At 32.1% G+C, this 144,179-nt stretch overlaps 4 protein-coding genes and 1 long non-coding RNA gene across 5 annotated transcripts in view; 1 reads left to right on the forward strand and 4 right to left on the reverse strand.

The window, feature by feature from the left end:
• The window catches only part of LOC143079246 (sodium/hydrogen exchanger 8-like), an 84,614-nt gene extending 72,368 nt beyond the window's left edge, over window positions 1-12,246 (forward strand). The window contains exons 10-16 of the mRNA XM_076254482.1: window positions 350-466; window positions 2,012-2,097; window positions 3,015-3,126; window positions 4,951-5,102; window positions 10,211-10,288; window positions 10,935-11,078; window positions 11,964-12,246. Coding sequence (XP_076110597.1) covers window positions 350-466; window positions 2,012-2,097; window positions 3,015-3,126; window positions 4,951-5,102; window positions 10,211-10,288; window positions 10,935-11,078; window positions 11,964-12,119 — 845 coding nt within the window. The 3' untranslated portion in view covers window positions 12,120-12,246. The remainder of the gene's footprint in view (window positions 1-349; window positions 467-2,011; window positions 2,098-3,014; window positions 3,127-4,950; window positions 5,103-10,210; window positions 10,289-10,934; window positions 11,079-11,963) is intronic.
• A 14,139-nt stretch (window positions 12,247-26,385) lies between these two features.
• On the reverse strand, window positions 26,386-38,326 carry LOC143079236 (endonuclease/exonuclease/phosphatase family domain-containing protein 1-like). Its single transcript, XM_076254473.1, has 8 exons — window positions 37,734-38,326; window positions 36,073-36,124; window positions 35,167-35,274; window positions 34,524-34,652; window positions 32,920-33,055; window positions 28,237-28,290; window positions 27,518-27,658; window positions 26,386-26,868 (listed from the first exon to the last, which is right to left on the reverse strand). Exons 1-8 carry the CDS (start codon window positions 38,084-38,086, stop codon window positions 26,690-26,692), a joined length of 1,152 nt encoding a protein of 383 aa, XP_076110588.1. The 5' UTR covers window positions 38,087-38,326; the 3' UTR covers window positions 26,386-26,689.
• A 13,347-nt stretch (window positions 38,327-51,673) lies between these two features.
• Window positions 51,674-59,976, reverse strand: LOC143078549 (endonuclease/exonuclease/phosphatase family domain-containing protein 1-like). The gene is made up of 8 exons (XM_076253409.1): window positions 59,732-59,976; window positions 59,326-59,377; window positions 58,536-58,643; window positions 57,968-58,096; window positions 55,634-55,769; window positions 55,202-55,252; window positions 53,852-53,992; window positions 51,674-51,996 (listed from the first exon to the last, which is right to left on the reverse strand). The coding sequence occupies exons 1-8, from the start codon at window positions 59,974-59,976 to the stop codon at window positions 51,821-51,823; spliced, it is 1,038 nt and encodes a 345-aa protein (XP_076109524.1). The 3' UTR covers window positions 51,674-51,820.
• A 20,077-nt stretch (window positions 59,977-80,053) lies between these two features.
• Window positions 80,054-100,871, reverse strand: LOC143078055 (uncharacterized). Its single transcript, XM_076253053.1, has 8 exons — window positions 100,788-100,871; window positions 98,903-99,023; window positions 95,956-96,152; window positions 92,353-92,427; window positions 87,730-87,837; window positions 86,567-86,761; window positions 84,205-84,288; window positions 80,054-80,395 (listed from the first exon to the last, which is right to left on the reverse strand). Exons 1-8 carry the CDS (start codon window positions 100,860-100,862, stop codon window positions 80,069-80,071), a joined length of 1,182 nt encoding a protein of 393 aa, XP_076109168.1. The 5' UTR covers window positions 100,863-100,871; the 3' UTR covers window positions 80,054-80,068.
• A 22,840-nt stretch (window positions 100,872-123,711) lies between these two features.
• Window positions 123,712-144,179, reverse strand: part of LOC143078056 (uncharacterized) — a 21,289-nt gene continuing 821 nt past the window's right edge. Inside the window, exons 2-8 of the long non-coding RNA XR_012979025.1 lie at window positions 144,152-144,179; window positions 140,572-140,768; window positions 139,512-139,586; window positions 138,701-138,808; window positions 137,125-137,319; window positions 124,677-124,760; window positions 123,712-123,948 (exon numbers count right to left, since the gene is read on the reverse strand). The exon at window positions 144,152-144,179 is cut by the window's right edge and continues 93 nt beyond it. This is a non-coding gene — a long non-coding RNA (uncharacterized LOC143078056). The remainder of the gene's footprint in view (window positions 123,949-124,676; window positions 124,761-137,124; window positions 137,320-138,700; window positions 138,809-139,511; window positions 139,587-140,571; window positions 140,769-144,151) is intronic.

The raw sequence follows: 144,179 nt of genomic DNA on the forward strand, positions 1-144,179 counted from the left end.
GAAATAATTAAAAAAGAGTTTTATGTTCCTTTTTACATGTTATACTTGTAGTATAAGAATTCAATTAAGAGTTTTCTCATAATCAAAGTTTGGATATAGTATTTAGGATCTTAGGAAAAATGTAATTTTAGAACAGCTATGCAAGATCACTGAAAATAGCTTAGAGATTTAAAGATGTATATAGGAAGAATGTATTTTTCACTGAAAATGATTACGTTTATTAATGTTCCTTAACAAATTGATACATATATATTTCCAGAAATAGAGTTCTTTTGCATATTTTAATTTTCAGCCTTTATTGACACTCTTTTAACCTTCTCCCTTGAAATTCCTATTCTATTACTTACAGGAATCATGGCCATTTTATTTTGTGGTATTGTGATGTCTCATTATACTCATTCAAACCTATCACCAGTCACACAGATCACTACACAGATGACATTTAGAACTATATCATTTATAGCAGGTAAGTGTACAATACACATAGACAGACTTACATACACAATCATGATATTGTAGAAATCAATACACGCGGGAACTCTATAAACTGTCGTTTAAAGGCGCACCACCATTGTTAAAATATTTTCCGTCACTGTGAAATGATCCCCACCATTGTTAAATTATCTTCCTTCATCATGCATTGCTATTATCTTAATTACAGTTTTCATGTCTTAGTTTGCAATCAAAAAGACACATCCGGATTTTCCATTTACACTCAGAAATAATTACATTAGATGTATGTTTTATAATTATAATACATTATTCTGATTGGCTGCATTGCAATCTCGCGTTATATCTTAAGCAACTTCATTACACAATAAAATTTGTCATTCATGATGACACAAGGTCCCACAATAAGGTACACAGGTAAATTAAATAAAAACTTGATAAAAATTGTGTTTTCATGTTCCTAGCTAAAAAATGTAATTATAAGTATTTAATGCTTCTTTTTGTAACTTCATAGGGTTGTAAAAGCGTTGACCGTGCACACATTTTTAGAACGAAGCGCTTCCGCACTTCATACAAAACGTACTTTGGTCAACGCTTTTACACCCCAATGAAGTTACAAAAAGAAGCATTCAATTCTTAATTGAAAGATGAATGTTGAATAGTATATTACTATGAAATTTGTTGTCTAATGTCATTAAAGTCTTTTAAGTTGTAAACATTTGACCTCCAAATCTATCTTCAGCGTTTTACAAAAAGGGTACAAACTTGTTGTAGAATGTAGTTGATGCTCCAAATCGTCAATGCATGTACATGACTTCTGAATTATGTCATTGAAAAAAACATTCTCATCGAATTTTAAGCCCAATACTATTATCAAAATAGCAGGAAAATGACATAGGAACCCTAAGAATAGCTTGTTGTCATTCTTGACTAAGGGGAGCAATACATGCTTGGCATTTGAATTGTTACAAATGACCTCAAACAAATCCCTTCACACATACAATATACAAACTTCTTGATCCAATGTTAAACTAGGCCCCATTGGATGAGTAGTTTGAGTAGTAAAACTACTGTATCACTAGCCTGTTAACTCTGAGGTTGTGAGATTGAATCCCACACATGGCAGGTGTGCTCATCTCAACCTTGATTAACTAGGATTGTCAGTTTTCTTAGCAAAGATCTGTGGTTCTTTCCTGGCACTCCTGCTTCTCCACCAATAAAAACTGACTGCCAATGAGATAGCAGAATAGTGCTGAAAATGGTGTTTAACACCAATCAATAAAAATTTAATCTATAACCTTTAAAAATGAATTAATAAATTTGATTGTATTTAGCATTATTTATCATGTTCAAAAGTAATAAGGAAAGAAAGAATCACATAATATGAACATGAGGTCAAATTAGTTATATACTATATCATATATCAATTGGGAAAAGAAATTTTTGACAGTCTAAGGTATGTTTTAAAAAAATATTTGCAAGTGATTTTGGATTGTTTTCACATATGAAATAACCTGTCTTTATTAACCCTATTTAACTAAAAAACTGTTTTTTATCTCAGAAACCTGTGTATTTGCCTATCTTGGATTAGCCATATTTAGTTTTAATGGTTTAATAGTCAAGCCAGCTCTAGTCATATGGGGTATTGTAAGTAGAATTAATATTAATGAAAGGTGATTTCAGATGTACATTGATTAGACAGCAACCCAGCAATAAGAAACATAAAAAACATGTTCATGTTCATATATGAGAATGATTGATTTTGGAGGAACATTCAAATACAAATTCTAATGCAACAACGTTTGTAACTTTTATTTTGATTGGATAACGTCACTTTCTTGCATGACATAAATTAACAATATAAGCGCAGCGCAGACGGCATATGACAGATTTTAAATACATGTTTTAACGTTGTTTTCTGTCAGTTTCATTAGAATGGAGATAACAATATTGTATTTTAAGCTCCGACGGCATCAATTTAGGATTTGATGGTTGCAAATACCCATTTACTGTCTCAGCTAACGCATCACTAGTAAGCTTAATTTGCGACCATCAAATCCCCAATTGATGCCGTCTTAGCTTAAAATACAATACAGTTATCTCCTAAATAAAAGAAAATTTTTGGTCTGTTTTGAAGGGTTCTGATGTCAACTCAATCCTTTTTAAAACAATATGTACACAGTATATACGTAACAGACTTTCATATAGATTTTTTCTACCCAGAAATAAGTTCACAAATGTATTGATATTCATCTGCATAAGAAGATTTCTATCAGAAGCAGTTTTTACATATGTTCATATATAACTAATGCTTATTGTATGCTGCAACATAAGGCTTGGAAAATCAATTTAACTTTCCAGGTTTTTCATGTCTTGTTCAATGATTCTTTGCCATTTGATTGACAGTGTTTTGATGTCTGTTGAAATGAAATGTATTCCTCAAATTTGATTGATTATCAAGAAGATTTCATGATCTCTCAATCACTAAGACTAAATAAATGTGTATTTGATATTAAAGGTTTTTCAACTTTGAAAATGAAATATTTAATATTTTGTCTTTTTAGGCACTTGTATTGATAGGAAGAGCTTTCAACATATTTCCATTAACATTTCTAGCTAATTTCTTCAGAGAACATAAGATTACTCGTAAAAATCAATTTATAATGTGGTTTAGTGGTAAGTTCATCAAGATTAGACATGTTAGATGTCATGTATTTGTATCTTCAGTGCACAGGTATATATTTATGGCTTTAATATAGTTTTTCTGTGGAAAGTTACCAATCCCCTTCTTAAACTTTTGGACATTTTTAAGTACCATATTATTTTTAGTAAGAGATTATTGTCCTGAATATACGACATTGGACATTAGTCCAACAATAAGAAGACATTGATTGAGATTGAAATTTAGAAAAACAACCTTCAAAACTTAGTTTCTAACAAATTTCCAGTTTTGAGCTTATAATTTATTTATTACATGCATCATTTAACTTTTATATGATGTTTTGTTTGCCCAAGCCCTAGGTGACAGTGACATATGGGTCATTTTCAAAAAATGTCGAATTTTGAAATTGAAAAATTTATTAAAAGTTACTAATTCAAACAACCCTCTACATAAGCAAATCAAAAATTTAACGACGTTTTTGTCTATAATTGTCTATCCTGTTACTGTAACCATAGCAACCATAGTAACAGGATAGACATAACAGGATAGACAAATTTCTTCGTTTTTGATTGCTGTTGTGAAATAACTACTCCCTTTGGTGAAGTGATTATGGTTTTCTATTGTGAATTTGGTTTCCAACACGTTATTGCACTTTTTACAACCATACTGTTATTGTAATTAATCAAAATGGTTGGTAACAGCATAGACATGAAAAAAAGTATGCTCTATTTTTTTCACTAAATGTCTTGAAATTTCTTTTCTCTACACTGTCGTTCAAGTAACGAGGCATTTTAAATGTAAAAATTACTTTGCATTTTTGAAATCAACACTGACTGATTCAATATTCATTTGGATAATAATTTAAAGACTGATTTAAGTAGCGGTAACAGGATAGACACGAACCTCCTGTACGCTGATTGAATTTAGTTTGTAGATAATCTGTTACATACAATGATAAAGAAGCTACGATTTTTCGTTAGAATTATAATTAACGTTCTTAAAAAGTCCCTTTTGCAGATATCAAGGCGATCAGAAAATTGGAAAAAAATCATTTGAAATGTGTTTTTCTGACAATGTACGCACACAAATACCCCCAAAATCGGACTTAAATGCAGTTTAATCTTATCAAAATAGATGTAAGGTGTGTATATTTTTAATGTTATGAATCACAAATCCGACAAGCTTTCATTTAAACCATTACAACTGAAATTTCCATTAGAAATAAAAATTTTAGCATGGGTGTACTGAAAATTCGACATTTTTTGAAAATGACCCATTTAGTTTTACTTGTGTTCATCATTCTGTCCTTGTTATTTCTGTATGGTAAAGCTCTTTATAATATTTATATTGCAAACATTTTATCAGCCTATCAGTTTTTTTTTCATTTGTCCATCTTTCTAGTCATCCTTTTGTTCCACAAACATTTGTCCCTTAGGACCTATACAGAAAGTCTTCATATTTGATCAGTAGCTAAACAGTGATGAAATGTAACATGAGTGCACTTTTCTGATCTGTCAGACAGCTACTTCCTGTTTTCCTATACATTGAAATGTACCTGTGTGTATGCCTTACCATACAATGTGTGCATTCATGTTGTTGAATCCTTCTTGCAACTTTTGAACTGCTACAAATGACCAGAGAGATAAGATTTATAAAACAAAAAATTCCACTCAATCAAATTTACAAATAAACAAGTCTAGATGATAGCAATAAACGTAAAAATTAATATGAAAATGGCATATTTTTACAAGATGAATGTTTTAGGCCCTTGATAGCAAAATGAAATATATGATTTTAATATTATTTAATTGATTTGATATGAACTTCTTTTTTTCCAGGTTTACGAGGTGCTGTTGCATTTGCCTTATGTTTACATTTAGAATTCTCTAAGGAAGATAAAGAGAAAAGATATATTTTAGTGACAACCACTTTAATCATTGTTTTATTTACCACTATGTTTCTTGGTGGAGCTACAATGCCTTTAATGAAGGTAAGTTGTTATCTTACTATTATAGTAAGGGGCCTCAGTGGCCAAGTGGTCTATGTAGGTCTACTAATATAATGTTATCACTAGCCAGTCAACACTGAGGTGGTGAATTCTAATGCCGACTTGGGGTGCCCTCAACTACTAATGTTATCACTAGCCAGTCAACACTGAGGTGGTGAATTCTAACGCCGACTTGGGGTGCCCTCAACTACTAATGTTATCACTAGCCAGTCAACACTGAGGTGGTGAATTCTAACCCTGACTGGGGGTGCCCTCAACTACTAATGTTATCACTAGCCAGTCAACACTGAGGTGGTGAATTCTAATGCCGACTTGGGGTGCCCTCAACTACTAATGTTATCACTAGCCAGTCAACACTGAGGTGGTGAATTCTAACCCTGACTGGGGGTGCCCTCAACTACTAATGTTATCACTAGCCAGTCAACACTGAGGTGGTGAATTCTAATGCCGACTTGGGGTGCCCTCAACTACTAATGTTATCACTAGCCAGTCAACACTGAGGTGGTGAATTCTAACCCTGACTGGGGGTGCCCTCAACTACTAATGTTATCACTAGCCAGTCAACACTGAGGTGGTGAATTCTAATGCCGACTTGGGGTGCCCTCAACTACTAATGTTATCACTAGCCAGTCAACACTGAGGTGGTGAATTCTAACCCTGACTGGGGGTGCCCTCAACTACTAATGTTATCACTAGCCAGTCAACACTGAGGTGGTGAATTCTAATGCCGACTTGGGGTGCCCTCAACTACTAATGTTATCACTAGCCAGTCAACACTGAGGTGGTGAATTCTAACCCTGACTGGGGGTGCCCTCAACTACTAATGTTATCACTAGTCAGTCAACACTGAGGTGGTGAATTCTAACGCCGACTTGGGGTGCCCTCAAGTACTAATGTTATCACTAGCCAGTCAACACTGAGGTGGTGAATTCTAACGCTGACTTGGGGTGCCCTCAACTACTAATGTTATCACTAGCCAGTCAACACTGAGGTGGTGAATTCTAATGCCAACTTGGGGTGCCCTCAACTACTAATGTTATCACTAGCCAGTCAACACTGAGGTGGTGAATTCTAATGCCGACTTGGGGTGCCCTCAACTACTAATGTTATCACTAGCCAGTCAACACTGAGGTGGTGAATTCTAATGCCGACTTGGGGTGCCCTCAACTACTAATGTTATCACTAGCCAGTCAACACTGAGGTGGTGAATTCTAACCCTGACTGGGGGGTGCCCTCAACTACTAATGTTATCACTAGCCAGTCAACACTGAGGTGGTGAATTCTAATGCTGACTTGGGGTGCCCTCAACTACTAATGTTATCACTAGCCAGTCACGACTGAGGTGGTGAATTCTAACCCTGACTGGGGGTGCCCTCAACTACTAATGTTATCACTAGCCAGTCAACACTGAGGTGGTGAATTCTAATGCCGACTTGGGGTGCCCTCAACTACTAATGTTATCACTAGCCAGTCAACACTGAGGTGGTGAATTCTAACCCTGACTGGGGGTGCCCTCAACTACTAATGTTATCACTAGTCAGTCAACACTGAGGTGGTGAATTCTAACGCCGACTTGGGGTGCCCTCAACTACTAATGTTATCACTAGCCAGTCAACACTGAGGTGGTGAATTCTAATGCCGACTTGGGGTGCCCTCAACTACTAATGTTATCACTAGCCAGTCAACACTGAGGTGGTGAATTCTAACCCTGACTGGGGGTGCCCTCAACTACTAATGTTATCACTAGCCAGTCAACACTGAGGTGGTGAATTCTAACGCCGACTTGGGGTGCCCTCAACTACTAATGTTATCACTAGCCAGTCAACACTGAGGTGGTGAATTCTAACGCCGACTTGGGGTGCCCTCAACTACTAATGTTATCACTAGCCAGTCAACACTGAGGTGGTGAATTCTAACCCTGACTGGGGGTGCCCTCAACTACTAATGTTATCACTAGCCAGTCAACACTGAGGTGGTGAATTCTAACGCCGACTTGGGGTGCCCTCAACTACTAATGTTATCACTAGCCAGTCAACACTGAAGTGGTGAATTCTAACCCTGACTGGGGGTGCCCTCAACTACTAATGTTATCACTAGCCAGTCAACACTGAGGTGGTGAATTCTAACCCTGACTTGGGGTGCCCTCAACTACTAATGTTATCACTAGCCAGTCAACACTGAGGTGGTGAATTCTAACGCCGACTTGGGGTGCCCTCAGCTACTAATGTTATCACTAGCCAGTCAACACTGAGGTGGTGAATTCTAACCCTGACTGGGGGTGCCCTCAACTACTAATGTTATCACTTGCCAGTCAACACTGAGGTGGTGAATTCTAATGCCGACTTGGGGTGCCCTCAACTACTAATGTTATCACCAGCCAGTCAACACTGAGGTGGTGAATTTTAATGCCGACTTGGGGTGCCCTCAACTACTAATGTTATCACTAGCCAGTCAACACTGAGGTGGTGAATTCTAACGCCGACTTGGGGTGCCCTCAACTACTAATGTTATCACTAGCCAGTCAACACTGAGGTGGTGAATTCTAACCCTGACTGGGGGTGCCCTCAACTACTAATGTTATCACTAGCCAGTCAACACTGAGGTGGTGAATTCTAACCCTGACTGGGGGTTCCCTCAACTACTAATGTTATCACTAGCCAGTCAACACTGAGGTGGTGAATTCTAATGCGGACTTGGGGTGCCCTCAACTACTAATGTTATCACTAGCCAGTCAACACTGAGGTGGTGAATTCTAACCCTGACTGGGGGTGCCCTCAACTACTAATGTTATCACTAGCCAGTCAACACTGAGGTGGTGAATTCTAACGCGGACTTGGGGTGCCCTCAACTACTAATGTTATCACTAGCCAGTCAACACTGAGGTGGTGAATTCTAACGCGGACTTGGGGTGCCCTCAACTACTAATGTTATCACTAGCCAGTCAACACTGAGGTGGTGAATTCTAACGCCGACTTGGGGTGCCCTCAACTACTAATGTTATCACTAGCCAGTCAACACTGAGGTGGTGAATTCTAACGCCGACTTGGGGTGCCCTCAACTACTAATGTTATCACTAGCCAGTCAACACTGAGGTGGTGAATTCTAACGCGGACTTGGGGTGCCCTCAACCACTATTGTTATCACTAGCCAGTCAACACTGAAGTGGTGAATTCTAACCCTGACTGGGGGTGCCCTCAACTACTAATGTAATCACTAGCCAGTCAACACCAAGTGGTGAATTCTAACCCCCACTGGGAGTGCCCTCAACTACTAATGTTATCACTAGCCAGTCAACACTGAGGTGGTGAATTCTAACGCCGACTTGGGGTGCCCTCAACTACTAATGTTATCACTAGCCAGTCAACACTGAAGTGGTGAATTCTAATGGTTACCCTGACTGGGGTGCCCTCAACTACTAATGTAATCACTAGTCAGTCAACACTGAGGTGATGAATTCTAACGCCGACTTGGGGTGCCCTCAACTACTAATGTTATCACTAGCCAGTCACGACTGAGGTGGTGAATTCTAATGGTTACCCTGACTGGGGTGCCCTCAACTACTAATGTAATCACTAGTCAGTCAACACTGAGGTGGTGAATTCTAACGCCGACTTGGGGTGCCCTCAACTACTAATGTTATCACTAGCCAGTCAACACTGAGGTGGTGAATTCTAACCCTGACTTGGGGTGCCCTCAACTACTAATGTTATCACTAGTCAGTCAACACTGAGGTGGTGAATTGTAACCCCCACTGGGGGTGCCCTCAACTACTAATGTTATCACTAGCCAGTCAACACTGAGGTGGTGAATTCTAACCCTGACTGGGGGTGCCCTCAACTACTAATGTTATCACTAGCCAGTCAACACTGAGGTGGTGAATTCTAACGCCGACTTGGGGTGCCCTCAACTACTAATGTTATCACTAGCCAGTCAACACTGAGGTGGTGAATTCTAATGCCGACTGGGGGTGCCCTCAACTACAATCTAATGTAATCACTAGCCAGTCAACACTGAGGTGGTGAATTCTAACCCTGACTGGGGGTGATCTCAACTACAATCTTGATTTACAAGGATTGCCAGTTGACTGATCGAAGGTCAGTGGTTTTCTCTGGCTTCCTCCATCAATAAAACTGGCTGCCACAAAATAGCTTAAGGGCATACGATACAGTTACAGGGGAGGTAATGACGCTAACGTAAAATGTTATTTTTGCGACGTCAAACTATGACATATCAGGAAAAGATGTATTTTTCGACTATTTTTTATCATTCAAACTGATTTATTTTGAAAACGAGTGCATGGACCCCTATTTTTTAAAACGACATTTTGTTTCATTTTGTAGGGAGATTATGTGGACCAAATTTTATAAAACTGTAAATAGAGGAATTTTTTTAATTTTGATAAATATACAGCAAAAAAATACGATTTTTTCTTAATTCATGACCATTTGATAAATATGAGTTATTTCTGAATAAAAAATGCATAATTTTTTAGGATACTTATAAAAAACAAAAATTACAAATTATCTAACAAAAAACAATTTGTGTTTATCTTTTAAAACAAAAAAGTTATGGTTTTCTTTCGAAAGGGAAAATACGGCCACAAATCCGAATTTTGAGCAAATATACAAAATTTCAACCTCATTTAACTCAAAAAGTAGCACTTGAAGGTATATTTTTTAATACATATTTGATTTAAGCAGGCAAAAACTAGCCTATATATGGAAATTTTCATCAAACTGTAAATACAGGATCAAAACTGTATCGTATGCCCTTAAAAGTATGCTTAAACACCAAAAATCAATCAATCAATACTTATTCTGGTAAAAAAAGATAAAAGAAAATTAATAGGCTATAAGACTGAGACCAAAATATTTTGAAACATTGAAAAAGTAACCATGTTTTGAAGAAATTTATTGCCTCTTGCTAAAACTTAGGAAATTAACCATATGTTTTGTAGTGGTGTTCAGTTTATTTAGAATTGTACATTGTGTAATAATGTGTCTATTTATCATTTCAGAAAAATGTATATTAAGATCAATAATCCCAATACAAAAGATGATAATGAAATTTCATTAATTTTTATTTCCTAGCTTTTAGATGCGACAGCAAAAACAAAAAAAAAGAAGAAATCTGGAAAAGAAGTTTCTCTCAGCAAAACTAAAGAAATGGTAAGGATATCAAAATATTTACAATATTATGAATATGCTAAGTTATTTTGTGAAAGTTTAATATTTCTTTGTTTTTTTAATTTACAACATTTTGTAATGACACTAATACATAGAATAATAATGTGAATACGTCATGCAGGAAATGTTTTGTTCAGATCTTTTTTCTCTCACACATTTGTTTCACCTGTTTCAAACTTTATTCATTTAAATTGTTCAAAAATGTGTTTCATTTTGTTACACTCCTTCAAAACAAAATTGTTTTACATAGTTACCTGTATGTATTTTCATGTGATATTAATATAAAACAAATTGATATGACTGCCAAATAGACAATCTCCACCAGTGACCAAATGATGTATCAGGTAGCAATTATAGGTCACAGAACAACCTTCAATTATAATGAGAAAAACCCAAACAGCATATCAAGCAATAAAAGGTCCACATATGACAAATGTAAAACAATTCAAACCAAAAAATTAGCAGCCTGATTTATGTTTAAAAAAATAATGAAAAAACAAAAACAAATATGATATACAGCAACAAACTGCAACCACTGAATTGAAGTCGTCTCCATTGGGACAAGTAGGCATATATCTACAAAATTTGGTGGGGTTTTACCATGTTGATAATTTATAATATTTGACAGGGAGAAACAGTAGATACGGACCATTTATCAGAGTTAACTGAGGAGGAGTATGAAATCCATTATCTAAAACCAAACCAGAAAGGCTTTCTAAAGTTTGATGCTAAATATCTTGTGCCATTCTTTACAAGGAGATTTACTAAACAGGTTTGTGCACACAAATTTTTTAATGTTATTCAAGCATCGTAATTCCCATTAGATAATGTCATAAAATGCATACCTCCTTTAAGTCAGACCCGTAAAGTGATTAATTTTACAATGTTCATAGTAATAAAGTTACAATTTGAATAGTCTAAAATGTTAAAAAAATATCTTTAGACTTAAATGGTCAAAAGAATGGATAAAATTTTGAATGGTTAAAACAGCTTTACTGTATAGAATTTTCCAGATCATTTTTTTTGTTATCGCTCAAAAACACTTCATTGTTCCACGAATTACCCTCAAGGTAATGGGGTTTACATAAGGAAATGTATTTGGATTTTGTATTATTTTCCTTCCAAAATAGAGGGCATTTTGTTTTCTGGTCTGCCTGTCCATCTAACATTGGATTAAAATTTAAGAGCTAGAGGTGTTATATATATTTTTTTAATTTTAAGTACTTTTCTTGTTTTATTTAATTCATTCATTAAAATGTAGAAATGAATGCCTCCGGGTGCGGGAATTTCTCGCTACATTGAAGACCTGTTGGTGACCTTCTGCTGTTTTTTTCTATGGTCGGGTTGTTGTCTCTTTGGCACATTCCCCATTTCCATTCTCAATTTTATAGTAATTGCAGATTATTTACACCATTTAAAGAATATTGAAAAAGTAATAAGTGTGTTCCAAAGAGATTTTATAAAACTATTATACAGAATGAAGACATAGAAAAGTTGACATACATTTCAACATGGTTATGGATATTGCAGAGAATTTACAGTATTATCCAAAGGGATTGCCCTGTGTTAATTAAAAGCATTATGTGGAATGAAATTTAGAAAACTTGACAAAAAGTTATATTTTATCATGTTTATGATCCTTTTTCTTTTGTTACAGGAAGTAAGAGAAGGACAAACACAGATGAACTATTTGACAAATCAGTGGTTTAAAGATGTGAAGAAAGTAGCTCCTACAATGTCTGACTCCGAATCTGAAGATGAAGTGGAGACTAGCCTAATTGATAATGAAGTGACAAATATTGATCATCAGTAAATTGCTCAAATGAAACTTGTATTTGTTGAACAAATATTTTGTTCAAGTATTGTAGTATTTATCATGTTTATTGTATTTATTGTATTTTCATGAAAAATATTTATGTTCATCATTGAAGAAGTTGCCACTCATTTATTTTAAATTAGTATAGTTTTGAGATACTGTAGTTTTCTGTAGTTTATTTATAGATTCATTTTGTATAAAAGTTTTGAGGATTTAAATTTGAAGACCATTGAATTTATCGTTTATAATTGGTTGTGAACAGAATTTTTTTTATGCCTTTAAATTTTAGAAAGTAATTGTAAAATCAAAATAGTATGACGGGTAGTTACTCTTTAGTATATTTGATATTGAAAGTCCATATTAGATACTCCCGGTTCTAAGATATTGCCTCTTCAGATAAAAAAAATCTCCTGATGGTCTGAACTTATTGATGTTAAAAAATAAATTCAAAACCTCATTTGGATATTCTGAAGTTTAGCTGAGGGCTATTATTTAAAAATAAGTTATCTAAGAACAAGAGAACTTCACATGGTAACACGAGCCTAAAGAATTTCAATGATCCCAGTTGCCCAGAATGGCGGGATATCCAATTGTGTGATGGGATATTAGGGGGATAGGAGGTGGTATCATCTAAAATTCTTGGGAAAAGATAAGGTTTAATCCTGAATCGCCTAAAAATAAAGCTTTCTTTGCAATAACAAAATGACAAAACAACCTTTTTGTCTAGCCTTGACAGAGTCAAAAAGCGAGACATAGGTATGCTGTTTCCGGCGTCGGCGGCAATGGCGCCGTCAACAATGTATTAGTTTGTGATTAGGTCTAGTTTATGGTGAACCACAAGTGGTAGGTCAATCATATTTGGTATGCAGTTGTATAAGCATTGGCACATCTCATTTCCATGGAGATTATTTGGCCCTGCCCCCTCAGTCATGGTCTATTGACTTTGAAACTTTTGCTAAGTTATCATGTATTAGTTTGTGATTAGGTCAGTTCAAGGGGAACCACAAGTGGTAGGTCAATGATATTTGGTATGCAGTTGTATAAGCATTTGCATATCTCATTTCCATGGAGAATATTTGGCCTTGCTCCCTCAGTCATGGTCTATCGACTTTGAAACTTATCTTAGTTTACATGTATTAGTTTGTGATTAGATCAATTTAAGACGAATTGCTGATGTTAAGTCAATGATATTTGTTATGCAAATTTATTGGCATTTGCAAGTATCGATTCCATGTAGATTTTAAAGCCCCACCCCCTCTTCATGGTTCATTGACTTTGAAACTTTTACATAGTTTACAAGTTAATGTTTGTGTTTAGGTTTGGGAACGACTTATAATAAGTCAATGGTATTTGGTATGCAGTTGTATTAGCATTGGCACATCTCATTTACATGGAGATTGTTTAGCCATGTAACTCAGTCATGGTTCATTGACTTTGAATATTTGCATAACTTGTGTAAGATGTTAAAGTATTGCTATTTTGATTTCAACATTTGCATAATCAAAATTACAAAAAGGCAAGACATATCTCTGTGATAACAGTTTATTTTTAAATACCAACTAGTTACAAGAAATTTTAGATCCATGCCTTAATGTGCCTTTAAAAGGGGAATTGAATATAACAAACAGAAGTTCTACATGCTATTGTTTGTATGGATATGAATACAGCATGCACATTTACATGATATTAGTGTATGTTGATATATGTTCTATAGTATAATTACTATTTATATGTGTTTTTATACGACCGCAAAAATTTTAATTTTTTAGTCGTATATTGCTATCACGTTAGCGTCGTCGTTGTCCTGCGTCGTCTTGCGTCGTCGTCGTCTGAATACTTTAAGTTTTCGCACTCTAACTTTAGTAAAAGTGAATAGAAATCTATGAAATTTTAACACAAGGTTTATAACCATAAAAGGAAGGTTGGGATTGATTTTGGGAGTTTTGGTCCCAAAATTTTAGGAATTAAGGGCCAAAAAGGGCCCAAATAAGCATTTTCTTGGTTTTTGCACTATAACTTTAGTTTAAGTAAATAGAAATCTATGAAATTTTGACACAAGGTTTATGACCACAAAAGGAAGGTTGGGATTGATTTTGGGAGTTTTGGTTCCAACAGTTTAGGAATTAGGAGCCAAAAAAGGGCCCAAATAAGCATTATTCTTGGTTTTCGCACAATAACTTTAGTATAAGTAAATAGAAATCAATGAAATTTAAACACAAGGTTTATGACCACAAAAGGAAGGTTGGGATTGATTTTGGGAGGTGAGGTCTGAACCGTTTAGGAATTAGGGGCCAAAAAGGGGCCCAAGTAAGCATTATTCTTGGTTTTCGCACCATAACTTTAGTATAAGTAAATAGAAATCTTTGAAATTTAAACACAAGGTTTATTACCATAAAAGGAACGTTGGGTTTGATTTTGGGAGTTTTGGTCCCAACAGTTTAGGAATAAGGGGCCCAAAGGGTCCAAAATTGAACTTTGTTTGATTTCATCAAAAATTGAATAATTGGGGTTCTTTGATATGCCGGACCTAACTGTGTATGTAGATTCTTAATTTTTGGTCCCGTTTTCCAATTGGTCTACATTAAGGTCCAAAGGGTCCAAAATTAAACTTAGTTTGATTTTAACAAAAATTGAATCCTTGGGGTTCTTTGATATGCTGAATCTAAAAATGTACTTAGATTTTTGATTATTGGCCCAGTTTTCAAGTTGGTCCAAATCGGGGTCCAAAATTAAACTTTGTTTGATTTCATCAAAAATTGAATAATTGGGGTTCTTTGATATGCCAAATCTAACTGTGTATGTAGATTCTTAATTTTTAGTCCCGTTTTCAAATTGGTCTACATTAAATACCAAAGGGTCCAAAATTAAACTAAGTTTGATTTTAACAAAAATTGAAGTCTTTGGCTTTTTTGATATGCTGAATTTAATCATGTACTTAGATTTTTGATTATGGGCCCAGTTTTCAAGTTGGTTCAAATCAGGATCCAAAATTATTATATTAAGTATTGTGCAATAGCAAGAAATTTTCAATTGCACAGTATTCAGCAATAGCAAGAAATCTTCAATTGCACAGTATTGTGCAATAGCAAGAAATTTTCAATTGCACAGTATTGTGCAATAGCAAGAAATCTTCAATTGCACAGCATTGTGCAATAGCAAATATTTTCAATTGCATAGTATTGCACAATAGCAAGAAATATCTAATTGCACAATATTGTGCAATAGCAAGAAATTTTCAATTGATTGGAGTTATCTTTCTTTGTCCAGAATAGTAGTTGAATCAACTTAAATCATTGTTTTATGCAATATACAATGTATATTCACTTTTACTACCAACTGATAAATAAAAACAATCTTTACCATTCAGTGATAACAAGCACTTTTTGTTACATTTTAATAATTTATGATGTATTTAAATGAGTAGTTATTGTTGCAAACTCCATTAGAAATTTGAATTGAGATCAGTTTTGAAAAAAGGGAAAGGGGGATGTGAAAAAAAAATGGTGGGGGGGGGGGGTTAAATTTTTCTCATTTCAGATTTCATAAATAAAAAGAAAATTTCTTCAAACATTTTTTTGAGAGGATTAATATTCAACAGCATAGTGATTGCTCAAAGGCAAAAAAATTATTTCAAGTTCATTAGACCACATTCATTCTGTGTCCAAAACCTATGCTGTGTTAACTATTTAATCACAATCCAAATTTAGAGCTGAATCCAGCTTGAATGTTGTGTCCATACTTGCCCCAACCTTTCAGGGTTCAACCTCTGTGGTCGTATAAAGCTGTGCCCTGCGGAGCATCTGGTTGTTAATGTATTTATTGAAGGTTTGTGATATATACTCCTATGTCCATGACACAAACTATTGTTTATTGATTATCCAAATCCATGCTTTAATTTATTAATATTATTATTACTTTTTATTGTTATGATGTTTTTGATGTTACAGATTTGAACATTGTGTCAAAAAGAACTGTAGATCCATAAAACTTGTTATGAACTTTATCTTGGCTAATTTGAGAGAGTTTTTACTAAAAAGAACTCTCAAAATCAACAACTATGTTTTTAGCTAAAAACATTTAAAAAAAGACCACCATGTGTTGCAAGACAATGCTTTTTTAGCTCACCTGGCCCAAAGGGCCAAGTGAGCTTTTCTCATCACTTGGCGTCCGGCGTCCGGCGTCCATCACTTTGCTTCTGTCGTCGTCCGTCGTCGTTAACTTTTACAAAAATCTTCTCCTCTGAAACTACTGGGTCAAATTTTACCACACTTGGCCACAATCATCATTGTGGTATCTAGTTTAAAAAATGTGTCCGGTCACCCGGCCAACCAACCAAGATGGCCGCCATGGCTAAAAATAGAACATAGGGGTAAAATGCAGTTTTTGGCTTATAACTCAAAAACCAAAGCATCTAGAGCAAATCTGACATTGGGTAAAATTGTTTATCAGGTCAAGATCTATCTGCCCTGAAATTTTCAGATGAATCGGACAACCTGTTATTGGGTTGCTGCCCCTGAATTGGTAATTTTAAAGAAATTTTGCTGTTTTTGGTTATTATCTTGAATATTATTATAGCTAGAGATAAACTGTAAACAGCAATAATGTTCAACAAAGTAAGATTTACAAATAAGTCAACTTGACCGAAATGGTCAGTTGACCCCTTTAGGAGTAATTGTCCTTTATATATTTTTAACCATTTTTCGTAAATCTTAGTAATCTTTTACAAAAATCTTCTCCTCTGAAACTACTGGTCCAAATTAATCGAAACTTTGCCACAATCATCTTTGGGGTATCTTGTTTAAAAAATGTGTCCAGTGACTCGTCCAACAAACCAAGATGGCCGCCATGGCTAAAAATAGAACATGACGTGAGGTAAAATTGTTTATCAGGTCAAGATCTATCTGCCCTGAAATTTTCAAATGAATCGGACAACCTGTTGTTAGGTTGCTGCCCCTGAATTGGTAATTTTAAGGAAATTTTGCTGTTTTCTGTTATTATCTTGAATATTATTTTAGATAGAGATAAACTGTAAACAGCAATAATGTACAGCAAAATAAGACCTAAAAATAAGTCAACATGACTAAAATGGTCAATTGACCCCCTAAGGAGTTATTGTCCTTTATAGTAAATTTTTAACAATTTTCATAAAATTTGTAAATTTTTACTAACATTTTTTACTGAAACTACTGGGCCAAGTTCATTATAGATAGAGATAATTGTAAGCAGCAAGAATGTTCAGTAAAGTAAGATGTACAAACACATCATCATCACCAAAACACAATTTTGTCATGAATCCATTTTCTTCCTTTGTTTAATATTCACATAGACCAAGGTGAGCGACACCTAGTTTTAATATTTAATTTTTAGATTTTTTCACACACACAAATAGTTTAGTTTAATTTTATTGAAGTAAAAAGACTCAAAAACCATCAGAAGAATTACAAATTTCACATACAAATATGATGTGAAGGGCATAGCAGATGATTTATTAAATGAATTGTTTTTAAAACACCAATTTTTTGCACTTTCTTTTTAAACCAAAATATGAATAAAAATTGGTTCAACCCCATTGCATATTTTATTTGGTAACACATGCGTTTTCTCATTCTCAATATCTCCCTCTTTATAGAAGAAAAGGTATCAATAAACTTCCTTGTGAAATTAGTATTCTAGTGTTTATCATCTATAATATCTAGTCATAATACTTTCTTACATATCTCAATTTTTTCTTGTGTTTGCATGTAAAGTTGATCCATAGGTATAATTTAGAAATTCTATTGTACAATTATATGTTATTGTTATTGTATCAGTTTGTGTGTAAATTTTATTCTACCATTTTGTGTGTTAAATATATTGCATACCTTCCATCTGTCACTATTTGCGGGGGATTTCCCTCATGGAGACTCCCAAATGGAAATTTTAAAAGAGCAAATTGGTCCCCAATTTTAAACAAAACAATTGATTTTACAGTAGCTATAGGCTTGTAAAAGTATGAAGAAGCCAAAAAACAACATTAAAATATATTTGAAGGCCCCTTGAAGGTTTTGTAGAACAATAATAGCCAATGTGAATGTAAAACCCCCATGGGCATTTTGAAAAGTTGGCAGGTATGTTATTGTGTTTTGGGACCATTTCATGTTTGTGATTGCAGCTTTATATTTGTAGTTACATACATGTACCAAACAATATTGATGCATTTATTAATACTATACTTAATTTTTGTAAATTAAAAGTAATTTTTGAAGCGTTATACCTTAATCCTCTCACCAGTGATATTTTTACTGAGATTTTTTAACTTTAAGAAACATGATTTTATTAGAAAAAGGCCATTTTTGAAGAAGATATTTAAAATTTCAAAGATGTTATGCTGTATTTCAAATATATTGCATGATGACTTCTTTATGATTGGTTTATGAAGTTGAAAATTATTTATTTAAAGAATTTAAAATTTACACTTTGTATTAATCTGCTATATGATTTATCACTTCTTTTGAAAAATTAATAGCCTGTTCATGCTTTGTTTCATTTAAAATTTTTCGATTGAGATATATCTTCATCTATCAATTGCAATTTTCATTTTGAATACACACTGGTAAATAAATTCATAATTATTATTATTTCTTAAAGACTTTTAAAAGCTTTTTAACATTTCTGCTCACTCCTTACATTCACCCGTGTGAGAAATAAGCAAGATTACTTTTCCACTAAAATTATGGGTTTTATTCGATAAACAATTTCATACAAAAAAAGTGTATCCTTCATATCGTTCTCTTTTTTAAGTGAATTGTATATCTAGATTCAAAGTGCTTATGCCGCGTAAAGCAACCAACAATCAATCAATCTAGATTCAAAATAGTGAATTAAGGAATATCTTGTTATTTTCAATGTTAGTATCTTGAATAAATCTCAAATGAACTATTAAGTGTACAATGCTTCTTTCTCTGTTGGTTTTTCTGTGAAGTTAGGGAATTTTTAAACTGATGAGTTTTTTGAAGATCTGTATTGATTTATAAAGTAAATTCACATGTAAAATTGAATGCAAGTGTTAATGTTTAAAAGACTATTTATTGATGTATAAGTCTTTGTTATTTATTTATTATTTTTCATATTGTGTGTGTGTTGATTTTGTGTTACCATGTTATCAGAATATGAAGAAAAATAGTCTTTGTTTCTTAATGATTCTTGGGCATTATAAAGTGGGTAGGTGGGTATAATGGTTTGCCTCATTCTGTATACTGATTTTCTTTGATTTAGTGGCTATAGATGAATGTCAAATTTACATTTTCAACATAATATAAATTTTCCAATTGGTTGCATATAGAATTTGTTCATACCTTAAAATCAAGTATATTAAAGAATACATTTTTTTTCCAATCAATGAAAATAAGTACCCTCAAAAATATTTCAGTCTACATTATCATAAAATTTAAATAACAGATTATTAGTACTTCTATAAGCAAAACATCTTGTTTAGTTATGTATGAATTGATAGTATTTAAGGGACAGATTAATTTTCTTAGATTTAAGCTTTTAGCCTAAATAAATTGGCATAATTTCCCATTTACAGTATATGAATTGGCACACAATTAATGCTTGTTAACGGGCTAGTTTCAGCTTGAAAATTTGTAAATAGAGTTGATTTCAACTGCTGCAAAGTTTTATAGAGTGCTAAAAGAGTATTTGCTTTAAAAATCTAGTTTTATGTTTTAAACAACTTATTTCAGTTGTGTAAAAGCTGTTTTTTAAAGCTGACACTAGTTTTTAGCTCACCTGGTCCGATGTCCATCGTCGTATGTCGTCGTCCGTTGTCGTTAACTTTTACAAAAATCTTCTCCTCTGAAACTGCTGGGCCAAATTAAACCTCACTTGGCAACAATCATCATTGCGGAATCTAGTTAAAAAAATGTGTCCGGTGACCCGGCCAACCAACCAAGATGGCCGCCATGGCTAAAATAGAACATAGGGGTAAAATGTAGATTTTGGCTTATATCTCTGAAACCAAAACATTTAGAGCAAATCTGACATGGGGTTAAACTTTTAATCAGGTCAAGATCTATCTGCCCTGACATTTTCAGATGGATCAGAGAACCTGTTTTTGGGTTGCTGCCCCTAAATTGGTAACTTTAGGGAAATTTTGCTGTTTTTGGTTATTATCTTGAATATTATTATAGATAGAGATAAACTGTAAACAGCAATAATGTTCAGCAAAGTTAGATCTACAAATAAGTCAGATGACCAAAATGGACAGTTGACCCCTTAAGGAGTAATTGCCCTTTATAGTCAATTTTTAACAATTTTTGGTAAATTTTTGTTATCTTTTACAAAAATCTGCTCCTCTGAAACTACTAGGACAAATTAAACCAAACTTGTCCAAAATCATCATTCATCATTAGGGTATCTAGTTTAAAAAATATGTCCAAAGTGGTCAATTGACCTCTTAAGGAGTTATTGCCCTTTATTGTAAATTTTTAACAATTTTCATAAATTTGGTAAATTTTTGTGAATTTTTACAAAAGATTTTCCACTGTCACTTCTAGGCCTAGTTCATTATAGGTAGAGATAATTGTAAGCAGTAACACCAAAACACAATTTTGTCATGAATTCTTCTGTGTCCTTTGCTTAATATGTACACAGACCAAGGTGAGCGACACAGGCTCTTTCAAGCCTCTAGTTTATTCATCCAACAAAATACTTCATTATAATAAAATCAAAATTAATTGTCTCTTTATTTTTTTCCAATGGAAATTCGAGGCAAATATATATTTCATACTTTTGTTTCAGTAAAGCTGTGTATTGTATCAATATTGTACGAAAGTAATGCAAAATATGTAATATCTTTGAATAAAACTATTTTACACAGAATTTTATTCATATTGATTATTTCAGAGTTTGCCATGTTTTACGCCTCAGGGAATATTATGTTTAACATTGTACATTAACATCACCTCGAAGACTAATCAGTCTAATGAGACCACTCTTCATTAATATAGATCTATACCTTATCTATATTTGGCAATCTGTGCTTTTTGAACTTTTGACATCATACAACAATCACTTTTCCAGTGGGGCATTATATATTTTTATACGACCGCAAAAATTTTAATTTTTTGGTCGTATATTGCTATCACGTTGGCGTCGTCGTCGTTGTCCGAATACTTTTAGTTTTCGCACTCTAACTTTAGTAAAAGTGAATAGAAATCAATGAAATTTTAACACAATGTTTATGACCACAAAAGGAAGGTTGGGATTGATTTTGGGAATTTTGGTCCCAACATTTTAGGAATAAGGGGCCAAAAAGGACCCAAATAAGCATTTTCTTGGTTTTCGCACTATAACTTTAGTTTAAGTGAATAGAAATCTATGAAATTTTGACACAAGGTTTATGACCACAAAAGGAAGGTTGGGATTGATTTTGGGAGTTTTGGTTCCAACAGTTTAGGAATTAAGGGCCAAAAAAGGGCCCAAATAAGCATTATTCTTGGTTTTCGCACAATAACTTTAGTATAAGTAAATAGAAATCAATGAAATTTTAACACAAGGTTTATGACCACAAAAGGAAGGTTGGGATTGATTTTTGGAGTTGAGGTCACAACAGTTTATGAATTAAGGGCCAAAAAGGGGCCCAAATAAGCATTATTTTTGGTTTTTGCACCATAACTTTAGTATAAGTAAATAGAAATCTATGAAATTTAAACACAAGGTTTATGACCATAAAAGGAAGGTTGGGTTTGATTTTGGGAGTTTTGGTCATAACAGTTTAGGAATAAGGGGCCCAAAGGGTCCAAAATTGAACTTTGTGTGATTTCATCAAAAATTGAATAATTGGGGTTCTTTGATATGCCGAATCTAACTTTGTATGTAGATTCTGAATTTTTGGTCCCGTTTTCAAATTGGTCTACATTAAGGTCCAAAGGGTCCAAAATTAAACTTAGTTTGATTTTAACAAAAATTGAATCCTTGGGGTTCTTTGATATGCTGAATTTAAAAATGTACTTAGATTTTTAATTATTGGTCTAGTTTTCAAGTTGGTCCAAATGGGGGTCCAAAATTAAACTTTGTTTGATTTCATCAAAAATTGAATAAATGGGTTCTTTGATATGCCAAATCTAACTGTGTATGTATATTCTTAATTTTTGGTCCAGTTTTCAAATTGGTCTACATTAAGGTCCAAAGGGTCCAAAATTAAACGAAGTTTGATTTTAACAAAAATTAAATTCTTTGGCTTATTTGATATGCTTTATCTAAATATGTACTTTGAGTTTTGATTATGGGCCCAGTTTTCAAGTTGGTCCAAATCAGGATTCCATATCAAGTATTGTGCAATAGCAAGAAATTTTCAATTGCACAGTATTGCACAATAGCAAGAAATATCTAATTGCACAATATTGTGCAATAGCAATTAATTTTCAATTGGAGTTATCTTTCTTTGTATAGAATAGTAGTTGATAATATATGTTGGAAATTTGCCAGACATGACTATGATGTCATTTTCTATTTTTATTTGCCAATAACTTTATGTAAATAACTTCATTGGAAATTTGCCAATATAAAATGTTGCTGATGAAGCTTTTTTTCCTTATCTTATCTAAAATGTTTTTAGATAATGTATGTTGGACATTTGCCAGACATGACTATGATGTCATTTTCTATTTTTATTTGCCAATAACTTTATGTAAATAACTTCATTGGAAATTTGCCAATATAAAATGTTGCTGATGAAGTTTTTTTTATTGTTTTATACAATAAACAATGTATATTCACTTTTACTACCAACCAATCTTTACCATTCAGTGATAACAAGCACTTTATTTTACATTTTAATATTTTATGATGTATTTAAAAGAGTAGTTATTGTTGCAAACTCCATTAGAAATTGGAATTGATATCAGTTTTGGAAAAAGGGAAACGGGGATGTGAAAAAAAGGGGGGGGGGTTTAAATTTTTCTCATTTCAGATTTCATAAATAAAAAGAAAATTTCTTCAAACATTTTTTTGAGAGGATTAATATTCAACAGCATAGTGAATTGCTCAAAGGCAAAAAAAAAAACTTTTAAGTTCATTAGACCACATTCATTCTGTGTCAGAAACCTATGCTGTGTCAACTATTTAATTTTAGATTTAAAAAATTTGAAGAAGAAATCTTTAATTGATTTGTAAAATCTTGACATTTGTTTTGTGTAAAAAAAAAACCATGTAATGTCAAAAATTTGATCACAATCCAAATTCAGAGCTGTATCACGCTTGAATGTTTTGTCCATACTTGCCCCAACTGTTCAGGGTTCGACCTCTGCAGTCGTATAAAGCTGCGCCCTGCGGAGCACCTGGTCTATTATGACGGCAATATTTTATGGGAACCTTTGTGATGTCCAATAATGGTGAACAAAGAGCAAATAGGTGTATAGTGGATGGTTACTTTTTTCAATTATGTGCAAATCAGATAACCAAGAAGGAAGCACTGAGAAGTATAACAGCAATTTTTCATTGTCCCAGAAGTTATCTTCAGGATTCTTCAAGCATGTGGGAGGAGGGCTTATTGATTTCCATTTCATCCAATATCTAAGTTTTCATACAGATAATGCCTCATGAATTACATATAAAATCTAATAAGTTTTCATACAGATAATGCCTCATGAATTACATATAAAATCTAATAAGTTTTCATACAGATAATGCCTCATGAATTGCATATAAAATGTATGAGTATGTAAACAAATGAAGAGATTTTTGTAATAGTGAATGCTTCTTGTTGTTTTTTCCACGAGTAGGTGTAGATTCCTTACCAAATTGTGTCAAATTATAACGTTGAAGTTTTTTTTGTAGAATAATTACTTGCATGTAGTTCTTATAAATTGCCTAAAATGTATTTGAAATTATGCAGTTTGCCTTAATATTCTTCCAGTAAAGCTATTTATTTTACCAATTTTAACATGCATATATAGTGTAATAATGTAACTCCTTCTTATTTGTTATATTTACAAGAAATCTACCCGGAAATATGTGTTTAATTATAGCCAATTGTGTAAAGATATAAAAATCATTGAAAATACACCTATGTCGTGTAATTGCAGAAATTCCGAATACACCTATGGCCCCATTTCCCATGTCATAACAGGAGATCTTAACATCGTTCGCGACCGAGAGTTAAAATCATTCCTTAGTAAAGGACCTAAATATCGTCCCCCGTCAAGCCATTGTTCCACTAATAAATTGTCTGTTTTACTTACTAGTACACTTGGTACAATAAAAACCTGATAATAAATTGTTCAAATTAAGCCTTTGAAAATAGTGGTAATTACTTTTGGAGTGTCAAAAACTCGTTGGAAGTACTTGATAAATTGCATGCATATATTGGTGATTTTGAATCTGTTCAAAGTGTTGATTTTTCTACCCTTTATACCATTTTGCCTCATATTCTTATTAAGAAAAAATTCACATCCCTTATTAACTTGGCATTTAAAAAGTCAGAATGCGAGTATGTATGTTCAAACTCTTTTAGGTCATTTTTTAGTAGCAATAAACAAAAGAACTATGTCAATTGGACATGCTTTGATACTATATATATGCGCTTGAATTTTTACTTAATAACATTTTTGTTCGCTTTGGAGATTCTGTATATCGTCAAGTTATTAGAATTCCAATGGGGACTAACTGTGCACCACTTATTGCAGACCTGTTTTTGTATTGTTATGAGTTACAATTTATGACTAAAAATAACAAAGACCCATCGAAACAACATTTGATACAAAAATTTAACAATACTTTTAGATATTTGGATGATATATTGGCTCTCAATAATGACGACTTCAGTATGTATACTAAAGAAATTTATCCTGTTGAACTTACTTTAAATAAAGCTAATACTAACAATGACCACTGCCCTTTCCTCGATCTTGATATCTATATCATTAACGGGAAGCTTAATACAAAAATTTATGATAAAAGAGATGATTTTTCATTTTCTATCGTTAATTGTCCATTTTTAGATGGTGACGTACCCTTGTCACCATCTTATGGTGTTTATATATCTCAACTTGTACGATTCGCTCGTGTATGTAACAACGCATTAGATTTTAGCGAGAGAAATTTATGTATTACTGAAAAATTATTACACCAGGGTTTTCGATATCACAAACTGGTCAAAACATTTACTAAATTTTATCACCGGTATAAGGAAATAGTTCGTAAATATAACTCAACATGCAGACATCTTATACGTTCAGGTATTTCACATCCAATCTTTTATGGTAATATTCTTTACAAAGCACAAATATGTCAGTATTCACCTCAAAAGCTTACAAAACCTTTAAACAGACTTATTAAGAAGGGATATAGTTACGATATTGTTGTCATGTCATTAAAGAATGCATATTTTGGCTTTAATATTGATTCACTTATAGGGTCTTTGCATCGGAACTAAACACATTTATTTAAAAAAAAAAACAGTTATTGGCATGACACGGGTTATGTTCTTCTCATAAATTTTATGGTAGTATGATACTAAACCCCTAACGGGAGGGAATGTGCCTGATATTCATATGATGAAGACATAATCTTTCAATCAGTTTAACTGAGGTCTGGAGCTGGCATTTCAGTTAACTGCTAGTAGTCTGTTGTTATTTATGTATTATTGTCATTTTATTTATTTTCTTTTGTTACATCTTTTGACATCGGACTCGGACTTCTCTTGAACTGAATTTTAATGTGCGTATTGTTATGCGTTTCCTTTTCTCCATTGACTAGAGGTATAGGGAGAGCGTTGAGATCTCATAAACATGTTAAACCCCGCCGCAATTTTGCGCCTGTCCCAAGTCAGGAGCCTCTGGCCTTTGTTAGTCTTGTATGAATTTTAATTTTAGTTTCTTGTGTATAATTCGGAGTGTAGTATGACGTCCATTATCACTGTACTAGTATACATATTTTTACGGGCCAGCTGAAGGACACCTACGGGTGCGGGAATTTTCGCTACATTGAAGACCCATTGGTGGCCTTCGGCTGTTGTCTGCTCTATGGTCGGGTTGTTGTCGCTTTGACACATTCCCCATTTCCTTTCTCAATTTTATTATAATATATATGAAAATATTTGGTATGAGTTGTCCTAGCTTAAATGCACCAGCAATTCATTTGTACCAATCCAAAATAAATTATGAACACTATTCCGCAATATAATTTTACACAGATTACGAACACATACAGGAAATGCATGTGAACTGAAGAAGAAACTAAACAAGTAGTATGGCAAACACAAAGTCTTTAGAGTTTTATTGATTTGCTTTTTATTTGTTTTCCATTGTAATTTTTCAGTTTGAAGTAATGATTTATCAATTACACAAATTATGATAATACAATTAGTTTCTAAAACATAACATCTATATATTTAATTCAACAATTCTTCCAAAATAGCTTACTTTTACGTCTTGTTGATGCTAACATGCACTTTTCGAAAGATAAACGCATCACTAGTCATTACAGGGAATATTTTGTGAATACGATGACTCAAGCAGAAAGTGTGTGAACAATTTCTGTAGAAAGCAATTATCCTCAACGTTTGACAATTGATTCACATCGTTTTATAAACCAGTAAGAGTAAAGCTTGTGTCTGGAATAATTCTCAGATCTGCTGAGTCATAGTCTTTCCCTGTGTATAGCTCTGTCCAAACTGGACAGTGGTCACTGACAACACCTCCCCAGGACCATCCTTTAGGTATTAATGGACTTGTCAGATTTTCTCTTATAACACCTGAATTACCTTGAAACAGAAATACAAATTAATTTCACAAATGATAATGATAATAATGTTAATCTGTTCATGAACAAGTTTTACTGTGCATATATATTTACTGGGATTATTATACTTAGTATAATATTCCCAGATATTTAATAGACCATGTACATTTTGAATATTTGTTAATTTCTACTGAAAATAAAATAGGAATTCTACTGACAACCATCAGTTCTGTTCATATATTTCGATAATAAACCAGTCAAGTTAATTCGATAAGAAGAGCTTTTGTTTTTTAAAGCATTTACTTTTAATGTCATCGTGTATGTTCATTTTGTTTATCGTCAAAATAAAGTGCACACGTTTTTCGTTCTACAGTTCTTTCACGATCGTGTATAAGTATGTATAACAGTGTTTGCTTGACTTTACTATTGAAAATGAAGCTAATCTGAGTAAGCATTCCTAAATAAATGCAGTATTTAATTGGCATATTAATTGTTAACACTTTTGCACAGAAATTTTGAGCCGCGAAAGGTTACGTAAATTTACGAACGCAGTGATAACATGATGGTTATATTTATTGTATCAATTATCGGTTTTGCTAAACGTCAGATAAATTTTCTTGCTATAATATTCACAGTTTGAAATATTACAGACAATTGAAAGTATTTCATACCTGAAAATGCATTATGTGTTCTGCTACTTATCCATATATGATCATAAATCTTGCTACCTTCAGGGTTGCTATTGCTTACGTTCGTAAAAACACCAATTGGAACACAATTACTATATCCTTTCTCTCTCATAATATCAAAATCTGCCAAAAACATAAGGATTCTTAATTAGGTCAGATTGTTTCCAACTGGATTAAATCATTAATTTTAGTTGTTCATGCGTTGACGAAGATATAAAGTCATTTTTCATTACATTTTTTCTATAGTTGAAAGCACACATTTATGCAGACACTTCATACTATTGTAAACTTTTAGTCAATGATTCAGTCCAGACCAATGAGCCATTTTAATGCTTTACTCAGGTTGTTTTGATTAACGGAGTAAAGATAAGGGAATCGTTGTAACATCCAAGAAAGTTATACGTATCTGACGCAAGCATCAACATAATTAGCTATTTGATAGCATTATACATTCATTTATATGCTAACGAGTCTTTTTACTTCTACTTTCATTTGAAATTTCATCAAGAATAATGGGCATTATTCACAAGCCTTGATATCTGTATTGGTCAAATCACGGAGTTTGGTAAGTTAATTTCTAGAGTTTTACCTAAAGAATTTGGTAACATAACCAGACCTTTTGAAATAGCTCTTATAAAATTGAAATATTATATGATTTTACTTGAAAAACATGTGTATTGCTTATTCTGTTATCATACTACCTTCTTCTTTTGGATCTAAATTGAAGTCTCCTAATATAATTATGTCTTCTTCTCCTAAAATTATATTAAATTACTGTTGCATGAAGGCTAATGGGATTAACATTGCTTAACATAATAATACTTGAGAAAATGGTTTTAGAAGGTCGGAAATGATCTTTGAAGGTAAAAAAATGGTGTTAACTAAACAGTAAAAAGTTATCAAAGGTACCAGGATTATAATTTAGTACGCCAGACGCGCGTTTCGTCTACATAAGACAGTAAATTACAGATATGTAAAAACACGTTTTGGTCCATTTTCTATTTTCTACATAAGAATATGCCTGTACCAAGCCAGGAATATGACAGTTGTTATCCATTTGTTTGCTGTGTTTGGGTTTTTGATTTCGCCAATTTATTAGGGACTTTCCTTTTTGAATTTTCCATTGAGTACAGTATTTTTGTGACTTTACTTTTTAACCATACAATATAAAATAGCTGAAAAGAAGATAAATGCATACGAATCTGTCTTATCGTATGATAGGCTGATTATACGGTGGGTATGGTTGTCCTGCGAGAGAACGTTCTGTGCTGGTGATTCGGTCCTGACGGGTGCTGGTGATCGATGAAAAAATGTAAACAAAGACGAAAATGAAGATTTTTGACGTTTTCACTCATAAAAAATGGAAGAAAACAGTTGAGATTTTTCAATTTTGTTTCTTATGGGTTCATATGTAAACCATTTAAAAGTTGACCCTCTAAACTGTTTGAGTAAGCGTAACACAAAAATGCTCATTTTCAGAAAATCTAGAACTAAAAAAATAAAACAAAAATACTCATAGAGTCCGCTTTCTATACCGCAATCCACACGACAAAACTATTTTGTGAAAAAACATTGCAATTTATTAAAATTTAGCATTTTCTCAATTTATTCATGTCCTGATACTGTGCTGGTGGGTCCTGTCATTGTGCTGGTGGGTCCCGATACGGTGCTGGTGATTTTGGATAAGAAGTTGGTCATATTTGAAACAAATGTTACAAAATCAATAAAATTGGGCAGATAATTGTGTCAATAGGATCTATGACTCCTATTTTAGCTCTTGTGCATCCATTTGGCTGTTTAATATGTGTTTTCAAATGATCGTAACTTGTATTACATAATTACATAAAAGGGCAACATCTTTCGTCCAATATCAGATAACAATATATAGTATCTAAAATAAGAATAGTTTTATTAATATATTAAATGCCCCTTACATTGATGCTTCAACAATGATCAAAGCCCATGCCGCATAGACATGTTTGTTAGCGCTCCGCATACCCCTCCCCACTTCCACCCAACCAATCCTCCTCATTTCCTCCTTCATTGTTACAGTGGTGTACCAGCACAACAATTTATCACATAAAATAATAACACAAAGACACACATTATTGAACAACGAATGCTCGCAGGTACTGAAAGCTAGTAGTTCAAAGGGTCTGCATTTTCAACTAATAGATAAACCATGTTCTCATATACAAAAATCCCAATCGTGTCGATTAAAAAAGTCTCAAAACTTAAGTTCACATTTTAATGTTTGATATTAAGCAGAACTTTAAAAGTGTGCAGTGAATCTTGTGCTCACAACAGTTATTGTCATAATTATGTTTGCATAAGACTTAAGAAGGTACCAAGAAATATTTTATAGTTCAATTTAATGATCATGAATGGAAGAAAATGGTACGGAAGTTTACATAGGACAAAAAGAAATTGATAGTACTTTTTGGCGAAAGAATTAAACGCTTCTTTGCATTATATAGTACAGCTCTTCTATAAAAGCATGCAAAAAAAAACTTTGATTGACTTGCTTGCTATGTTTGCTTGGAAGTTTTCAAACAATAGGTAGGCGGAGTTTCAATACATACTGTGATTTGATTGGACAAATACAAACTGACAGGAATTGAAGTTAATGTGTATTGTACAAACAAATTCTAGTATATAGTAAACAGACTACTTACCTGTTGTTTACAAACATCCAAACAATCATAGCAAGCAATTTGATCAATGGTTTGCTTTGCATATATTTATAGAAGAGCTGTAAATTCTAAAAAAAAATTCTTGTTGTCGTAGATGGTTAAATCCTCAACAAAATCTCAATAACTTTGTTGGAACGAATAAAGGTTTTAAATTAAATTTCCGTGGACTTTTTAGCTTCCACCCTGACGAGGCATGTTAGCTGTTCGTATGCTGTTGCACCTGACGCACGGAAACTTTCACATTTCCATCTTCTTTTCTGAAATATTTTACCCAGCTCATACTTGACAGGATTGTTATCCTAGTAAAAGGTGTATCCAATGGATTGAACACAAGTTAAAAATTCCACAATACTATATGATTCATTTTATGTGTCAATTTGTTCGAAAAAAAGTCAAAAAGAAGAAAGTTTTTTTAATGTCATGATTATCTGTCGCTTTCTAGATCTATGCTTAGCATTTATTTCAGATGACATGGACTCCTCACCCTGGTGACCCTGCTGCCTTTCATAACTTTATCCGTATACAAATATTAATAGATAAACAAAAGGCTGCAACTTGTATTTTTGTATTTAAAATGATTCGTTGTAACGAGAATATTTGTGGTGAAAGGAAACTGTGATGGTCAAAATCTTAAATTGCTTATAAATGTTGCTGGACCCAGTTTCGTTATCTGATCTGAATTTTCTGAAATGTGCGAGGTAGATAGACATTGGCCTTTTGATTTGTTTTACTCGGTAAGTTTTGCCCTAATTGCTTGAACTTTTGCAATATTAAAGCCGATTTCAATGAGTGTGTAGACAAAGGGAATATCTTTGGTTATCTTGCTCGCTGAACAGAAAAGTCATTGTTAGGTTATGTAAACTACTCTACTTTAAAAGTAGACTAGTCCGACAAATGACATATCTTTCTGTCTGTAGGACCAGGCTACTTCGAAAGGAGGGTAGTATACCTTACCTAACAATGACTTCACGGATTAGCTAACAAGCAAGCTAACCAAAGATATTACCTTTGCCTACATACTCAATGGAATCGGCTGTAACTAAAAACTCGAATACATTTTAACAGACAGTGGTCATGTTTGTTGATGAATATTGTTTTTCCTAGATTCACTCTTGAAAAATCATTTGATAACATTTGGTCAAGTAATTTCAGAAAAGATCTTTTTGTAATTGCGGACGCCAAGACAATACATGAACCTCACACGACCCCTCGACACAGGTGAGCTTATATATGATCTTATAGCGATTCGGGTTGATAACCAGTTGAAATTAAGCCAGTTTTGTGTGTGTGTAGATTTGTATTGTTTTAAACTGTTATGACCTTTTAAAGTTAAATGTAGGTGTTTAATCTAAGAATTTCTTTTTTAAACTTATATACTTGTTTTATACTCAATTGGTAGTATGAAGCTACGAAATATTTTAATTTTTGAAATTGACATATTCTAGTCTGCCCTTTCATAAAATAGTGATTTTTTTTTAGTGTTCTATCGAACTTTCGAAAAAAAAACCTGATAACCGTTCAGACAAAAAAATTATGTTGAAAATTTTTACAGATACAGCAAGTGAGTCTTAATAGCTATAAGATACATTTTTCATTTAAAATACAACTTTTAAATCTTACGGGAAACTATTCCAACCTTAAAACTTTCACTGTAACCTCGCTCTAACTTATCCCCATCCCCCCGCCTAAAAAAAAACACCTAACAAACAAACCCGCAATACTATTGTCATTCTTATAGTCATCACTAAATTGTTCACAAACAAATGTGTTTTTAGCTGCTAAAGACATATGATTTAAACGCTCAGAAAGTCCTTTGTTCTATATTTTGGCTCTCCATTTTTATGCAAAACCTTTTACATTTTTATTTTATGGGTTATTGTTGAAGGTCGTACCGTACACACATACTTCCTTTGGTTTCTTATGGAAATTTGTCCATTGACAACAAACATACCACATCATCTATTTTATATAAGTATTGTATAAATTACAACGTATTTTGGTGATCTTGCAAAATGATCGTAATCCCGAAAATCGTAAACATATTTTCTTATCTTAAAAGGGGGCAAGAAGGGTTCCATTATCAGGCCAATAAATAAGATTACAGTTTAAAAATTAAAAAAAAAAAAAAAAAAATAGGGGTATTTTTACTCTCATAATAACAGTTAACAGATTCACAACAATGTCAATTTCAAGAAAGCAGACAACATTTAATTAGTCAATAACAGTACAGCATCAATGATCTTGAATATATGCCACTTTTAACTAAAATATAAAGGCACAGAACCAGGACATAGGAGCACAGAACCAGGACCGTTTTTCTTATCACCAGCACAGCGTCAGGACAATTCCGTTTAACGAACTTGCACGACTTTTGCAATATAATATTGTTGTAATATACTTTGCATGGTACTTATGACGCATCAGAGAAAAATTAAGCAACAAAACAGTCGTTTTATTGCCGTTCTGATACAATGTAAACAAACCCACCAGCACAGAATCAGGACCCACCAGCACCTGACAGGACCAAATCACCAGCACAGAACGTTCTCTCGCAGGACAACCATACCCACCGTATTCCATGATTGAAGCTTTATCAAATAAAACATACGTTATTAAATTAACATTTACCGGGAATTTTATGACCGATTTTTTTAACTGGTTTACTGCATTGGTACTAACGTATTTAATTACCTGGGTATTGTTGTTCTATGGCATCTATTACTTCAGGTACTTTATCTATCTCCTTCTGAAGCCTTTCTAAGTCTTCATTATCTAAACCAGTAGCTTTTAGATGTACACTCCCAATTATACAATCAAATTTCTTAATCTGCAAAACGTGTATTATATGTATTTTCATCAGATGTTTATTAATAGTTATCAAAGGTACCAGGATTTTATTTAGTACGCCAGACGCGCGTTTCGTCTACATAAGACTCATCAGTGACGCTCAGATCAAAATATAATATTCAGACTTTTGATAACTAACTTTACGATAAAAAAAGATGATTTAAGCATCCCAATTGTAAACGTTCCATTTCTATGCAGCAACATTATGACAGCGCCTACATATAGGACACATTTATTCGAGTTAATACGATATTATAGAGCTTGCATTTCCGATCATGATTTCCTTGACAGTCGGCTGCTACTTGCAAATATCTATAAGACTATGGATTTCAAGTGTTGATTTTGTAATCATCTCTTTCAACTTTACCCGAACCCCATCACGAGTTTGATGACTGTTATGGAATACATGAATCTGTTTCACAGATTACGACTTGTATTGTTCCAAATACCGTGCTTTTTGCACTCGAATGTAAGGATACTGAATTATATATACTTATCACCATATATACACAAGTAACACAACTGGTGCCACAATTGGAACAGGTTTTTATTTCTCTTCTGGAGATCGAATTTGACATCATCCCCTGGTTTTTTTTTATGAGGTTAATGTTGATCAGTGACAGTCTAGAGTTACCTATATGTTTTTCTTTGTTCAGATTTCGTTCGACTTATGTGTTTAAACAATACGACGGTATATTCCACCTCTCATTTACTTCTACAAAATATGTTTATACAAGCAAATATGAATGCATGTGAAGTTGCGTTATGTTCCTGCACTAAATCAGGACCTGATGTTGTTTGTTGTAAAATAGTTTTTGTGTGTATCTCTTACTTCTTGGAGAAATAGGTGGTTCATGCGGTTTGTTGCATACTTACATTTACATATCATGCATATGATGAAGACATAATATTTCAATCAGTTAAATTGAGGTCTGGAGTTGGCATGACAGTAACTGCTAGTAGTCCTTTATTAATTTATGTGTCATTTTCATTTTGATTAGTTTCTTTTGTATCATATTCTGACATTGGACTGAGTTTGACTGTACGTTATACTGTGTGCTTGTTTTTTCAATATTGACTAGCGGTATAAGGGGAGGGTTGATATATCACAAAGATTGTTCATTAACACCGCCGCATTTTTGCATCTGTCCCAAGTCAGGAGCCTCTGGCCGTTGTTAATCTTGTATGAATTTTAGTTTTAGTTCATTTATAGGCTTTGAAGTTTAGTATGGCTTCCATTGTCACTGAACTAGTACACCTTTTTGTTTAGGTAAAAAAAGGTCTTTGGGTGAAGGATTTTCTCGCTGTATTGAAGACCCATTAGTGGCCTTCTGTTGTTTGTTGCTCTTTGATCGGGTTGTTGTCATATTTATCGAAGTGAAGGAAGTTGATTAATGTATTAAGTATTTGTTATTGATGTTATTAAAGTTTTAGTAGATTAGACTTACCTTAAAAGTTCCTATAAATGGTGACCTAGTAAATGGTTTTGGTGATGTTTTTGGTTTTTCCAGCAATGCTGAATGATTTAATGTTATACCCCTGGCTGTGTCGTATAAATAGCCGTTGTATTCCATACTCTATAACAATAAGAAAATTATAACATATAAACATTGACCTATAATGGTTTACTTTTTTAAAATTGTTATTTGGATGGAGAGTTGTCTCATTGGCAATCACACCACATCTTCCTATATCTAAAACCTAAAAAAGAACCAGCAAAACTTTTTTTTTCAATTTAATATTATTCAATTTATGCTTATCATATTTTGAGGACCTTGTCTGAGGAAGATGGGATTGTGTATTCATTAATGTCTTTCATTTTATTGTTTCCTGTACCAAAGCGTTAGCGTAACGTCCGAGATACCAGCATCAGCGGTACTGACTAATTCATATTAATTCTAATCCAAGAGGTACCTAATTTTGTTAAATAATCTAGCTGTACTCTTTGTGTTGCATACCTTTTTGAAGATCTTAAAAAATAAATTCAAATCTTAGAATTGCAGAAAGCTTTTAAATCACTGTTTTGTAAATATGAATGAAAAATGGAACAATTGTTATTGCTATTTCTACAGAAAAAAAGAGGTGACATACTCGGTACATCCTCCCAGTAGCATCTGATACGACATACTGCCACTCGCGACGATGTCCTGGCCAATCCTTTGTACAGGACAAGGATGGGTTATTCAGTTCTTCACAAATCTACAATCCAAAACATAAAATTTTCATTTTTAAAATGGTACAAATAATTGCTTATCATTTCAACTCTAGTGGTTTCTTATTTCTATACTGTTTTAATTATATTCTGAAAAAGTCGTTATAAAATATATACTTTTAGGAAAACATTTCGTTGTCACAATACTTTTTGTCGTACCCTTTTTCCTGAATGTGACCTTCCGAATTAGACCTATTACCGGGTTATTAATAACATGAGAAACACGACGAGTGCCACATGTGGAGTAGGATCTGCCTACCCTACCGGACCCTTTCAGATCACCCCAGTTTTTTGGTAGGGTACGTGTTGCTCAGTCTTTGGTTTTCTATGTTGTGTTTTATGCACTGTTGTTTGTCCATTGGTCTTTTCCTATTTTTAGTCATAGCGTTGTCTGTTTATTTCAGATTTTTTTTTAAAACGCACATTTAATAATAACTATTCATTTAAGTAAAGCTAGTAAAGCCCGCATTTCTTAACTGACTTCTTATGTGCTTTGATAAGAACAACAAATACGGATAGTTTGAAATGAAATGGTTTTTTTTTTTTTTTAACAAATACCGCTTTTTGCAGAGAAAACATTATATACATCATACATCATGAGTATAGAACGTTCCCCGAGATACATACCATTTCTAAACAGCAATGAAATAAGGGAAAGTTGAATAAGCCTTGTGATTTCCAATTCGAAAACAAAATCTTGAAAATAAAAGAAACAACGAAACAACTACATTGTTCAGACAAAAAAGATATCAAACATTAACAATGTACATTTTAATGGTAAATACCTTTTCCAGGGCCTTTATATCAGCAAGCTCTTGAAATGCAATTAAACTAAATCTGAAATGTAACGGTAGATATAGTTATCAAAGGTACCAGGATTATAATTTATATATATTATAAATTATATATATCATCCTTTTTATTCTTATTATATTTTCTCGGCCACTCTCCTCAGGGTTTCTTTTAAAAGGAACTGCTTTCTTCAGTTTGTTACATATAAACCTGGGGAATGAGTACATGCATTGTTTCTGGTAAAATTGTTTTAGCTTTAGCAATATTTTTGTCACAAAAATGCTTGAACCTTTTAATTGTCGTAGTTACATATGTGTATCTTTATGGTGAAATATTGTTAACTACACTTTTACGTTTGTCGATCCTGAAACATATTTTCGCAGAATATTGTTAGTTACATAGTGTGCTATTGACCTAATACGGTATTTATGGGGTCAGTAAATTCCATATGGGGTGAGAGCGAAGCTCGAATTCCCATATGGAATTTACTGACCACATATATACCGTATTTCGTCACTAGCACACTATGTAACGAATTTATCTTACCGACTATCTTAATTAACGTGTGAAATTTAGACTAGTGACCTATCAAAATGAGCAAGTCTTTAATACTGTTTGAATTAAGAAACTACTTTCATTATTCCTACAAAAACAGATGCCAACAATAACAACTTGTTAGGTTTAAATGTGTTTTATTAATTTATTTCAATCTTAATCATCAGTTTCTTCGTCTATTGAAACCTTAAGGAATTTTTTCTCAGTGCCGTTTTGTTTTTATAAAGGGACGTAACACCACTACTAACCGTGTATGAAATAAGCCCCGCCTCCCTACTAACCTAATATGAAATATACACGGTCTCCAGGCGGACGCTTTTAACCAATCACATTCCTAGAAATGTACAGGAGGTTAGATAAATACTATTATACATTTGTACAATATAAAGTTTGGTGATTTAGTAGTTCGCATATACTAGAACTCGATTGAAGTTAATACAAAGAGCAACAAATTTCATAGATAGTTTAACTTATTTCCGAATAACGATAAAACATGATTCATGTCACTTTATTACTGAACATACAATGTACATTTTTATATTACATTTTTTTTAATTAAGACAAATTTCACTGTTAAGTATTCCTATGCCAGCTTTGTTGTGAAAGAAAAGTAAAATAACAAAAATACTGAATTCTGTGGAAAATTCAAAACGGAAAGTCCCTACTTGTGAGAGTGTTCCTGCTCACTTATAAGCTACACACTAAGCACTCTCAGCAATGTTGTTTTTAATTCTCTGCTAGCTATATATACCGTATTCTAAGTTTCTTTTATCTTTAGATATCAGGCACTATAGTAAAGGATAGTTCACATAATCGGTGTCCTGTGTTTTGAGGACTGTTGTTCCCCATTTCTTTCATTCGATTTTGTTTATTTCATTCTAATTTGCATCTCATTAAAATCGGTACTATTTGAATGAATATTAGTACCCCCTTCGGATCTATCAAGGGCGTCTTAATTGTACGTCAAAGTATGGTTTTTCCTTCTTCGATTTATTGTTTATTTTTTAATCTTTCCCCTCTTTAATTTTTCGACGCACATCAATGTGTACCTTCAGCTACATGTCAACTATTGAATTTATTTTTTTTTCACGAAACTCACCCATTTTCTAGAATTGTCATACACACAACTTCTTTAACTCCTGGATTATCAGCCTTTTCTTCATCGAATCTTTCTACATTCCAACTAGCTATTCGTACTACACCTTTTCGTCCATGTCTAAACTTGAATGGCGTCACTTTTGGCCTAGAAGATGATTTAATTATGCTAATAATTGGTTCTAATAACTTTAATATATTTTCCGTGGATTCAGACACGTGGCTTTCTGTACATGCAGTCTCTGCAAACTCGTAAGGTAAAGGTGCATGCGTGTTCCTATTCTCGCTTGTAATAGTCCTTTCTACATGTTCATAATCTTTATTTTCTGAAGAAAGACAGCTATTTAGTATCCCCATTGTTAACAGTATGAATGAGGTAAACTAATAGATATATTTACAAAATAAAATCACTCCCAAGTTAAGTATGTTGAACAAGTATTAAATCCACTGGTAATCAATAAATCCTCATTGCATCTACCACTGTTAACATCTTGTATTATGATCAATGTACGAAGAAAGAAATGTGCGTAAAATTGAATTATAAATAGTATGCCTTCCTGTCCGGGTTCATCAAAGGAAATCATTAACTTTAAAGATCACATAACTATTACATTTTATGAGGTAGATCGACCCAAGGTATCAGAGTGGAACATTTAAATATTTAAATTACAATTATTACGCGTTTGGTGGTTTCACTCTGTTGTACAAAAAAAAAAACGACCAAGTAAAAACGTTTTTACATAAATTATTGTAAACTTTGATTAAATATGTTTTTATATTTGTGTAGGCTTTTTTTTGTCGTTTTCGAGCAATTTCATCTGTTAAAAGATGGCGCCTAAAAAAAATACAGATCGGTTCAATATTTCCAAAAAAAATTTGTGTGGTTATTTATATCAACAAGGTGCACCAATGTACCAAATATGAACTCATTTGGCCAAAGTGGCATTCGGACGGTTTTGCATGGTTTTCTAGCAGATTGGCTCTTAAGTAATGGAAAAGATATTTGTTGAAGTACATCACTGATTACCTCTCTTATTATTTACTGTAATAAATTCTCCATGAATTATCTATTAAATGTGATATTTCTCTACAAATAAAGGTATCAACTTCTACAACAAAGTTTACTTAAAACCATTTGTCTTTTTTACGTATACTGATATAACCGCTTAACTATATATAATACCCGTAGTACTACTTTTACTAATTTTACAACTAAAAACTGAAGAATGTTTACATTCATTCGGTGATACCACCGATGGTGTACATTTTAAAAGGAGATAATGACTCGCACAGTAGTCAGTATGAGAATTTTTGATGACATGACATATTATTGATTTGTTAATTTTTCTTTATTGTACTATTGGCGGAGTATAAATTGTTACCAAATATGATGCATACCGTATAGCATGGTAGGATGAACTATTTCGATTCTAATAGGAAAATTGAAATATTCAAAACATTAAGGGTTATTTTTTTACTCCCAGGCATATATTGCTTCACCTTTTTTGTCACCTTGTTTTTTTATTTTTTTTATTTTAATGCTTTCATCTTCTACTTTGATTGACCTTTATATTTTTTATATTCAAGTGACACTAACGAGTCTTATGTAGACAACCGCTAACCTGGCTTGTCAATTTATATAAGCCCGGTATCGTTGGTGTATGTTTTGTTTCCTTTCTTTGTATTTCTTTATGAGTAACTCTTGATGAATATTTACAAAGAGCATTTCATCTAGATGCGCGTTTCGTCTACAAAAGAATCATCAGTGACACTCGAATAAAAAAACTAAAAAGGCCAAATAAAGAACTAAGTTGACGAGCATAGAGGACCAACAAATTCTAAAAGATTTGAAAAAAAAACCCACCTAAGATAATCTTTTTCCTGAGGTGGTTCTAAATAAAAACTCATCATAGAAACCAAGATTTAGATTTTGTATTTGCGCCAGACACGCGTTTCGTCTACAAAAGAAATTATCCATATATTTATCTGCATTGGAGGCGAAATTATATTTTTTGATAATGTACTGTAATCATATATACCATAAATGAAATTCATACTTAAAACTATGTTCAAGGGTTTCTTGGCGGTCTTCTAATGAAATATATTTTAAGCTCTATGTATTGCTCCCGTTGCTTTTGCATTTTACTTTAAAGAACGATGTAAATTGAACAGATATTATCTAAACTGCACTGTCTTTCAGTATCTATTGCAATAAATTTCTTTTCGTTATAAGGCTTAACGAATACCGTTATGCGTAGTAATTTGCACGGGTGGATTCACCCGTGCATATCTTAGCGGGAATTAAATCATTCGACGGTTTGCATTCAATCAGTCTACACGTTTATTTCAATTGCTGTTAAGGTCTGTTTGACTTTTCTCCTGAATGTTCATCTTCAAGAGTCATCATAGGTGTGAAGTTGAGAATCCCACAAGCAACTCTACAGCTGATGCTTTCTCATTGTTTTCCAAAGGACATTGGTCGTCTAACTGTTCAGAAAAAGCCAACAAGTCTAATAACATCAGCAGTTCCAAATGAGGTATTATCTTTGATTGACTTTAATTTATGTTTAGACACATATGAGTATGAGAATGAGATAATACAAGTTTAAAATGTAAAAGGTCTATTATACAATAGCTTACAAATTTGGGAAGAAAACTTTTATTGGCCGATTTAAATAAAAATAGTTTTACCTATACTTGAATCTGGCTATTTTTTGAAAATTACCGATGCACCTACTTCTGTATTTTTGAATAACCATACATCTGCTTTTGAACATAAAGATTTTGTTAAACATGCAATTGCAGATTTGGTTTGCACGGGAGTAAGCACTCCCCCTTTTGTTGTTAATCATTTATCGGTGTAGGTCAACTCGATTGGCAAGGAATGGTTGATTGTTGACCTGAGACACGTACATCAATACGAAATGATATTTAAATTTAAATACGAGGTTGTAAAAGAGGCCAAAATGTATGCAGCAAATAAACATTTTGCATTTAAGTTTGATTTAAGACATCATCGGGATACTATCATATAGATATGCATGTTGAATCACAAAAGTTTCTTGAGTTTTGATAGAAAAGTGACACTTAAGTTAAATATAACACATCAGTTTTATCTTTTGTGCTGAGCTCAGCTTCCAATTTTTTCACTAAAATGTTATGCCCTCTAGTAAAATGTTGGCATAGTAAAAGATGCAAAATAATTGTTTATCTAGATTATGGACTTGGATTTGAACATACTGAAAAATTATGTTTAAAAGTGTCAAAAGAAGTATTGTCTGATTTATTGTCAGCTGGGTTTTTGCCAAATTAAGGAAAAAGTGTGTAGAAGTCATACAAACGTTAAGACTGGCTTGGTTTGTATGGGATTTACATAGGGGTACTTTAAGTTTACCCGAACAGAAAATGTTTGAATATTTTGATTTGATTTTTTTTTTTTTGCTTTAGCACTTATAAATCCTTGTAATACGACTGCAAGGAAAGTTGCAGCGGATATTGGTAAAATAATTGCATTATCACCGCATTAGGTAATACACGTAGAATTATCACAAGACACTTACATCACTTGGTAAACGAACGATCCCCTTGTGACTCTAGAGTTAATTTAGATACTTTGTCTATTAAAGAGTTAGATTTTTTTTATCCTTTAACAAAAGGTATATCATTTTTATAATTGATGCATTCACGTTTGACTGGTCAAACGATAATAATTGGCTCTTTTCACATGTATCTTTAATAACTTACACTGTAAAATATATTCAATTATGTAAAACTAACGGTACATTGGTTGTCCCTAACTTGAAATCAGCAGTTTTCTGGCCGATCTTCTGAAAATGCGGTTTACAACGAATACAGGTTTATTTCAAATGTGCTTGTATTGAAACTTGATGCTAAAATGAATATATGAATTTGAGTAAAAGATTCTGTATGCGGACCTTGTCGCTTTTTGTTTTTTGATATTGTATGTAGATTGTACAGTGTACATGTGTTTAATATACGGACCTGGCCGCTTGTATCACGGACCTGGCCGTGATTTTCTGTCCTTGAAGGATAGGATATTGCATATCTTTCCATGTCTTGTATTGAAACTTGATGCTATAATGAATGAATGAATTTGAGTAAAAATTTCTTTATGCGGACCTTGCCGCTTTTTGTTTTCTGATATTGTATGTAGATTGTTCAGTGTACATGTGTTTAATATGCGGACCTGGCCGCTTTTATCACGGACCTGGCCTTGATTTTCTATCCTTGAAGGATATGATATTGCATATCTTTCCATGCCTTGTATTGAAACTTGATGCTAAAATGAATGAATGAATTTTGAATAAAAAATTCTTTATGCGGACCTTGCCGCTTTTTGTTTTTTGATATTGTAACTGTAGATTGTACAATATACATGTGTTTAATATACGGACCTGATCGCTTGTATCACGGACCTGGACGTGATTTTCTGTCCTTGAAGGATAGGATATTGCATATCTTTCCATGTCTTGTATTGAAACTTGATGCTAAAATGAATGAATGAATTTTAAATAAAAATCTTTATGCGGACCTTGCCGCTTTTTTTTTTGATATTGTAACTGTAGATTGTACAGTATACATGTGTTTAATATGCGGACCTGGCCTCTTGTATCATGGATCTGGCCTTTGTTTTCTGTCTTTCAACGATAGGATATTGCATACCTTTCCATGTCTTTTGTAGATCTCTGTTAGTAAGGAATGGAAAGATATCTACAAACTCTTGCGCAAACTTTGGTTACTTAATACAGTTTTTGCAGTTATGGACGTAGCTAAACAGAGTAATTCATATTCCACAAACAAGATATACGATTCATATTTTGATAAATTCAATATTTGGTGCAGGAAGTACAATTTTAAGATTTTAACAGTGAATATATCTACGGTTTCCTTGTATCTCACAGAATTAATACAGTCAGCTTGTTCAGTGTCCATACACAATTCTAACTTTTACGCAATTAAGTGGTATCGCGAACTGTTTTTATATCCAAACCGTGGTTGCACTTCACTGTCAAACATTGTCTTCGAAAGAGAAAAAGAATTTTGGCCACAGCGGATATGATTGTTTAAACTAGTTAACCTGTATCATGATATTTCCCACCTGTCCAAAAGAGGGACGAAAGATACCAAAGGGACAGTCAAACTCATAAATCTAAAACAAACTGACAACGCCATGGATAAAAATGAAAAAGACAAACAAACAACAGCACACACGACACAACATAGAAAACTAAAGAATAAACAACACGAACCCCACCAAAAAACTAGGGGTGATCTCAGGTGCTCCGGAAGGGTAAGCAGATCCTGCTCCACATGCGGCACCCGTCGTGTTGCTTATGTGATAACAAATCCGGTAAATAGTCTAATTCGGTAGGTCACATTCAGGAAATGGAAGGGGATTGTAGTTACGACGTAAGGAACATATCCGATATCATTTGTGATACGGTTATTCCATAACGGTCAACCAACTCGTGATGGCGTCCGTAAAATTTACGAAGGGATGATTTTAACTTCACCATTTGGAACTCTTGGTTTAATAGCTTCCTTGTGAGCAGCAACCCTCTATCAAGAAAATCATGATAGGAAATGCAAGCACGGGAATATCGTATCAATTGGGAGATATATACCCCGTATGCAGGTGCTGCTGGAATGTTGCTACTTAGAAATGGAAAGTTCACAATTGGAAAGCTGAAATCATCTCTTTTGTCGTAAAGTTTTGTTTTCAACCGACTGTACGTCACTTTGTATGTGGTAATTGGCTTATGCTTGATTTTTTTTTACAAAGAACTCTCGCTTATAAGAATGAGTGATATAAGTTTTCATAAAACATGCACGTTGAAATTATAGACAAATTTATAGACAAGGTAGTATAGTTATGATAGCAAGTACGGATATACCGACTTATCCTGTTAATTTTTTAAAACGTTATTGTGACTTAGCAAGTCTTAAGATTGATTCTTCGGAGTACTGTTTTGTTCTTTGCAGTCCAAAAAAGATACCTTAGTATTGAGTAATATAAATAAGCCTTTATTTTATACTAGAGCCAGAGAAGCTTTCAGCGCAATAGGGTTAGACTAATAAAAATTTGGTTTGCATAGTCTACGAAACGGAGGCGCTACTTAATCCGCAAACACCGGTGTTTCAGATACGATTTTCAAAGTTCATTATATACAGTCTTTCGTCTTTTGTCTCGACTGGATGCTGCAAACCTACATCCCATAGTATATTTGTGTTTTGTGTTATTAAGCCTTGTATAGAAAAGAAATGCTTTATGTTCGGTTGAACCCGTGAAAAATAACAGAAATATTTTTTTTTCGTTATAAGGCTTAACGAATACCGTTATGCGTAGTAATTTGCACGGGTGGATTCACCCGTGCATATCTTAGCGGGAATTAAATCATTCGACGGTTTGCATTCAATCAGTCTACACGTTTATTTCAATTGCTGTTAAGGTCTGTTTGACTTTTATTTTTGTTTTTGTTTAAAAAACAATTTTTGTTCTATAGGTACTGTCTTTCACACGTATAAAATTTTTCTTATAGAATTGTTCAATTCAATAGATGTACATGTATACTGTCCAAAGTTACAGTATCCATTCATTTACATGTAGTTGTGAATTGTTTCTAATTTTTGTAATTATATTTTGTAGATTGTTCAGGCTGTTGATCATACTTCTAAGGAAGAGAATGTGATAAGGACTGTTTTTTGCGTAACACCTGCCATTCTAGTTTTTTGTTCACATGTTGTTATTATGTTCCGAATGTATTATTAAAAGACTGGATGCTGCAAACCTACATCCCATAGTATATTTGTGTTTTGTGTTATTAAGCCTTGTATAGAAAAGAAATGCTTTATGTTCGGTTGAACCCGTGAAAAAGAACATAAGTATACTAAATAAAATTGAGAAGGGTAATCCCTCCGAATAAGTTTTTTAAAGGTTTGATTAATTTTTGAGGTGAATGACGAAATTTTTGTGCTTTGTATAAAATATTGCCATAAAAGATTGAATGTGAAATACCTAAACATTTAAGATGTCTTCATGTTGATTTATATTTACGAATGATTTCCTTGTACTGATGATTAAAGTTAATTGAATGTTTTAACTAGTTTGTTATATTGAAAACCCTGGTGAGATATTTTTTCAGTTAAACCGAGATTTTTTTCGTTAAAATAAAAAAAAACGTTGTGACATAAACGAGCTGTTCAAACAAGTTGAGGTCTATAAACACCAGTTGATGTTGATGTCAAAGAAAGTCTATGACAAATGTGTTTAGAGTAAGGACCTGTTGCGACGAAGACTTGTGGAAGCTCTGAGGAATGATAAAATAAAAAAAAAAATGTTCTTATCAATTCCTCTATTCATTTTTATTTTCTGTACAAATGTATTGATGATGATAATACAATAATTGAAGCCTCTTTTTTTGGGGTCTATACGAGGATATGTCGACCGTAAAGAAGTTTATCGACTAAGGAGAAAGATATACTTCATCAAATTGATACACCCTCATATATATTCCCTATAAAAGGCTACAATTGTTATATTATAATGGTCAATACGACATGAAAAGAAAACACTACAAAATATACATGTATCCACTTTAAAAATAAAACATTGAACTTTTTCTTTCCTACAAATGTTGATGTAGCTGTAAACAACTTAAATAAATCCATATATTTAAATAATATACATTCATTACCAAGTTATAACTTTTTGGCACAAGTTAACAATGATTTCGTGGAGTTGTTTGTCATTTAGCTTTTTCCTGTACATGTTCTAATATACATATACAACCTTTTGTATATGAACATATTCTATTTTTTATGCATATATTTAATTTTTTAACACATTTTTATATATATATATATTTTGTTGTTATAAACAAATATCATTATTAAACACTTTGTATTGTTATGCACATATATCTTATTTTCTGTGATTTTTGAAACGTTTGACACTCCATAAGCTTATACTAAAAATAAAATGGAATAGATTGTGTACTATTTATGCTTAAGAAAAAACCAGTTTCCTTGTTAGATGATTAAATAACAAATTAAGCGAGGAAACATATATTTTTTTTAAGCCGGAAGGTATCGCAATTTTAATTAAAATTTGCACATCTACAATTTCGTCGAAAAGAATGACGTTCAAGCGGGGAATGGAATGAAGAATACCTTGCTCACTCAATCCGGGAAATATAAGAAAATGTATAATATTACAGTTTCTGAATTGAAGGGAATGATATAAAAACAAATATTTGAGCACTCCCGGTCAATGTCGTTCTTTGCACCTGTCGAAATGTTTAAGTTTTGTTGGTTTATATTTTTCGTATGAAAGGGTCGTCATATAAGATATTTTCTATACCGATGTAAGCTGCATTTGAATTGACAACGAGGATCTATGTTTTTCTTGAAAATATATTTTGACTTTTTGACTTTATATTTTTTATGAACATTTTTTTCTTCTTTTATAAACAATTAATTATTTTTATGAACATATATTTTTTTTTATATATTGCAACGTTGACACGCCATAATCCTTAACGAAAAAAAAATGAATGAATGGTGTACATTTTATGTTATAAACCGTATTTCCTTATTAGATGTTTTGAATAACTATTTAATTAAGGACACATTTTTTTTAATTTTCAAGCCGGAAGGTATCGTTCCTTGAAAATAATGACATTTAATGTAAAAAGCGTGGAATGGTATGGAGTGTTTTTGGTTCATTACATCAGAGGAAAATATATAAAATAATGGATAACATTACAGTTTCTCAATGGAATGACATGATAACAAAAACTCTTATACCAAACATTGTTATACTTTCGATCTACATTGTACTTGGAACATGCGGAAATGTTTTAGTTTTGCTAGTCTATTCTTTTCAAATGAAAGAACCATCAGATGAAAGATATTTCATACCGATTTTAGCTGCTTATGACCTGCTAGCAACGATATACTGCGGCGTTTACATGATTATTCAATGTCTTAACCAAGTTACATTTACACACAATATTTTGTGTAAAACGACACAGTTCTTTGTCGGACTAACAACATTTGTTCCAGTTCTATTATTAGTTACAATTGCAGTACAGAGATATCTGAAAGTGTGTTTGCCCCTGAAACGAGAATTAACCCTTCATGTTAAGAGAGCTGCGTTGATATTAATAATAGTTATGTCATCGTTAGTTGCATTGCCGATACCGTTTGTTTACGGTTCTGTTCAATTTCATAGCCTCACTACTGGGATTAAGGGAACACGTTGTGGCAAATTAAAAGAAGGACACCAATTAGAAAGAGCTGTATATGCCATTGTTTTAGGTATTCTTGCTGTTGCAACAGTAACAACACTTATTGTATTATACTTATTAATTGGAAGTACAGTCTTTCGTCAATTAAAGAGGAACAAATGTAAAAGTAGTAGAGTAGAATTCAGAAATTCGATGTCAAAAACTGATGAAGGTGGCGCATCGACAACCGGAAGAAGTTGTGATGATCAGAATGATATCACTGCCGATCTAGATACTAAACTGCCAAGTTCAAGTAAAGAACAGCGGTTGGAAAACAATCCCCAAACGACTCTATCGCAACTTGTTGGATCCAAAAAGAGACAAAAAGATAATCGTCGAATAACTCACAAATTGTCGATTATGTTTTTTGTTATAACTTTGGTTTTTATATTTAGTTTTTTGCCGATAGTGATGTTGCTTCTGGTTGAAGGTTTAAACAAAGATTTTTGGGAGAAAATGTCAAACACAGAAAGACCTTCATTCATGTTTTTATATCATATGTTTATTATTAATAATATCGTGAATCCTTTTATATACGCTTTCATGGATATCAAGTTCCGTGAAGAAGCGACAGTTTTCTTAAATCGTGTTTTTCAATGCAAATTTTAATGGTAGATAATAAACAACGCAAAATTAAAGTATGCGCAATATAATGTACACACATAATTACAAAGCATGACATAACTATAGTATAATCACCAAATTAATTTGTTTACCGGAGTTTGTTCTTGTATATGTAGGGGAAAACGAGGCTCGGTATTTGTATTTCAAGTGTTTCGGTAATTAGAAAATGATAATGGTAAAGTGCACATAATATGCAGGGGGAAAGGGCATGATGCATTTGTGCATTCAAAAGATTATCAGGAGTAAGCGATTAACTTTTAACTTTGAAATATTCAAATCTGAAATATTGGAGTGAACTTTAAGTTTTTTATGAAGTGTTTTGTGGATTTGTTCGTCTTTTCGTTGTTTTTCGTTTTTTGTCCTTGTCGGTTTTTCATCAACTTGAGTGTTTTCTTCTGTAATGTTTTTAATACTATGAATAGACCCGATAAAGTAAATTTGATGATTTATTTAACTCTGGTTTTATCGTTTTTTACAGACATTTTGGGAGTCCAACAAACAATTATTTTCTTCATAAATTCACTCATCAGAAGACATAAAGCACAAATTACATTTTGCTTGTTGGTACATCACTAAGCATTTACTCAATTTCCTCTAAGATTTTATTTACGAATGAGACGTAAGTACCGTTGATTATAAAAATGCAGCAAAATATCCCAACCTGTACAGTTTGAAAGTACTCGGGAACAAATAATATCAACACTACGGTGCAAATGTCATCAAGCCATCAAGGCTGATCAGCTAATCAATCCGCAGCCCAACATTCCACACGTTTTTTGGTCATATATGAAAAGCGCGATGTATGAAAAAAAGAGACAACCGTCAGTCTTTTTCAATTCAAAACTTGTTTTCTTTTTTAACTATATACAAACTAAGAGAAAAAAATTGAGGAATAGCATTAACTCCTAACGAGGAAGACTGGGTGGGTAGAAGGGATAAGCCTCTCTAGTTAAAACTGAACTACATTCAAAAGAACTGATTAAGTTAAAAACATTTAGATGTAGTAAAATAAGTTTATCTCAACTATTGTAAGGTTTAATATTATGCTTATAGAGCTTTTGCTTGAATTGTCCTGCTTTATATTTTGAAAATCTTATTTCTTTTGTATTTTTAAGCTTTTATTAAAATCTTGCTATTTTCATTTATTATCTTCATTTTCCTTATCCAACAAAATACTTCATTATGTATATATTGTCTCTATTTTTTCCTGTAGAAATTTGGGGCAAATATATTTCATACTTTTGTTTCAGTAAAGCTGTGTATTGTACCAATATTGTATGAAAGTAATGCAAAATATGTGAATAAAACTATTTTACACAGAATTTCATTCATATTGATTATTCAAGATTTTTTTCATGTTTTACATCTTATGGGTAACATGTTTGTGATCGTACATTAACATCATCTTAAAGACCACTCAGTCCAATGAGACCGTACTTTATCGGTATAGCGTATGGTTATTTTATATTTTTTTCATTTTTGTGCAAATTAGACAATCAAGAAGGTAGAAAGGAGAAGTAGATATAGTGAACTTGTATTGTCTTTGAAGGTATTTTTAAGAAATCTTAAAGCATAAAAAATCTAAGATATTATTCTTTTCAAACAAAAAATGCTTCAAGAAAAAACGTGCAAACTGGGTGTCATTGAAAACTTTAATGCAAGTTTTTCTTTAAAGAGAAGATGGCAAGCCTCTAGGTGAGAAGTTTCCATCCAAACTTGGTCAAATCATAACTTTGAAATTGTTCTTTTCTGATGCTTGACCAACAATGTGGCATTTTAGTGTAAGAACAAAAGTTGGTGTGTATGGAGACCAAAATAAGTTTCTTCGGTTAGAGTGACATGTCTTCCTGCAGCCTGTAGTGTTTCCTTGAGAGCTAATATTTAAAACATATTTTCAGTCTGTGTTATATCTGTGTCTATTCAACACTGTAATGAGATCATTGAATATTGTTTTTATTGGTATAAATATTGATTTTGTTATCAGTAAATTAAAAGCTAACTAAATATTACTAGTATGTTATATACATATACATATTCATGGATCTACAATCTGTCGATACCTGTAACTTGGCATTGCACCAGGTCATGTTTTTCTCTGGCTGTTTATGACGTCTTTACACTAAATCCATTGGATGTTGGATGTGTACGGATTGATTGTTTAGTCTTAGATGCATGATTTTTTATTAGTTGTTAGTGGCTTTGAACTAGCTGTCAGATAACTGCGAGTACTCTCAGATCTGTTCATTACGTCTTTTTGTGTCGGGATGTATAAGTACCCGGCCACGTCTACTTGTATTTTTGTCCATCTGATAAGTTAAGCCTTTTTCAATTGATTTTTATACTTCGTTCTTATGTTGTACTGTTATACCACTGTCCCAGGTTAGGGGGGGGGGGGTTGGGATCCCGCTAACATGTTTAACCCCGCCACATTATTTATGTATGTGCCTGTCCCAAGTCAGGAGCCTGTCATTCAGTGGTTGTCGTTTGTTTATGTGTTACATTTTTGTTTTTCGTTCATTTTTTTACATAAATAAGGCCGTTAGTTTTTTCGTTTGAATTGTTTTACATTGTCTTATCGGGGCCTATTATAGCTGACTATGCGGTATGGGCTTTGCTCATTGTTGAAGGCCGTACGGTGACCTATAGTTTTTAATGTCTGTGTCATTTTGGTCTTTTGTGGATAGTTGTCTCATTGGCAATCATACCACATCTTCTTTTTTTTTATAGTTTAGTACATAGCAACGTATATTGATATCTTATTATCATGTAAGTATGTGAAAGGAATATTTGCTACAGGATATAAAGTTGCCAACACTCAATTAATACAGTGACTAGTTAATCCATATGCCCATTCTTTTAATGCAATTTCAAGTTTTTGAAAGTAGTAATTTAAAGTGTAAAATGTACGTGAAAAGCGGCACAAAAATGCATTTTCAAAATTTTGTAAAAAAGTATATGTGTTATTGCTGCCAACATTTCCATGTTAATTATATGAAAATATCGAGAGGGTCACTGGATTCGTTTTCAATTAGTCCCAATATTTAGCATGAGAATTGGATCAAAAACAAAAATGTGCTATTATATATTATTCACTCACATTTAAATGATTTTTAAGGCAAAAAACGAATCCGGTAACACAATTATATTGCATTTCGTTTAAATAGATATGGTTACGGCAATAAAATATAATTTGTAATTTAAAAAATCTGTAGATAAACTTGGCTATTCGCAATTTAAAGTGCCGGTATTAATCTAGGTTCTATAGATTTGTAGACCTATTTCACAAATTTTTAATCAAATACATTTGACAATATATTAAATGCTACATATATATAATCTTTTCAACATTCCGAAATATCGCCTAATTACTTATATATATATGTAGTACCTATAATTTGCCTTAAATGTTATTTGAAATGATGCAGTCTGTCTGTATTTCTTCCAGTGAAACTATTTATTTTGCCAGTTTTACATGCAAATATTGCGTAAAATGTACAATATATTTGACAATAATCTATAACTTGGACGTTTGGAACGTTGTATATTTCCTTGTTTACTGGTTATTGTTAGCTTATTTGACACAAGAAAATCATGTTAACTATTGCACTTTATTTACCAACATGCGTTAAGAGAACACTGTGCAAAATGTTGTAAAATTTGGCATGAATTGTCCTGGCTTTAATGCATCAGCAATTCATTTGTACCAATTCAAAATAAATGATAAAAACTATCCCATAACGTAAATTTATACACATCACAAGCACATACAAGAAATGAATGTGAGCTGAAGATTTAACAAAATAATTAGTGTGGAAATACATAGTATTTAGAGTTTTATTGTTTTACTTTTTAATCGTTTTCCATTGTAATTTTCCGTTTAAAGTAACGATTTATCAATTACATAAATCGTAATTATATAATTAGTTTCTAAAACCTAACATCTATATATTTTATTCACTAATTCTTCTAAAAAAGTTTACATTTACGTCTTAATGATACTAATATAATATGCACCTTTCGACAAATATATGTATGATGAGTCACTGCAGGGGTTATTTTAATATATGATAACTTATAGCAGATAGTGTGTTAACGATTTCTGTAGAAAGCTATTATCATCAACGTTTGATGTGATTTGAAATTTGTTCCACAACGTTTATCAACCAGTTAGGGTAAAACTTGTATCCGGAATAATTCTCAGATCTGCCGAGTCATAGTCTTTCCCTATGTATAGCTCTGTCCAAACTAGACAGTGGTCACTGACAACAACTCCCCACGACCATCCGTTAGGTATCAATGGACTTGTCAGATTTTCTCTTATAACACCTGAATTACCTTGAAAATAGAAAATGCACATTTTAGATATTGATACTTTCTACTAAAGCTAAAATTGTGAACCTATTGACACCCATCAGTTTTGTTTTATATCTTTCGATTATAAACCAGACAAGCTAAGTTTTGCACGAGAGAAGAAGCGCTTTAGTTTTAAAGAAGAAAGAACGATAATTTTTAAAACATATACTTCCCATAATAAAATGAATTTATGAATAGTTGATCTCAGCTGTATTTGATCCTCAATGTTCTTTCTCAAATGTTTTTTTTTTTCGGCCTTTTCACTTTTTGGTTCGAGTGTCACTAATGAGTTTTTTTTTGTGAAGCATACAAAATTATAATCCTGGTATCTTTGATGATTGTTTTTTTGTATAAAACCAGTGACGAAACATTTACCACTAGACGAATGATATAACTTAAAGAATACACAAATTTTTAGCATTGGTATGGAACAGGTTATAGAAATTCAACTCATGCACTTTTTATTTAAGTCTAAAAGTAACAAAAGCTACGCGACACGATATTTTGTGACATCTTTTGTACTTATTATGCTGAAGATCATTTTCCACCAGTTCATAAGAAAAATATACATGTCCAGTGAGTTTGTTTTAATTATTTGTAGGTTTTCTAAACCTTGTGTAGTTGTGTTTTAACTCGCGTCTAAGGCACTTTTTATGACAAAATAAAAAGAGATATGTATTACATCCCTTTGTATAAGAGGTGCACAAGCATTATTTCAATGTTTGACTATTTTAGTCAAATGTACATAAAATTGTACATCGATGTTTTGTCATTTGTACTTGAATTTAACCTCAGTTTTGTGCTTATATATTTAGGTAAGCTACAAGGAAGGAGAACAAGATAACGCGCGTCACATTTCTTCGACTACCATGTAACTATAAACCTTTATTTGACCTTTTAACGCGCGTCTGGCGTACACAGCCTGGTATCTTCGATGAGTCTTTTTACATAAGTACTGCGTTAGTAAGTTAAGGCGAGAGACTTTGGTGAAATATGTGCATCAATGTCAGTGTCAATGATACGACGCATGTATAGTGGACCATTGACTGCATAATTTATTAGATAAACTAGAGTTTACCCTTGCTTGATATTTATGATTTTGTGATATGTCTTGGAAGATTATTGTGTACACTACTGATTGATTTTTTGTTATCTTATCATTTTTCAACTTTTTTATTAACATTTTCATAATGAGTTTGTTAAATAAAGGCAACAGTAGTATACCGCTGTTCAAAACTCTTAAATCCATGGACAAAAAATTCGGGGTAACAAACTTAAACCGAGGGAAACGCATTAAATATAAGAGGAGAACAACGACATAACGCTAAAATGTAACACACACAGAAACGGACCGAGCATCAGACAAAATCCGAGAATAACAAATATAACATGAAAACCAAATACATGAATTTGGGATAGACAAGTTCCGTGACACGTCTTATCGCAATGTGAATTTACACTCAAAAGTAAGAGAAAACAAACGACGCAACGTTAAAATGTAACACACACACACACACACAGAAACGAAATATAATATAACAATGGTCATATTCCTGACTTGGTATATGTCATTTTTAAAGGAAAAAATGGTGGGTTAAACCTGGTTTTGTGGCATGCCAAACCTCGCACCTCTATGGCGTGTAATACTAAAAAATACATTGTTCCTCTTGGTTAATCATTGACGTATACGGTTGTGTTTTGCTTCCCTTAAAACCTGAAGATAACACGATGGTTATAGTTGTTGTCTCATTTATCAGTTTCAATATGTCAGATAATTTTCATGCTTGAATATTTTAACGAGTGTCAAATATTGCTGACAGATAAAATTATTCCATACCTGAAAATGCCTTATTTGTTCTGCTACTTATCCATATATGATCATAAATCTGGCTACCTTCAGAGTTGCTATTGCTGATGTTAGTAAACTCGCCAACTGGAACACAGTTACTATATCCTTTCTCTCTCATAATATCAAAGTCTAATAGAAAATAAAGTAATTTTTAATAAGGTCAGATTGTTTACAACTGGATATAATCATTAATATCAGTTGCTCATGCTTTGACTAAGATATGAAGCTATTGTTTTAATTTCTATTTTATATATTTGAAAACAAACAATTAGGTAGACAGATATGTCACTGCATTTCATTCTATGGTAAACCATTATTCAATGATATAGTATAGACCGATGAGCCATTCTAATTATTTACTTATATAAATGTGGAACCAAGAATAAATTCCCCATTTCTGTGACAGTTTAAATGTGGTCTCCTTTTTTTTGCAATCTAGAACTGTTAAATGGTAATTTTGTATCGTCCATTTCATCTCCTGAATACAGCCTTAATAAGCTGCAGGGGTGTAAACACTTATACTTTAAATTATTATAAACAAGGTTCAACAGTGGTCTACCGATGTTAAAACTCATTAATTGTTTTGATTTACCAGAGAAGACACAAGGATAATCTGGGGGATCGCAATAACTCCAAACACATTAAGACCTGGTGCATACATCGACAGAGAGAGCTATTTGATAGCATTGTCCATTCATTTGTCTACTAAAAAGTAAAATCACAAAAATACTGAACTCCGAGTAATATTCATTAAGGAAAGTCCCTAATCAAATGGCAAAATCAAAAGCTCACACACATCAAACGAGTCATATTCTTTGGTACAGGCATTTTATCATGTAGAAAATGGTGGATTGAACCTTGTTTTAAAGCTAGCTTAACCTCTCACTTATATGACAGTCGCATCAAATTCCATTATAATGACAACGATGCGTGAACAAAACAAACAGACACTGTAGGTAACAATGTCAAAAATAGGGACACCGCAGTCAATATTGTATTATCATCTTAATCACTATAAAAACAAACAAATGTTACTAAGAAGCACAAAAAGACATACATCAAATTAAATATCCTCATTTTGTTTTCTTATTATACGATGTTCTTTATCTAATACTAATTCTTCTTTCTACCTTTAGTTTTATTTGAAATTTTATCAAGAACTATAAGTATAATTCACAGGCATTGCTATCAGTATTGGTCATATTACGGAGCGTTTTTCAGGTTAATGTCTCGAGTTTTACCTCATGAAATGGGTTTCATCATCAGCTCTTATAAAATTTTAATATAATATAATTTAACTTGAATAAACTGTGTACTGCTTATACGCTTTTATCATACCTTCCATTTTTGGGTCTAAATTGAAATCTAACATAATGATATCCTCCTCTCCTGAAATAATATTAAAATAACATATAATTAAATTATTGTTGCATAAACGCTTTTGGGAGCATTGCTTTGAATTATTTCACACTGAAAAGTAAATGACGGATATGTAAAAACGCTGTTTTTGTCAAATTCAAAACTAGCATTATGTCTTTAGGTAGCTTTAAAATACCTTAACCATTTAATCTAAAATATCTGAAAAGGAGGTAAAATCATATGATTTTTTTATTCTGATAGGTTGATAATTCCGTGATTGACGATTTATTACAACAAACATACATTTAAAGACAAGCTAATATAAAACCCGGGACTTTTTGATCGATTCTTTGACACAATCACTAGCCTTAGAAACTGGTTTACTGCACTGCTACTAACGTATTTGATTACCTGGGTATTGTTTTTCTATGGCATCTATCACTTCGGGTACCTTATCTATCTCCTTCTGAAGCCTTTCTAAGTCTTCATTTTCTAAACCAGTAGCTTTTAGATGTACACTCGCTATTATACAATCAAATTTTTTGATCTACAAAACACGTTTTATAAATGTATTTTCACCAGATCTTTATAAAATTATAATATTCAGCATTCAACAAATATAAAAAAGAATCATATTTCTGAATGCTAAGACCGTTAACACTGTGCTATTTCAAAAAGCGAGGCGACATATATAAAAGGGATATTCAAACTCATAAGTCAAAAACAGACTGATCAAGCAATTTAATTATCTGTATTGTCTACTCTTAATTATTATCATCATCATTGCCTTTGTCTTCAATACATTTTATATAAAAAAAAAAAGTCAACCTTAGCATGGTAAAGGAAAAAAAAACAAAAAAAAACAACAATAACAAAACTACAAAACACTTCAAAGTTAACTAAATATTAAGAGAATTCAACAACTGGAAGTGAATTAATGTGCTCTGCAAGGGTCAATTGCACAATCAGGTCTTACCGTCATGATTAATAAAAATCCGATGTGGTTTGCTATATCTGGTTGAAGTCATTAAAAGGAAAGACTGGTTGTGGCTGAGAGAAATAAAACACATCCATGGATTTCTGTGAAAACTCCTCAAAGATACCATGCTCATAATTTGGTATGCCAGACGAGCGTTTTGTCTACATAAGACTCATGTCAATTTATCGAACGCAGCATAGATACTAGTAGTCTCAATATGATCAATCAAACGATGTTACTGTCAATAAAATTAAGTAAGAAATACCTCCAATTTTACCATCAAGAACCTTTGATTCAATAATGCCTTCGATCGATCATTGTTTCCAGCAACAATCTATTTAACAAATCATGATAAAGCCGAATGCCCTGTTAAATCGTTAAAGCTTGGATATATAATTAACTTATGCCAATGTTGCGTCGATGTTGCAACAAAAATGAAAAGTAAACAATGAGAACTCTTAGACATATCATTTGTAGTATTATGTCCTTATTTGACCATCACTGTCAATATCAGGTTGCAAGTATGAAACTACATCTAACTGTTCGTTTCGTTTTAACTATTTCAAGTTTAATGCGATAAATGTAAAAAAGCAAACAAACTTTGAATAACTCGTGAGATGACCTTGTTTCTACCGTACAGTAGAATGAATATTTGAATATAATGGTAAAAAGTTTTATATTTGGCTTTTTAACTATTTTGATCTGAGCATCACTGATGAGTCTTATGTAGACGAAACGCGCGTCTGGCGTATAAAATTATAATCCTGGTACTTTTGATAACTATTATATTTCTTAAATGGTTAACTGTTATTTTTAAGGTTTGCTATATCTTGCACTGCTAGGCAATTATCCTTCAAGTTAAGTACTGATATTCAATGATAAGTATTGTAAATTATCCTATACTTGATATATACCCCAATAGGTAATACTATTTTTTTACTAATAAGTCTGCCAGATACCGGGCTTATATTTTGTTCGACGGACGCATGTTTCGTCTACATAGACTGATAACAGGTACTAAACATTTAATAAATGACGACACGACATGCAAATGCCAAAGATTATCAGACAAATTATATAAATAAAGGGATATATACATGTATAAATTACTCCATACTTCCAAATAAAACATGACTAAAACTTATAATACTATAAACATTTTTAATCCAAAAACAATTGCTTTTGTTCAATTCCTTTTCTTGCATGCGATCAGTTTTATTTGATCAAAATTAACTAAATATTGTGTCTGTACCAAGTCGGGATCGTGTGGTGTTTGTGGTATATTTGATTGTTTTTGTTTTAACGTCTTATTTCAGTTTGTGTGGTCGTTGGCATAGTCTGTTTTCTGTCCAATATCTTGGATTATTCCTGTTACCATATTATGTATTATTTGATCACTCTGAATATTTTGAATATGATGGAATTAATCTGAGTAACTAGTAATTTTTTCCATTCGATGGTAAAAAATTATCAAATTGTACGAAAGTGAATGCAATTATTTCTTAGGTATGTTTAATTACTGTTAATAAAAAGTAAAATAACAAAACATCCGAACTCCAAGGAAAATTCAAAATAGAAAGTCCTTTATCAAATGGCAAAATCAACAGCTCAAACACATCAAACGAATGGAAAGCATTTTCCAAACTTGGTACAGGCATTTCCTTATGAGGAATGCTGGATTAAACCTGGTTTTATAGCTAGTTAAATCTCTCTCTAGTATGACAGTCACATAGAATTCCATAAAATTTTCTGTAGATTAAACTTACCTTAAACGTTCCAATAAATGGTGCCCTAGTAAATGGTTTAGGTGAGTTATTTGGTTTTTCCAGCAACGCTGAGTGATTTAATGTTATTCCCCTTGTGGTGTCGTATAAAAAGCCATTGTACTCCATACTCTACAAAAATTCAATAATTAATTATTATCGTAACAAAAATTGGAAAAAAAACCGAAACATATTTACCATTTTGATTTTATTCTAGCATTTCAATCGTGCCCCTTGGACCTTGCCTCATCTTGGAAAGTTGGCATTGTACAATTATTTGTTTTCTTCCTTTAATTCATTTCTAGACTACAGCGTTAGCTAATAGTACCCTCGGCGTCCAAAATGCCACCGTCAGCTACACTGATTAATTTATATAATTATACTAATCCAAGAGGTACCAATTAATGGTAAATGATCTGGCTGTACCCTTTGTGTGTCATAGCAATTGGAAGAAAAAACTATAATTAAAAAGATAATTGCAAACGAACAGAATAGCGAAAAGCTCAACACACTGTCTTCTAACTAGGAATAAACGTTATGGCTATTTCTACAAAAAAGATAGTTGACATACTCGGTACATCCTCCCAGTAGCATCTGATACTACATCCTGCCACTTGCCACGATGCCCTGGCCAATTCTTTGTACAGGATAAAGATGGACTATTAAGTTCTTCACAAATCTACAATCAAAAACATAAAACTTGCATGTGTAATAGTCTATAATCGGTTACATCCACATCATTTGAACTATGGCAGATAATTGTCTCAATTGTAATCATACTATACATACTGATTTTTATATTATTTTAATTAGCCCTTTTAGAAGCTTTTACAACATATGTTTTATTATAAAAATACTTCATAATCAAAATTCGCATTATTATTGACTTAAAACAGACTTTTTGATTATGTCATGTGTACAGTCATCAATTCTAATTATCTTGATGATATTTCAAAATAAGATTATCATAACAAGACCGTTGATTACTTATTCATTTAGCTTTGACAAGTGAAGCCCGCATTGCTTACCTGACTTCGTATTGGCTTTGCGAAGAGCAAACGAGCAGCCGAAATACAGGTAGAAAACAATGATTCATTTGGCACCGGGCCTACCGATTGGCATTCATTAAGTTTGAAAATACAACTTTTTTGTAGAGAAAATGCATACACATCAAACATTATGAATATAGAACTCTCCCTTACAGACATTCCATTTCTTAACAGCAACGAAAATAGGAAAGGTTAAATAGTCCTAATGATTTAGAATTTGAAGACAATATAATGAAATGGAACAACGATACAGCAAACTCCAGACGAAAGAAGACACCAGACGCTGACATGGTAAATTTTATTGGTAAATACCTTTTCCAGGGCCTTTTTATCAGCCAGCTCTTGAAATGCTATTAAACTAAATCTGAAATTTAACGAAAGTAATATAATTATTTGTTTCTACTTTCTTTGCTACGAAATGATCAGGGCATTAAGCTCTATTTTTAATTATAATGTTCTCTTTTTGCATCTCTTTAAAATCGGTAGTGTTTAATTGTCATGATCCCTATCTTCGGGTCTATCAAAAGCGTCTTAATTCACATTGTTTTACTTGTCCCTATTTGACTTTATTATTTTGTTTTCCTTTTTGTACCTTCAATCAATATATAAAATTTCCTTCTTACGACGCATATTAATGTATGACTTCAGCTAAGCCCGTGTCAATAATTAAATATTTATCTTATCTTCTCTTTCATAAGATTGTTTTCATGAAACTTACCCATTTTCCAGGATTGTCATACATACAACTTCTTTTACTCCTGGATTATTAGCTTTTTCTTCATCGAATCTTTCTATATTCCAACTAGCTATTCGTACTACACCTTTTCGTCCATGTTTAAACTTAAATGGTGTCACTGTTGGTCGAGAATATGATTTAATTATGTTAATGATGGGTTCTAATACCTTTAATATATTTTCCATGGATTCGGATAAACGCCTTGTTCTGCTATTAGGTATCTCCATTGTTAAAACACTATGAATGATGTCAGTGAATAGAGCTAATTTACAAAATGAAGTAGTTTCAAAATTAAATATGTTCTTTACGTATTTAATCAAAAATTAATACATCCGCCTTGCATGTAAAACTTTAGCATCTTAAATCATTATCCATATGTGCGAAAAAGGAAATGCAGCATATTAATATTGAACTATAAATGGCCTTCTAGTCCGGATTCATCAGAGGAGATTATAAACCTTCACTCTTCACTATACAAAATCGACTATTTTTTAAGAGGTTGATTGACCCAAAGAATCCGAGTCGAACATTTTAATATTTAGATTACTTTTATTATATCAAAGTCGATTTCACTTTTGTTTTATAAAACCAATTTAGTAAACAAATTATTGTGACATTTACCCTTGAGGTTTTTATAATTTAAGTAGGCTTGCGCTATAAACGGAATATATATTTTGTAAAGGTACATCACTGATCAACACTTTTATTATTCACACACACTGTAATAAATTCACCGTAAATAGTTTACTTTAAACCATGTGTCTTTTATAAGTTTGATTGATCATACCCAATAATATTCATGTACTGATATCTTTGAAGAATTTGTACAGTCATTGGTTAGATACAACTGTTGGTGGATACATTTTTGAGAGGTTATAACCGGCCCAGTAGTCATTATGACATTTTTTTGATGACATGAAATATTATTGATACGTTCATTTTCTGTAACTTTACTATTTATATGATGTTGAATTCGAAACACTAAGGGTTATTTGTCTACGCCCAGAAATAGATTGCCTTCACCGTATTGTCATCTTGTTTTTAAATTATGGGATTTTAATGCTCTTCGTCTTCTAATTTGATTTAACCTTGTGATTTTTTTCATTTAAGTATAACCAATGAGTCTTATGTACACAAAACGCTCATCTGGCTTACCAATTTAAAAGCATTGTATCTTTGATTTGTTTTCTTTTACAATGTGTTTCCTTTCCTTGTATTTCTTAAGGTTTTGCTCTGATTGTTTTTCATGATGAATGATTACAAATAGCACTTCCACCGTTATAAACAAACACTGTTTTTAGATCTTTGAATATTGTTTTTATTGATATTAATATTGAATTTGAAATTATGTTAATTACAGCACTGTTAATTTTTAAACCACACCAAAGCTGCATTGGCAATGGAAACTTTTAATACAGTTAATAGATTAGCAGCACCTGTATGTGTATATGATTGTATATATTCTTGCAGATGTAGTGATATACTGGATATTACACGTGTAAAAACTACACAGTTTGATAAGGAACATTTTATATTTGCATTTGATACTCTGTGAAATGGTCTACCTGACCATTTAAGGACTGAAAATTTTCAATAGTTTTTCTAATTCAAGAGCCGTATACAGTCCTGGAATAAATCAAAATGCTGTTTTTCTTTATGTAGATAACCTTTTTCAAATTTTCAGTAATTGTTCTAAATGTTTGCATTATGCCTTAAATTTTGTATGTGTGCTATATTTTTATTTGTACTTTTTGTTTGTGCTCGAATTTTAGTTGTGCTTTAATCTTTTGTTATGCTTCAGTTTCGGCGTGCTTAGATGTTTAGCTTAGTAATGATTTGCATGTATTTCAATATGCCTGTGCTGTGTCTATGCATTTGAAATAATAATTGCTGCTTACATATCTTATCTGCATGTTCTGTGTTTCAATGTACTGTATATGTTATCTATATTCGATAAAAAGCTCTGAAAACATGAAAGTCTTGAACATTAATATATAAAAATGAATAAACAACAATTTTTAGTTTTTGAAACTTATCTGATGTTTAGGATTGATGTCGCTATATATGGAACACGTTTTAACATATGCGTATAACCCCTCGAAAAAAACCTTTAAACTTTTGTTGTCAGAACATTCAAACACCAAAACATACTATCCACACTGTTCTAGGACCACACCCTTTATTTTTAGGCAACTATTTTTTTGTGAACATATACGTTTATATATTTTTAGGCAAATATATAATTTATTCTATGAACACATATTTGGATATTTTTTTTTATCTTTTGATTTAATGAACACACATTTATATTTTATGAACAAATTTTATGAGAATATATTTTATTTTTTGTGAATATTAAAACGTTTGACACGCCATAATTCAAACTAAAAATAAATGCAATAGATTGTTTATTTATATTTTGTTAAAAAAAAAAACAATTTCCTCGTCATATATTTTTGAATAACTATTTAATTGAGGAAACGTGTTATTGTTTTTGAAGCCGGAAGGTGTCCGTGTGAAAATCAAAATTTTGACATCTGCAATTTCCTCGAAATTAATGACATTTAATATATTAAGCTGGGAATGGAATGAACTGTTTTTTGTTCACTAAATCAGGAGAAAACATACTGTTATACAATGTATAATATTACAGTTTCTGAATTTAATGACATGATATCAAAAACTCTTATACCAAACATTGTTATTCTTGCGATTTACATCGTACTTGGAACATGCGGAAATGTTTTTGTTTTGTTGGTTTATTCTTTTCAAATGAAAGAACCATCAGATGAAAGATATTTCATACCAATTTTAGCTGCATTTGACCTTATAGCAACGATCTACTGTGGAATTTATATGATACATCAATGTCTAAACCAAGTCACATTTACACACAACATTTTGTGTAAAACGACACAATTCTTTATTGGACTAACAACATTTATTCCAATATTGTTATTACTAATAATTGCAGTTCAGAGATATCTGAAAGTGTGTATGCCCCTGAAACTAGCAATATCGCTCAATGTTAAGAGAACTGCATTGATATTAACAATAGTCCTTTCATCGTTATTTGCGCTACCTTTACCGTATGTTTACGGCTCTGTTCCATTTCATAGCATCACTTATGGAGCCATTGGCCAACGTTGTGGCAAAGTAAAAGAAGGTCACATGCTAGCAAGGACAATCTATGCCATCGTGATAGGTATTATTGTTGTTGCTTTAATAACAACACTTATTGTCCTATACTCTTTAATTGGATGTGCAGTTTTTCGTCAATTAAAGATGAACAAACGTAGAGGTAGTAGAGTAGAATTCAGATATTCGATGACAAAAACTTATGGAGATGGAGCTTCTGTAACCGAAACTAGTGGTGTTTCGCATAATAACATTATTTCCGATCTAGATTCCAAAATTTCAATTTCAAGTAAAAAACAGCGGTTTGAAAACAATCATCAAACAACTCTGTCTCAACTAGTTGGATCCAAAAGAATACAGAAGAATAACCGTCGAATAACTCACAAACTAACAATTATGTTTTTTGTTATTACTTTGGTTTTTATATTAAGTTATTTGTCGAAAGTGATGTTGCTTGTTGTTGAAGGCCTACACAAAGACTTTTGGGAAAAAGTGTCAAACACAGAAAGACCTGGATTGATGTTCATATATCATATCTTTATTGTTAATAATATCGTGAATCCTTGTATATACGCTTTCATGGATATCAAGTTTCGTGAAGAAGCGATAGTTCTCTTAAGTCGTGTTTTTAAAGCAAATTTTGATTGTGAATAATAAACAACACAATACAGCTTGCACACATTATTACAAAGCATGACACAACTGTATTATAACCAATAAAGACAAGGCCACACCAATGCATTTGCTGTTGATTTTCTTCGGCTTTTTTTCTTTTATCTGTATGGGAAAGCACTGCTCGCTATCTCTATCTCCGTTGAAGTAAACTATGGCTATGATATATTTGTTTATTTCATTTTTGAGGATCGAGTTTACGAATTCTTATGGATTAAAAACCCCAAATCTAACACACTGGACTGAACTTAAGTTGCTCCATCTAAAGTTTTCTATGAAGTGTTTTGTGGGTTTATCCGTCTTTTCGTCGTTTTTCGTTTTTTGCAATGGGTTTGTCACTTTTTCTTCGACATGAGGGTTCCCATGGTATCTTCTGCCAAGTTTTGAATACTCTAAATAGACCCGATCTGTAAATTTGATGGTTTATTTATCTTTGGTTTAAAAAAAAATACAGACATTTAGGAGTTCAATAAATATTATTTTATCATAATTTCTTTCACTCCTTAAATGACATAAAGCACTAATAACATTTTGCTCGTTGGTATATCAATGAGCATCTAATCAATCTCTGTAAGATTTTTCGCGAATGAGACTAAATACCATTGGTTGTAAAAATGCAGAAAAATAAGAAAATCTTTATAGTTTGAAAGTACTCAGAAACGAATAATAACAACACTACGATGCATATGTCATCATATCATCAGTTCAAGAGCTGATCAATCCGCAGCAAATAAATTCACACGGTACAATGATTGGTCAAATCTCAAGTACGATTTGTGGAAGGAGAGTATATCGATAAGAGGGCATTTGACGCCTAAATATAAACACCATTCCCACCTTCATGACAAAAACGTTTCTTTGTCCTTTACACATTTGCCCTTAATCTTCCTTGATAAGTGAGCATGCTGAGTTTACTTCCCTCCAAAAAGCATATCTGACGAAAACATATACATATATTATTCGTTAAAATTTATGCATTTAAAATTTTATTTTTATATCTATTATTTGGCGTAGAGTACACTTTTTGTATCTTCTTTCAGGCTCAAATGTCATGAATATGTTATTCATTTACAAGATAAACTTAACCTACCACATCTTATCATTCTAACATTAAATGATGGTCGATTAGAGATTGATATTACGAACGCTAGTAAATAAAGCAATTTTTATCTGCACGACAATTAATCTTCCTCTTACAAGTTTGCATGTCTATTTATGGTAAATTGGAAAGAATGTGTACTATTTATATGTCTATAAACTAGCTATGAAATAGGAGACAAGGCTAGTTTTTCTTTCAATTTTTGTTGCTTTAATACAAGCCACTAAGTCTGTGATGTCTTTTATTCGTATTTAATTATTTGGAATCATGTAGAGCGCCAAATTCAATACTTTGTCAGGGTAAATGTGCATTTTCTTTTATGCAGTTTCCTGGTGACTCATAAGTTGGTGAACTATGACTGTGACTTTAGCAGTTTATTTTAAATGTATCTATATGCAAATTATGTTTACTGCAAATGGCTCTTTTTGTTATTAGTAATTACCACTCTTATAAAACCGACAACACAATAAAAGATAAAAACATATTCACCATCTTTATATTATTTCATTTTACGGAGTTATTTGAACTATCTTTTTTCATAAAACAACTAACTGAATGACCTGACATATACTCAAACCCTGTTGGGTATATACATGTAGATTATACAAATGCATCGAGTGTGATACGATTTGTTTCCACTCGAAACCGCTAAATTTTCAAATTAAAAACTCCAGGCTCGCCGAGGGTTTTCAATATGTAAAATGTAACTGTCGAGAGTGGATATGTATCGTATTGCACGATATTAAGGTAATCGTAATCCAACTTTTCGAACGACCTGCAAAAATATGTGTTCTTTCTATATGAAATCATCAGGCATGGTCGCCTTTTTTTTGTCATGACGCCACAATAGGAATTCCCGAGGAAAGCAAGAAAACTGACGTCATAATCGAATTTCGACCAATGAACAACTGAGATCAAACGAACCATACGTTAATTAAATAGTATAATTAGCAGATCAGGAAATGAATTTATCAAGTATGAGCTAGAGAAATGGTAATATTCAACACAAAATAGTAATATCAGTTTTGTTTAGTAATTTTATTTTTTTATTTTTATCATTTTTGCATCATAAATTTGAATATCACACTAAATTTTTTAAAATCCCATTCTGATAATTTGTATTTTTATTTACTCGAAACCTTTTTTATGTTATGATTTTGACAGTAACATTAATAACTCCAACGCTAATTAGTTCAGCTGATAAGATTGTTTCTTTATTGAAGCTGATCACAAATTAATATATACATTCTTAGTAAAAAACAAGAAAGACATTTCCAGTCATGTCATTTTAAGAACATGTGAAATGTATATACACAGAATCAGATCATTTATGAACAAACAGTCCAGAAAATGCAGAGTGGTAGTTTCCGAGGCATTGATGGTCCGTACTTCCTCTGTTTTTAAAGTAAATTCTGTCGTTTTTCTTTAATATAACAATCGCATGTATGGTACTACTGTGAGCATGTTCTGGACGTGCATAACCAAAATTTAGCCTTGAATCATTCTTATAGAGAGACGCGGCACACATTTTCCCATTAGTGGACCAAAGTGTACCCATTATCTGGTAGAGCCCATCTCTTGGAACAATAAACACACCAGTATCTGAATGGTAACCGTCACCGATATTTGTCCACACATGCTCAAATCTTAGAATCTCATTTGGATCTGAGAAGGTATAAGGTTGCCTTATCATAGACGCATGGAATGCGGGTCTGATCTTGTTACCTGAATTAAATTAGTTTTCACAAATGATTTGTATTGAGTTACAACATAGTTGCTAACAAATATTTATTTTTCACCAGACAGACTCCAAGCTTTGCATAGACCACATGCAGGTGTTTGTTCTAATATATACCCTGTACACAATACCCTACACAGGATACAACTATGCATTAAATTATCTATACATAAACAATGTCACAAAATGATATAATGTATCATATATGAATGTATATTAAATATTTTGAACACATAAATTTATAAATAGTTAAAAAAAAGTTACGGCCACATTCTTATCAGACGACCTATTATCGTCAACCATTATAATCACAATATATCTACATTAAGCGCAAACGCAGAATTGCACAAAAACGGTGTTACGATCAATTTATTTATACTTCCAGATATTCTCAATTTTCGACATTAGAACCTCCAATTAACGAAGCGCAAGATTCCGATACAATATATTTATCTATATACCACAGCAAAATAAACAATCAGTCCATATCAATTTATTTCTCATTGTAAATTTCATAAACAGAAAATTCCACGACTTGATGTTATTGTCTTGGCATTGCAACGCAAACAAAAAATTAAATATACACACCGGCCGTTTTATATACAAAATGAGTTGGCTTTTAATAAATAAATATATATTTAGGTAAGTTGATGCAAGCATACGAGGTCATATTGAATCTTATACTGTTATAGACTTATAATGTTTAACCACCATCTTTTAAAAATGAATGTTACTCTATTCAAATATAAGGACTTTGTTAGCTAAATCTACTAATTTTATTAGATATTATGATTTTTTAAGACGATAGATAAACATGCTAGTATATTTATATATTATAGTTTGAAGAATCCAACAATATGCGAGCCGCAATGTGTCTTCCTGCTCATAATAAAGTTTTACCAACGTTAAAATACCGCACTTAGTTATTATAATGATAGTAACTAAAAGAAACTTACTGTCAGATTGACAACCAATATTGATAATCTGGTCTGCAACACAACTTGTTATCGCAAGTGTTAGATAAGATATGAAAACATTCATATTGGCTATTTTATTGTCTCTTATGCTTTTCACAATAAATAAACCAGTAACTTTATAGTCAGAGTATATTTTTGGATGCATGACAATTTTGTCCTCTCATATTACATTGTAACAGGTGATAACTACATGTAAACGGTAAGGTATAAACCAATATCAAATTTTCTTTCTGGATCAATACTATAATATAAAAAAGAAGATCTGGTATGATTGCTGATGAGACAACTATCCACAAAAGACCAAAATGACACAGACATTAACAACTATAGGTCACCGTACGGCTTTCAACAATGAGCAAAGCCCATACCGCATAGTCAGCCACAAAAGGCCCCGATAACACAATGTAAAACAATTCAAACGAGAAAACTAACGGCCTTGTTTATGTAAAAAATGAAAGAAAAACAAGTATGTAACACATAAACAAACGACCACCACTGAATTACAGGCTCCTGACTTGGGACAGGCACCTACATAAATAATGTGACGAGGTTAAAATGTTAGCGGGATCCCAACCCTTCACCTAACCTGGGACAGTGGTATAACAGTACAACATAAGAACGAACTATAAAAATCAGTTGAAAAAGGCTGAACTCATCAGATGGACACAAATACAAGTGGACGTGGCCGGGTACTTATACATCCAGACACAAAAAGACACAATGAACAGATCTGATAGTACTCGCAGCTATCTGACAGCTAGTTCAAAGCCACTAACAACTAATACAAAAATCATGCATCTAAGACTTAACGCATTTTTACTTGAGGTACCGGTATTGAGTTAATATTGACATTAGCAAGTCTTATTGCAAAGGCTATAAAAAAAAGTAAAATCACAAAAATACTGAACTCAGAGGAAAATCAATTCGGAAAGTCCATAATCACATGGCAAAATCAAATAACAAAACGCTTCAAAAACGAATGGACGTCAAGAACTGTCATATTCCTGACTTGGTACAGGCATTTTCAAATGTAAAAAATGGTGGATTAACTAGTATATAACGCTAACATGTTTGACCCCGTCACATTATTTATAAACAAGTGCACTATGACTACGCAGTTATATTTTATTACGGAGAACACATTCATAAAGAAACCTGTATGTATTACTGACAAGTGGATGCAAGTTGTTTTCTAAGAAAGTAAAAGAAGTATTTATCGGAAATACAAGAATTCACAAAGTCAGGATTTGGTACACTATATCAAGCAGCTTGACCGTACGTCAGTCCGTCGCCAGTGTGTCAAAAATCGTTCTAAATAAAAATTGGTATGATTATTCAACACTGCTAAAAGATGGGTCTCGTATGAGGTACGGTGCTAAAAATCCTATGCATATGTATTTGCAATTGGAAATGGGGAATGTGTCAAAGAGACAATAACCCGACCATAGAACAGACACCAGCAGAAGGTCACCAACAGGTTTTAAATGCAGCGAAAAATTCCCGCACCCGGCGGCCTCCTTCAGATGGCCCCTAAACAAAAATATATACTAGTTCAGTGATAATGAACGTCATACTAAACTCCAAATTGTACACAAGAAACAAAAAGTCAAAATAATACAAGACTTACAAAGGCCAGAGGCTCCTGACTTGGGACAGACGTGAAAATGCGGCGGAGTAAAACATGTTTATGAGATCTCAACCCTCAACCTATACCTCTAGCCAATGTAGAAAAGAAAACGCATAACAATACTGTTCATATATCTGTATGTTTTCTAAATGTAAAACTAAAGCCTCGGTCATACCTTACCGGATAGCTCGAACGGACGCCTAACGGATAAAAAAAAAGTTTTCCCTTGACAAAATTTTAATCCGTTGGGAGTCCATTGGTGTATTAACAGGCATGTAACGATTGCCGAACGGACACACAACGGCAATTGAACGTACGTGAAACGGATACAAACCGGACAGAACGGACGAGTACCGGATTAACGGACACCTAACGGAAGCGTAACGGATGAAACGGCTGAACAAAATAATCTGATAATTAAAGGCAATAAACCATCTAAAAATTGAAGGCAATAAACCATGCGAAATTTCACTTGGCATTTGTCCGTTTTACATCCGGTAGGCATCCGTTTTATCCGTTATCCTTCCGTTAATGTCCGTTTCACATCCGTTTTTATCCGTTAGGCGTCCGTTAGGCGTCCGGTAGACGTCCGTTGTAGAATTGGTCTACCGGATCTCCAACGGATGCATAATGGACACGTAACGGATACAAAACGGACGAGTACCGTACAAAACTGACGCCTGACGGACGTTCAACGGACATTTTATCCATTGGACGTCCGTTCAAAGTTTTGAACATGCTCAAAATTTTCCACCGGACAGAACAGACGTCAACGGATAAAACGAACGCTTAACGGATATGCAACGGATATGGACGGACGCATAACGGATAAGAACGGACGTCTAACGGACATGAACGGATTGAAAAAAAGTTATCCGTTAGGCGTCCGTTCGAGCTATCCGGTAAGGTGTGACCGAGGCTTAATAAAAATGCGGCGGGGTTAAACATGTTTATGAGATCTCAACCCTCCACCTATACCTCTAGCCAATGTAGAAAAAAAAACCGCATAACAATACTGTTCATATATCATGTATGTTTTCTAAATGTAAAACTAATAAGGGTTCGATATTAGTAGTCCATCAAAAATTTCTACCTTCCATGAAAAATAAACTACGTGTATCATGTGTATGTTTACTGAAAAAGTACTAGTTATTTCTAAGATGATTTATAATTTGCCTCACAATTTATTGTTTTACTCGAGATTTATATCTTATCTATATGTATCAATGTTTTTGTACTGTTCTGTGAATGAATCTAGATCTCTCGGCCGAATTGCTTTTAGGCATCGTTTCATAAAACTAAATACTTGGATTTTATTTGGTGCTAATAGTGTCATTTCAAGAAGTGTTTCGTCAAGTCATAGTCATTGTTTTTTAAATTGGTTTTCTTCACTATACATAAACTAATTACACGGGATAACAAAATGTTCTTTCGACGATTTTCTTATGGTTATAGATTGTTTACTCATTTATTTTTTTACAGCAAAACAGTCTTCAATTAAACGGTTAGAGAGTTCTTTTTTCTTCAAGTTTATCTTTTTGAGATTTTTAAACTTTGTTTTCTATTGCCTTTTTCGTTATTCATTATCATATTATTGATAAAAACAAAATAATTACCAGTATCAGTTATTTGAACATTATAGAATATCTGTGTCAAAGATGACCATGGACAATTTCCAATTGTCGTGACCATTCTATCATACTTTATTCGACGATTTTCACATCACCGAATGAGATTTCACATCGAATTGTATTTAACCTTACGGCCACGCTGTGGACAATAATCTTCTTATTGTCCTCCTTACCTTAGAATATTCCTGGTTTTTTTTAGGTTTTTGTTGCTCAGTCCTTAGTTTGCAATGTGGTGTTATATATATGAAGTACTGTTACTGTTTTGAATGACTTTGTACGATCATAGTTCTGAATTAACGTATAAAACATAAAGTTGCCTATTTTGGTTCATTTTGAGATAAAATGTCTTATTTGAACCTAACCTTCAATAATACTTCTAAAATTTGAAATTTTGGTGACTTGAAAACAAGAACTTTGGTTATTTTTGTTCGTTTCTATGTATGATGAAGTTTGTTAGTGTTGCACTTTAATGTTCCTTGTATTTCTCTTAAAGTTTATTTGTTTCCCTCAGTTTAAGTATGTAACCCGGATTTGTTTTTCTCTCAGTCGATTTATGAATTTGGATGATTAATGTAATGGTCTAATTAAATATAGCCAACAGTAGTAGACCGCTGTTCAAATTCCTAAATCGACTAGTAAGAGAAAAACAAATCCGGGTTACATACTTAAACTGAGGGAAACAAATAAACTTTAAGAGAAATACAAGGAACATTAAACAGAACCTTATATAAAGAACATACATACCGGTTCTAAGAATCTAATTTTAAAATTCCGATCATGCCGAAATACATGTGTTGTGGGTTTTTTAAAAATAATTTTGACTGTTTCCTGAAATCCAAAACCAAAGTTCTGGAGCATATTTTAACATATTTTCTAGTAATTCATAGAAATAGTGTCTCTTCTAAAACAATCATTAATGTTAAAGCAAACATTCAATTAGCAACATTACCAATTTTTATAGGATCCTGTATATGTACTCCACGTAAAGTTCTATTAATGTTCCATTGTTGTTGTAATTTCTTACCTGAGTTTACAGTAGTGTTTGGTATTGGTCTAATATTCTGATTCAGATGGATGTTGCAATGTCATATAGTTTAACATCGAACTACATCTATGTATATATAAAACACATTTTGTCAGAAATTAGTTAAACATATAAACACTGACCATTGTCCACACTTGTTTTCATAAAAAAAATATACACAAAAAAATTTAGAGTAACATATTCTATTTTTGTATGCATATAATTTTTTAACACATTTTTATATTTTGAAATATCTATTTTGTTGTTATGAACAGATATCTTTATACAAAAAATGTATTTTTAAGAACATAATTTTATTTTCTGTGAATTTTGCTATGTTTGACACGCCATTACCTTCAACTAAAAATGAATTGGAATAGATTGTGTACTTTTTATGTTTAAAAAAAACCAGTTTCCTTGTAAGATGTTTAAATTACAAATTAAGTGAGGATACATGTTAATTTTTGTTAAGCCGGAAGGAATTGCTTTTTAAATTAAAATTTGGACATCTTCAATTTCCTCGAAAAGAATGACGTTTAAGCGGGGAATTGAATGAAGTTTCCTTTGCTCAATAAATCCGGGGAATATTTTAAAGTGTATAATGATACAGTTTCGGAATTGAAGAGCATGATGTCCGATTAAACTCTTACCAAGTATTGTAGCACTCCCGATCAATGTCGTTATTTGCACCTGTCGAAATGTTTAAGTCTTGTTGGTTTATATTTTTCATATGAAAAGGTCGTCAGATGAGATATTATTTATACCGATGTTAGCTGCAATCGAATTGACAACGATGATCTATTTTAGTCAGGAATGTATATTTGGACTTTTTGAATTCATTTTTTTTATGATTTTTTTTTCTCCTTTAATAAACAATTATCTATTTTCATGAACATGTATTTTATTTTATTTATATTGCAACGTTTGACACGCCGTAACCTTTAACGAAATAAAATTGAATGGATGGTGTACATTTTATTTTATAAACCAATTTCCTTATTAAATGTATTGAATAACTATCCAATTAAGGACACATTTTTGTAATATTTCAAGCCGGAAGGTATCGTTGTTTGAAAGAAATTCGGAAATCTGCAAGCAATTTCCTTGAAAATAATAACATTTAATGTAAAAAGCTTGGAAAGGACATGTGCTTTTTTTTGGTTTATTACATCAGAGGAAAATATATAAAATAATGGATAACATTACAGTTTCTCAGTGGAACGACATGATGACAAAAGCTCTTATACCAAACATTGTCATACTTTCGATCTACATCGTACTTGGAACATGTGGAAATGTTTTAGTTTTGTTAGTTTATTCTTTCCAAATGAAAGAACCATCAGATGAAAGATATTTCATACCGATTTTAGCTGCTTATGATCTGATAGCAACGATATACTGTGGCGTTTACATGATTATTCAATGTCTAAACCAAGTTACTTTTACACACAATATTTTGTGTAAAACGACACAGTTCTTTGTCGGACTAACAACATTTGTTCCAGTTCTATTATTAGTTATAATTGCAGTACAGAGATATCTGAAAGTGTGTTTGCCCCTGAAACGAGAAATATCGCTTCATGTTAAGAGAACTGCATTGATATTAACAATAATTATGTCATCGTTACTTGCATTGCCGATACCGTTTGTTTACGGTTCTGTTCAATTTCATAGCCTCACTACTGGGATTAAGGGAACACGTTGTGGTAAATTAAAAGAAGGACACCAATTAGAAAGGGCTGTATATGCCATTGTTTTAGGTATTCTTGCTGTTGCAACAGTTACAACACTTATTGTTTTATACTCATTAATTGGATGTAGAGTCTTTCGTCAATTAAAGAGGAACAAATGTAAAAGTAGAAGAGTAGAATTCAGAAATTCGATGTCAAAAACTGACCAAGTTGGCGCATCGACAAGCGGAAAAAATTGTGATGATCAGAATGATATCACTTCCGATCTAGATACCAAACTGTCAAATTCAAGCAGAGAACAGCGGTTGGAAAACAATTCCCAAACGACTCTATCGCAACTCGTTGGATCCAAAAGAAGACAAAAGGATAATCGTCGAATAACTCACAAATTGTCGATTATGTTTTTTATTATAACGTTGGTTTTTCTATTTAGTTATTTACCGATAGTGATGTTGCTTCTGGTTGAAGGTTTAAACAAAGATTTTTGGGAGATAATGTCAAACACAGAAAGACCTGTATTCATGTTTTTATATCATATGTTTATAATTAATAGTATCATGAATTCTGTTATATACGCTTTTATGGATAACAAGTTCCGCGAAGAAGCGACAGTTTTCCTAAATCGTATTTTTCAATTCAAATTTGATTGTAAATTATAAACAACGAAATATAACTTTCGAACATTATAACAAAGCATGACATGATTGTATTATGATCAATAAAGATAGGGCCGCACGAATGCATTTGCTGATAATGTTCTTCGGCCTTTTTCTTTGTTTGTAGGGGATAGAATGGCTCGTTATCTCCATCTTTATAAGTAATAAATTATTCATCGTAAGGTGCACATAAAGTGTAAGAAAGAGACTTTGATATATTCATTTATTGCATTTTGAAGGATTGAGTTAGGGATGAAATTTTGACCTTAAAAATATCCAAATCTTACACAATGGAGTGAACTTAAGGTTGTTCAAAAGTATTTTGAGGATATGTTTGTCTTTTCGTCGTTGTTACAGACTTTTTGGGGGTCAAACATATAATCCTTTTCTTCATAATTTCAATCATTTGAAAAAATGAAGCACGTATTACATTTTGCTTGTTCGTTTGTATATCTATTATCATTTAAACAATATTTGCTTACACTGTTAAGGAATCTCGAGGGTACAAACATTTCACCTAAAATTCCAAAAAAAAAAAATTTCATATTTTTTTTTAATTTATTATTTTATTCGTCGTTACTTTATCATATGGTACAAAAATCAACCAAAAAAAATCAATTCGTTTTGCCCCTTGATGACTTTCAAAATGCATATATCATTGAAAAAGCTCCAAATTATCTCCCTTTGGTATTGGCATTAAAATTGAAATATCTTTTTAACACATCGGCGACCTTTATTTCTTATTATTTTTCCCCAATAAGCTGTATTTAAACTATAAAATTGTAAAATTTAAGCAATTTCTTTAATTTAGTTATTTTTCATTTCGATATTACCTCTATTTCTTCTATTAGTTCAAAAAAGTACTTTTCCAAAGTGTATGCATCTTTTGATAGCAGATTGTTAGCTTAAATCAACGGTGGCCCTTTTTTTTATTTTCATTTTCTATTAAGTATATGATAAAGTTCTTTTATAGAAAAAATATAGCGAAATCATAAATTTTTATTTCTGTGTCATTTTGGTCTCTTGTGGAGAGTTGTCTTCTTGGCAATCATACTACGTTTTCTTTTTATACTGACTAAAACATGTATTATTACGGAAAATGTATGCAATTAAAATTTAAAATATCTGTTATCTGGCGAAGAGTATACTTTTTTGTATCTTATTGCAGGCTCAAATGTTATGAACATGTTATTCATTTACAAGGTAAACTTAACCTACCACATCTTATCATTCTTACATTAAATGATGGTCGATTACAGATTGATCAGACTAAAACAAATAAAGAAAACACTTTTAATCTACACGACATTTAATTTTACTCTTATCAGTTGGTATGACTAATTAGTTTTAAATTGCAACGAATCTGTACTATTCATATGTCTATAAACTCGCTACGAAACAAGACATTGGTACAACCGACAAGAACAGACTTTTCACCTGTGTACATTTCTGTTATGTTTCATTAAGTATAAATAACTTTCATTTGAAAATTGAGAGCACTAATTGATTACATAAAAAAGTAATAAAACACCTAAAGGTTCTTCAGTAAAGTCCATACAATTGTAACAACTGACTTGTTAATATTGTGAGTTAGTTTCGATAACTTATAATAAGGACGGGGTAAGATGATTTGCGGAAACATACTGATCGTATGCGTGTTAACCTATAAACGCTTCAATCCAACCAATAATAAGTCTCTGATGGACATTTGTATCAATGGCAATCATAAAACATGTATTTCTTTTTGTATTTCCCTATCAAAAATCGTGTAGAGCGTTAATACTTTCTCAGGGTAAGAATTCATTTTCTTTGATACAGTTTCCTGGTGACTCAAAATTGGTTAACTCTGACTGTCGACTGAAAGCAGTTTACTTTTAATGTATTTATATGTAAATTCTGTTTACTTTTACGGGCTATTTTTGTTATTAGTAATAACAACTCGTATCAAACCGACAACAAAATAATAAAAAATATAAACATATTCACCATCTTAATCTTGTTTAATTTTACGGAGTTATTCGATCTATCCTTTTTTTTTCGTTTTTTTTTTCAAGACACAAACTGAAGGATCTGAAATATACTCAAACTCTATCGGGTATTTACATATAGATTCTATCACTGCATCGTGTGTAATACGATATTTATCCACTCGAAAAGGTTAACTATTTACAATTAAACTGACGAGAGTGGATCGATATCGTATTGCACGATATTCGGTGGTTGGATGTGTTTCCCTAATGATTGTTAAATGATATACCGACAATCGTCGTCCTTCTTTACGAACGACCTGCAAAAGGATGTGTCCTTTCTTTATGACATCATCGGGCATGGTCACCGTATTACATGCCATCACAATAGAAATTTCAGAAAAAAGCGAGAAAAATTAACGTCATAATCATAATTTTGACCAATGAATAACTAATATCAAACGAACCACACGTTGATTATATAGTATAATCAACAGGTCAGGAACAGGATGAATATAATATGAATTAGAGAAATAGTAATATTCAACACAAAAAAGTATTATCGGTTTTGTTTAGGAATTTTATATTTTATTTTATCTGCATCATATCGGTATCACATTTTAAAATCCCGTACAGATAATCAATATTCTTATTTACTTGAAAGCATTTTTATCTTACGATATATCAAGTAACGTAAATAGTTGTAATAAAGAACAAAGCCAGTCAATCCTATTGATAAGACTATATCTTTATTATAGCATATATCAATTTCATATAGACATTCTAAGTAAAAGACAAATACATGTACAATCATGTCATTTTAAGAAAAATGTTAAATGTATTAACACTGAATAAAATTATTTATGAACAAACCATCCAGAAAATTCAGAGTGATAATTTCCATGACATCGAAAGCTCGTACTATCTCTGTTTTTAAAATAAATTTTGTCGTCTTTCTTCAATATAACAAGCGCATGCACAGTATTACTCTGAGCGTGTTCTGTACCAGCGTAACCATAATTCAGCCTTGAATTATTCTTATAGAGACTCGCGGCACATTTTTTCCCATCAGTAGACCAAAGTGTACCCATTATCTGGTAGAGCCCATCTCTAGGTACAACAAACACACCCGTATCCGAATGATAACCGTCACCAATATTTGTCCACACATGCTCAAATCTTAGAATCTCATTTGGATCTGAGAAGGTATAAGGATGCCGCACCATAGACGCATGGAATGCGGGGCTGATATTGTGACCTGCAATAAATATGTTTTATATTCATTTTGAGGTTGCAACATGGCAGCTAACCAACATGTTGTTCTATCCAGTAAGACTCCAAGAGTTGCATAGACCAAACGTGAAACACAAACGCAGTTTTTTTTTTTAATATCCAATGAAAATTATTATTTTATATTGCGTAAAAATACCCTAGCTAGCCTACACTGGATAAAACTGTGCATAAAATGATATTAAAATAATATAATGTATCAGGTATGCATGGATATTGATAAGTTTAAGCATACAAATTTATAAATGGTATAACAAAGTTATAGCAAAATATAAGTTATAGCACAAGGATATGTATCCATAAACGCGAGGAATGCAGGTGTTGTATTGTTGTTTGAAATTTAAAAAAAATGAATCGCATTCAGGTTCATTTATTTCCATAATTTTTTAGATAACTTGTATCACCTGTTGTTAATTGTTTCCTAGCAGCTAATCAACATTAAGATTATCATGCCTTGCATCAGTTTTTTTGTTGTGAGAGGTTATAATTGTAACAAAACACGTACTTCTACGCACTGAATCATCTATCTATACACCAGATAGTCAACAATTAATAGAAATAACCGTATATAAAAATATAAGTTTGAACATTTCAAAATCTTAACAATATGACAAAATTAAGGCAAAACATGCCAGGCACAATGTTCCTTTCTTCATATAAGAAAGTTTTACCAAGATTTAAAGAACGCACTAACTGTTAAGCTCTAATCATGATTGTTACCAAATTATACTTACTGTCAGATTGACAACCAACATTGATAATTTGGTCTGCAAGACAACTTGTTATCGCAAGTGTTAGATAAGATATGAGAACATTCATCATGGCAATGTTATTGTCTCCTCTGCGTTTCACACATAAATAAACCAGTAACTTTATAGTCAAAATATATTTTTGGATGCATGACAACTTTGTCATATCACATTTCATTGTAACAGTTGTCAACAAAACGTAACATTATCAAATTTTCTTTCTGGATCAATAATTTAAGCATTTTTATTTGAGGTACCAGTATTGTATTAGAAGTTTATATTGACGCTATCAAGTATTATTGCGAAAATGCAAAATGCAAATTACACAAGTTATAGAGAACACATTCATAAAGAAACCTTTATGTAATACTGGGAAGTGGATACAAGTTGTTTTCTAAGAAAATAAAACAGATATTTATCTTTAGTTTTTTATGTTGTGTCTTGTGTATTATTATCTGTCTTTTTCTTTTTAGTCATAGCTTTGTCAGTTTATTTTCGATTTATGAGTTGGACTGTCCCTTTGGTATCTTCCACCCCTCTTTCACAAAGTCATCATTTGGTATCTATATAAAGCAGCTTGATAGTCTGTCCGTCGTCCATGGTTTCACAATCGTTCCCATTTTATTTACTTTAAAACCCCTAGGAGTTAAAGGTTTATACAAAAAGTACAGATTATTTCTAAGATGAGTTATAATTATCCTCACAATTAACTTCTTTACTCGAGAGAGACTAGCTGCTATCGCATGATTTTCTTATTTATATGTATCAATGTTTATGTTCTCATGTGTGAATGAATTGGGATCTCTCGACCTAATTGTTTCGGCATCGTGTCATAGAACTGTCTCACTTTGAGAAGTGATTTCTTCATTTTCGTAGTCATCGTTCTTTAAATTGTTTTTTTTAATATACATAAATTAATTAAACAGGATTGTCACAAAATGTTCTTTCTACGATTTTCTTATGTTTATATATTGTTTCCTTTTTTCCTATTCTGACAGCAAAACTGTCTTCAATTTAACTGCTATGTACAGAGTTCTTTTTCCTTCAGGTTTCAAGTTTCATTTTACATTTCTAATCTTTGTTTTCCATTCGCATTTTCGCTACTTATTATCATATTTTTTATAAAAACAAAATGGTTGCCACTATATGTTAGTTAAACATTATAGAATAGCTGTGCCAGAGATGACAATGGATAAGTTTCAAAAGTCTTACCCATTTTCTCACACTTCAATCTACGATATTGACATCAATGAATAAGATTTAACATCAGATTTTGTTTACCTTAAATAACAAACACTGGGTTTTACATGTGGACAGCATGTTTTTATCTGTCCTTAGTACCTTAGATCTTTTTAGGGTTTTGTTGCTCAGTACTTAGTGTGTAATTTGGTGTTATATATATATATATATATATATATATATATATATACAAAAAGAAATCAATACTGTTATAGTACATGCATTTAAAAAAAGTACTGGTATAGGACCGAAAAAAGTACTGAATTTACGAATTAGTGGGTGGAACATCAAGTTGTCTATTTTGATTCATTCTGAGATGATATGTCTTATTTTTTCCTTACCTATCAATAATACTTCATAGATTTTCATAAGACGTTTATGAATGTCTTTTTTTTAAACTTCAAAAGATTTTTGAATAACAGAACATAATAATTTTTTCTGAATGTAAAGTTTAAGTATATTGCAAGATGTTGATTCTTCTAGTATTGTAGATTTGATATGCACAAATCCTGCCATTTCCTTACTTCGGTTTCTAATGCGAGGAATTCGTTTTTCTAGAATGGTTGCTTTATGATGTGTGTATTCAACTCAATATGAACTGACTCAAGAGTTTCTGATTTCTAGGCGGACGTTTTGGACGACAAAGGATCACTAAAGGTTGAAAAAAGATAAAACAGTTTCCCAAAATTAAAAATCATAATACAGTCAAAAATCGATGCTATGCTTACACACATGATTTTTTTTTACTAATTAACAATCTGTATTAGTAAGGTTAAACAGTATCTTTCAGATCAATGCATTGCAATGTTACATCATAGCTACTAAATGTCCATGACTAAGGACCTATTTGGTCTTTTCATAGGTTCTCGTCTGACACCAGAATACCATTTTTCTCCTTCGTGGAAACTTTCATTTCTATTTTCTGTATCCCATGCGTGTTTATGTGGGGAAATATAATTGTTTCTCTCAACTTCAGGATACCACATTTTTTCTTCCGAATTTCCAGTGTTTTTCATTCCTAGTTTTCGGTTGTTTTTAGATGGAGAAACATTGTTGTAATTTTTAATATCCCTTTGGTCTGTTATTTTGTTGTTGGATTTATTCGATTTGACAATTCTGTTGTAACAAGTTGCTATTATCTGGGACACCTGCAAGAATATAAAGGACATATCCAAAAATAAGGAGATGTTGTATGATTGCCAATGAGACAACTCAAAAGTGGTAAGCAATTATAAGCAATCGTACGGCCTTCAATAATGAGAAAAATCCATATCGTATAGTATAGAATGTGGCGGGGTTTAACATTCAGACAGGATATAGTTATGATACTGTTTTCATGTCATTAAGGATTGCATATTTTGGTATCAATATTGATTCACTCATAGGGTCTTTGCATCGGAAATAAACACATTTATTCTAAAACCAGTTGTTGGCAGGATACGGGTTATGTTCTTTTCATATATTTTATGATGGTATGATACTTAACCCCTAATGGGAGGGAGTGTACTTGATTTTCATATGATGAAGACATAATCTTTCATTCAATTTAGTTGAGATCTGGAGCTGGCATGTCAGTAACTGCTAGTAGTCCTTTGTTAATTTATGTATCATTGTCACTTTGCTTAGTTTCTTTTGTTACCTTTTCTGACATCGGACTCAGACTTCTTTTTAACTGAGTTTTACTATGCGTATTGCTATGTGTTTCTTTATTCTACATTGGCTAGAGGTATAGGTATCTCACAAAACATGTTTAACCCTGCCGCATTTTTGAGTCTGTCCCAAGTCAGGAGCCTCTTGCCTTTGTTAGTCTTGAATGTTTTTTAATTTTAGTTAATTTATATGTTTTGGAGTTTAGTGTGACTTCCATTTTCTTTGAACTATTACACATTTATTTAAGGAGCCAGCTGAGGACCACCTCCAGGTGTGGGGTTTTCTCGCTGCGTTGAAGTCCCATTTGTGGCCTTCGACTGTTGTCTGCTCTTTTATCGGGTTGTTGTCTCTTTGACATATTCCCCATTTCCATTCTCAATTTTATCATGCTTACAAGGGGTATTTACTGAGTTGCAGTATATAATGAATAACCATCAATTTGTCCTATTAGGATTGTGTTATTTTTAGACATGGTATTCCCTATCTGCCTTTGCATTTGCTAGCAAATACTCCGGCACATGGAATTCCCTAATGACAAATACACCGGCAGAAAAAAGAAAATCGCAATACATAGAAATTGGTGAAAAATACTATGTCTCTCATCCAAACAAAATACAGCATTATTACATAAGGTAGAATTAAAAAAAAATGTATCTAAGACTAAAATATCAAACAGTACCCATAGAACGTCCAATGGATTTAGTGTATAAACTTTTGTAATTTATTAGAAAACTTATTATGATTTATAACATGGGAACATTAAATCGAGGTGTGTTATTCCATTACACATAATTATTTTATTTTTGATTTAAGGACTTGACCTTATAGAACCTACGGATTAATATTATCTAATTTCTATAATATAAGAAAAGCGTATCTTTCTTTTTCCGATTGAAAACTATGCTGTAAAATGAATATACATGTCGTAAATAAAATTATATTACACTTAAGAAAAAAAAATTCAAACAATTAAGATATGCTGTTTCATAAATAGTAAGGACTTTCACTCAGTCAATACGTTATATATGAATCTGTTATATTATATTGACACTCGGACTTCGTCCTCGGTCAATAGATGCATACCTCCGTTGTTATTGCTCCGACAGTCTCTTTGGACGTTATTCATATAGGAGCAAATGTAAATATATTTCATTGTGCTAAAGATATTAAAGTGTTTTATTTTCTCGAAAGAACAATATTGTTTTTGTTTTATCTATGATGTGTTTTTAGTTAATTGTTATATTATTTATTTTAAATTTTAACCTTCCTTCAATCAGAACTAATATATAACATACCTAACTATATCAGTCCTATTCAGGACCGATAACTCTGTCGATGGATATTGGCGGGTATACAATGTTGTTGAAATTAGAGCAACTGTATTAAATGTCTCTGTTAAAATGTGTCCAATAACATTTTTTTTACAGAAATTAAACTTGCAACATCGATTTATAAATAAGTAAAATATTGAATTAATAAAAATAAATGACAAAATCATATGCAATGAAATCTCGTTTAATTTTCTTTGAAAACAACAAATCTTTTTCCATACACATCTGCCATCTTGAAAAATCCCGAAAAAAATCACTTTATTAATTCGAGTATATTTCGCCAGATATATGTTTTAATATTCTGAATCGATTTGCAAATTATTACTTTTATTTACGGAATTTTGAGAAATGGAAGTACAAGTAGACATTTGGTCGCTAGATTTTAATATTAAGTCAACGGGGACTGAAATAACGTGATTTACGAATATCCAAGGAGGTCATTTTTTCAAAAAATTAAACTGTCAGAATCAGCATTTTTAGATATAAATACGTTCAAATACCAAGGATTGATTTGCAAAAGTTAAAAACAGGTCAAGTTGATGAGAAAATTATATTTTATTGAAGCACCTATGCAATTAAATGGGACAAAATAATTCAACATGGCGGCTCACTTTACGTCATCAAAGTCACGTGATGTCATACTTAGTTGGATATGCATTTCATTCCAAATATTTGCCCATGCATGAATCGGAGTGTCGTTTGTTTCAGAGGTTTTATTGAAGGTGTAATCTTTTCATCTTATTCATAATGTAATTCTATTTAATTCTTATTAGTTATACGTATTGTTCCTTTTGGAACGATTTCTTGCTCTACGGAATACTCGTTTTGTAGCTTTCCACCAACTCAGTAGTCAGTGTTGTTGTACTCATAAAAACGAAAACTGACCATGACATGAAAAAAAAAACGCCCAAAAGGTAAATAACAGTCTTTAAAACACAACATAGAAAACTAAAGACTGTGCAACAAAACCGGAGTTGATGTCAGGTCCTTACGTATTCAGGTTTTATACACCCTTGGTTTTCAATTCAAATGTTTGGAATTGAGCGTTATTGATGAAAGTAAAGACAGAAAACCGCTTCTGCTTTTTACATAGTGTTATTTTTATTTATTATCTATTCATTTATAGCTATGATTTTATATATAGTATTAAAAGCTTGATTTTTTTGTGTGCTTGTGCAATCAAAATGTTGACTTTTATGTATAATTTTTTTTTTTTTTTTTGGTAGAAACGTGTCAACAATTACTCTACTATTTAAAAGATTTTAAATCCAAATGAAAATTTGTTTAATGAGCAGAAAACTACAAGGTATCTGATGGTAAAATACCTTCATTAAACTGGATATCCCTTTTTTTATATCTCTACTCGATCAAGTGTAAACAACAAGAAATGAAAGCGTGTTTCTGTGGCGCCGAAATATACAAATTTCACAAATATGATAATTGTAATTAAAATAAATTTTCAATTAAAATATATGTTTTAAACATGCTTTACCCGTAGTGAATTTGGTTCAAGTGACGCGCTACTGTTTAACAAATAAACGGAGAATCTATTGATGACAGTCTCATTTACACTTTGTTATCGTACTGGCATGTACTGTAGCAGAAATTTTCGTGGGGGATTTAATTTCGTTTATTTCGTGGTTAACAATTGTCCTTGGATCGAACATAAAAGGTGTGTAGAAGCCAATTAGTGTATGCAGGTTAAAACACTTGATTGGTGCTCATTGTTACTATTGAAATGCAATTATTGAATTTTCCCAAGGTGAAAGTTCAGATCAGTTTTATTAAGTATTTGTCAATTATAAAGTGACATTTATATAACTATTTTCTAGACTTCAAAACCACGAAAATTAATCCCCACGAACTTACTTTTGGATACAAAACCACGAAGTTTTAACCCCACGAAAATTAATTTTTATACAGTATTATATAGTTTATTTTATATCTTATATGAAAATTCAGAAGGATGATATTACCTGAATCAGACATGTGATTGCAACAAGAGCTATAACAGGAGTTTGGTATGTATCTGCTGTCTCCCAGAACACGTCTATACAACCCTGCAAAAGAAATCGGCACATGTAATAATATTTAAGTTTGAAAATAATTATGTGAATAAAATAAGATGACACTTAAAAGTCATAGAAACAACATCCTTACGACATAAATAATCAGAGACACTAAAGGACCACTTACAATTATCAAACAATAATCAGTTGTCCTATATAATATGTCAAACTAATTGTTTAAGGGTTACAAAAATGTAACATCTATAATCGTGTATTCTATTAAAATATATAAAGAAAAAGGACACCAACTTCTTGGTACAAAAAAACTAAAATTGTGCAGGAGATGTTATGATGTCTCTCTAAACAGCAGTTTGGGTAACGTTATGAACTTTTTTCTTGTGTCGAAAGAATCAGTTTGTTTAATTTCCATTATAACTAGACCATACCCGCGACATCGCGGATTCATGACTGAATTAAAAAAAAACTACGCCTAATTTTTAGCCTGCCGATTTTTGGAATTTGTATCGTCATTTGGTAAAGTCACGCTGATTATAAGGTGTACAATTATTCCCTGTATAATGACGAAGATCAGGTGTGATTGTTATCCGTGTTTATAGCAAATCCTGAATACACCGTTTGGTTGTGCGCATGCCAGAGGTGGAACGTACAGATTAGGTAACAAGTATCAGGTAATTTTGTGACATATACTATTGGTATTGGTAGCGGATTCGACCCAGAACTTGTTGGTACGTCTCGGTAATATTATTAATGTGGAAAATAAAAGGGCCCGGAATGGTGTAATTTTTAATCTTCACCATTGTCCTATATTATTTGTACATAAGATTAAATTCTGCGGGCAGTAAGTTGACTGAGCTTGCGCGAAAGCGTATATGTTACGGATCGATAACGGTCCCCGAATTTGAATATTTTCTAAAAAATTGGCGTTTTCTGTGGAAAAAAGATTGTTTCAAAGACAAATTTAGGAAGTACAAAACACTACATTTATTCGTCATATCACAAATATTTCCGACTTTGTATGGTTTCATAGGAGTTGCGGCTCAATGAAATCGGTCTCTTCCTTTAGTAGTATAGATTATAGAATACAAACACCTTTACATCATTGGCTTCCCGTTATTTCTAACATATTTCATGTGCATTTGAAAACAAATTATCACCAGTGATCGCGTTGTGGAAAAGCAAAAACAAGTGAAGACGAATGCTAACCAAGATTTGTGCATGTTAGAGGTCCTCGTTTCCTTCATTATTTATTCAAATTAATCACACAATCTAGCGCTGAATGTTAAGACTGAAATTGTATTAATTTTGTTTTCTTAATGAAATGTATAACTTGTTGCTGAGAAAGACTTTATGCACAAAAAAATGATTTACGGTTTTATTATGTACAGATTCAATTTCAATTATGTGAAAATGATACTTGGTAAATGTCGTGGGTCCAAAGTGCTTTTCCCTGTATTTTATACCTTCATCAGGAACGCTCAAACCCACTCATTCATTCACCATGTCAATTATTTGAAATATTATGTACATTTGTCATAGTAAACTTTTTTTTGTATTGTAGAGTTATTGATTTTTTTTCGAATTTTTAACTTCGCAACTTCTAAGGTAAAAACGTTGCTTTTTTTTAAGTTCGTACTTTTTTTGCCTCTGCTTCAACTTTTCCTTGAAGATCAAATTTACTGGAAAGATGTTTTTCCGCAATTAAAATCTAATTTCGAAATTAGCGAAAACAAACCATAATAAACATTTCCGACTTGACAATCGTTTTTAACATTTGTTTAAAGGGATTTACTATTGATTGCATGGTATATATGTATGAGCATGATTACGATCTATTAAATATTTTCTATACTTAAGTAATCTCGGACCAATTTGGATTTGCATATTGCATAGACACCTTTCTATTGTTGAAAACGGTATGCTAATCTGTAAATGTTTGGTTGTGTTTTGTATAGTTGCCATTGTCTCTCTAACAGATTCACTAAATAATCTATAATTCGCATTTGCGGGTCTGTTATTAGTATTGCTGTTGTTTCTTTTTTTTTATTTTTGGTTTTCATCTTCGTCGACATTTGCCATTATGTATTCCTAAAATCAAAGATATCCAGTGTCAACAGTTATACGTTACCTCAAAATAAGAGATTATAAATAAGAGATTATAATAGCGTTTTTAAAATGCCGGTGAAAAACAAACCTTTATACAATTATTTCAGAACTAAATGTTCCTTCTGTTATGGAAAAGAAAGGCCAATTGATGGTCTATCAATTCATGACATTAGCATGAGTATAAGCTCAAATGGAAATTACATACCCTTTTATGAATATAATCTTTTACTCTACAAGGTCCCTGAAAACCTCGTGGCTGAATTTCTATTGAATTGCAGCAAGCCACAGAAAAGTTGATTGTGAACGGCTTGATATAAGAATGTCCCGTTTCTCCCCATTTCTCATCAAAAGAATTTGACAGCTTGAAATCTGTGTATCCATGAATACCGCAACAGTTGAACTGAAACATTACATATATACTATGTTATAGCCTTTCTGTGTAGTTCGATAACTTTACGACAGTCATCATTAAAATCATGCATATGTAAGTACTTGCTCTAAATTGCAAGAGAAGAACGGCAATCAAATTAAATACTTAAAAATCATCTTGCATAGTTTTAAATGAAACAGTTTTTTTCTATGAGTGATTATAATTTATTACATTGCAATAAAGGTGGCAACTTCTTTTGATTCATTTATGCAATGTATATAGATTTTTTTTGAAACTCTCACAAATTAAAGTTATATTTATATACATTAAAAATTTAGATAAGAAGAGTTGGTCAAATGTATTTTCAAGTTCTACAGGTTTATATCTTTTTATTTTTGATGCAGTTTCTTTATTTGTTAGTTTAGAAGATAATCAAAAAATACAAAAAGTCGACGGAAAACACACAACATTATATCCAAGCAAAAAAAAAAGACTAATAATCAACGAAACACAACAAAAAAGCTAAATAATGACAATCACTTTAGTGATATAAAGCATAACTTTACATGTAAAGCTTCACATAATTTAAATTCTCAGGTGATAACCTTCTCTTAAAATCAAGGTTCATAAAACATCAAGCATCTTTTTGCAATTTATTTTCTTATCAGTCTATTACTAGCATAAAGGTTTAGATGAATATAAAAAAGTCATGAATTAACGTTTCTTAGTGCAATTTTTACTAACATACAATTATAGACAAGCCGAATTAGTTACTATAGACGTTGCTTATTTTATTTCATTCTCTAAGTTAATAAAGACATTAATTAAATATTATTATCTAGTCAAAATAAAGAATGACAAAGATCCCTCAATCAATAAAAGAATGTGGTTGAATAATACTAATATTAAACATCATCACGGAGAAATGATAATGCCTTAATGCCAACATATGCTATCTTGAATTATTTTTATTTATTATGACTTTTAAAGATTTATACCTGCTGCATAAAAAGGTTCCATCCAATGCTAACAGGATCGTTTGATTGAAATCCTTTATAAGATTCATCTAAACTTTTAAAAAAGTGCTTAAATATAAGTTTATTCACCTGAAAGTAAAGCAAATATAGTTCAACATATTAAAATTCGGGAACAGTGAAAAATAATCTTAATATATATGCTAGGTTCCAGTTTGTTAGCACTTAAATTCGATGATAATTGAATAAAAAACTGTGGAAGTTTTTGTTGCGGGGTGCAGCCAGTTGATATTCAAAATGTAAAATCTGTATGTAGAGTACAGATATTATGCAAAATATAAATAGTGTGGGTATGATATTGAAAACAGGCGAGGTCAAACACTCGAAATAGTTTTAATTTAAAATACAGTGAATTCAGGTGCATCTAAAGGATGAGCATCGTCAATCATATTTATACAAACCATATCGGGACTTAGACACAAGCCAGTGGAAGATAAAACTAGAGGCTCTAAAGAGCCTGTGTCGCTCACCTTGGTGTATGTGAATATTAAACAAAGGACACATGACAAAATTGTGTTTTGGTGATGGTGATGTGTTTGTAGATCTTACTTTACTAAACATTCTTGCTGCTTACAATTATCTCAATCTTTAATGAACTTGGCCCAGTAGTTTCAGTGAAAATGCTAGTGAAAATTTACGAAAATTGTTAAAAATTGACTATAAAGGGCAATAACTCCTTAGGGGGTCAATTGACCATTTTGGTCACGTTAACTTATTTTTAGGTCTTACTTTGCTGTACATTATTACTGTTAACAGTTTATCTCTAACTACAATAATATTCAAAATAATAAGAAAAAAAACGGCAAAATTTCCTTAAAATTACCAATTCAGGGGCAGCAACCTAACAATCAATTATCCGATTCATCTTAAAATTTTAGGGCAGACAGATCTTCACCTAATAAACAATTTCATCTCCTGTCAAATTTCCTCTAAATGCTTTGGTTTTTGAGTTATAAGCCATAAACTGCATTTTACCCCTATGTTCTTTTTTTAGCCATGGCAGCCAGCTTGGTTGGTTGGCCGAGTCACGCCACACATTTTAAAATTAGATACCCCAATGATGATTGTGGCCAAGTTTGGTTTATTTTGGCCCAGTAGTTTCAGAGGAGAAGATTTTTCTAAAAGATTACTAAGATTTACGAAAAATGGTTAAAAATTGACTATAAAGGGAAATAATTCCTAAAGGGGTCAACTGACCATTTTGGTGATATTGACTTATTTGTAAATCTTACTTTGCTGAACATTATTGCTATTTACAATTTATCTCTATCTATAATAATATTCAAGATAATAACTAAAAACAGCAAAATTTCCTTAAAATTACCAATTCAGGGGCAGCAACCTAACAAGGGGTTGTCTGATTCATCTGAAAATTTCAGGGCAGATAGATCTTGACCTGATTAACAATTTTACCCATGCCAGATTTGCTCTAAATGCTTTGGTTTTTGAGTTATAAGCCATAAACGGCATTTTACCCCTATGTTCTATTTTTAGCCATGGCAGCCATCTTGGTTGGTTGGCCAAGTCACGCCACATATTTTAAAACTAGATACCCAAATGATGATTGTGGCCAAATTTGGTTTAATTTGGCCCAGTAGTTTCAGAGGAGAAGATTTTTCTAAAAGATTACTAAGATTTACGAAAAATGGTTAAAAATTGACTATAAAGGGCTATAACTCCTAAAAGGGTCAAGTGACCATTTTGGTCCTGTTGACTTATTTGTAAATCTTACATTGATGAACATTATTGCTATTTACAGTTTATCTCTATCTATAATAATATTCAAGATAATAACCAAAAACAGCAAAATGTCCTTAAAATTACCAATTCGGGGGCATAAACCTAACAACGAGTTGTCCGATTCATTTGAAAATTGCAAGGCAGATAGATCTTGACCTGATAAACAATTCTACCCCATTGTCAGATTTGCTCTAAATGCTTTGGTTTTTGAGTTATAAGCCAAAAACTGCATTTTACCCCTATGTTCTATTTTTAGCCATGGCGGCCATCTTGGTTGGTTGGCCGGGTCACGCCACACATTTTTTAAACTAGATACCCCAATGATGATTGTGGCCAATTTTGGTTAAATTTGGCCCAGTAGTTTCAGAGAAGAAGATTTTTGTAAAAGTTAACGACGACGGACAACGACAGACGACGGACGACGGACGCTGACGACGGACGCCGGACGCCAAGTGATGGGAAAAGCTCACTTAGCCCTTTGGGCCAGGTGAGCTAAAAAGATCAAATCATAGATCGAAGAAAAACAATGTCTAAAAGACCAATCCCCAAAACACCACACAATAAAAAAGATGGAGCATCACCAATCATACTAATTTACAAAATATATGATGGCGATGACCGCTCTTAAACGGTGACATTGGAGAGTAATTAATTTAAAACCTATTTAAAAGTAGCAATGCAAGTTTAAATACGCTATATCATATAGGTTTAGTTGACAAGTGTAAACACCAAAGACTTTGGAAGATGACTTGTTGTCATCAAACATTGAAAATTAACATAAAAATCATTGTGTGGATGTGTGGGTGTGGGATTTCATCAGACAAAGTCAATTAAAGTGTTAGAAATGAGAAAGTGTGGTATAATTATCAATGAGACAACTCTTCACAAGAGACTAAGTAACATAGAATTTTGCTATTATTGGTCATCATATGACCTTCAAAAATGAGCAAAACCCATTCCGTATAGCAAGCTATACAAGACCCCGAATTGACAAATGTAAAACAATTCAACCGGGAAAACTGCCTGATTTCTGTACAAAGCCATAAACGAAACATAAGTTTGACAAACAGCAGCAAGCGACAACCACTGAATTACAGGCTCCTGACTTGGGACAGGATTATGTAGAATGTGGTGGGGATACACAGGTTTATTTCTTATGAAGCAAGAATTTTGCAGTCTGATTGGTTTATTACGCTGGTGTAAATAACACCCCAACCAAGTTAATCCGGTGATAAAAAAAAAAATCAAAAATATGTTTAAAAAATAAATCTGTTCTCCAAAATAATTTTGTTTTCTAATTCCCTAAAAAACTTTTTTTTCCAAATTCCATAAAAAATGATATAAAAAAGGAGTATTTGACAATGTTCTAAATAGTTTTAGAATTGTACACCCAAGGTATAAAAAACGATTAAAGGAAGGCTTCATAAGAAATAGATTCGTTATCTTGGTGTAATCCGGGGTGTATGGAGTTTTACATCGGTGTTAAAAATGCATACACCATATGGCTGCGCCTCAGGGTGTATGAATTTCATCACCAGTGGACAATTCTGCACTTCACTGATTACACCAAGATAACTCATATTGTGGGCGCCCCCTTAACCTGTGACAGTGATGTAAAAGCACAACACAAGATCAACCAATTAAGATCGGTTGAAAAGGACTTAACCCTCAGATCGATACAAAACATAAAACAACTTACACAAAGAAAAAAGATACAAAGTACAGATCGGAAAATAGTCGAATTCGTGGAAAGTTAATGCAAAGCCAATAATAAATAATTAAAATCATCTATCTAAGACTAAAATATCAATCAGTTCACATCAAACACCCAATGGATTTAGTGTAAAGACGTCATTAACAGTAAAAGAAAAAAAATGACATTGTGCAATACCAAAATATTGGTATAGACAGAATGAAGGATCGTGAGTGTACAAATGTGTATGGAGCAATAATTTAAGTTGGGTTTTAGTTTATTGATAAATAAATAAATTTTATGCCGATAAAACAATATTAAAAGATATAAATACAGTGTTAAATTTGGTATCTTTTAGAATTAACATTTTCAAAGGATCTCTATAGTTATCAAAGCTACCAGGATAAGTTTAAATGGATCGTATATAAATTTAAGGGTTCGGTAAACATCATTGTAGAAATAATGGTGTGCTATACCCTTTGCAATAAGTTTTCGACAGTTACAACCCCACTTCCAAACCAAATCATTGTATATATGAAGGAAATTTGTAAAGACTTAAACTATAAAGTGTGGTAACAAAATCCTTGACTTAGTAATTTACCAGTTATACATAGATTACGTTCATTTAATTCAAAAACTTTACCACGTACATGAGCATAGAGTACAATTTGGGATATATAAATTACGTAAGATGGGACCAAAGGAACATCATCATTGTTATTGTGTAATTAACGTAAGTAGTGTATAAATCATCAATTATTACCATTCTGCATTCAATTTGACTTGTTACAGAAAAAGATCTCTAACAAAAATGATATAAAATAGAATCCAAAACTAAAATCTAACGAAAATGTATACGTATATAATAGACAAATTTATTGTCAAACACGACACAACAAAAACCAAGCACTTAAAAATAAAGCTTTACATTAATCTTACATCTAATTTTATGTCCATTCTTTCAACGTCGTAGAGGTATTTATGTCTTAAAATGTATATACTGCAAATTGACTAAGTACCTAGTATCTAAATTATTGAAGATTTGTAGTAAAATCATAGTTAAATATTCCAATTTAATAGGTTTTTTTTCCCGCTCTTTCTCGGCTCAAATTAGTGTAAGCAACAGCAGTAAAATTAACATTTTGAATACCTACTATGGTTCTATCAGCTGAAAATAACATTACTGCTGTGATCTGTATTAGAGTAAGTACACTCAAGGCCAGAACATACTGAAAATAAATAAATAATGTATGATGCTATTGTTGTGACGAGAAAAAATGTACTTACCACAAAAACAAATTAGTTTTGGGTACATTTGGAACTCTATATTCCTGAAACCGTTATAATAAAAAAAAAGCATTTAGGTTAATTAGAGAATAATAGAGATACGAGAAATCTTTAATATCAGTGAATAGCTACACAGTTTCTGAATTATCATCTCAAACAAACGAAAGCGTAGAAGGTTCAATATAGAGGGCAAATTCGAAATAAGAGATCAAATATTGCAAAATCAGAAAAAATGGGATACAAAATTCAATATAAGAAACAATCAATTGTAAGAAATATCATATTACGACCAATGAAACGTCTTTTTAACTAATTGTAATATTCAAAAGAGTGCACGTGCTGATATGTATGACCTGCCTTTGCGAGATCTTCTCATTTTTTTCTCAAACTATTTGTATAATATTGAATTCAAGATCAGATAAACCCTTTCACGCGGCAATCTTCACCTAATAAACATTTGAAGGATCTAATATTGTTAATTTTGTGCTCATAGTAATTCAACTAAGAATCTGATTTTATAACCAAATTTTGAAGCTGATAAATAAACATGCATCTATGTCAAGCACGGTTGAAGCCTGTCCGACGATATCCCTGTTCAACTTTTTCTTTTAACCAAATAAGTAAACCTTTTTACTTAGAGTGTAAAGTCACATGAAGTGAGTTTTTTTGTAATCATAGTGATTAGGAAATAAATAAGCCAATGCAGGCATTTACACTAAACTAAGTCCTCTATGCACGTCTTTTTACATTTATAACGAATCTATAACGTATTATCGACAAATATTATTTCATTGTGTAATGTTGATTGCTAGCTTATAAACTTTCGAATTGTTGCCAAAGTTCAATGGATAGTGACATTGGTAAATAATTAACACCGAATCATGGGGCACGTGAAAAATAAGTGAATTGATAGAGCGATGTGTATTTTTTCCTCTATATTTTCCATGCGTTTCCATTTGTCAATCAAACTTTTTCATAACAGCTGTTAACTGATATGGTGTATTGAATTAGTTATTTAAGAATAAATTATTACTCCCAGTGAACGTTTGTTTACATTCTTTTATTACGGTTGTACCCTCGCATTTGCGCCGTGCGGTGGCCGAACTTCGCAAATTAGTGTACGGAAAGATGATAATGCAATAGCAATACATTTCTGAAGGTTTTGATAAGATAAAGGATTTTTTTTTACACAAAGTCCGCGTGCACCTTTTTTTACAGTAAAACTAAGCCATTTAATATAAATAAGAAGATGTGGTATAAGTTCCAATTAGACAACTCTCCATCCAATCCAAGTCACAATATATAAAAAGTTAACAATTATAAGTCAAAGTACGGCCTTCAACACGGAGCCTTGGCTCAAGTCGAACAGCAAGGGCCCCAAAATGACAAGTGTAAAACAATTCAAACAGGCAACCAACGGTTTAATCTATATAAAAAACGAGAAACGAGAAACGCTAATGAACGACACAAACAAACGACAACCACTGAAGAACAGGCTTCTGACTTAGGACAGATGCATGAAAATGCAGCCGATTTAAACGTTTTAACAGGCGTCAACTTTCACCCTAACCTGAGACAGTAGTGTAACATTACAACATAAATAGTCACACAATATAAAATGTCATTTGAAATGGCTTAACTCGACCAAAAAGACATTTTAACAAAAACAAGTAAACATTCACTGATTGAATACGTTTAATCTATGACACAATATAAATACAACATCAAAAAGTAGGTGCATATAGACGTTAGTAATAAAAAAGAAGTAGGAAGCGTGTCAATAAGACAACTTTAACCTCGGACAAAATGGTTTTAAATAAAACAACGTACACATGTAAATTTAAATATGAGGATTTTGTTGTTAGGGGTTTGGAAGTAAACATCTTTTACAAAATTAATGAAATTGTTGTTCAGAGTACAAAAGTAAAAATTTATCGTCATACTAAATACTTATCAAAGGTAGTACATTGTAAAAATAGTGAGACGAGATATAACACAAAATAAGTAAATATTTAATTACAGAAATGCATTACAAATAGAGTCAACAGGTCAATGCAACACGAAAGTACGATTTGAGAGTACATGCAGTTACTGGAAGCTAGTTAAAAGCCAAAAACAAATAACTATAAAAATTATGCATCAAAGACTTAAATCAATTAAAACACATCCCAGGCATTAGTGTTTCAACGCCTTTGACAGTCAAAGAAGGAATGACTTATGCATTGCCAAAATAAAAGTACCCACAGGCAGTAGGATCGTTAGGATATAACCTTATAATGAATATGTACCATGTAATATATAGATAAAGCAATCTCTAAATAGAAAATTAACGTGGAGGTGTATTCGCACATAAAAAACATCATTCGAAAAGAATACAAATTTTGTTATGTTTTAAGGTGTTTAAGTTATGACATATCGATGTTAGTACCAATGTAAACAATATTAAAAGATCTGATTACAATATTTATAAGTTAATCTTTACTAATACGTTTGTCTAAAGGGTCGATGAGTTTACACCCATCACATAGTGATTTTCGCGCTTTTAGTACAATATTACCATCAAATTAAAGATGTTAAATTCCTTTTTTAATAAGTTTTCCACAGGTACAGCCAAATTTACTGATAAAATATTTGTATTTATGAAAGAATTTAGTAAATGTGTTAAGTAATTGATGGTAACGAAACCCCTGACTTGATAATTTACCAGTGATGCATTGATTACGTTCGTTAAAATCTATGACATCACTACACACATGGGCACAACAAATGAGTTGGGTTAAATAAACACCGTATGATGGAGCCAAAGGAACATCGCCGTAAAAAAAGGAAAATTAACAATAAGGAATGCAAAATTGTTTCTTTTGTCGTAAATTTTTGTGTGCAGTTTTCCTCTAGAAATTGAAAAGTCTAAATCTAGAAAAGGACAACTACTGTTGTTTATGTTAGATTTATTTAAAGTAAGTTCCTTTGGGTATATTTCGGTATTATATTTGAAGATTATGGATTACTTAACGAAAACACATCATCAAGATAACGGTAGGTATTGTTGAATGTGTCCACCAGCTGTAACAGGGACGTGTCTTTACTGAGTTTGGCCATAAACTGTAATTTAAAGCAATACAGGAATAATGCATATTCAACTTTGTTTTAAGATTTGAAATATCATATGACTTTAAGAAAAAAAACCATGTGTTCACATTTTGTGTTTCATGTTTTTTGTGTTTGTGTACAGATTAGAACGGAGACAAAATATAAGATGGATTTTGTCAAAAAAAAACCAATACAACACAACACATACTGTTTACCTAAACTTTTACCACATACAAAGTATTGATTTACGAAAAAGTTAATATGTAATTTCACTACAAGCTAATCCCAGGGTTGCTGTTTAAAGTTTAGATATTATAATAATAGGAATATTTCTGTAGGTCTATGATAAGGTAATGGATAAAATATGCATCAATAAGTACCATCATTGTCAAACGTCTTGCTTTACGATACATTCCGACTAAACCAATAACTGAAATTGCACAGATGGTAGCACCAAACACTAGCAGAAAACATCCACATGCTCTGATGAATCCTTTATAATTCATGTCTTTTAGTGGATCTGCCATTGTAACATTTGGTGGGTTTCTGATTTCTATGTTTGGATACCCGTTGATAACTGCCAAATGAGAACGAACATGTTATTTCATCATTACAAACACATTTCATCATCATAAATTTATTATAAACTATAAACTCATATTTGTATTTCGTTCATTGTTTTTTTACCTAAGTCAGGCCAATATTTTTCTCCTTTGACTTGTTTTTACATTTATCAATTCGATGATTTTTAAAGCTGACTATGCGGTATGGGTTTTGCACATTGTTGAAGGCCGTACGTTGACCGATAGTAATTAACCTCTATGTCATTTGACTCTGGTAGAGAGTTTTTTCATTGGCAATTTTACCACATTTGATTTTTCAATGTCATTTGTTTATCTATTAGTGTACTATTATGAATTATATTAGTGATGGGGATATCAGGATTTTTTCATTTTTTGTCCAGTATAAACTGAAAAACATGCAAAAAGAAATTCCGTAAAAATATTGTAATTAATGTTAAAATATATACATGCATTAATTTACAGATAAATGTCATCTTTACATTATTATAGCATGGGCAATTCATGTTTTATTTTGTGTGGCTTGTAATAAGAATTCAAAAAAATCAAGAGATGTGAAATGATTTCCAACTATTAAACTAAAATTCAAAGAACAAAGGATATACACATTTGAATGCTCTAAGTTCTTCATCGATGAACCAATTACTGCAACCAACAAACACCACTGGAGGACAGATGCCAGGGTTAGAAAGAATGTGGCGCTCATGCCGTCCCTTAATTAGGACAGTGGTGTAACTGTCAAAGATGGGTCCAATTATTTTCAATGTTATTGATTAAATTACAATTAATGATTACATCATTTCTCAAAATAAATGATTAAATTAATGATTACATTGGCATTTAATCATGATTACATCTGATTACAATAAATTTTAACATAACCCATTTGAACATGATGAATGAAGGAAATGAATAAAGGTTTCATATAACTAGATATAAGAAGATGTGGTATAAGTGCCAATGAGACAACTTCCATCCAAGTCATAATTTGTAAAAGTAAACTCTTATAGGTCAAAGTACGGTCTTTAACACGGAGCCTTGTCTCACACCAAACAACAAGCTATAAAGTGCCCCAAAAATAAACTAAGATTCATAGCAATACAGGAATAAATCTGCTATTAAAGTTAATGCCCATAGGAAAACTTCTACTTGTCGATACACTTTATCGCCAAAACGTACATATATGTTGTCCGAGAGAAAATTTAAAGCTTTAACCATATCTTCACATTTCCAGTAATTGTATCTAGCATACTTTCCTTTTTTTTTAACTAGCACTTTTTGAGAAAGGATTTTATTTGATATGTTATTGAATAATAACTTTATCAATTTAACCACAAAGATTCACAACATATATGCATGAACATTGTGTCACTGGTTTTGACCATTACACTTTATGATCATTAATCTCTGAATTATTTTAACTTCAGTCGAATTTTGTGTGTTTCTGTAAAGTTTTGCATCGATGGACATCTAAAAAAAAAAATTAACCACATTGAATCTGAACGACTTCATAAAAAATATTATTACTTCCGATATTTTTTGTTTTAGTCAGTAAGTCCTTATTAGTATTTGCATATGATAAACTCCAGAAAATGGTAACTGTGAGGTTTTGAGTCATCTATAAGCATTTATAATTTGATTTCATTCTTTAGAATTACGTAATTATATTGTAAGAACCGCACAGTACATATAAGAATTTGTCTAAACTTTTCGGAATTTTGGGTCCTCAATGCTATTCAACTTCGTGTATATGGCCTTTTGAACTGTTTCGAGCGTCACTGATGAGTCTTTTGTAGAAGAAACGCGCGTCTTTGGCATACACAATTGTTTTAGATTTATGAGTTTGACTGTCTCTTTGGTATCTTTCGTCCCTCTTTTGTAAGGTTGGTATCCTTGATGATTTTTGTTTAACAAACCTTATCGATATTGTAAACTATATTGAAGATTGAAAGACTTTTGTACTGGTACCTGTTGCACAATAATTTCAGAGGAAATTGGCTAATGCTAGCTTGGTTATATGTAGGCAATAGAAGTTTATTGAGTCATAGATTGGTGATGAAGATACAAAACAAGGTAACAAACAAAAACAGGAGGAATCCAATGAACTCCCAAAAAATATTAGGATTAAAATATGAAACCAACTTTCAAATTAAAATTGTAAAAATATTGAATAATAAATGTTTAAAGGAAGTTCAAATTGATAAACATAGAACGACATTTTTTATATGAAGTACGGTTTACATAAACTATTAAATTTTCGGATATTTTTATTCGCCTTAACATTCGAAAAACAACTTAGTGTGTTTTATGAATTTGTGTCCTGCATATAATGATATGAGACTGTTCATACGATAAACATATCTAAAACGTTTACTTATAGTTTATCTGTTAAACGAGAAACTTAAATTATATTCCTCAGACCAGACTAAGGGTTATTAGCTTTAAATAGTGGTATTTGTGTACATTATGCAAGGAATTCATGTAAAAATAATTGAATTCGATTAATTAATATAGGTCTAGCAATTGCTGTGCATTGCCAAGTTCTTTTGAGGAACTGCGGACCTACCTATTCCACGATTAAATGATATTAACATTTGATGAATGCCCTGAGTGTATATTATAATTATATGGCTTTACAAATGTACGCATTGTGCTTGCTGTATGAGCACAAAATATGTTTGACCCAACGATACATGGAAAGGGTTCTTGTCAAAATTTTACATTGCAAATTTCTGTAAACGTAAACCTTCAATCATGTTCCTGATATTGTCTTTAGCTTTGTCGAATGTTGGAGTAAATTTCTCATCCATTTTGTCAAATCCAGCAATAATATAGATCCCACCGCTTACTGATACAGTTCCTATCATCTAAAAACAAAAGAACAATTGTTATTCTTGATGAGGTTGGAGCGAAAATAAAACCAGCAAAATACCATGTTTCTTTTTTTTTTAATTCAAATAATTGTTCGGTGTTTAAATGCCCATCAAAAGGGTAAAGGATAAATTCCAATAAAGTCCGGATTCTACGTCGTCAACATAATTGGGGTGTTGGTTAACGATGTATCTGACTTTTCAGGTTTTAAGTAAATTTCATGAATAAAATAACTGGTGTGCATAAGTTCTAATTGAAAAATGAGTAAAGGAAAAAAAATGCAAGAAATACACCTCAAGTTTTCACATTTGTAGTGGCACGAAGTTTTTCTTCCAAACAAAAACACCTTCTCTGGTGTTATGACTCATTAGAAACGTATTTCATTGGCCCATATTTTTCATTTTTCAATTTTAATTTATCAACATGCAGCCTAAATGTAGAATAAAACAATGGAATCTGAAGCAAGATTATATATCGAATAAACATTAATACGTTTTTAGGACATAACAGTCAACTCAAATAAAGCATGAAGGTACAAAGGTGCACCCGACTTTCTGTTTTGGATAAGATAATTGCTCATTTTTGTGTATTTTTATCGAATCGAATTATTTATGAACATTTGTCTTTGATTTTAACGTTTACAAATATCTCTAAGCTCCTTAATATAAATGTAGTATAAACATATATATCAGATACAAAGAATTAATTTATGCAACTATATTAAACTTGGAAAGGACATAGAAACAGCAGTAAACAATTCTCAAATATACTAATTTGGCCATCCCCTAACTTGCATTGGTTATATAATGTGTATGGCGTGTGAATTCTTTAACGAGTCCCGGGACAAGAAATCACAACACGTCTCGGTTATTTTTTTTGTTGTTGTTGATATTTGAGGATTTTTAGGAGTAACCTCAGCAGTTGCTATTAGCTGTTGTACTTGCAAATGATATATTAATAACTGTTGTATGGTTTACATGTGATTTATATAATTTATATGATTAACATCGTTACGAGCGACTAAATGATATATACTTTGCTTTTCATTTTAATTCACTAAGGAAAGACAAGCTTTAGTTTCGGACGAACGAAGTGAAAATAATCATGAACAAGAATGATGGTTATTGGGGTAGGGTAATGCTATTTTTTTACATTGAGAGCAATATTATAGAATGATAAGTATTTTCAAAATCTTCTGATAATCTAAGGACTTTTTAAAAAATGTTTATGTTTTCCGATTCCATACTGCAATTATTAAGTAACACTATACATACACATATGAATGTAATTTAGAATGTTAACTATATGATATTTCTCCATCTGATAACTTTTTATGAACTGCCTTTGATATATGCAATTAAATTTAATTCTTAAAATATTTGAATATTAGTTATACATTTTCATCACATTTGTATCGCATTAAAAAACCATTTTACTAATACTTTTGATTTGAAACAATAGTTAATTTCAATATATCCTTCAAAGCTGATTCATCTCAAAATTGTAAAGGTTATGTGTATGTATAAATGTATACATTAAAATCAATTTTAATTTTAGAGAATAATGAATAGAAGGATCTCACTTTATATGAAAGAAATACTTTATCAAATTCCGCGTGTCAGAAGCGATCAAACTGTCAAGTAAGACATACATTTTATAAACGAATAATGGTTTTTTAAAAGGCAAAAATTGTAAATTATAATAGTTGATATCTGGAAAGTACACGTTATAAACATTTTCAAATTTCATTTAATACTTACAAATATTATAATATTGCAGACATAAATAAATATTGCACATATTTTTTCCATATTGTCCAGATTGATGTATTTCATTCGACTATTGAAAACAGGGACGCTTCAGTTAAATACCTGTTTGATTTACTCCTGCGAGTGTCTGTGATTCGTCAAAAAAATATAAAGATAACGCGGACTTTGGCAACAATAATTGACTCAGACAGGCGGTTCTGTGTCTTAATAAATCAATCTTATTGTTGATTCCAACAGTTTTGTGACTGATAAAGGTTGTAAGTTCACTACAATTATCTGAAAACCATTATTGCAACTCCTGACTTTTACAGAGTTGGAAGATAAGCAACTTTTTAACAGTTTAGGATATCAAAAACATAATGATAAAATTGAGAATGGAAATGGGGAATGTGTCAAAGAGACAATAATCCAACAAAACAGCAGAAAACAGCCGACGGCCACCAATGGGTCTTCAACACAGCGAAAAAATACCGCACCCTGAGACAAAACATGATTGAGCTCAAGTGCTTCGAAAGGACAAGCATATCCTGTTACACTAATGTAATAAAGACATGTAAACATGTAAACATTCGGTGATGACAGAGGGAGAAATATGGTGTCTGAAACGACAGGAACAAACCTCGCTTATATGTGATCAATTTGTTTCAAAAGTCCACAAAGAAATGGAAAGTTAGCAATAGGAAATTGAAATCATTAAATATTTTCATTGCCGTAACTTTCCTTTGTCTTCCCAACCGACCCAACCGACCCTTTATTGTCAACTCCTAAATGTAAGTCATAAGGAAATCTGAACTGTAAATGCGGTATCCTTAATTTCAAGTTCGCCAGGATACATAGGATCAACAGAGGCATCAAACGTTTGTTTTTTTCAGTAAATGAGTGTCACATAAATATTGGAATGAGAAGTTTCAAGATAATATACGATAAGGAGATGCGGTGTGGTTGTCAATGATACAACTATTCGCCAGCGTTCGAAAATGAGAAAAATTTCAAACAAAAAACCACCGCCCTAATTTCGGACAAAACAATAAATCGAAACCAAGTATGACAGAGATCAACAATTGACAACCACTGAATTACAAGCCTTTGGACAGGCACATATATGTTTATCAGTGATCTCTGTTATGCAAGCGTCTTTCCGGTTTTCTTGTGAAACGGATGTATGAAGTCTGTCTCTTGTGAATCAAGAAACCAGTCGACTAGAGAAGTAACAGAGTACATTACTAAAGGAATGTGATTGTCTGTTGAAAAATACATCCTTCAAACGTAACAATAATATTAACGGTACCACTTTCATTTCACCGGATTCGCAATTCGCATTAAATCTTACTTGTTACTTATGTACTTTATTAGTGCTTGAATCAATAATATAACTTTTATATATTTATTTTCAATATTTATTTTAAAAAAGTGAATAAAATGTATTTCAAATATTATGTAGTTCTGGATTTTTCAACCGGTTCTTTGAAAAGTGCTGTTCATTTAGGGCTCTAGCAGAGTTTCTGGGTTGATATTTCACACACTCAGTCGACATTTTTTTCTTCATTTTTTTAGGCAAGCTTATAAGGACCTAATCAACAATTTGAGATGCAAAACAAATGATGTAAAAATAACCTGAAATAGAAAAGCAATATGCAATAGAATTTATTTTACTATTATTTTTAAACAGTAAAAAAAAAGCATAGCTTCCATAAAGTTTTTTGAAAACATAACACGTTTCATCCTTTTCTATTTAATATAAATTTGCATCCTGCATCCTATCAAATATCATGTGTTAAATTTTGAACAAATTTCAATATATTCACATTTTCAAAATAATAATAATTATGATAATAAGTGGATCCAGTATTCAATTCAAGCGCATCATTTTTTCTAGTAATGTACAATTTTTGTAGTCAATGTTATCATAGGTAAATGAATTTTCCTACAGTGTTACCAAATAGTGCATGAGTTCATATTTCTATTTTCAGTGAAAATAAAAACAACACTTTTTGAATTTTGTGGGTCCTAAGTGCCTTTCATGATTTACCTAATCAAGTTAATTATAAGTAATCAACACACTGTAAAGGATCATTTAGTTATCAGGGTGCATATATCAATTTAAGGTATTTGGAAACATTTCAAACGGGATAAATAATTGTGATAATACCATGTTTAAGGATCAGATTACGAAAAAAGACTTTTACAGGACTATACAAACACTGAATGATAACAACAGGGGATAACTAGCATTTGTCTTCTAAAACGTTCAACACGTCAGATCCTTTAGCTGACTAGGTGGTCAAATAAATGCTTTTGTCTTCAAATAAAACTCAAGGAATTAATAATTTTTACTAGTTCCAGTGTGATTTAAACAAACACTTCCAATCAAACCAAAACAAACTTGTATGTTATGTCCGTCAAAAAACAAATCTTTGGTGTTACGTTAACTTCAAGTAAAGTCTGATGCTACACATCCCTTAAAGCATAATGGGGGAAGTTTCCCTTCAGAAAAAAACCCATCTTCTTGCTGTATAATATATATATATATATATATATATATATATATATATATATATATATATATATATATATATATATATACTATTTATACAAAAGGCAAAGTCTTTTTCAAATCGGTTACCAAAAAGTGGTAATATGGAAGGATAAGCATAGTAATACAATGTGTAGGATATTTTAAAACCTAATTTCTCAACTTGTAAAAGTCATGTTTCTTAAGTGGTCAATATTGATCAATAAAGGACTATATTATAGGAGATGATTGTGTCATTGAAAAAAATGGCTTAGGTGTATTAGGTAATGACATAGAATACTTACATGTATTTATCAAAACAGAAATCATAGGAGTGGCGCTTTTATTGCTGTTCTAACATCAAGGACAGATAATCCACTTGAGGCATTTTATATATTAAAAACTTAACTTACAGCTCACTAAAACAAGTCCTGTTTCGACAGTTTACAATATTCTGAGATAAGTTTAATCGTATTTCTTTCAACATAAAATATTAGAAATACCCGTTTTCTTTTTGTTTAACTTTTAAAGGTTTGTTTTTTCTTGTGTTTCTGTAACATGTGCAAGACTTGGGTTTAACATGGTATATTTCTCGTTATACCTGATATACATGAACTATACTTTTAAGTATAAAATATATTACTCTAACAAACAAAAGATAATATTTGGTCATAGACCATTCTAAAACGACCGTTATTACTTTACAAAATGTAATGGCTTCTCGTCGCCTGAAAATAAATTAACCTTCCACAAACCAACCCATCATCCAAACTGTTTTATTAATTTTGGAAAGTTATTGGCTTCAGTATGTATCAATGGATAAACTTGGTAACTCTTTTATCATGAAATTAATAATAACGTTGACTTACGCTGCATCGCTGGTAGGTAATAATTCGTTATTAACACTTACATATAATCAGAGAAATCTTTAGACTATAAGAACACCCAGGTAAATTTATTTTCTTTGTGTATTATTCACTTTACCGATAAAGTATCAAATCTTCAATGTTTGTTTTCACATTACAACCTTTTATCTTAGAATGTCATTATTGGTATTCGTTTAAGAATTGATAATGCAAAAAGATTACTTCAAAACTCATGATTTTCTTAAATTGATTTGTTGTCAGTAAGCGGAGTTTGTTTTATGTTTATGTTAAGTCTTAGCATTGTAATAAAACTTTTAGACTTAAACAGCTCTTGATAGTCTCGATACATGGAAAAAGGATCTTCTGTTTTCTTTTTTTTTCTCCCAATCAAAACAAGCAATATTATCTAACGTGTTTTTTCAATATAGATAAAAGCTACATATTAACAAAATTACTTGCAATCACTTAGATTTAGAAATGATTATAAAAATCCTATCAGCTTTCACAGAACTTGTACCCTACAAACAGAATAAAGCGACAATAAATTACTTGGTTATTACAGTAGGACGATGACACTTGAAATAGTATTAAGAAACGATAAAAAAAAATGTTGCTGACAGAGAGGGCAAATAAATTCCTTTAAAGTACATAGTGCAAAACGTGCCTGGCCTGATTTAAACCAAATCGAGTCAATTAAAGACTTTTTTTACTAAAGATAAAAGAGGGACGAAAGATACCAAAGGGACAGTCAAACTCATAAATCTAAAACAAACTGACAACGCCATGGCTAAAAAATGAAAAAGACAAACAAACAACAGCACAAAATGTGTTTACATACCTTCACATGTCTAAATATTCTTCAAATTTCTGATTTATCAAGTCATACCGCAGTCCACTAGGCCACAATCGCACTTCGATCTGTGAAGAAATTGCAAATTTTGACGATCGTAGTTCGATCGTGTAGATCGCAGTAAGGTCGTATCACGGTCGTGGTAAGGTCTTCAAGATCGTGAGGAGCGTGGCCAAACTTTGAACATGTTCAAAACAATCGTGGTGCGGTCGTGGCGAAATCAGGTCGTAGTAGAAGCGTAGTGAGTGCGCACTATGGTCGTCGTAAGATCGCAAAGGTCGCTGTACCATCGTAGCGAGAGCGTAGCGAAAGCGTGAATCTATTCGGAGAGACTGCGCTACGATCTCACATCGACTTTATTACGACCTCAATATGACCATCACGTTCTCACCGCGACCCAACTACGCTTCCACTACGACTATACCACGTTAACACCACGCTGTTCAAGACCATAGTACGATTCAAGCACGCCCATGCCGTCCTCAATCCGCTCTCCTTACGACCACACTACGTTCATACTACGACCATCATTCTCATTGTCATCTTTTTATGAAATATATCAAATCTCTCCAGGTTTTGTTTGTCTGTATGTAATTAGGACCTCTTGTCCGTTTTCTCTAACGGCTCAACCATTGTTGACACATCTATGTCATCTCGACTATCGTTCACTAAAATATCGTCATTTGAGCTTGATGGACCAGCAATAGGTTGTAATTTAGATTGGTTGGTCCGACATCTCTGCTGGATCATGCAGGATTCGTTACAATCAGAGCTCCCTCTGACTCTACATCTTCCCATACCACCACGTGTTCTAGTAGATTTTGCTGGCATGACTGTATTGTTTTCGAGAAATCTATATATTAATCAGAAATAGAAGGAATGGAACAGTCTTGATATGAAACACGATGTTGACGTTATTGCTGAGAACGTAGTATGATCGCGGTATGAACGTAGTAAAAACGTGCTATAATCGCAGTAGAAGCGTGGTAAGATCGTGTTGCAATCGGATAACTCGTGGTATAGTCGTAGTGAGAACGTGATGAGCGTAGTAAGATCATGATAATCGTAGAAAAAGCGTGGTGAGAACGTGGCATAATGGTATCGGCATCGCGTTGTATATGCGTAATGAGGACTTAGTATCATCGTGAAAACAACGAAAATTAACATTTTCATGCCGCTCATACCGCGACCTCACCACGATCTAAATTAATTTTAGATTGCGGTGAGCGTGATGCGATCGTGGTCTAGTGGGACTGGCCCTTAACGTTACGGACAACAGCATTATAAATTAATTATTCATAACACCAAATCCAGAATTTATTCGAACGAAATCTTTAAATACCAGTAAATAAAACACATCGTACATCAATGTCACAGAAATTGTGCTAAGACTTGAAAGCAACGAAATATTTCCTTTACATTAGTGACTTAGATTTTTTGCTAAAAATAATTATATATAAATTTACACCAAGATGTCTTTAAATGAAATTGAATACTCTGCATTTAATTTATCGTGCTTTTCAATAACATATAATTAATTCGCTGAAAGACCCCTCCTAGATGATTGAAACTATTATTCTGCATTGACAATAATACCCTGGTGTAAATTAGATACACCCATTCGGGCTAACGCCCTTAAGGTGTATCTAATACATATATAGAATGAGAACTTCTAGATAAATTATAGCAAAACATCATTCTTACGAGGTCGTCGGATCTTTATGAAATACGATACTTTATCATATACTTAGCATTGATATGATAGCTTTTGCATATGTGTAATGAGCGGAAGTACACAAGCCATAATTTCCCTCCCGGGCTGATAACCCATATCATGTGCATCTCGTGCACAAAACCCATAATAGTGCCTCTCGTGCAAGTTACTTCCGGTGTTTCCGGTATCGGTTGTTTACTTTTCCATTGTGACGTCAGATATTTTTTATGACAACGTCAAATTTTACGGGAACTTTTGTGGGGAATGCCATTGACAATAATGAATCATTTTATAGTACAACAAACATGGAGTAATAATGATCATAAAACTCTTCCAAATTTTCAATGTTTAAAAATGCCTCTATAGCAAATGTTACCATACATATATATGGAGGTAGTGATGCTGTTGTTGGACAATTATAGTATATTTGATTCATAATTTAACTTCTTTATAAAGTTTTTGACTGTTTTAGTTACTGCCTTTGATTATCTGCCTTACATAAAACTATTGTCGGAAGTATATGATAAAGCGATTAATACATGGCCTTTCCATATCAGCCTGGGTATCATCCCTCGACCCATATCAGCACCTCGACTCCGTCTCGGGCTGATATGGGGGTCTCGGGATGATACCCAGGCTGATATGGAAAAGGCCATGTATTAATCTCTATGTACACAATAAATAGTATATCAAATATATTGTTAAAGACTGTAAATACATAAAAAAGTAAAAGTTAATAAATACACTATCAATAATTATTTGGGATAGCATATATACTTCGAGTTTGAGAGAGAGAGAGAGAGAGAGAGAGAGAGAGAGAGAGAGAGAGAGAGAGAGAGAGAGAGAGAGAGAGAGAGAGAGAGAGAGAGAGAGAGAGAGAGAGAGAGAGGATTCTGATAGGCATTATATATGACATACAGCAGATTAATTTACATTCAGAATTTTCGAAGGACTATTAACCGCCTCGAAGACGGAAGATCATTATTTCAATCGCCCTATAATTCATACCCGACCTGATATGCATGTGATAGTTGTCATTGGACAATTAACTTCAAACACTGTTTTTTGTGGTTTTGCCAGTCTGTATACAGGCCTATAAAAATGGATAACTCGAGAAACATTTAAATTCATTGTTTTGTTAGATATTTACGGTTGATTAAAAATCGAAAAAAATATATATAAATATCAGAAGTCCATTACTAGGGAGAGTGTGCAAGGTGTGCTATATAGCTGGGCGTTCACACTGTCCCCGTTAACAGCGGAAAGCGCTATAAGTGCATGGTCCTCCCAAATCATAATTGCTTCCTTTTCCAAATAGAACGTTGTGCTGATGAATTACATGTATGTCTCGGTTTAATATTTACGGCACCAAGGAAGCTTCTTATATATACCATGCATTATAAGCGAAAGACGGGCTTAATCTTTGCTTGAACAGAAATACATTTGTCAAAAATAACCGAATATTTATTGCTACAGATGGCTTCAAAGCAATTTTGAATTTCAAAAGTCTGTTTTTAATCTATGTTAAAGTAAGAGGCATACTGTACTCCTGTCTATCCGTCATTACGCTCTAACTAACGAGATGTACGTGAGTCATCCTTGCAACGTTCCTATAATCCTTTTTTGTGTCGTTTCATAAATACAAGACTGACTACACCTGAATATCATGTGATTTATTGAGTGTTGTTTGTTTAACGTTCAGTGGCAAGTGGCAAATATGTCATGCATATCCCATCAAAGAGTTGTCGCAAGTGTTACTTAACAGGCAAAAAAAGTTTGTTACAGACAGAATGAAAATGAACAATGAATATACTCTGCCAAACAAAATGCAGGACAATGCAAGAAATAATTGTGAACAAGAGTGAAAATAAATAAGCCTGTGGAAATAATTATTTCATCCACAAATAAAATTCTCATGTCTCCCCCCTAAACAAATCAAATGTTCGTTTCCTTATGTCACCGTATGACATTCAACAATGAGCAAAATCCATACTTTATAGTAATCTATAATATAAAGGGTCCAACATGACAAAAAAAATGTATTGTATATTTCATAATACTGCATGCTCAAGTTAATTTGTTTTTAGATTGTTATTCGGAGAGGACTAGTTTATATTATTATGAATATTTTGTGTCCAATCCATTTAATTTGAGCAAATAAATTATTTTTCAATATATGGGCGTTTTTCAATAAAAACGTACTTTCTTGTCCCAGCCACTTTAAAAAAAATGTGTAGGATCTAATTTTTTGTGCAGTCAGTACATTGAATTAGATATAACATTTTTAAGCAAAGAAACAGTTTATTTTTTTAGAGGGATTGATAAGATATTGATTCCTGAATGGTCCAAAACAACCAAAATGGCATGTCCCTAGACCGCCTGTTCAACATTCATAATCTAAAATATCGTAAAAAAATGTAGAAATAAATATTATTTTACTTAATGTAAGTTCTTTAATAATTCAAAAGTATGTTTAGAGCCAACATATTTTGATAAACAGCTTTTAACATTGGATTTTTTTTATTTCAGAAGGTGTGTCCCTAACACAATGTCCACTACGAAACGAAGTCATTGAAACATGCTAATAAACAGTTTTATAAAATCAATGTAATTTTTTGTTTGCAAGAGATATAAACATTAGGGTCTTATAAAAGAAGTGATGCTTTTATAACGGTATTTAAATTGTTGGTAAGAAAAATTGAGCACATCAAATGGACCAGAGTGATACCGTATTTTTGTAAATGTCCACTACGAAACGGGTCAAATCTCCTTCAGTAACTGGTTTTAAAATTAGGAAAAAAATATCAGTGTACAGCTTAATAATACAGCTTTGGTGAATACAGTCAGTCTTGTTACTATTGCAATATAGGGGTTGTGAGGAAAAAATAAAACATGTGCTACGAAACGGTCACCTACGAAACAAGTTTGGGAGAAAACCGTTTCGTAGTGGACACTACCACTACCATGCAGTCTTTTTTTTAACTCTTTTTTCAATTATATTCGTGCAAAGCAAATAACAAAAGTTTTTTAAGGTTAGTTTCATGTAATTTTTATTATGTTTTTATTAACTTGAATAGGTTTGATGTCAACTACGAAACTTTTTGTCCACTACGAAACGGTTTTGTCAACTACGAAACACATCAAAATGTCCACTACGTAACATGAGTTGTACCTTCATATGTGAAGTACTGTCTAATCTTTATCGATAAAAAATGGTTCTCCAATTTAGAAAAAAATCAGATTTTTCTAGTATATAAAGTAAACAAACTGTCTATAGGAAAAAATTTAAATTGCAAACATATGTGTTTTTAGAAGCAGTTTCGTAGGGGACAAAAGTCCCCTATGAAACAGTACACAAATTATGAAAATAATATCATTTTAAAGATATTTAAGATTGCACTTTTTGTTTACAAACAGGTCTATGATAGAGGTATTCAAAATAACTTTGAAAATAAATTTTAGACTAGTTGATTTTCCATTTTTTTTTTTAGGTCTGAAAGGAACGCTTTTATTGAAAAACGCCCATATAGACAAGAGATCCGGATATCATTTTAAACGTTGATACGTTTACCATGAGACCTATACGAGTATGTTGATTTATATCCGCAATTTTCCTTATATCAATTAAAGAAATTGAGTCCTATCGTCATATCTTATATTGTATATTCAACGGGAAACTACAACGCAATGTTTGTAATTGACATTATTATGGATGTTAATGGTGATTTAATAAATTTAGTATATAAATATTGTAGTAATTTCTGTTATTATACTGGCATAAATGGTACTTTTTGATTTCTAAAGTATAACTAGGTATGTGGAAGCGTACATATATACTTATTTACGATGGAAAAAATAATGCTACTAAATTTTTATTACATAAACTTATTAAGTAATATGTTAATTGAACCTAAGACTTATCATCAAATACGTCACACTGGGTGGACAACGTGCGTCCTAGCTGGGTTTCAATCTATAGACGGGTGGTATGGAACAACTCAATTTGTAAGCAATTAACACCATCCAATATGTAGTTTTTGAATGTTTTAAATTCGTGCAAACATCGGATATTTTTTTTTTCATTGAGGAGATTATACTAAAATAGTCTCGTGTATTTCCATGATAGGACTAGTGGTTGCACCATATACTAACTTGGTGAGTAATCATTTCACACAAAATAAATTTGATACTAATATTTAAAGTAATATTTACCCTTGTTTGCGGACGCGACTTTAGTCACATTTGAATTTGATATGGATACCAATTGAAAAGACCAAGATATTTATAATTTTACCTGTTTAAAAAATTAGATATCAAAAGATAAGGTATCCCATGAAAAAACAATTAAATTTACGGAAACGTCGCATGCGATGTCCACAAACGACTTTTTTAAATGAGCAATATAAATATGTATGAGGCATCTATTTCTTACAAAATGAATAGTCAGCATGAGCTATTGTCAAATTGTTACAAAAATGTGGAGAAATAAAACAAAATATTAGTTATTCGATATTTACGGGTGTGCATTTAAGCCTAGATGCAATTTAGGTACTCCTCATTACAGAATCGTCCATATTTGAGTTAATAATATCTTACAGAATTACTGTTTTGAAGTTCTCTGAGAAAGCGACTTCCGAGATAGTAGATGTCTCCACTTTCCGATTTCATGTTATACACGGTCATACGATAACGTCAGAACCCTATTTTTCTTATTCTTTTTTTAGGCCAATTATATTCTCTATTCTCTATTTATTTGGTCAATATTTCTCTATTCTTTATATGTAGGCCTATTTTTCTGTAGAGTGACAAGATTTGGTGTGATGCTTGTAAAAAGTCTATGCACTGAAATCATATATGGAGCTCTTTTTTTTTCGAGTCAGATGAAGAATTGTCTCCCATGAGGTTGGATGTGTGATATTTTGCTCGGAAAATTTTCTTGTGATTTTGAAGCTTTCTCTAGGAATGTCGTCAACATATGTGGTGAGAGAGAACAATTTTGTACAAACACAATATTTTCACATACCACGATAAAAATAAAACTTTAAAATTAATAGATCGTCAACACAAAATTCGTCAATTGTAATGTAATAAGAAGTAGTGATCTGTTTTAATCCACCCGTTAAACTGTCTATTCAAAATGAAACGTGACAAAAGTGTAAACAATGAGTCAGACTTGATAAACACTGAATTGCAACCCTGGTCTCTACAATGCAATCAAAATACTTATATACAAAATAACTTTGATACGGAAATTACATCAAATAGCTCACAAGACATCGTCAGACAATTTCTTGGTTCTACAAGCGACCATGTTACCCGATTGGTTCAATTTTGTGACAATGGTGCAATAGATCTAGAGCAACTACGATTACAATATGTTGTCATAGCAAAGCAAAGATCGGACTTTCCGTTTGCATCCGCAATTTTGAATAAAAACCGCATGCAGCCAAAAACAAAGAAAGGCGAGTCATTGGTAAATAAGTTTGGTCGTGATTGCTTTTCCCTTCTTCTTGCATCTAAAGGCGAATTTAGCGATGATTTAAAAGAAGCTCTAAGAATTAAACCATCTATAAGGGAAACTCCCTGTGTGGATGACTTTGACACATCTACCCCCGAAACTGTTTGTCGATAGTTCCCTTCGAGACACTTTGATACATGTCGAGAGTTCAATGATCGAGTTAAAGATTGCCCACGATAATGATAAGTCTGCTTTCCTGTGTAAAATCGATAATTTACAAAAGCAAAATATAAAACTTAATGATGATTTCAAAAATCAAAAGGAACGCATGAATAACATTCAAAATCAACTAAATTTAGCAAGATCTTCAAATAATAAACTAAATGATAGTTTAGAATGTGTTAAATCGGAACTTAAAAGTGTGTCACTAAAGCAGGTAGATTTAGTAAGCGAGAACTTGAATACCACTGAAACAATGCACTCAGCAAACAGCACAATAAAAGAAATCGAGCTTATTATTGAAAACAACACAACGGCAATTTCAAAATGCGAAACTAGAATATCTAAAGCATCTGTTGTGGCAAATGAAACAAAAACCCGTTTGAATTCTGAAGCAGCTCGCATCACAAACATAAGACATATCCGCTCAACTGGAATTTGTAGTTTAAAAAGTAAGGTGCTTCTTTTGAGTGATCAAGTAAAGGACGTCGATACCGCTATAGAGGATTTTCAGAGAAAAGTTAATTCATCTATGACATCCACTAGAATTACGAAGACGTGTTGTAAATGTCGAGAAGAACTTTCAAGCGAGTAAACGTGAAGTAATGACTTATGCAGCAGCTGCTGTTCAGACAGCAGATAAATCTGTATCTGCTGTACCATTAGGTTCTTCAATTAGGCCCGAGACACCTAGCGCGCCAACATCATGTCCGATATTACCTGCACCCTATCGAATTGATGTATCTCAGGAGACAATACCTAAAACGGATACTTTACCCAAGAAAATCGTGGAATCAACAAACTTTCAAGCAAATGATACAAACAGTATTTCGGTACATTTTCCGAGATCAGTATGTAACCCCAAAACCTCGGATTTTAAAGGTTTCACTCGAAAAAGTAGACTTGTTATTCGATTTTATAGGGGCGGGATCGATAAAACTTGTAGTTCTGAAGATGCTATGCGATATTTCCTTTCCGAGCGGAATATACGTGTGACATTTTAAAGATATTTCAATAGACCATCAAAACGTACTACCGCCGCTCAACTCAATATTGTAGCAGATGATGAACATCTAATAAATCATCCAGAATTTTGGCCCCAAGGTATTCACATTAAACCATGGTTAACATGGGAGCAATTTGCCAGTGAACATTCTATAATCCCTTCATAATGACTGTTGGAAGAGAAAAACTTAATTTAATATGTTGGAATTGTACAGGTGTTTTTCTGTGTATACCGTACTTAGCTGAATGTCTTAGAATGTATAATGTATATATGCGCCTTATCTGAACATTGGCTTCGTACTTATCAGTAACATGCTATTGATTCGATTGATAAGAATTACATCTTTATTGCAAAAGGGACTGATGAACGTAATCCTGAATTACTTACCTGTAAAGGACTCTCCGGAGTCGCATTTCTCATATCAAAAGACATTTATCCGTTTACATCTTTAATTGAAATTAACAACGACTGAATTATCGGTATTGAAGTTAATATACCAAAAATATTATGTGTTCTCTTTATACTTACCTGCAGTAACTCAACCGTACGAGTATTTCCGTGACGCAGTAGATTTGCAGTTCTAATTGTCGTCTGTCTATAAAAAATTTGGTTCTGTGATTTTAATGGGGGACCTCAATTCGAAAATTGGCGGTCCGAGGTGTAAAAACAAAACGACGAAAGAAGTAAACTTTGTAAAACTTTGATGTCAACTCACAACCTTTGTTCAGAAAATATGGAATTAATGTGTAAAGGACCTGTTAATACGTTCCAATCTTACTAAGGTGGTCCTTCAACTTGTATTGATCACATCTTAATTAACCGTACAAAATTGCAACACGTTAAACACGCCTTCTAATTGACAATCATTCGTTTAGCACGTCCGATCATTACCCAATATAATGTACCTTAGAAATGTAATCTCATCTTCATAATCCTCAAGAGACCAGTGACCCAACTGTATCTTGGGAACACGCACGAAATACAAACTGTATAGAGGATTACACTTTTGCAGTATCAACAAATCTATGGACGGTATAATTTCCTAATTCAGCTTTACCCGATGTGATCGAATCATACTATTCTTGCATAGTCTGTGCTATAAAGAAAGCCGAAAAAGACACTTTACAATATAAAAAGTTCAATAGCCACGCGGAACCGTATTGAAATCACAACCTTACAGTTTTACAAGACTCGATGCGCAGTATTCGGAATGAATGGATAAACAATTGTCACTGTCATGATAGACACGAAGAGGTTTTTTTCAAAAATACAAGTCTGCAAAAAGAGAATTTCGCAGCTTTAAGAAAAGCATTCGATGAATATGAAAGTAATTTAGCAAAACCTATCGAAAGTAACCTTGATATTGATCAGAAAACGGTTTTGACAATCATGAATAATCGGGAAAAGAAATCAACTGCTTGTAGTGCGTTAGTGAAAGATGGTTTGACTTATACAAATCCTAAAAAGATCAATGATATTTGGCTGTCTCATTTCCAAAATGTATTTTCTCCGTCGACATATACCGACCCGAAGCGTGACACTGAAATTGCCGAAAAACTGTCATCTATTCGCAAACTTGTCAACCGTGATCAGAACAACCTTACATTTAAATTATCAGATGTGAATGAAATTTGTTCCAAATTAAGAACAACAATGCTTGTGGCCACGACGACTTGTTTTATGAGCATATACGATATGGTGGTAAATTACTTATAAAACACTAACATCACCTTTTCAACTTGTGTATCAAATGTGCGTACATTCCGAACGACTGGAGAAAGAGTATGATAATACTTCTTTATAAAGGTGTTAACAAGCCAAAAACTGATACAAACTCATACAGAGGCATCTCGTTAGTGCCGAGTATCACAAAGGTCTTTGGTTGACTTGCTACTTACCTTATTGCATACTGACTTTCCGAATGTACAGGTAACTTACCAAAAACTTCTGTCTAGTTTAAATGCTTCATTCAATCTTAATGAAGTAACTATTCATCACATAGAAAAGAACTGAACAGTTATAGCTATTTTATTGGACAGCACTAAAGCATTTGACACAGTACCTCCTGATGGATTACGTATTAAACTTTTTGAATATGGTGCGACCGGAAAATTATGGCTACTATTAGATAACATGTACACAGATTTATCAAGTGTTAATCGATCTGGTGGAAAACTTTCGACATGGTTTAAGCTGATCCGTGGTGTGCGTCAAGGCAGTGCTTTGTCTGCCAAGTTATATCTGATCTTTATTAACGATTTGATAAATGAACTTGGATCTAGCAACAAGGAGCAATCTTATATGACATTAGTAGTAGTTCTCCCGTTCAGGCTGATGACATTTCTCTTATTGCCACAAATCAATATGTGAACAATACAGCGAATCATCCGCGAAAAGCAAACTTCTTGAATTCGGCAGAAAACTAACACGGCCAGATATATTCCTATACAACGAACCTATTGTACAAGAACTGATATGTGCCTTTCTCTTATAGGTTGGCTTAATCTAGACAGTTTTATTAATGAACGCAAGTTACTGTTCTTCGGACGAATTTGTAATTTACCACAAAGAGCAATTTCATTTCTTATTCTAGTACGTAGACTTTTCGAACTCCAGTATTTTAATCAACAGAACATCAATTGTGCATCAGATTTTTTCAAAGGATTGTGTGGATTTATTCTACATACACCATTTATCGGACTATTTAACAAAGTTTATGACAAGCGAAACTTTTCCGTCTCAGCGTATATGGAAGCGAATAGTTTACAGGTCTATTTTTGAATATGAACTAAAGGAATGGCAGCAACGTATAAGTATAGATAATGACTTAAACATATTCCAGAAGATATTTAAAATATTTCATCCTCATCCTGCATGGACTGTTGTATTAGATTTTCCGTATTTGCGTAAACAGGCAAATTACACATATCCCTGTGTTGTTCGGTCCACAATACGAACAGCGATATTATTTTATGTGATAAATGTGGTAAACATTTTTCCGACCCGTGTATTCAAGAAATTTCGTCGTGTGACTACTTATCCAACATTCGGGATGAATTCTGGTGCGAGTTACTATGTATAAAACCAATCAATTTTAGTGCTTTTCTTGGTTCCTTAGCTGATGAAGAATTCTGTTATCTTTTACTGTCAGGCGAAACCGAATTCGATCTAAACTGTGAGCAGAAAAAACTTTTCAAATTTTTATGCGTCACATTCGTTACCAAATTTTGCAAACATTTTCTCATTCCTAATTAACAATGTGAAATGAGTTTAAAGTATTTTTTTTAATTTTTTTTTGTGTTCATCTGTTCAAACTTTATATATTGTGTTATTCATTAAATATTGTATTTGTATCACTATCTCTCCTAAGGGAGGTCAATAAAGATATATATGTTTGGTGTGATGCTTGTAAAAAGTCTATGCTCTGAAATCATATATCGAGCTCCTTTTTTTTCGAGTCAGAACGTTTTATAACTAACTGTTTGGTTGAATGCATGATGTGTTATTTGTTGTACTAACTTCATGGGTTTTAAAGTACAAACAATTTCTTTTCGCCTCGACTTTTTAAAAAATGAACTTTTACTTTCGGTTTTACAGGAACAAACAACTCCATGTTGTGTTATTCTTCCTCTTAAAATTAATCCCTGGAAACAAAATTTTGTTTTCACTTCCTTTCTGCAGCAATTTAATTTGTTATACTCAAGAATTTCACAATTAAAAAAAAATCCCAAACAAAAGGCAAATGTTCAGTGTGTTGGTATTTCAACACATGTTTGGATGATGTTCCGTTTTTATGAGGATATCCAGTTGTAATTAAACACTAGAAATGGAAATTTTTATTACAGACAGTGAAAATCGCAAACTTGGCACAATTTATTATTTCGATTGCATACAATGTTGATCTTTAGAAAAAAGGATGCAGTAGGTTAATTTATTAGGATTTTTTATACCTCATATACTTAATTCATGTATGAATCATGGTTTGAAGCTCTACGATATATTTAATTAAGTAATCTTTTTAATTAAAGAGAAATAATCACAAACTAGTTGATTTTAATAGGAACAGATCATTTGGAATCTTGATGCTTCATTTGCAAAAATTTGATAGAAAACAAAGAGATCAAAGATTGATCTTTTTAGAGCATCAATTAACGTGCATACATTCTGCCCCTGTTAAGAGTATTGACATGTATGTATTCTTTATTTCAAAAGCAATACAGTTTATAGGTATCAAGTACAGTTACTATTACATTAAATATAGTAAGCATCACATAGTATAATAAAGTAATTAATTAATATACAATTCATACAATTTAAAACAAATCTAGGAGCTGATATTAATTAAAATAATTTAACAATCTTAATTAATATTCTTAACTTCATACGAATATCTTTATATCCAATACATTCCAAAATGAAATGATATTTCATGTTTAACCCCGCCGCATTTTTGCGCCTGTCCCAAGTCAGGAGCCTCTGGCCTTTGTTAGCCTTGTATTATTTTAATTTTAGTTTCTTGTGTACAATTTGGAAATTAGTATGGCGTTCATTATCACTGAACTAGTATATATTTGTTTAGGGGCCAGTTGAAGGACGCCTCCGGGTGCGGGAATTTCTCGCTACATTGAAGACCTGTTGGTGACCTTCTGCTGTTGTTTTTTTCTATGGTCGGGTTGTTGTCTCTTTGGCACATTCCCCATTTCCATTCTCAATTTTATCCTCAACAGAATTACAGTTGCACATATTACAAATTCAAGCATTTCTGTTTATATTTAAAACCTTCCAGTTTCAATGTTCAAGTTATGTGCATGTAAACGGTACTTGCTTATTAATGGTTTATATCTAAAATTAACAGCTCTACTAAGATATAACTGCAAACCATGACTGTCATATATGTATTTGTGAAACTGACATTTAGAAAACTCCTCAAAAATGACATTGCTTCAGATATAAATCAATCATTAACACGCTGTTTGAAATCAGCTATAAAAACATCTACATTTAAAACATTTTGTGTCAACCATATATGACTTTACCCATAATAACATAATAAATCTCTTATTTTACATGACCTGTTCAATTTATTTTACTTTGTACATTGCGAGCCGCCAGCTTTTCTGTATAACAATTTTTAAGAATACAATTGTCAGTTATTAACAATTTACACCAATATTTCATTATTTTACAGTATCTATGTATATACAATGGGACTCTACCTAGTTCGAAATAACCATGTAATTTGTAGTACTCTTTTTTACTTTCAAAATCCTCTTTAAAAAATATAAGTGAAGAGTTGCAATGTCAATTGCTTTATGATACCCTCTAACTTCGCTACCATAATTCACTATGCTTGAAACATGTGTATCAACTAAAGACAGTAGTGTCTCTGTATTTAAATAGTTTTTTTGAGCTTGAAACATGTGTATCAACTAAAGACAGTAGTGTCTCTGTATTTAAATAGTTTTCTTGAACTTTACTAAATAAACTGAAAACAGCCTTTTTACCTTGATTTGATAGCATTTTCTGAGTATTAGTAAAAATACCATTATAATTTAACAACATACCCAGATATATAAATTCATCATACAATTGAATATTCTCTCCATTAATGAACCAGTTTTCTTCTGGTTTGATACACCTCTCTTTCTAAATACAACAATCTTAGATTTTAATATATTTATATGCAAATTATACCCTTAAGAACATATTTGAACAACATCTATCATTTTTTGAAGATCATTTATATTTTCGCTGAAAATATCAGTATCGCCAGCATACATTAATAAATAAAGATTGAGCATCCTCATGTCATATGATTGACAACCCTGTTTTATCAATTCTATTTCAATGTCATTGAAATACATAGCATATAAAAAAGGTGATTAGAATTCTCCTTGCATTAGACCAATGTCACAGTTAAAAAAAACTGTTTAACACATGATTTCAAGTCAGAATACGTTGATTTTATTAGATTTAACAATTTTCCGGTTATACCACATGTAGCTAATTTCATTCATAATTTAAAATGCTCAAAACTGTCAAAAGCCTTTTTATAATCAATAAAACAACAATATAACCTTTTTGCCTTTCTCAAAAGTTTTGATATGATGGAATGAAGAGCAAATATTGCATCATGAGTTCCGTAGTCAGGTCTAAATCCGAACTGTGCGTCTGATATAATACAGTGTTCCTCGCTCCATTTCAGCAGTCTGGAATTGATAGTAGCTGTTAAACGTTTTCCTATATGAGACACTAATGATATATCTCGGTAATTTCCAGGTTCATTAGCCGGATCTTTTTTTAAATAACGGCACTATTATACTTTTCACCCAAAGTTCTGAAAAGAATCCAGTGCATAAAATTACATTAAAAAGTTTACACAAAAAAGGTAATAATACTGGCTTGCTTTCAATAATATATTCGTTCACAATATTGTCCACTCCCGGAGTTTCAATCTTGTTTAATTTTCTTATACTGTCTTCAAGTTCCTTTTCGGTGAAAGGTCTGTCTAATTCAAATATACACGAGTTGCCGCCTTCTACTTGATCCTTAGTACTGGTATCATTGTCATCTGTAGATATCAGATTGTCTCATTGACACTCATACCACATCTTCTTATATCTATTATCGTTCTTATACAGTAATTTGCAATCGTCTGTTATTCATGGTTTCTCTCGTTTAAAGTTCGACTTTGTACTCGGTTTACGACCAGTGCAATTATCACAGCGTATTGTTCGTTCTACTTCTTTATGTGTATATTTTTCAAAAATATTTATCAAAATAACATTCTGAAATTTTACAAATTAGACGCATTCAGTTCCATTTAAATTTTATTTTTTATAAATTATTTCGTTTCAGTTGCAGCCTACTATCTAATCAAAATTGATGTTTATCAAATATGTATCAGCTTTCTATAACATGTCATACATGTAACAAACACGTACGACTGTTAAAGTCATTAATTCTCTGTTTTTCCCTACTATATAACACTACACCCTAAACCATCTATATATACATAAAAATAGTCACAAATTAATAGGATTAACCATATATATATATATTCGTTTGAACATTTCAATTTCTTATCAATATGACAAAATTAAGGCAAAATATGCCAGCCACAATGTTTTTTTTAGCACTAGTTTTACCAACGTTTAAAGAACGCACTTAGCGCTAATAATGATTGTTACCAAAAGAAACTTACTGTCAGATTTACAACCAACATTGATGATTTGGTCTGCAACACAACTGGTTTTCGCAAGTAGTAGATAATTTAAAAGAACATTCATGATGGCGGTGTTATTGTCTCCATTGCTATTCACACATAAACCAGTAACTATTTATACATGTTATATTTAGTGCGTTGTCTAATTTAGTTTCGGTCTATTTTTTGGATGCATGACAATTTTGTCCTGTCATATTTCATTGTAACAGGTGTCAACAAAAAGTCACTTATGTAACATTATCAAATTTTCTTTATGAATCAATATTATAGGTATTTTTACTTGAGGTATCGGCATTGTATGGGAAGTTGATATTGACATTAACAAGTCACGGGCTTATTGCAAAGGTTATAAACAAGTGCAATTTGCAATTAACACAAATTATGGAGAACACATTCATAAAGAAAACTTGATAAATTACTGAAAAGTGGATACAAGATGTTTTCAAAGAAAGTAAAACAGATATTTATCTGAAATGCAACAATTTACAAAGTCATAATTTGGTATACTTAAATAAAGCAGCTTGACCGCACGTCCGTCCGTCGTTCATGTGTCAAAAAATCGTTCCAATTGTTTTAATTTCAAATCCCGTAGAGTTAGATAATAGAAATTGGTATGATTATTCAACACTACTAGACGTAGTGTCTCGTATAAGATGCAGTGTTCAAAACTTGTGCAAATGCACAAATATCGTGTATGTTTTCTAACTGTAAAACTACTTAGGGTTCGATATTAGTAGTGCATAAAAATTTCTACCTCCCATGATAATAAGCTACGTGTATCATGTGTATGTTTACTGAAAAAGAACTGATTATTTCTAAGATGAGTTATAATTTGCCTCACAATTTACTTCTTTACTCGAGATTTTCTTATCTCTATGTATCAATGTTTTCGTTCTCATCTGTGAATGAATTTGGATCTGTCGGCCTATTTGCTTTTCGGCATCGTTTCATAAAACTGTATACCTGGCTTTTATTTGGTGCTAATAGTCTCATTTCTAGAAGTGATTTCTCCAATTTCATAGTCATCGTTTTTTAAACTGTTTTTCTTGACATACATACATTAATTAAACGGGATTGTAACAAAATATTCTTTCGAAGATATTTCTTATGTTTGTAGAATGTTTCCTTTTTGAAAAAATATTACTGTTATAGCACTGAAAAAGTACTGAATTTACGAATTAAGGTGTGGAACCTAAACCTGAGATAATATGTCTTATTTTTACCTTACCTATCAATAATACGTCATAGATTTTCAATTTTGGTAATTTGAAAACACGAATTTTCGTTATTTTTGTTCATTTCTATGTATATTGACGTTTGTTTTTGTTGCACTTCAGTGTTCCTTGTATTTCTCTTATAGTTGACATGTTTCCCTCAGTTTTAGAACGTAACCGAAATCTGTTTTCTCTCAGTCGATTTATGACTTTTGAATAGCGGTCTACTACTGTTAACTATATTTAGACCAATAAATTAATTATCAAAATTTTCTCATTTTACTTCAGAAGATTAAATTGAACAAACATTTTGATTGATTTTTAAAGCGACTCATTCCAATGCTGTTAATCTTTAAGCGTCAAATCAAGGAGACATGGAGTATACGTAAATGACAAAAACATCGACAACATAAAAATGTTTAGAGACATATTAAGGTCATTATCAAATCTTTAACGACAGAGTAAGGTCTTCATAATAGGCATAGCTCACATTCACCTAAAAGTATGGAAAACTATCAATAAATTCAACATGAGTTATCAATGGCCTATTTTCAACATCAATTTGATGATCCTGTAACTAGATATAACGTTTGATTAGATTCCTGACAATCCACTCGAATTTGAACATGCACCGGAGTTGAACGAGATTGATAAGATAATTTTAAGACCTCATGTTCGTCTTTTAATCTTAATAAAAGGCAGTACAGAAACAATAAAAGAAACAAACAAATAAAGTTGTGTTTTAAGTGACTTATGTCATTTTTGATGAGTCATTGTTGGTTAAATTGTGTTATAGTTTGTTATTATGTTCTGTTCTAAAATACACTATTGTACCTGGTAAGGAGAGGATTGACGCTCATTCAAACAACTTCAACCCTGCCACATTATGTATGTGGCTGTCCTAAGTCAAGATCCTGTATTTCAGTGGTTGTCATCGGTTCCTTTCTACCATACTTGGTTTTGTTAATTGTTTCTTCATAAAATATCAAGCTTATGAACTTTTATAATGCTTCCAGGAAAAGATATTAAACTGAAAATAATACTATCACTTGTAACTAACACGTATAATCAAGATGTGTATGTCCGGAGAGGACGAAATTAAAAAAACACACCCAAAATACTGTCAATCGTAGTCCATTTAGATCGGAGTCAAAGTAACGCTCGTACCGGGTTTCGAACTGACAACCTTAGTTTCGAAAGACTGGTTATTATTGTAGATGAACTACTTATAACCCTTTTCTGTTAAATACCATCGGGTTCTAGATGCCTACCTGCATTTTTATTGCAAGCAAAAAGTCTAGATATCAAACTTTTATTTTAGGTCGGCTCTAATATTTGAGATGAAAGTATAAACAAGAAATATAGAAGATAATTGAGCAAATTTGTATCAGTATAGTTGAAGGATTCTGTAAAAATATTTTTTTTTCTTTTCCTGTGTTTCTTAAAGTTTAACACAGAGATTTAAATTACGTTTAATATGATACAAAAACATGTCTGCAATAAGGCGTGCACAGCTAGTGCCTATTGAAAAACATAATGTCTGTTCGAAGTTAAATAAAAAAAATCCACAAATACATTGCGGATTTAAATATCAAAGGGCTGTTAACATGTCTGGAGCAGATGATATCACAAATAGTTTTTGTTTAGATCTAGTTTAAAGATTTTAAGATGTAATTGTCGAATCGTACTTTGTGAACAGTTATTATACATGTTTTTACATTTCGTCCATAGTGTTGTCGTTTATATAAGAACTTATGATTGTTTACCTATATTTCAATATCTAAAGGAATAATAGTGTATCACCATTCAGAAGTCATAACAAATATACAAACAAATACACAAAATATATACTTCTGGCTATCCGTAACAGATACTTCTATTTATTTTTATTTTGTGAAAACATGTGGTTGTTCATTTAAGGATACCACATTTATTAGTCCGAAAAAGGATGATTTTTCTTTCCAGTTCCATGATTTGATTTGTAAGAGCAATGTTGTTATCCAACTCAGAATTGCCTTTTACTGTCTTTGTGTTGTGTGATATCTTTGATTTAACATTTCTGTAACTAGTTGACATTATCTGATATAGCTGCAAGAATAAAATAACTCATTTCTACTATTTATCATGTTAAATTTTAATACAAAGTAAACGTGTGTCACTAAATACTGACTACATTCATACCGCTTTCTATGAGGATCTTTGTCTTGTTCATATGGCTGCGGCGAACATCCTACATTGTGCAAAGGTTTTGTGGAAAACAAATAAGTCATGCTGTGCATTGTGGTAATGTAGCAAACAAGCAATTATTGAGTTGGTGTTATATTTTAAGAATAAAAGCTTATCGTCTTGATCGGGTTATTGTTAAAAAAAAAATTAATTGAAAGTACTCAAACAATATCAATGATTTAAAACTGTGTAGTTATTGTTTAGATTAAATTATTACAATATTTGGGCCTCTCACTAGCAAAAGCAGTTCATTAAAATTTTTGACATAGATATTTTTAAAAATATTTATATATTTTTTTGAATATACGTGTATATTACAACTTTAATGTGATGAGCATGTAGTTGGAGGAATACATTAACAGTTCCAATTTTGCAGCACCCGATACGTTTTCGACTATCAATATCAATCTTCAGGAATTCATGACGCAAAAGTGTTTAAAGATCTAAAAGTTATAAACCAAGTTAGAACTTAAAACCATAAATTGTGAAGGTTATACCCAACTCCAAAATTCATATTTCAATATAATTGTGTTTATGGTGGGGGAAAAAACAATTATAAAAATAATACCAATAGTATTATAAAATATTACTTGAATCAAACAGATAAATGCAACAATAGCTACGACATAAGGTTGGTATACATCTGCTGTCTCCCAAAACAAATCCACACAACCCTGCAACGAAAATCGACAAATTGGGAAAATGCATAAATGACAGATGTCCCTTGTTTAGACTTTTAAAAAACTTCCACATGATAATATCTATGTCAGGATTTAATTTTCTAAAGTTAAATTGATGGTTAAGTTCCGTTTGTTCCTATTTATTCAGTGTATACTTGTATGTCTATGTTGGTTGAATATGTGCGTTTACATTATTGTTTCTAATTTCAATGCGCGCATTGTTTGCATTACTGATACAATTGACAAAAGGATTATTTATAAGAAAAACTTCAAAGTGCGACGGGAACGACAAAATACGACACAGTTAAACTTAAGTATCGCTTATCATGCTAATATGCGATAATTCAGTGATAAAGTAAAATGGTAAAAATGAGAATGGAAATGGGGAATGTGTCAAAGAGACAACAACCCGACCAAATAAAAAACAACAGCAGAGGGTCACCAACAGGTCTTCAATGTAGCGAGAAATTCCCGCACCCGGAGGCGTCCCTCAGCTGGCCTCTAAACAAATATATACTAGTCCAGTGATAATGAACGCCATACTAATTTCCAAATTGTACACAAGAAACTAAAATTAAAATAATACAAGACTAACAAAGGCCAGAGGCTCCTGACTTGGGACAGGCGCAAAAATGCGGCGGGGTTAAACATGTTTGTGAGATCTCAACCCTCCCCCTATACCTCTAACCAATGTAGAAAAGTAAACGCATAACAATACGCACATTAAAATTCAGTTCAATAGAAGTCCGAGTCTGATGTCAGAAGATGTAACCAAAGAAAATAAACAAAATGACAATAATACATAAATAACAACAGACTACTAGCAGTTAACTGACATGCCAGCTCCAGACTTCAATTAAACTGACTGAAAGATTATGATTTCATCATATGAACATCAGGCACAATCCTTCCCGTTAGGGGTTTAGTATCATACCATCATAACATATATGAGAAGAACATAACCCGTGTCATGCCAACAACTGTTTTTAGAATAAATGTGTTTAGTTCCGATGCATAGACCTTATCAGTGACTCAATATTAACGCCAAAATATGCAATCTTTAATGACTTGACAACAGTATCGTAATTATATCCCTTCTTAATAAGTCTATTCAAAGGTTTTGTAAGTTTCTGAGGTGAATACTGACACCTTTGTGCTTTATAAAGAATATTTCCATAAAAAATTGGATGTGAAATACCTGAACGTATTAGAAGTCTGCATGTTGAGCTATATTTACGAATGATGTCTTTATACCAATGATAAAATTTAGTAAATGTTTTGACTAGTTTGTGATATCGAAAACCCTGGTGTAATAATTTTTCAGTAATACATAAATTTCTCTCGTTAAAATCTAAAACATTGTTACATACACGAGCGAATCGTACAAGTTGAGATATATAAACACCGTAAGATGGTGACAAGGGAACGTCACCATCTAAAAACGGATAATTAACGATAGGAAATGAAAAATCATCCCTTTTATCATAAATTTTAGTATTCAGCTTTCCATTAGTGATATAGATATCAAGATCGAGAAAAGGGCAGTGGTCATTGTTAGTATTAGCTTTATTTAAAGTAAGTTCAACAGGATAAATTTCATTAATATACATACTGAAGTCGTCATTATTGAGAGCCAAAATATCATCCAAATATCTAAAAGTATTATTAAATTTGTTTATCAGATGTTGTTTCGATGGGTCTTTGCTTATTTTTGTCATAAATTGTAACTCATAACAATACAAAAACAGGTCCGCAATAAGTGGTGCACAGTTAGTCCCCATTGGAATTCCGATAATCTGACGATATACGGAATCCCCAAAGCGAACAAAAATGTTATCTAGTAAAAATTCAAGGGCATATATAGTATCAAAGCATGTCCAATTAACATAGTTTTTTTGTTTATTGCTACTAAAAAATGACCTAAAAGAGTTTGAACATATATATTCACATTCTGATTTTTTGAATGCCCAATTAATTAGGTGTGTGAATTTTTTCTTAATGAGAATGTGAGGCAATGTGGTATACAGGGTAGAAAAATGAAAACTTTGAACAGATTCAAAATCACCAATATAAGCATGCAATTTATCAAGTACTTCCAACGAGTTCTTGACACTCCAAAAGTAATTTATTCCACTATTTTCGAAGGCCTTATTTGAACAATTTATTATCAGGTTTTTAATTGTACCAAGTGTGCTGGTAAGAAGAATAGACAATTTAGTAGTTGAACAATGGCTTGAAGACGAAATAAATCTATATTTGTAAGGGGTTTTGTGTAGCTTCGGAAGCCAATACATAGTTGAGACTTTCATTGTATTTGGCTCTGCTTGTAAAGCGGTGGCTAAAAGTTTATGGTTGTTACAGATTTCGTTTTCTGAAAATGGAGTCAGTTGGAATGTTGGTGAATTGGTGATTTCCTTTTTCAGAACCTCAATGTAAACTTTACGTCAAACAATAATAATATTATTAGCAGCTTTATCGGCCGGGACAAAAACAAATACCTTGGCTAGTTCTTTTAGTTTATGTTTGATACGAGAAATAGGTTTATTGTGGTTATTGTTAATAGTAAAATGTTCTTTAAAATGTTGAATACGTATATCAACTATCTTCATTACTGAATTAAAAAAACAGTCCAAAGATTTTTTGTCAGCTTTTTCCCGTTTTATCCATTTCATACAGTAAGTATGGAGTGAGTCGTGGATGATATTACGACACTCATTCCAATTAATAATTGACGGGGGACGATATTTAGGTCCTTTACTGAGGAATGATTTTAACTCTCGGTCTTGAACGATGTTAAGATCTCCTGTTATAACATGGGAAATGGGTCCATAAATATATTCGGAATTACTGCAATTACATGAAGTAGGTGTATTTTCACTGATATTAACATCTTTACACAATTGACTATAATTAAACACAAATTTCCGGGTAGATTTCTTGTAAATATAACAAATAAGAGGTAGCTCAGTATTGTCAAAATATCCTGGAATTTGTTCTTTAACAGAATGGTCGTTAAATATACCGGCAATATTTACAAAATCAAAGCCTTTATTGACATACTTAATTTTAATAAAATGTTTTTTATGATCTTCAGGGCGATCAATTTTGGGAAATAATTTAGAATAACAATATGCCATAATAATTTGAACAATTTCATACTTTGGACTGCTATATGAAATTGTGTTGCAATCCTCCAAAATTTTATTTAACTTATTAACCGGTAACGAACAGAGTTTTGTTAACAGATAATGTCTGCCGTTGTTTTTTGAAATAGAAATTAGGTCCGAAATATTGGTATGATTGGCCCGAAATTTTCTTTGATTGCGATTTGTTCTACGACCGTGAGAACGTTTTTTACGAACAGTTTTAGAAACTATATCCAAAATGTTAACGGAATTGGTTCTAGATATATTACCAATTCCCATGATATTATCATTTAGACCGAGAGGGTAAACTGTCTGTAATTTTTTAATCCAATTTAATTCAATTATTTTCCGTGATCGTACAAACTTTGAATGTGATTCACCAGGCTGCTTATTTACTACCTCTAAAGGTTGAACTGCTAAATATTTAGAAGGATGGTTGTGCTTCTTAAGGTGTTGGTAAATGATACTTTTGAATTTATTGGGTCTCTTAAAACGATACAGATGTTCTTGCTAAAAATGTCAAACGCTATCAGTATTAATTACCCGAAAAAGATAGGGTATATCAGGGTAGGACTGATAGCTGACTAAATAGTAGAATGGGGCTGAATATTGAAATACTACTTTTTGATAAATATTCCTAAAGTAATGAACTAGAGCAGTTCTCGCTCGGACACACACTCCATAATCTAGTATATTATAAGAGCATAAACCTGAAGCACGGGGAGGCACTCTACTGCCTCCACACGGCACTAAAGACAAACTCTGTAAAAAATAAAAATGAGAATGGAAATGGGGAATGTGTCAAAGAGACAACAACCCGACCAAATAAAAAACAACAGCAGAGTGTCACCAATTCCACTGTTAACGCGAAGGACTGTTAGCGCGCGGAAGTATTCACTTTTGCACAGTTATTCAAATGAAAGGTTAACTGTAGGAAAACAAATGACCCAAAACAAGAAAATATGTTGATATATAATGAAACATGTGATGTCCATTTGTACGCAGAATTTTCTTCAAAACATATGAGTCATTTACTTAATTAGAGAAAAGCTGGATTCAAGGATTGGAGTTACATTATCAAAATTTATGCAAACTATATGCACTACGATGATACATTTGCCTTCTATCAAAGAAGTATCAAGATAAAGAAATCATACAAAAGATCACATGATCACTGAAGTTCACAAGAACCACAAAGTAGACCACTCTAGTCAGGTCAATTAGGTCAGAATTAATTGATTGTGGTTTTGGGTTTTCAAAGGTACATACCACACGCTGAAATCAAGGGGAATATTTGAGATGAGATGTTGATTGTCTTTTGAAGTACTCAATGGGATGCCTTTAAAAAAAAACAATGATTATAAAGAATTCCTCAGCTGTATTCGGCAAAACTTTTAGGAATTGTTGGTTCTCAATGCTCTTCAACTTCGTACTTTGTTTTGCCTTTACAATATTTTTTTTTTGTTTCGAGCGTCACTAATGAGTCTTTTGTGGACTAAACGCTCGTCTGGGCCAAATACAAAATTTTAATCCTGGTATCTTTAATGACTTTATATATAATGCATTCACATATCAATTGAAGACAATGAATCGGGCTAATATATAGGTAAAATTTATGCATTTGTATTTTTTTTTTGTCTTGAAAACGCATACTTTGTTTACTACTGGATATTTGTCGACTATTTCAGAAAATTCGTATTGGAAAGTTTATGTACGTTTTCAAGAATAATAAGCAATATATCTTTAAAAAAACGGTTGATAAAAGAAGTCAATACAACTACATGCAAGGTGATTTTCTGTTTTAGCTTCTATTATTATGTTTTAATGGATATACTATTGTCATGCTTGGTACAAAAAAATAAGATATCAAAAATACTCCGAAAAAAATCAAACTAAAGTATTTAATTAAATAACAAAATCAAAAACTTAAACAAATCAAACGAATTGATAATAATTGCGGAAGCCCTGGAGTGCCATGCAAAAAAAAAAATTTCAACTTGTGCGCACAAGTTACTATCTTGCGCGCACAAGTTACACAACTTGTGAGCACAAGTTACACGTGATCTTATAGACATGCGCTGTTTGGCTAAAGAGACTACTTTATGGAACGCCGTAGCTGCCGAATACAAACATATGTTTATATACATGAATCCACATACTTTTCAATATCTGTACTTGTTTTTTTCTATGTATACACATTCTTTTCCTAAATATGCACATCGTTTACCTTATATGCATATACTTTTCTATATATGCACATATATGCGGATTTTTTTATATATCCATTTGCACATAGTTAACCTCATATGCATATACTTTTTTTCTATATATGCACCTACTTATTTTACATATGAATGTACAAATGTAGTTCTGCATGTGAATACTTTTCTCAGTATATATGAACATAGTTTTTCAACGTGAGAATTACAATTCATATTATGCTTTTATGTTGTTTTTTTTTTTTCAAATTGAACTAAGGGTTCCAATATCACAAAAAGAATGTTTATTAAGAATTTCTTAATGATGTATGTTGTAAAATAAGGAACTTTTGAAATCATTTTCATATGAATGCAATACTATTTTGGCATGTATGATGGTATGGCGCTGTTGTCTTCATCTACAGTCACTTGTTTTAATGCCATAACTTTGTATTTTGTATGAGTCGTTTGTATTACATTTTAACACAAGGATTATTACCACTAATGGCGTGTTGAATTCAGTGATTTTTGTCCCAACAATTCAGTGATAACGGGTCACAAGTTGTATTAATGCATTTTAGTTTGGTTTCCGCACTCTGTCGTTAATTTTGCCTTATCCAAAATGATTGAAATTCACACACAATGTTGATAATCACACAGAGTTAGGCCGAGTTAGAATTTGGGCAGTAATTTTTTGCACAATTATGCCCCTTTATAACTTGGAAAATTGAAAATTTTAAGCGGGGGCATTCGTGCTTTCAGACTTTATTTTTGATACAGGTTTTATGTTTTATTAGTAAAAACATTAGAAAGAGCCGAATGCACTTTGTCGGTGTGGGAATAATCTATAAAAAGTGAATGTAAAATGTCATAGAGTGAGACAAAGGTATTACTGTCCAGTGATGGCGAAAACTATTTCTATAGAGCTTTATATTTTCGGTATTAGAATACCTGGATGCTTCATACTTTGTTTGTAATAGCCTTATGTTTCGAAGTTTCTGTCTGTCATATATATTCTTTGGTCTTGACCTATTATAAATTGTACAGCGACTGGTTGAACAAAATTATAGTTTTTTTGTCATGTGAATTTCTCCCTTTTTATGAGTGATCAATGTTAAAATTACGTTATTTTGTACGTTTCTTAGATGTAATAACGCAGTAGGTCAACTATATATGTGGCACATTTTCATGATTCATAATTCTTTGGTCAATGTTAATTTTTTTCTATAAAGAGTGGAGAAGAATGGCCCATTGAATTTCTTGATGTCTTTAAAAAGATGCCTATTATCAAAATGTTAATCACAATCCAAATGTAGATATGTCAAACGTATTTAAAGGGACCATACTTGCTCAAACTATCCAGGGTTTTACTTTTGCAGTAATATCAAGCTGGGCTCTTGGGCCATTTTATCAATTTGATCAGTAATTCTATATTATATCTTAAAGAGACAAAAATATTGATAGAATCATGTATTCATTTTCAAGTTGTAAGCTTTTGATAATTTGGGGTCGGGTGGGAGTAATGTATCTCTCTTGAATTTTTCTCTTTGTATACGAAAGTAATTATATATATATATATAACTTCGTTAAAATATTAAAAAAATAAACTGTTTTCACAGAAATGGTTATGTAACGCCTTTTTGTAATTTTGACAATGCAAATGTTGAAACCATAATTATAGCAATACTTTAACATGAAAGTTATGGAAATATTCAAAGTTGATGAACCACGACTGAAAGTACATGGCTGAACAATATCCATGGAAATGAGATGTGCCAATATACAACTACATACAAAATACCATAAGTCGTTCCCTTTAAACAAACATGAACTTGTAAACTATGTAAAAGTTTCAAGTTAATGAACCATGATGAGAGGGTGGGCTTTATAACCTGCATAGACATATGACTTGCAAATGCCAATAAATTTTCAAAGTCAATGGACAATTACTGAGGGGACAGGGCCAAATATTATCTATGGAAATGAGATGTTCCAATACTTATACAACTGCATAAAACATTTCATTGAACCACCACTTGTGGTTCAACATAAACTAGACCTAATCACAAACTAATACATTGTGAAGCCAACGCCGACGCCGTAAAAATAAAATGTATACGTATTGAAAAGCTTTAAAAAGCTATGAATATCAAGTATGATATGGCGTGCTGCAGTGCTGCATTATGATTTGTCTGATTTACTCTGTATTTCTTGTTTTGCGTCTACATTTTCAGCATTTGGGGATAAAGTGAGAGTGCAAACACAAACAAAAAAATAAATGAAATTTTCCTAGTTATAATGGAGCAGAACTGTAGTACAGCAGGTGACTTTTTGCGTTTGATAGTTTTTTACCTTTGTGCATGAGCTTTATCAAATTAAGTAGAGGCAATGTTGAATTGGCAATTTAAAGTTGAATTAGAATGCATCAAAATAAAATGGAAAGATGGAAGGACAGACGGTAAAATGGACGATCAAGGGTTTTACATGTATAATGCCACATACGCCTATCGGCAGGGCATAAAAAAAATATTCCCCCGTCTTTGGTCCTTTCTATAACATCATAATAATAGAAAACAATTCACATTTTGAGATCTTAGACTATACTGAATACTTTGAAAACACATTTAAATTGGTAAAGAAAACGGCAATTTAAATTAAGTTTTATAATAAAATTGAGAATGGAAATGGGGAATGTGCCAAAGAGACAACAACCCGACCATAGAAAAAAAACAACAGTAGAAGGTCACCAACAGGTCTTCAATGTAGCGAGAAATTCCCGCACCCGGAGTCGTCCTTCAGCTGGTCCCTAAACAAATATATACTAGTTCAGTGATAATGAACGCCTAATTTCCAAATTGTACACAAGAAACTAAAATTAAAATAATACAAGACTAACAAAAGCCAGAGGCTCCTGACTTGGGATAGGCGCAAAAAAGCGGCGGGGTTAAACATGTTTGAGAGATCTCAACCCTCCCCCTATACCTCTAGCCAATGTAGAAAAGTAAACGTATAACAATACGCACATTAAAATTCAGTTCAAGAGAAGTCCGAGTCTGATGTCAGAAGATGTAACCAAAGAAAATAAACAAAATGACAATAATACATAAATAACAACAGACTACTAGCAGATAACTGACATGTCAGCTCCAGACTTCAAATAAACTGACTGAAAGATTATGATTTCATCATATGAACATCAGGCACAATCCTTCCTGTTAGGGGTTTTGTATCATACCATCATAACATATATGAAAAGAACATAACCCGTGTCATGCCAACAACTGGTTTTTGAATAAATGTGTTTAGTTGTAAGAATGCATTTTTGACCCGTTAGTGGTAATAACCCTTGTGTTAAAATTTAATACAAATAAATCGACTCCTTCAATGTTTTGACATGAAAACCAAGTGACTATAGATGAAGACAACAGCGCCATACCATCATCCATACCAAAATAATATTGCATTCATATAATCAGATGGTCCGCAGGGCGCAGCTTTATACGACCGCAGAGGTTGAACCCTGAACGGTTGGGGCAAGTATGGATACAACATTCAAGCTGGATTCAGCTTTACATTTGGATTGTGATTAAATAGTTGACACAGCATAGGTTTTGGACACAGAATGAATGTGGTCTAATGAACTTAAAATATTTTTTTTGCCTTTGAGCAATCACTATGCTGTTGAATATTAATCCTCTCAAAAAAATGTTTGAAGAAATTTTCTTTTTATTTATGAAATCTGAAATGAGAAAAATTTAAACCCCCCCCCACCATTTTTTTCACATCCCCCTTTCCCTTTTTTCAAAACTGATCTCAATTCAAATTTCTAATGGAGTTTGCAACAATAACTGAGTAAAGTAGTAAAAATGAATATACATTGCATATTGTATAAAACAATGATTTAAGTTGATTCAACTACTATTCTGGACAAAGAAAGATAACTCCAATTGATAATTTCTTGCTATTGCACAATATTGTGCAATTAGATATTTCTTGCTATTGCGCAATACTGTGCAATTGAAAATATTTGCTATTGCACAATACTGTGCAATTGAAGATTTCTTGCTATTGCGCAATACTGTGCAATTGAAGATTTCTTGCTATTGCTGAATACTGTGTAATTTAAAATTTCTTGCTGTTGCACAATACTTTATATAATAATTTTGGATCCTGATTTGAACCAACTTGAAAACTAGGCCCATAATCAAAAATCTAAGTACATGATTAAATTCAGCATATCAAAAAAGCTAAAGAATTCAATTTTTGTTAAAATCAAACTTAGTTGAATTTTGGACCCTTTGGTATTTAATGTAGACCAATTTGAAAACGGGACTAAAAATTAAAAATCTACATACACAGTTAGATTTGGCATATCAAAGAACCCCAATTATTCAATTTTTGATGAAAACAAACACAGTTTAATTTTGGACCCCGATTTGGACAAACTTCAAAACTGGGCCAATAATCAAAAATCTAAGTACAATTTTAGATTCAGCATATCAAAGAACCCCAAGGATTCAATTTTTGTTAAAATCAAACTAAGTTTAATTTTGGACCCTTTGGACCTTAATGCAGACCAATTGGAAAACGGGACCAAAAATTAAGAATCTACATACACAGTTAGATCAGGCATATCAAAGAACCCCAATTATTCAATTTTTGATGAAATCAAACAATGTTCAATTTTGGACCCTTTGAGCCCCTTATTCCTAAACTATTGGGACCAAAACTTCCAAAATGAAACCCAACCTTCCTTTTGTGGTCATCAACCTTGTGTTTAAATTTCATTGATTTCTATTTACTTATACTAAAGTTATTGTGCGAAAACCAAGAATAATGCTTATTTGGACCCTTTTTTGGCCCCTAATTCCAAAACTGTTTGAACTAAAACTCCCAAATTCAATCCCAACCTTCCTTTTTTGGTCATAAACCTTGTGTCAAAATTTCATAGATTTCTATTTACTTAAACTAAAGTTATAATGCGAAAACCAAGAAAATGCTTATTTGGGCCCTTTTTGGCCCCTAATTCCTAAAATTTTGGGACCAATACTCCCAAAATCAATCCCAACCTTCCTTTTGTGGTTATAAACCTTGTGTTAAAATTTCATAGATTTCTATTCACTTTTACTAAAGTTAGAGTGCGAAAACTAAAAGTATTTGGACGACGACGACGCAAGACGACGACGACGCTAACGTGATAGCAATATACGACGAAAAATTAAAATTTTTGCGGTCGTATAAAAATGATTCCAACAGTTGCTTAATTGAACAACATACATCATTAAGAAATTCTTAATAAACATTCCTTTTATGATATTGGAACCCTTAGTTCAGTTTGAAAAACACAACAACAGAAAAGCATAATATGAATTGTAATTCTCACGTTGAAAAACTATGTTCATATATATTGAGAAAAGTATTCACATGCAAAACTACATCTGTACATTCATATGAAGAATAAGTATGTGCATATATAGAAAAAAAAGTATATGCATATGAATATAAAAAAGAAGATGTGGTATGAGTGCCTATGAGACAACTGTCCACAAGAGACCAAAATGACACAGACATTATCAATTATAGGTCACCGTACGGCCTTCAACAATGAGCAAAGCCCATACCGCAATATCAGCTATAAAAGGCCCCGATGTAAAACAATTCAAAAGAGAAAACTAACGGCCTTATTTATATAAAAAAATGAACGAAAAACAAATATTAATATGAAGTTAACTATGTGCAAATATATATAAAAACAAAATGCGCATATATGTGCATATAAGGTAAACGATGTGCATATGTAGGAAAAGTATGTGCATATAATTTAGCCCAGGTGGTCGTGTGGTCTAGCGGGACGGCTGCAGTGCAGGCGATTTGGTGTCACGATATCACAGTAGCATGGGTTCGAATCCCGGCGAGGGAAGAACCAAAAATTTGCGAAAGCAAATTTACAGATCTAACATTGTTGGGTTGATGTTTAGACGAGTTGTATATATATATATATATATATATATATATATATATATATATATATATAAAGTAAGTGCATATAAAGTTAACTATGTTCATATATATGAAAAGTATGTGTATATATAGAAAAAAACATGTGAGATATTGAAAAGTATGTGCATTCATGTATTTAAACATATGTTCGTATTCGACAGCTACGGCGTTCCATAAAGTAGTCTCTTTAGCAAAATAGCGCATGTTTATAAGATCACGTGTAACTTGTGCGCACAAGTTGTACAACTCGTGCGCACAAGTTGTACAACTCGTGCGCACAAGTTGTGTAACTTGTGCGCACAAGATAGTAACTTGTGCGCGCAAGTTGGTAACTTGTGAGCACAAGTTGAATTTTTTTTTTTTTGCATGGCACTCCAGGGCTTACAATTGTCATATACCTGTCTTGGTACGGGAATTTCCGTTCGAAGAATATGGTGGATTAAACGTGGTTTTATAGTTAGCTTAACCGTTTACTTGTATTTTCTGTCCAGCTTTTTGCATCCGTGCTTATTGATTACCGTATAATATGTCAACGGCAGTTCGTGTTGAAATTTTTGTGTTTTTTTTTCATCGGTAAATGTCATTGTAATATCGTACTGTGTGTAAATCACTTTGCTTTAACTTACTAATAACAGAATCAGGTGTTGACAATTGAATTCGATAACAATACTAATAATCACAACACACTTACATTTGTCCAACGAACCTTTGACATTTTTAGCTTTAACACACAAGAAATAAACAAGCAACATTTTTTTATATTTATAACAACAAACTTCTCAATATGTTGTTGTTTCCCTCGTCAAAAGAAGAGATGTATTATTAGAATAGATATAAGAAATTTGGTATGAGTACCAATGAGACAACTCGCAATCAAAGTCACAATTGGTAAAAGTAAACAATTATAGAATGTTAAGAAGCTACTGTTAAAGTACTATAGCTTATTTTTTTGACAGGACTACATTTAAACTGTATTCAGCATTCTATTATTATAACTGAAATTAAACTTCTTACCTTCTTATTGATGTAATCCGTTGTGTTACAAGGTCCTGGAATTTGCCATCCATGAATTTCTATTGAATTGCAGCAAGCCAAGGGAAAATCAATGGGATTTTGCATGATATAACTGTGGAAGGGTTCTCCCCATGTCTCACTGAAGGAATGCAACGTTTTAAAATCAGTATATCCGTTGAATCCACAACAATTGAACTGAAACAGCAAGATGTGTTATGTTACTGTTTTACCGGACGATTCTTATCAATATCTGATAGAAATGGTAAAATCTTAGAAGTTGTTACGGCGACAATCAAAAATTGATATGACGTCATCGATAAGCTTTATGCACAAAACATTCATGATAAAAGCAAACATACTAAACATTTTCGAAAGGCTTATATTATGTACATAAATTAAGCCGTTAGTTTTCCCGTATTGTATTGCATTTGTCATTTCGGAGCCTTTTATAGCTGACTAATCGGTATTGGCTTTGTTCATTGTTGAATGTCGTACGGTGACCTGTAATTGTTAATTTATATGTCATTTGATCTCTTGTGGAGAGTTGTCTTGTTGGCAATCATACCACATCTTCTTCTTTATATTATACATGATTTTATAGTTGTCTTATTCTTAATAAAGTACTACTGTATCGAAAAAAAAAATCACCAAAGATATTTTGCTTATTTTTTACGCCTGATGAGCGTTAAGTCTACAAAAGACACTTCATATTATGGGCATAAAATACAGAGCAGAAGGAGATACTAACTCGTCAAAGTTTAAAACGTTGTTTTCGAGTCTTGGGATATAATAAGTTTGTTTATTCAAACAAGTTAATCTACTTTGGGACATATAGACACCGAAATGAATTTTTAGTATCCTTTACATTTCTAGACATGTTAGTGTTCCTTGATCCATGGCGTCTGCTTCCCACTTGAGTGACATCTAGTGGGTAAGGGGGAGGGTCTTGTAATAATAACAGGGTCAAAATTGAAAGCCATGTAACATTTGGTATCTAATATCACATAGAAAAGTACAAAATTATAAAGAATAGAAATAGAAATAGAATATAAAATGAAATTCAAAATAGTGTGGCTGTGGCCATTGATTGACACATTAAATTCATCCATTGACTGGGACAATTTACGTGAACGTTTTTCTGTAACGACCACTGTTCACGACGTACCTGCGATAGACATTTAAACTGTGGGGTCACCAAAGGTTTCTTAACGCCTTTAATTATAAAATAATTCGAAAGATTAATCAGGAATAACCTTTATTTTTTTATTTATATAATTGAAATAAATCAAAACATCGTGTTATTTCTGATTAATTTTTCGAATTACGTTATTAAGGTGTTGAGAACCTTTGGTGACCCCATAGTTTAAGTGTCTTTTAAAAGTACATAGTGAGCAGTGGTCGTTACATATAAACGTTCACGTAAATTGTCCCAGTCAATGGATGCATTTAATGTGTCAATCAATGGCCACAGCCACACTGTTTTGAATTTCATTCTATATAAAAATGCGTTATAAATCCAATTATGGACCCTTGCGGGTTATTAATTTTATACAATGATTACAATGAATATGAATACCTGTTGCATGACAAGGTTCCATGCAGTACTGACAGAATCGTTGGATCTGAAACCTCGATAAGATTCATCTAAACTTTTATGGAAGTACAAATAAACGCCTTTGTTCAGCTGGAAGTAAAGTAAAGTAAGTCTTCAAATAGGTTAAAAAAAAGGAAACAGAATAATTGATCAAATAAGAAATCCTTTTTTTAGTTATGATGCCAACAAAATCAACGATTTTGAACAAAAGTCATCTGTAATGCTCAATATTTAGGTATACTCAAAAAGAGGGGAACGGTTCTCGAACTCATTATAAATTAAACAAACAGACATAGTTGTCTCCCAAAGTCAGGCAAAAAACACATATGGTCATAATTCGTTACCTGGACAAACCCTACCCTCCCCTATCAGAAAGGCATCTTCATGTTTATCATATGAAATAATGTCAATTTGATCTTTGTATTTTCGTTTCAGTTAATTAGTGCAAAAACAGTTTTTTGAAATCTTAATGAGATCACAACCAAGTGTTTTGGAGACAAACTTATTCATAACGTATTAAAGATCCCCAACCAACAACAAAAGAGTGGCTTCTTAATCGAAACTGTTCTATAACGATTATTCTCGCATTTTTTTTTTCAATTCCTTTGTGAAGGATAATTGTTATTTACTTGTAAATCAATTTAAGTTTAAAATTAACGGTGCCATTTCAACCACGTGAAACCCTTTTGTACAAATTGTTTTCACAAAAGTAGTTTTAATTGAATTATCTAAGAATGTTTTTAATGTGAGTAAAACAGCGTCGACAAGCTCCATCAACATCATAAATACGTACGACAGTTTGAAAAGAGGAAAATAGCACAACTCCAATGATCTGTGTTACCATCAGTATACTCAGAGCTACCACATACTGTAACAAACAATTATAGCTTTTATTTTTTTAGTGACATGTCTGACAATACAAACAAGTGTTTTTAGATAAGAGTAAAAGTAGGTATCAATTCTTATTCATAAAAAAATATAGTTGGTATTGTATAGAGACAAATGTCAACACAAAGATTTCAATCGAATCTAACAGTGTTAAATGGAATTGTGGTAATACAACTTTGTTAATTCTTCAAAAGTAAGGTGATATATCTCCCTTATTCGTAGCTTTCAATCCATGTTTGAATTTGGATATATATTTTTTTGGTACAATTAATTTAGAACGATTTATAAATTTTGCTTTTACCACTAAGTTCATGCCTCTGTTGTGAGATTGTTAGTTTCCGAGGGTTTCACTAACCCAGTAACGTACTAGCTTTAAAATATGGATCTTGTTTTTGGAAATTATTCTAACTTCAGGACTGAAAACCCTCATGTATAGTTTCAAAATCTTGTTCGATTTTGTTGTATATACTTATGGTCCTATTTGGTTCAGCACTTCGAGGTTTTTTGAAGGTTTTCAAATTTCAAATTTGTTTTGCCTCGAGAGTCACTGAAGAGAGATTAATTGTTGAAAATGCATCTTGATGCAGTACATTGATAACCTCTCTGTTAAGAAAAAAAAATGCATTCATATTAGAAATCTACTTTGTCAACGTTTCAAATGTTACTGCTATCGACCATGTGTTTCATTAATGTATTTTCCTCAGACACGAAAACATATATATGCACAAACAGGATTGCATGCCTTATATAATTTTCGTTTATTGTTACCGAATAAATTATGTCAAAAGTTTTGATTGTTGGATTTTAAGTATTACATTTTCAGTCTCCAGCATCACTGAAGAGACATCTCTTGTTGACATGCGCATTTGCTGCAGAAAAAAACTATACTCATCTGTAAACGTCATGTTTACAGCTTACTTTAGCAGTCTCTAATAAAGTAATCAACAATTTAAACAAATACATACCATCATTGTCAAACATCTTGAATTATAATATGTGCCAACAAAACCAAGGACTGCAATTGTACTGATTATTACTCCATACACCAGAGGAATAACTCCCAATGCTTTAACGAAACCCGCCAATTCTAAGTCTTCGATCGGGTCTGAATTTGTAATATTTGGCGGTTTTTTTATGGCTATATATGGATAAATGTTGATATCTGACAAATGGAGATAAATATGTTATTTCATATAATAAAATCAATATAATCGTTTTTAAGTATGTGTTCTTATGAAACTTAGTATGCTTTAGGATTATAAACATTAACGTAGATAATTCTATTATTGTTTTACTTTATGTATGTTAATCCACCCTTTTCTACATAATAAAATATCAGGAATATGGCAGTTGTTGTCCATTCGATTGATGTGTTTGAGCTTTTGATTTTGCCAGGGACTTTCCGTTTTGAGTTTTCCTTAGACTACTAGTATTTTTTTCTAGTATTTTTTTCTGATTTAACTATTTGCATATTGCGGTTCGTAAAGCAAATAAGAAATTAAATATGGTAGTGAGATTTTTTTAGTGTTATTGAAATATTTTTTTACGTATTGACAACAAATTCATAACAAAATAAATTGATCATACATACTACGATGAAAATTGTGTGGCGTTGTCGTTTACAAAGACTTATCACCCAAGCTTTTGGATGTGATAACAGATTGTTTTTCCATTTTAATGTGAATTACTTTTAAATCAATTTCAATTTGTTGTTGGTCACCGGATATTTTGCTTGATATAAACATTCCAATGACTATTTTAAATTGTACACAGTTATAAGTAGTCATAATTTTTTCGTCAAATTGTCTTCACGATTTAATTTTTACTTAATTTCTATAATTCTATCAGCAGAAGGAAATCTCCTCTATTAAAAAGATAATCTCTTTTTTTTCTAAAATTCAAACGGATAGGGGCCAGCTGAAGTATGCCTCCGGCTGCGGAATTTTCTCGCTGTCTTGAAAATTCCCTTGTTGGCCTTCGACTATTTTCCGCTCTTTTGTTGGGTTGTTGTGCCTTTGACACATTCCAAATTTCCATTCTCAATTTTATTTTTTTATATCATACACATGTAACAAAAATATTATCAAAAGTAATTTAAATGTTAATCAATAAACCCAAAGTGGTGCAGAAACTGTATATCATTAATTTTGTTAATCAGTTAGTTATTTGACCCATAATAATACAATTCAGATACTAGTAAACTTTTGACAGAGGATGCCCACCGCTTTCAGTAATCAAACAATGTTATCCGTTGTTGTATTTTTAAATCTGACAGTTTGAACGTTTTTATTTATAAAGATTTTGAAGTAATAATTTAACATTTTAAAGGATCAATAAAAGTTCATGATTTGTCAATTACAATTACAATATAGGTAAATCCCATCAAAATATAAATTGTTATATTCTTTCCTCTTAAGAAATTTTATATTAATATCTTATAGTTTTGTTCCATCCGTTGACACCTAGATTGGTTTATTAATTGGCAAGGACGTCATAATTTTATTCATATTCAATTCGACACAAATAGTCAAAGTAATACGTTAAAACAGAGCCTATAAAACTTGACATTTGAATAATGCAAACACTATGTTCATTTTGTATATTAGATAATATTCTCAACTCTGTATTTCATGTATATCTATTACTAGTATTCACCATAATATGATACTGAAATTAGCTATATTGAACTCATTTTTATAATATGATTCATTGATTCCTAAATACCTATTAGACTACTAATAGTTGGAGAAACTAATTTTCTGATTATTCAAGTTATTTCATCTGGTTATTGCTAGGTGTATCGTTCTTTCAATTTATTTTTATTTTTGTCTTTTTATGTTAATTATTGTCAATGCAGAATAAGTCTGACAAAAAGCCATAGTATGAACCGTATGCAGCAGTGTAATTTATTCATGATTTCAATGTTTTTCAAACCAATCTTTGTTAAACGTTTTTGTCTTAAATATTTCATTTTGTTCACTGACTTCACTTGCTTAATAAATTATTATGTATCTGTAAATTTCAACAAAATATTATTTGCTCATGCATTTATTTGTAAAGTAATACTCAACAGTCATTATTTATGTAAAGAACACACAATTAGACAGACTGTTAATATATGTGCAAGCTTTTCTTAAATTTTTGAAAAGATGTCTGAAGTCATTAGAATATTATATCTTTCTAAAGACAAACACGAGTCATTTGTCAACAGATGAGGGTGATTTATGGAAGTTATCTAATTTATTTTTAATATGATCATATTATAATGGATTCAAACGTATTCTTAATACGTATCATATACTGAGTATTCACATCACTAACTTGTCAATGTTTGCTTTGTCTTAATCGCATAATATCAATAGTATATAAATGTCATGTCATTCACTAATGTCTTGTTTAAATGTATGTATGCACTGCAGTTTGAACACCAAAAAGAACAAAAATTAAAAAAAAAAACAGTCATTATTTGTATATTTCAGATCTGTCATCCTCTTCTTTATTATGATTAAAAAAATATGTGTTCGTTATGCATTCAATTAATAAAACATCCTTCTCTGTTGCTTTAATATTTTCTTATTATTCTACTCTACATGCAATTAGCTTGATAGTGCTATTTTCACCATCTGATGATATATTATGTCATCACATTTGCTGAAGAAATCCGAATCAAATGATATCGTGATATAATCCCCAAGAATGAAAAATAACGAAAATACCGAACTCCGAGAAAAATTCAAAACGGAAAGTCCTTATCAAATAGCAAAATCAAAAGCTCAAACAAATCAATCAACTGAATGTACAACTGTCAGATATTTTACTTGGTACAGTCAATTGCTTATGTAGAAAATGGTGGATTTAACCTGATGTTACAGCTAGCTTACCCTCTCACTTGTATGACAGTCGTATGAGAATCCATTATATTGACAACGATGTGTGAACAAAACAAACATACATAATAGGTAAAATGTCAGAAATAGAGGTACATCAGTCAACGTCGTATTATAATCTTAATCACTAAATGTCAGAAATAGAGGTACATCAGTCAACGTCGTATTATAATCTTAATCAATAAATGTCAGAAATAGAGGTACATCAGTCAACGTCGTATTATAATCTTAATCACTAACAAACAAATTAAAATTTACACAGTTAAGTTCCTTGCTATTAGCGACAGAACGAATGTCACTAGTAGTGAAGTAACTGTTCATCTGTCAAGAGCAACTTAGTCCAACCAGCTTTTTGTCATTTTACTTTTGCCATAGTTTGTTTGTTGTTCTTCGGCTTATGGGTTTCAATATTATTTCAACTCGTTTTTAGAAGGATGTCGTTTCTTTAGGTATGTCCCTTATTAATTTAACTTATGTTGGTCACTTTTTTCAATATGATTTTTTTATTGTTGAGAATCCTATTTGTGTTAACATGACTACTTCATAGTATATTGATCAACAAAACCAAATAGATTGAAGCGTAGTATGTATGATAAGCATTAAATCAAATTTTGTTGTTGTTGCCATTTTGACATTTAAAAGAAATGTTAACACAAACCTTTAATCATGGTTCGAATATTGTTTTT

The sequence above is a fragment of the Mytilus galloprovincialis genome, chromosome 6 (genome assembly GCF_965363235.1).
Source record: "Mytilus galloprovincialis chromosome 6, xbMytGall1.hap1.1, whole genome shotgun sequence".
NCBI classification, from domain to species: domain Eukaryota; kingdom Metazoa; phylum Mollusca; class Bivalvia; order Mytilida; family Mytilidae; genus Mytilus; species Mytilus galloprovincialis.

Bases quoted from the DNA above. Each gene is read 5' to 3' on its own strand.
- LOC143079236 (XM_076254473.1), bottom strand. From the start codon at position 38,086: ATGGGGATACTAAATAGCTGTCTTTCTTCAGAAAATAAAGATTATGAA. The intron at 33,056-34,523 runs GTAAGTCTAATC...CACGTTTTGCAG, and splicing joins CATTTATAGGAACTTTTAAG to ATTAAGAAATTTGATTGTAT. The intron at 26,869-27,517 runs GTATGAAATACT...TTCTGTTTCAAG, and splicing joins AACACATAATGCATTTTCAG to GTAATTCAGGTGTTATAAGA.
- LOC143078549 (XM_076253409.1), bottom strand. From the start codon at position 59,976: ATGGAGATACCTAATAGCAGAACAAGGCGTTTATCCGAATCCATGGAA. The intron at 58,097-58,535 runs GTATGTCAACTA...GAATTTTTGTAG, and splicing joins CTACTGGGAGGATGTACCGA to AGTATGGAGTACAATGGCTT. The intron at 55,253-55,633 runs GTAATCAAATAC...ATATTATTTCAG, and splicing joins CATAGAAAAACAATACCCAG to GAGAGGAGGATATCATTATG.
- LOC143078055 (XM_076253053.1), bottom strand. From the start codon at position 100,862: ATGAAATACATCAATCTGGACAATATGGAAAAAATATGTGCAATATTT. The intron at 99,024-100,787 runs GTAAGTATTAAA...TTTTGTTTTTAG, and splicing joins TCTGCAATATTATAATATTT to ATGATAGGAACTGTATCAGT. The intron at 84,289-86,566 runs GTATGTAATTTC...TTTCTTTTGCAG, and splicing joins AAGATTATATTCATAAAAGG to GGTTGTATAGACGTGTTCTG.